We start from the raw sequence: 144,179 nt of genomic DNA on the forward strand, positions 1-144,179 counted from the left end.
GTGTAAATCTTTAGTTATATGTAGTGATTAATTTAATATCATCTGATTAAAAAATGCAGTTGTTTACTGCACATCATTTCAAGGTTAAACAAATAGTAATGCTATTCACACAGCTAGTTTTAAAGATGTGGGGTTTATGCAGATTTATGGCTCTGGAAAAGCCGCAGTAACATAAGACGGTTCTGCAGCCTCCATTGCAGTGAAAGAACAAATGCTTCAAAAATCAAAAACACAAAGACTCGACAGCCCGGCAAAGCCTTTTTTACTGACAGGCCACAATTTTCGACTCAAAAATCACACCTTTCTACGAGACGTATGAGCGCTCGTCTCTTATTGGCTGATTGGCTTTCTACAGTAATACATTACATGTGAAGATGGGCTTTTAGAATGGCAGCCACTTAGCCAGAAAGCTGAATAATAACTAGCCTTGATGGAAGAAGTGGCACGCATAACATTTGCTCAGCTAAACCTTTTTAGCTATGGTTTATGGTCTTTTTTTAACTCAGTCTAATGAATGGTATGACCAATAAGCAGTCTGATACATCTTGGCAAATGTGAGGATGTTAACAGAAAAGAAGGCGTCTTTCATGAGAATGAAAAGGTAAACATTCATCTAACATAATATTAAAGAAATATTTTTCAAATACTATTGATGCGTTTAATCAAATTAAAAAGATTTTTTAGCAAAAACAAATAGCAAAACGTTTATTACACATTTATGGAATTTTATTTATTATGGAATTATATATTTGTAGTGCTATGTAGTTTATGAGAACCATCAGTAACAAACATGAATCCACTTAGAGAAGTAGTCCCACCTTAAAAAGATGATTTAAATAAAAATGAGATCAACAATTTGCTAAATAATAATATAAGAACATTAATATTAACATTTCTGCAGTGAACTGTCCAATCAAAAACACCTTCCCCAAAGGCTCTGCCTACATACTCTTCAGTTTTCTAATTTTGTCCTTTTCAGCAAAGTACATTTAATTTGTAAACAAATGGTGTTACTTAAACATAAAATGTTTATCTTTTAGCGATATGTTGCTTTTGTACACCACGATTCAATGCCGACTCAAATGTACAAACACAAAATTTTTTGCAAACACAATGAGATCACACCAGAAATACAGCCAAGTAAATGATTCAATCTAAACCACATATATCGCTGAAAGTAGCAAAAAGAACAGTCTAAGCAGCATTCAAAGAAACACGCCTGGAGCTTTGTGCAAAAGGTTGTCAAACACTTAAATACCAAGGAAACATCACGCCAGGTATCTCTCAGACGTGATGACACTTTCTTCTAAAACATAATGTCTACCCATTCCATACAAAGTACAGTTTACTGATTCACACACAAAGCACACATGCTTATACACCAGCTGCAGAGCATATGGACCTTCACAGAGGGACATCCACAGCGGTGAGAGAGAGAGAGAGAGAGAGAGAGAGAGAGAGAGAGAGAGAGAGAGAGAGAGAGAGAGAGAGAGAGAGAGAGAGAGAGAGAGAGAGAGAGAGAGAGAGAGAGAGAGAGAGAGAGAGAGAGAGAGAGAGAGAGAGAGAGAGAGAGAGAGCTGTCTAAACGTGGCAACGTTTCAGCCTAGATTCAGCTGCAACCCTGTCGCATGGGAGAAGAAGATATATACAGAGAAAGTGAGAGGAAAAGGAGTGCAATCTGGAGATTAAGACTCTGTCTGAGTTTGCGCTCATGTGGCGTAGGTGAAAAAGGTTAGAATCTTGCTCGACTGACAATATGTTTGTCATTAGATATACTATATCAATAACAATAGCACATTTGGTTGCAATTTCTGTTGTGATTGTGAGAGAAAGGAAAACCACAGATGAGATCGCTTAAGAATCTCAATTATTTTCCTAAACATCAATGAGATTAAAGGGAGAACAAAAATTTGTTGTCTCATACGTCTCAAACATTTCTACTGAGATAAAAGCCAGAAATCTTAAAAAAGCCCCCATTAGTGATTCAGAAGATATCTTAATGTCACAAACCAAGGCCTTAACCACAGCTTGAACATTGTGGGCGAACAAAACATTATATGTATAAAAAAATTGAAGTTCCGTATTATTCGGGGGGTGGGGGGCATGTCCCCCCTTAAAGGATTAGTAAATTTTCTTAAAATAAAATAAAAATAAAAACAGATAATTTACTCACCACCATGTCATCCAAAATGTTGATGTCTTTCTTTGTTCAGTCGAGAAGAAATTGTGTTTTTTGAGGAAAACATTCCAGGATTTTTCTCATTTTAATGGACTTTAATGGACCCCAACACTTAACAGTTTTAATGCAGTTTAAAATTGCAGTTTCAACGCAGCTTCAAAGGACTCTAAATGATCCCAAACGAGGCATAAAGGTCTTATCTACCGAAACGATTGTCATTTTTGGCAAGAAATGTAAAAAATATGCCCTTTTAAACCACAACTTCTCTTCTTCCTCCGGCTGTGTGACGAGCCAGCGCGACCTCACGTAATTGCATAATGACGTGGAAAGGTCACGTGTTATATATATGAAACGCACATTTGCGGACGATTTTAAACAATAAACTTACAGAAAGACTTTAATTAGTATCATTCCACATACAACAACGTCGGAGCAGTATAGTTTCGATACGTCATCCATGACCTCCTGACATGATAACGTATTACATGGGGTCGCGCTGGCGCGTCACAGGACCGGAGGAAGACGAGAAGTTGTGGTTTAAAAGTGCATGTTTTTTATTTATTTTAGCCAAAAATGACAATTGTTTCGCTAGATAAGGCCCTTATGCCTCGTTTGAGATAGTTTAGAGTCCTTTAAAACTGCAATTTTAAACTGCATTAAAACTGTTAAGTATTGGGGTCCATTAAAGTCCATTAAAATGAGAAAAACCTGGAATGTTTTCCTCAAAAAACATAAATTCTTCTCGACTGAACAAAGAAAGACATCAACATTTTGGATGACATGGTGGTGAGTAAATTATCTGGATTTTATGTATATAAATCCACATGATCTTACATATACAGTATACGTTTATTTTAAAGCTTCATACTCTACACGTATTTTAACAATTGTTTCATTTGTTACTATTTTATTTCTCCCAAGCAATTTTAGAAAACAACATCTAAGACTTAAGTTGATACAGTACTTAAATGAAACACAACTGAGAAATCCATCAAATCTCATGAGCTTTGAAAGAGCAACATCTGAGCAATAGAAATTTCCCCTGGAAAGTGTTCAGATTAAATACTGAGAATTGGAGAAACCATTCGTGGCATCTGTGTGTGAAGCAGCGCTGCTTTCCGAATATTGCTGTTGGTGTAACACTTGGTGTAACACACTTTAAAGTCCTGTATTAGAGTGGCAAAGGGAGGATTTACACCTCAGTCGATGTGTTTAGATCATCTTTAAGCATGCTGAAAAATGAGTTAATCTGAGATTTGAAGGCGGCCTGAGATAAAAGCAGCCCCCCTAAATACAATCTAATAACTGCTATGGTAATCCTGCACGGCTTCCTGTTAAACCTCTGCGATCAGGGCACACATGCTTGGCCGGGCACCAACTCTCGTAGCTATTTAAAGCCGCTTCTCACCGTTTTTAGGGAGATAGCAACAGCCACTGACACAGATGTTGAAATGGATTTTTTTCCTCTCTAGCTCTCAGTGCACCTGTGCACATTATGTGCCAAATTCCTGTTGTGTCTAAATGGGAGGTCCAAACATTCCACCCGCTTAAGGCATGAAAGCAAATATCGCATTATTACTTATTATGAGCTGGCTCCGGGGTGGGCGTTTTGGCTGCGGCCCAGTATCTCAATGATGAGCGGGGTCATGTGAGTGCTCAAACGCGCACACACCAGGGAGCAAGCTGGATTTGTATATACGGAGCATTCACAAACACAAGGAGCCGTTAAACAAGCTGTCAGTGTGCTTCAGCATCACCACATTTACTTATCGTCAGATAACATGGAGGAGTGGAGAAGTTCATGTCGCAGCCTTTTGGTCGAACTCCAAAATAAATGTTGGGTAAACAATTAAAGGGATATTTTACCCAAATATGAAAATGTATCATTTACTCACCCTCATACCATTTCACAATATATATTTATTCAGCTGAACACAAACAATATTATATTAAAAATACATAATTTCACTAAATGGACGTCAATATGGCAAAGCTGCAAAATCCACCAACATTCATTATTAAAGTAAAACATAGAGTGGGTTAATATATGTCTTCTGAAGCTAAACAATACATTTGTGTGGGAAAATAATTCATATTTCAAGCTTATTTAGCATTTAATGTTGCATATACTGTATGTTATAGAGATCAGCATGGTAAATTCAAATATGGCTTTGAATTTATTTGACAGTCTTAATGGTTTGAATCTCATGTTTTATGACGAGTTGCATGTTTCATACAAAAAAATGTAATAAGAACCAATGGTATATTCAGACTGATCTCACGAAAAGTCATGTTATAGTCACGCAAAATTTGATAAAAAAATGTTGTGTCCTTGGCACGAAATTCAGCTTTTTCGTGCCTTGAGCACAAATCTCTTTTTCGTGACACAAATTTCTATAAATAGTTTTTCGTGTCCGTGGCATGAATTTCTTTTGTGTTTCATTTGATTTATTAATTTCTCATTGATTTTTCCTATTTTTTTTACCATTGAAAAAAAGACAGGATTTTAATATAAAGTCATACATCTAGGATGGCCATTGAGGTAGTAAGTAGCAGTAAATTGGGAGAAAATCTTCATATTTGAGTGAAATATTCCTTTAATTAATCTTTTTAGGAATATTATATAAAAGAGTTACAAATTTGTTTCCTAACCCTAAGTATTAAGCGTGATCTTAATAACCATTTTTTACAAATGCACATACAGTATTGAACAAGTACAAAACATCTACACACACAGTATCCACACACAAAAGCTTGCACATATACAAAAACACACACATGCGCAGGCACCAGATGGACCTTGGAGCAATAAAGCAGAAGAAGGAAAAAAATCTTTTGTTCTCCCTACAGTGTATCTGCAAATCTATTAACATTGTCCTTTCTCTCCTTCTCTCGCTCTTCCTCTCTCTCTCAGCACAGATGTTACAGGCACATTCCATTACACCTACACGTCATTACACTTAATGGCTCGTTCAGATGAAAGCTGAGCGTGGACCTCATCTGTGACAGGACCCTAAAGCTGCATTTCCTGGTCCTTCAAACCGTTCTCTCCTCCGCTCCCCAGACTCCCACCTAACTCCCTGATGGGCCAACGAGCACGGCCCGGGGCCAAACATCTCCAAGAGCCCGTTTGCTCTCCTCACATACAGGTTTCCTTAAGACATGGGCTTCCAACTAAAAATAGGAAGTCGCATGATGTCTCAACACAATACACATTTGCATGAAATCCTTTCAAATCTTGCACTTTTACTACATTTTTGCATTTGCGTTTTTAGGCCCCAAACGAGCCGAAGGGTCAAAAAATTTTTTTTGTTTGAAAACATGAATGTTGTGTAAATGGCATGAAAAGTCTCTATTGTAAAACTGTTTAAATAACGCTGTCTTGCAAACACATTGTCTTTGTTGTGCTATTAATATTCTTTTCAATACCTGACAGACTATTTGCATGAGTTAAGTCAAGCAGAACTGAATAGAGAACGAAAGTGTATTTATTCTTGCTTGCACTGTAGCCAACTTTACAAACGATGTACCAACTCAAAAGCACAGGTGTCTATAATCATAGTGTTACGGCTTTTAAAGGCGAGCTTAAGGTCTGAATGCATTGCTGTAGGCTATTTTTTGTGTGGAGAACAAAGAATTAAGATCCGATTGAGATGAGCAGGGACACACTCCCACCTCGGGCTGCGAGGCGTTTCCATCTATCTCAGCTCTGCTATCATCATATTAACATAGATGACAATCTGGCGAGAAGGTGCTGATCAAAGATAAATTTCACACCCTGGCTCAGCTTCCTCTAATTACGCCATCTGCGGCACGTTCCTCCATAGCGCGCCGGGTGCAGATCTGTCAAACGCGGCGTATCAACGGGAATGCACCGGAGACTAATCACCCCCGAACCTCGTGCCCATGGAGCGCAGCATCCCCACCCCATACGCTCCACGTGACGCAGAAGACCCTTAACACCCCCCACCCTGCTCAATGTTTTTTTTCTGTCAAGAGAGTTTTACACTAGATATTAATATAATTTATATTATAGCCACGTATTGAGAGAATTCGAAGGATGATAATGTGAATAAAATGAACAATTAAACAATTCTCCACTTTTTTTACAGGGCACTGTAAAATGCTTGATTCTGATTGGCCAGTCGCTACATTCCAATTAGTTTTTTGTATTATTTTAAGTTATTTTGGTCACGATAACCATAGTGAAAGTCGAATACTGCCTTCACTGAGAAATTAGTCAGTTTATAAGGAATTTAGGTTATATAGTGTTCCTGTAGCTCAATTGAGAGCGCATTGCATAAGCAGCGACTACAGGAATGCGTTTCTGTCTTTTCCTCGAAAATATGACAAATTTAAAGGAAATATTTAGTGCAGAGGTGGCAAATATATTTAAACAAAATTGACAAATTAAAATGTGGTGGTTCAAAACTAGCTGTGATTTAAAGAGAAATAAATTGCAGCATTCTTGGACATTCTGATGTTTTAGAGAGACTCGTGTCAAATTCTACTGATATTTTCATTATTCATACATTCAAGAGCACCATCTGACCCTCACATACCGAAGCTTTAGTGTTTGTCTGCAACAAAGACCTTTACATCTTTATTAATGAATGCTCATGCCAACGTGCATTCAAAGTCATTTTAAAGTGTTTATCAACATAAATGGTGAGCTTTAATTCTTTCAATGTGATTAATTATTCTTCTTTCTTTTTAATTTAGCAATGCCACTCGTAAACAAGCCTCTTCATCATGCCATCATGAAATCAGAAAAATAATTGGCTGGCTGCTTAAAAGATGTTATTACTGCGGTTACTAAGCAACTGAGAAATGAATCGATACGTCTTACAAGGACAAAATGCCCCATGGTGTAACCTTAAACACTTTTTGAATAACCAGGCGACAAAAGCAGTGTCTCATCACGTTTTGATTTGACTTTGAAGTGCTTCAGAAAAGTCAGTCCATGTTGGAGGCAGACATGTACTACAGAGTATAACTGTATTCGCTTTTGAAATGTATTTGTATTTGTGATTCTGAGATTAAAAGTTTGATTTGAGTCATTGATTTTACATTAATTTCAATCGTTGACATGACCTTAATATGTTAAAGTACTCTAGGGTGGCCATGTGTGCCATTTTCGGCAGACGTGTCCTGGCCTGGATTCCGGATGCGTCCTCCGGAAGTCGCATTGGTCGACCACATACGTCAGGGTTCTCCAAATCTTACCCTGGAGGGCCGGAGCACTGCAGAGTTTAGTTCCAACCCAGATCAAACGCACCTGAGCAAGTTAATCAAGGTCTTCAAGATCACTAGAAAATCGTGGGTTAGTTTGATTAGGGTTGAACCTAAACTCTTTAGTGCCCCGGGCCTCCAGGGTAAGATTTGGAGAACCCTGGCATACGTCATCGAGGTTTAATATTTCAGGTTCTATTTCAAAAAAGCAACCATTACATTTCAAGGGAAGATTGAAACTACAATGATTGTATGTTTTAAGAGAAATAAATCTTAATTTTATAATGCATTTAACTGAAATGTGAGAACCTCGATGACGTATGCGGTTAACCAGTTTGACTTCCAGAGGACTCACCCGAAATCCTGGCCAGGATGCATCCGCCGAAAATGGCATGTATGGCTTGGTTGAAAAACTAATGTTTATATTATGTAGGATGATTCAGCCCAGTCTCACGAAATTACGTATAGTCACGTAATTTTTTTTATTCTTTTTCGTGATACTGTCACAAATTTCTGCGTTTTTTTTGTGATCGTATCACAAATTTCTGTTAATGTGTCATTGTCACATATTGGTTACTCAACTGTTTTGTCCTATTTTCTTACCATTTTTGCTTCGGTTTAGGGTTAGATTTACATAAAAAGACATACTTACCCAAACCCAACTCTAACCATAACACCAGGTGACAATGTTTTAAAATTTAAAAAATATAAAACAAATAAATCAGAAAAAATAGTATAAACCAATACTTCAAGTGACATCCTAATGAACACCAAATCTAACCGAAGCCAAAATGATTTAAAAAATAGGAACCAATATGTAACCAATATGTGACAATGACACATAAGCAGAAATTCGTGATACGATCACGAAAAAGAACTATAGGTACATAATTTTGTTAGACTGGGTAGCAACAAGCAGCCGTTACATTTCAAGGTAAGAATAAAACTACAATGATTGTAGGCTATGTCTTAAGAGAAATACATCTTAATTTTATAATGTATTTAACTGAAATGTGAGAACTTCGATGATGTATTTGGTCGGCCAATGTGACTTCTGGAGAACGCACCCGAAATCCTGGCCAGGATGCGTCTGGCGAAAATGGCACGTATGGCCACCCTACCTTGGTATCAAACTAATTTTTATATTATGTGGGATGATTTTACGCAATCTTGAAACACTTCTCGTCCAATTAGATTCATGGACTGCTTGATTGTATAACTGTTGTATGAACTTATTTTTCATCCATTTGATGAATACCAATATATAATAACATAAATAAAGGATGAAAACATGAGACTATGACTTTTTAGACAACATCTGCTGCACATTTAAGTAGATACACTTAATAGTACCCTAGATGTCTGTGAAACCAGTCAGCGAAAAAATAAGCAGAGTGCATTCCTGGTAAGAGCCCTCTTCCAGAGCGTGGCCTGGTTAACCACAGCCCTGGCAAGGAAAGCTAGCGGGTGAAAGAAGAGGAGCTGCCACTGTGAGCCCATCTAATGCAGTACGGCAGGGTCGGTGCCAGATGTTGAGGGGGAGGGAGGATTTTTATCTGTGGCGCCGGCACAATGTGCCACTGTAGCGGAAAGACACAAATCATTAATCCCTGGCCCCTGGGAGCCACTGATGGTGTTCTGTGCCTTGTTGAAATGTGCCAGCTCCTCTCCACCTCCCCGATCCCTCCAGACCTCACCTCACTACAGCCCCTCGGCCCCACGCCTGATGAAGTTGTCTCGACTGCATCGGCCATTTCGCTGGCAATTATTGACTGCATTAGGCCGGCCAGGCAGCCAGGTTTGCTGCTACATTGACCACAGAAGTTGCTGGATCAATAAAACCCATGTGGCAACGGCTGAGCGACTGGACATAAGGCTAGAAGAAGTGAATTAACACGATTACGGTAGCTGGCAGGGTGGGGCACACGAGATAGCTGAGTGGCTTTATTGAGCTTTGGTGGCCATCATGGCTTTCTGCCGACAGAACAAACTCATCGTATGCGTATCATGCAACGACAGTATTTACAATATTTACATTTTTTTCTGCAGAAATCAGCATGGAAAATTTTAATTAAAAATTTCAGATTTTGTCTGGTCTATACAGTAGTTACAGCCCTCTTCAATTACCATATTTTTCAATCATCACATGGGAAATACGAGAAGAATATCCAAAAACGTATTACGCCAATTAACAGCTAAAGGGAAACCGTGAATACAAAATTATGAATGTCACATTGCAAAGACAAGCTGAATAAGAGACGTGGAAGCGCACCGAACAAATTTGCAGCTGTGTTTACTCTGCATATTTTATGGCAGGTGAGTGTCACTGAACAGCAGTCTCCTTTTATTGTCTGGTGGAAGTTTATCTTTTTGATTTATTAAAGTGTGAAATCACACACAACCCCTGTGTCCCAATTTGCATGCTTTTCATCCTAAATAGTATTTGAAATTATAATGAGTGTGTCTCAAATTGTAGTATTTTAAAATGTGTTTCCTGTATCCAGATGGTCGACTATTCCTGGTGAAAATTCGAAGTGCAGGTCAACGGCAGAAGTTAACAAAGGCCATTAAGAGAATTTGCGTCACTAGGCGGCCATGTTGCAACATATTTCTGACCAACAATTAGACATCAAATTTCAAGGTTGTTGTAGCTTCTGCGCATGCGGACAGGTTAGCAAGTGTGTCACATGACTTTGTGTAGATCAAGCCCCTCCCATTGAGCATCATTAGTCAAATTATATAAGCTAGGACATATTACATGAAAAACAATAAATAAAGAAAAGGTAAATTACAAGATTGTATTTTGATGTTTTGATGTGTTAATGATCACAATGTCTTCTAGTCACCAGTGGTCATCGTTCAACATTATATGTCATACCCTATTTCACAGCAAGTTGTGTTGTTATCACTACATTTTGTATTTATTTCCACTGTTTTTTGTGTCCCTGAAGCACAAATGTCCTTTTTGTGGCACACAGCACAAATTTCTAGCACGACTTTCTGTATCGTGTCATTTTATTTTTTTGTCTCATTGTTTTTCCTATTTTGAAATCATTGTCGTTGGGGTTAGGGTTAGATTCGGGGTTTGTGTTAGGATGTAATTTTTGCATTGGTTGCTAAATGTATTTCGTCCGCTTTTAAAATTATTCTCAATTGGAGTTGGGGTTTGGATGTCGTAAAGTGATTCTAACCCTAACCCACAATGGTAAAAAAAAAAATAGGACAAAAAATGAGAAAACTAAATATAAAATTACACGATACAGAAAAACTGTTTCTAGAAATTCGTGCTGTGTGCCACGAAAAAGACTTTTGTGTTCCAGGGGCACAAAAAACAGCAGAAATTTGTGTCGATTGCATGAATAAATTAATCCAACATTTTGTGACTATAACACAAATTTCTGTGAGATTGGGTTGATATATCCCGGTATTTACTTTTGCAATGCACAAAAATGTTTATTCTTTCCCATAACAAAAACAGTACTTAAGGGCGTAACATACTGTATGCAAACTGGGATAAAGCAAACCACTTCGGATTGTTTATATTTAAAAATATCCAAATCTGTTGTATATTTCTCCTAATTTTTCCTTTAAAAATGAATGTGTTACCATGGTAACCCAAATTTGAGTTCCCTTAAGCCAAACCAGGCCTTCAATATGACACCCAGGGAAGTTTGAATTGAGTGTCAAAACATTGTGTCTGTATCAAAAGCCACAAACCCAGATTACTGCCATGTTAATTAAAGTTAGGTTTAATAATGGATGCAGCCGATGTGATGGCCTTCAGCTGATAGACGCATCATTCTACTGTTAACATGGTTGTTAAATGTCAAGTAAAAAAGTAAAAAACAACTTCAAAAGAAAAAAGAACATCTAAGTAAATAAGAAGTACATATTTGGCATTATTTCCCATTTTTTACATTTTTCGCTCCCATGCCAAAAACAAAAACAATTTCCTCAGAGCTGCATGAGAGCTGAATGAGATCAAGAGGACTTGAAGGTACACATAAAACCAAAACATGAAACTAACGCAGGACGCGGGTCGCACGGTCAGAGAGATAAAAAGAAAGATAACATCAAATAGACTTTAACATTGTGTTGGATCAGAGGCGTCATGCCCATTGAAACTGAGGGGGCACGTGCCCCCTCGGATTTTTGAGCCAAATGGATTTTGCAAGCAACCTCAAAAATAAAAAAGCGTCCATTAATCTTTTAATCTGTTTAAAATGCCCAAATTATCCATTTTCTGCTGCATCCGTGTCACTTTTCAGAGTTTTGATAGTGTTTTGATCGTGTACATTACTTTATTCTGGCGGCAGTCGGCGCAGCCGCAGACGTCAGCGTCTGAGCGCGCTCACGAGCTTAGCTGTTGCTGCTCGACCTTATTAGCAGGGGCCGCGTTTGCGTATGGCAGTTGCCATACCCTAGCATTCAGACAAAACACCAGAAATCAACAGGCTATAATGATGCTCATTAAAGATAATTTAAAATATTTTCAGTAGAACATATCTAAACATTGGTACATCACTAATAAGTATCATTTACACGTGTGTTCGACTTCATGCTATGACACTGGAACCAACAAGCGGATGACATCAACGTGCCGCGACAGCGGTTTGAAATCAAACTCTTCCGAAGATTCCTCGAGTCACCCTCGCGGTACTTTGACGTCATCAGCCTGTCGTTCTTACAGCGCAGCTTGAAGTCGAACACAATCTATAGTGGGGTTCGCGCTGCAGGAGGTCTCATGATGACCGCTGCTTTTATAATCTTTATTTTCGCAAGTAAAATCCTTTTTGTTTTAACATTTAAACAGACTCATGATTCTCCCCCACACTCGCGCTTTGCATATTGCATACATTATTCCAGAAGTAAAATGATTTGCTCTGTGGATAAATAAATATGTTCTCTTCCACTGGGGATTGTAACGCAGCCGAAGTGAATTGTATTAATTTTTTGCGCGCATTTCTGAATATGGCCACTTGTGGAATAAAAACTGCACGACGACAAAAGGTAAGACTTGTTTTTGCATTTAGCTCTGTTTTACTAAGAATTTTATTTAGTGTTGGATAACTATGTGTGCTCTATCACATCATTTAAAAGTCTTTATTGTGTGTTTATAAGTGGTTTTGGTGGTTGTCGTGACAAGATTTGTGAAGGGATGTCACAGTATGTTTTGTTTTGATATTATCTTGTTTTAGTTTATCTGTTGCTGGAGTTGTGCTTAGTTAAGAATTATTTGAAAAGCATTTTAAATAATCGTGATTTCTATTGTTCTATTGTTGTTGTTTCATTTGCATTGCTTCCGTATTGTTGTCAGTAGTGTACATCCGTGCAGTCGTAGGATGCTTTTGTACAGGTTGGTGGAATATGTACACATATGTGGTTTTATAGATTAGTTATTTGAGAATGGCCTTCTTGTACGAAGAATTTTTGCCATACCATAGCCTAGGTTTTCGTGGAACGCCGCCACTGATTAGTAGAGATTTCTAGATTCATCTTCTTGGCACAACGCCAAAGTTCGCCAGAGTTCACGGGGGCGCGGAATCACACATGTTCACATATAAGGTAAAATTTTATGCAAAAATCCGTTCCTCTAATAATTTTATCTAAACACATTTTTTAAAATCATTATTGAACATTAAAATCAATCACGTGGCTATAGCTTATGGCATTTTCGTTGTTTATATACTTTATGGATGTAAATTACATTAATTTCATAGGATAATGCAGTTGTTGTGCAAAATCATGCATTAATGACAGAATTAAACAAGTCGTTAAACAAAACGTAAATAGAACACATGCCGTTTCAGATGTAAATATGATGCCAATATGTCATTAATCCGATTGAATAGTATTTGAAATGAAAGTTAGTCAACACTTTTATTTTGGAGGTTTTTGCACTATGGCAGGGGCGTTTAGAATGTTAGAAATGTAAGTGCCATGGAAAAGACTGAAAGCTCTATAATATAATTCGTTTGATGTATGTGTATGCGCAAATTTCTGTGAGCTTTGCACACTGTGCCCCCTTAAAAAAAATTGGTGCATGACGCCCCTGTGTTGGATTATACATGAAATGCATTAAAATTTTTCTGCCTCTCTTCCCTCGATCAGGTCAGGCTTTCCTCTGAATACGGTGAAGGTCAAAGGTTTCACACTGAGCCAAACCGAGAGAAGAAAGCAGGCAGAAGGAGGGCAGTGGAGGAAGAAGAGAGCATCTGTTTGTGATTATGGTGCAAATTCAAACCTGCTGATGAGTGTGAGGCTTGCCGTGCGTCTCCTGGAGATATCCCAGATGGCTCGTGCCACCCTTTTCTATCTCCAGCCTGCTGGCGGTGCCAGCTCACAGGGCACAGACTGCAGCCTTGGCACACCGTTGATGCCCGGGACAAAAGAGGAACTTTCTAGAGGTCAATGTCACTGCACTGAAGTCACGGCTGCTTCTTCAGCCGGCTGGCAAACCCGCCTCTTCTGCCACACAGGGATAATTTCGTCCTGGAATGGTAGCAAATATTCAGCAAACAGAAACAGTAACAGTAATTATTTTAATGACCCTTATGTTTTTCAAAATCTGAAAAAAGAAGCATCATAAAATGATCATAAACTTATGAAATAGTAAAATTTACATCAATGTTAGCAAATGCATTAAATAATGTTAACAAATACATCGCAATGATATATCCCAGTGACCGAAAATAATCCCCTGCTATTGAAAGTTACCAAGGGGACTATTTTCAGGCGCTGCGTAATATCATTGCACCTGTCACAGCCATGGTACGGCAGCAAAGTCCTTGATTATTACGCCAGTTTGAGAGTATAGTTCCTAGCCATATCTGCCTAGAAAATAACAACTTTTAATTCTCTGTCAGTCTTTGTATGTAACTACAAAAGAGTCAAGTTTTAAATAGGAAAAATATAGAAACTCTTCCGTTATTTTTTAGCGTGATGCTAATGGTCTAATCAGATTCAATGGATTGTGCTATGCTGTGCTAAAACTGCTAGCGCCAGACACAGAGATCGGCTGAATGGATTCCAAAATGGTAAAAATCAAATGTTAAACTCTAGGGAAGCTGGAAAATGAGCATATTTTCAAAAAAAAGTGGCATCGCCCCTTTAATGGTGTCTGCATCTTAACCGTCTCAGATGTGCTTAAAGCATGATTCATGAATTCAAAAGCTTTGCATTTATTTTCACTATCATGTAATTATAAATGGATTTGGCTTTTACTAAGTACTGTAACACAATTTCAGACTTGCGGTCACAACATTTCTGAAGTCATGTGATCCACACTTACAGTAGTAGACCTCATACTTAACAAATCAATGACTCGCTGGACTAAATGACTGGTGAACCAACTGGTGTATTTCCTACCGCTGACCAGCCATATGAGCCCAAAAAAGAAGATCTGACTTATCATCACATCTCCCGTTGCCCAAGAATCTTGGCACTACTGTCAAAGTGCACCTGTTGAACTGACACCATCTGCCCATAAAGCATCAGGAAGCACAATACTGGCCCTTTTCATCCTCCAAAGAGACAATTTTGAATGTGACTATTTGAATTTGCTTTAATGCAGTGTGAAAAGACTGTGAGAGATCAAACAGATGAAAGAAATGATCGGCTCCCGAACTACTACAGTGATCAAAGGCATGCCGTTCACATTGTGCCATAGGAAGTCTCCAATTAGCAGAGACGGTTTGAATATCTCATCTGTTTATAAGTGATGTAAGGCTAAGTTTCAGGAAGAAAACAACGTTTGACTACAAGATCAAATTAACCTCTGTGAAGGCGAACTGTCAAATGTAATTTCTCAGTCACCTCAGGTATCCTCAGGTATCCAGACCCCACTGAGGCAATTCCAGCAGGGGCCTGGCGTGAGACTTTAATTACTCTTTCTTTTTATTGCCTTTATTTTATTACGTTAATGTGATTTCTTTCAAAGAGCTTCAACAAAATTCAGATATGAAACTCTTTCTTATTTGTAATTCACCCAACATGACTGCATTATAATTCAGTTATCTTTCATCATCTCATGCTGTGACTCTATCACTAACTTTAACCTTTGCTATAGGCTTTTTCTGAATGGAGGACAATGTAATATTAATCTAGTTATGCTGGGTTGGTTTGAAGTATATTGGTGAGTAAAAATACATGGTCACTATATATATTACACAAATCTGTAGGTTCATTTTAATTTGGCAGATCCATTATGTGCTTATGTCAAATGTCACTTTTATTGGTATTATTGGCCCTGTCACTTTTCACTGTACTTTCCAAATAAAGTTAAAAGGCTGAAAAAGTAAGTCAATATCGTAACATATTCAGTAAACCTTCTTTATCGGGTAAAGGCTCTTGTGCATACACTATAAATAAAATGGTGCTAAGTATCACTAAAAGTGGTTCACAGGCTCGTAATCATAGGGAAACCATTTGTAGTGCTAAACATCATACAGAGGTGCTATATAGGTGCTCTGTAGCGCCCAAAAATGGTTCCCCTATGATTACAAGCTTTTAGTACTATTTAGCAACATTTTTCACGATGCATGCAACTCTTTTTTGTGCACTTATAGCACTTTTCCATTGCATAGTACCCCATGTTTTGGTTTGGGTCAGGTCGGGTCAGCTCACCTCAATTTGGCTTGGTTACTGTAGCTATTCCATCGAGTTTAGTAACACTTCACAGTGGGAGGGATTATAGGCGGGTCGTTATATTTGCGCTGCCTACTGCTGTGACATCATACAAGTGAGAGCACAGTTGTACATTTTCATACATTTATTTATTTCTCAGTCCGCCACAAAATTTTAATTGACCACCACAAATAGATGTTTGCCTATCGCATTTATCACTACCTCTGTGTCACATGACATTTTCTGTACAAACACCCGTGGTGTCGGTTGACGTGCTCCGCTGGGACTTATTTAAGTTGCATTTAAGCATATATGCGGATGTGCGCATCGCGAATGTGGCGCCACAAACTGCAAGTCTGGAAAAAACTTTTATGGTGTTCCTGATTATCAACTTGTGGATGTTTTCATTGCTAAAAGGGAGTTTGGGAACTTACAGCAAAGCACAGATGACAACAGGTTTACTTATGACAGCACAAGTTAGCATGAAGGTAAAGCTAAACTTGTACATTATAGCGATGACGCTGGTAGTGACGATTCTCTCAGACCAAACAGTGATCTACAGTGTTTTCGCGTCACGTTTTGGTATCAGCTCGGGTCGCTCGGAAACTATGCAATGAAAAAGCGCCATTAGAGGACTTCGCTGAAAAATCGTCATGGTGATTAACAGATTCTGCCAACAAAATGGTATTTGTTAAAAGTATAATACATGACGAGAGCATTCGGACAACCTCATTATCTCATTCTTGACAGAGTTAGGGGCTTTCGCATCCGAGTTCTTCATATGTTTATATTAAACTGCACACAAATTTACATTAAACATCTAATCATTTGTTCGGCAATACTACTTTCACGTAAACCTCAACGTGCCAGATTTTTTATTTCCATTATGTTATTACGAGACTGCATTATGGATGATGTAAAATGACTAGTGTGTTGTAATGCTGTTACAGCTTGCTGAAGCTGTAACCCAGCGGCATATGGTAAAATTACACAACATTAGCCGTTTTGGAGCCCATTCCTCCCATGTGCCCGGATGGCACAGCGCCTCGGTAAATAAAATATCATCAGAAATGACTTATTGACTCACTTATTGCAGACAATGTTATTGCTGGACTGCCAGTGAAGCGGGCCCAAGCTTACACCAGAAACAGTAGCATATGCGTGCACATAAACACTCGGGGGTGCAAACGCACATACACATTTATTCAATTTAAACACACTGCCTCATCGTGTTGCACAAACATTAAAATCGCCAGAAATTTGATTGTTATGATGCGTTTCTTTCTCTTTTTGTAGCTCACTCGATCACTCAGTCCTCAACTTCACAAGCTGTTTACAAAGGTCACCTGTCTGCGAATCTCTGCAGCCCAACCTGTTTTCCCAGCATCTCTCTTCCCACCTGGAGCTGCGTGCCCCTCTCCACACTTCAGTGCCTAATTATATCCAAGACTTGTAAATGTATTCATATTCATGGAGGCACAGATGCTAAATTAACTGTGGCAGGGACACATCTCACTGTGCCGGCTTCGCAATCTGCTTCCTCTAGTTACGGAGGGAGGGTTTGGGGGCTGGGGGGGTATTGAGGACAAGGGAGAAATAAAACAAAGAGGAAGAAGATAGGAATTGGAAGGAGGAGGGTGAGCGAAAGAAAGAGAGAAGTACTGTAGTAGGGGTTGTGGCAAGGCTGGTTATTGAAACAGAGTAGCAGCGTGTCAAGGGATAGAGCTGGGCTTGTGTGACTGGCCCGAAATGAGTGACAAATCAAAAAGTGGTGCTGAAACTTCCCCACGCTGCCTGAGCCGGTGGCACCAAAGCGAAGGCACCTCTCTCTCGCGCGCGCTAAAGTCGGGCAGATGGAGGGAGGTGCAGCAGTGCAGAGCGAACAGATGGCCGCTCCAAACTTGATATATGAAATTAATAACGTTTCTCAAATAGAATGCAGACACAGGAATACATTGCCTGAATTTTAATAACTGATGATTTTCCCCCTCATCCTATGCATTTGCAAGTCAATGAGAGAAGCCGTGAAACAAATATGCAATATGTCAGATTTCGAGGATGTTTTTTATTCAAGTGTAAAATTGAGAATGTACGCCAATGTAGACAAACGTAACCGCTTTATAAATTACGCTTTTATTGTGTAATGCATATTCCTTACATTACATTTCAGCCAGATTTCATCATTCGCTCAGTGATACTTTTAAAAAGGCACTTACAATCCGAAGTACCTCAACTATAGTAATGATTTCATTTGGGGGAAAGGTAGTTAGCTGTCCAAGCTATCCGATGATTGATACAGTATATCCGAATCAGAAGAGTATTTATCTAGAACAAAAACAATTAGTCTGACAGCATTAAACGGCATTTAAACAGATTGATTTACACTAAACGCCGCAGATAAGACGGAAAATGTACAGTAACTGAGAAAAAACCTTGCAGTGTTATAAAACAGCTCACCCACTGTACTGTCACACTGTTGACTTTTACTTAATTGCTCCCCAATGCCACGAGAAGCACACACGCGTTGACTTACATTTAACTTGACTCAATGTTTTCAGAGTCTAAATAAGCAAAAGTCATTCTGCTGAGATGCAGAAAATAAGCATTCAAGTGCCACTCAGTGAGTTGTGCCAAAGGGTTTCAACACATTGAAACCGCTGTGTCACGTTAAAGCTTCTTGACACCCGTCCAAGAATTCAGAGACTGTCTCAATTACTCAATACCTCTATCTGCTAAGCAGATAGACTCATAGCAGATGAAAGCGAGGGGAGATGCTATAATTGAGGGCAGGCCGAGCACTGCGTGTGCTTTACCAGATGTAATGCACTGGAGCAGAATTAGGTTAAAAGGCGGAGTGATCATTTTAACCGGTGGTCTCCACGCCTGCCGCAGATGCTCATGACTGCATTATAAAATTCGCATCACACACTTTTGGCTCATGTCGGTATTGGAAACACCCTGGGTACAGTATGTTTTTCAGGTTTCAAGCTAAAACGAGGATATTGTGGGTACCAGTTTGGCAACCTGGATTCCAGCCTCCATTCGGATGCATGCCGATGGTGAATAAGTCCAGAGCGGTTTCCTCTTCTCCTGCACTTTTCAAAGGACAAAAACTTTATACACAAACAAGCTTGGTTGGTGAGGAAACAGCAGCTGTGGCAACAAGCAATAAGCTGCTGATAATTTGAATTGTATTATGTCCTTCCTTGCCATTGTATCAGATCTTGTGTGAAAACTCCAGTAAACATTAGCAACTTTTTGCCTTCAATAATTCATTTGAAATGTTGCTCTGTGAAAAAAAAACTACTAAAGAGAAAATGTAACACACAGTAAGAATTTTACAATAGGAAACCTTACAATAACATGTCTTTTGTCTACACTGCATCTGAATCAAAGACGTTGATTCAAGGACACACGAATTTAAAAGTGAATAAAATCACGTTTTTAATATTAATTTCCAGTTACGTTTTATAGATGGGAAGATGAACTCATACCAACCCACTGTTTAAATCCATCTTGACAGATTTACAGCTACTGTAACCATCTGGGAAAACTACAGGAAAGAAATGAGGAGAAATAATAAACAAATGGCTCATGTTTCTAGAGTTTCATAATAAAAGCAGCAATGTTACTTGATCACATATTTTATACTCAAAATATAGGTTGTTGGTTTAACTTAATATAATTATGACAAAATTAAATACATTTATCTGAACATAAACTGGATGAATGTGCATACAGGTAAAAACTAGGTTTTATTTATTTATTTTGTTGGAATTGATTTGTGTTTGTTTTTTAATAAAAATATATTTTTATGTGTAATGAATGGTGCTGGCAGAAAGAGGAAAGGAGAAGGGGTGGGCAGGTGATAAGGAGGCTGAGAAGAGGGGACTTTACTGCAAGGCATCCCAACATGATTAAGGGTGAATTTCCCTAAAGTGGGACACAGTGAGACACCTAAGGTCTAGTGTTTGTAGGTCCTCCAAAAATAAAATATCACATGACCTTTCAAATGTTCTAGGGTGCAGCAATCATCAAATTGAAAGCACATTTCACAGTCTGAAATTTAAAATGTCTGAATTTCAAAAAGGGACCCACATTAGGGCAATTCACCCTACTCGGTGAAATAGCCTACATGTCAGAATGGTAAAATAGCTTTTTCTGAAGTAACACGTTCACACTTCATCACTAGTAGGGGAGAGCAGGGGCGAAAGTATCATTTTTGAGAAAAACTTAATTTTAATATATATATATATATATATATATATGCTGTGGTTAAAAATCTACAAGTGTGGTCTATCTATAGGTCTGAACAAATATAAAACAAATTCAGTTTAATTTCACTTTGAACATAGCGCATTGTTACTTTAGACCCTTTCAGCAGTAATAGACAGGTGAGTCAAAAGTAACAAAACAAAACAAGATAGATTTTTGTTTTACACTTGTTTTAAGTAAGTACAGTATACATGACTATGACCTTGTCAATATGTAGCTGCAAACATATTTTGTTCTTTATTTTTGCAAAAAATAATGAAATTACTTTTTCATTTTAAATTTCAGTTTCATCAAATGTTTTAAAAGCAACCCGACAATACAAATTAGATTTTTTTTCTCAACAGTACAAACACTATGAAAATTAAATTAAATTAAATTAGAATAATATAAATTTTCAACATAATGCAACAGTATTAGCAGTGGGCAGTGGCGTTTCTAGACAAATTTCACTAGGGGGGCCAAGGAGGGGCCAGTGTTTTACCAGAGGGGCACATAAAAAATGGCAAAAAATTATATTTAAAGATTATAGGGTTGGTTACAGGAATTAGTTTAATACAGGACTAGGCCTTAGTTTAATTAGGAAATATAACTAGTTTTAACAAACATGCCTTACTAAATACATTACTTGTGTGCATTTTGAAGCAAAACAAAGGGCACTGATGTATTTTAAGATATGGCATTGCAAGTTGTTTTCAGTTTGGATACATTTATTTTAGTCTAGGACTAGTCTAATCCCTTTCCGGGAAACTGCCCCGTAAACTTTATTTTACTTTACAATCATATAAATATTTATTTAATACAAGAGTGAGTGCAGGTGCAAAAGGGGAGCTTTGCTCTTTTCTAAAGACTCCCACCCAAAATCATGCAAGCCTACTCAATAAACTTTATGAAATGTAAACTTTTTTAAAGACAAACATTTGTTTTAGTTTACATTTAAACACACATTGCTAGACAGTTAGGGACCACAATCTAATCAGTATTTAAAATGATTTGAACATTTATTTTAAATTGTAAACATTTGTATATGTAACATTTAATTATATTCCTCCAATTTATGCACGTATATAATGTTAGAGCACCATTACAGCGCTTTTTACAATGTGTAAACTTTAAAAAGTTAGCGAGATGTTGGTTTTGCCGGTTGTTGATGAGTAACAGCAGTGAATGATCACAACGCGCTTAAGCAGCCACGTCACAGGAGAACAAGTGAACAGTGTCCCAATGTGAAGTGAGCTAGAGTCCCTACCAGTGCCCAAACCTGCATACACATTCACAACATCGGGAGATGAATTGAGACACTCGCCGCACCCGCAGCGGTCTACAGTGGTTGGGTGCGCCGCTCTAATTTGCCCGTGTAGAACGTTGCGTCGCATTAGTTCCGCTTTTGGCGCTCGCGTGTAAAATCAAAATGAATTTATACTTTTTTATTTGGTCAGCACGGGGTGGCCACAGGGGTGGCCAGGGACATGTCTACAGAGGCACGGGCCACCCTTGGCCTCCGTGTAGAACCGCCACTGGCAGTGGGACAAAAGGAACTCTTGACATTTAAACCCAATTTACTTTTATTTTGAAAAACTCTGAGAAGGCAAACTGCGCACCAAAAGTGCTAATGTGAAAACGCCCTTAGATAGTGTTTTTATGTCACATTGAAATTCTGCTGGGTTGTTTTTTAATCAGTGCTGGGCAAATATTGGACAGAACACAAAATGTTGGGTTATAAATGATGCACTGTAAAAAAAATGTGCAGCATTTTTGTCAAGTCAACACATATTTTATGTTACTTTAACTTACAGAATTTAGTTAAACAATTTCAACTTGAATTTATAAGTTATATCAACGTTATTAAGCCCAAACTTAAAATAGTAGGTTGAACTGACATGCAAAACCAAGTTGTTTTAACTATGAGAACCTCATAATCAAACTTTACCTTGGCTTTACTATAAATAATGAGTAGGCAGTCACTTGGCAAACTACAGTTTTTTTAAAGCAGCTTTGACAACACCCTACTGTACATTTTCCTCACGGTGAAGATGAGAGATGGTGAACCTGAGCCCTTCACACATTGTCACACTGCAGGAAATGCTTTGCTCCCATCTTCCCCAAACCATTACTTCCCACATGCCATTATCAGTCACGGGCAATGCGGCAGCAGCAAGGTATGTCTCAATCCACAGGGTATAACTTCCCCCAAAAACAGAAGGTAAAGTTGGCTCTCCGCTCCGCACACAGAGAGTGTTACTTACCGGGTATTGTGGTGGTCATACTGTGTCCCGTATGGCAGTGTATTAACGAACAGCATGCAAACACCTTCTGTCGAAACATCTGCGACAGGCACATTTTTAGGCTGCCTTCCAAATCTGAAAAAAGGAAAGGAAAATGTTCTCGATCTGCCGCTTTCTCCACTTGACGGTGTGCAGAATATCGCTCGCAGATGTGCTAGTTTTGTCTTTCTCTTTTGCTCACCCTGTGTTTCTCGGTTTTAAACTGTTATTCATCTGTTGTACACAATGCAACTTTTCATGAGTAGCACCCAAGGACAAGGAAATGATTCAGGGAGATGTTTGGCATATGTTTAATGAGACGTTTTTGGCTTTGTAATTTCAGAGGTATGAAAATTACTCAAAGTCCTTAAATCCAACAGTCTTCACTTAAATAATTCACAGCAATGCTGTTGGATGACTTTGAGTTTTGGTTTTGAACTGAATGAATGCAGCTCAAAATTGTCAGGAAACATTCTTTCAAAGTTAACTTTAGTAAGTACTAGATAGTAAGTAAAGAAATGTGAAAATAAAATGAGTTAGTATATCTTGAATTGAGACATCCATATTATCTGCAATTCCCCTGGTTTCACAGACAAGGAGGCTAGTCCTAGACTAAAACACATGTCTGAACTGTCTCAACAGATCTTAAAATACTGCAGTGCCATTGATTTGTCTCAAGATACATACCAGTAATGTATTTTTTAAGGCAGGTATATAAAAGATGCTTAATTTAGCTAAGGCCTAGTCCTGGCTTTAACTAAGCCTTGTCTGTGAAACCAGGCCATTGTGTTTGATGTTAAAGGGAAATATGCTCATTTTCCAGCTCCCCCTAACAGTTTAACATTTGATTTTTACCATTTTGGAATCCATTCAGCTGATCTCCGTGTCCGGCGCTAGCACTTTTACCATAGCTTAGCACAATCCATTGAATCTGATTAGACCATTAGCATCACGCTAAAAAATAACCAAAGAGTTTCAATATTTTTCCTATTTATAACTTGACTTCCGTAGTTACATCATGTACTAAGTTGAGATTTTCTAGGCAAATATGGTTAGGGAAGATACCAGAAAATAGTCCCCTGCCATTGAAAGTAACCAAATGGACTACTTTCGGGCAGTGCGTAATATCACTACCCCTGCTGCAGCCATGTTACATCAGCAAAGTCCTTGATTATTACGCCAGTTTTTTAGTATAGTTCCACAGCTTTTATGTTGGTCTTAGTATGATTTAAGAGTCAAGTTTTAAATAGGAAAAATATCAAAACTCTTTGGTTATTTTTTTAGCGCTATGCTAATGGTCTAATCAGATTTCGATTGCTTTCTAAACTTTTTATAAACACATACGTATTTACCACAAGTAGGATTGACAAACATACTGTGAACACCACAGTCTACAAGCCTTCTTGAAGTATCAATGCGTGTAATTGCAAAGTTGATAGATTACAAGCGAAAAAGAAAATCAAAAAGAAAATCCTGGGGGCAAATTTGTTCACTTTGTTATTTCAAACAAAAGAAACTAACTACATTTACCTCCCACCACAGGCTTTAGTCATATAGTCTACTCGGGCGTTTATGAGTCAGTGCTCTGTGAAGAACCACACAGTGACTCTCCAGGCTTGTTTACTATTACATCCCATATAATGCTTTCCTGACGGAGAGAGAGAGAGAGAGAGAGAGAGAGAGAGAGAGCTACAGAAATCCATTAGTTGAATGCAATAACTGTACCCGAGTTAAGTGACATAACTTGGAAAGAATCTGAGACTTCGTCTGAAGAAGCCCTATTGAATACATATGCAGATGTGACATCTGTGAACTTGACATTATACTTGAAGAAAAACTTTCTGGAATTATATTTTCACAGACCTATACGGTCTCATAAACCATGTACAGTAAAGCTCTCCCATGACCCTGCGTCAAATGGTCCGATTGCTTTGGGGATGAATATTTGCTCGGCTCGTTGACCTGTCACGTGAATATGTTTTTAATCCAAAGTTACATGACCTGTTTGATGCTGAGTACACAAGCCAATGGCACTCCGAAACATAGCTGGCCAAAGAGGCGCCTGTTGTAAAAATACACAACGAACCTCGGCTGGAGTCCCTGCTTTTTCTCAAGCCATTACGTCATGCATTCCTTCTGTTTCGACTCATTTTCCAGCTTTTCGTGTTTGCCCCCGAACAAGTCCTTAGAAAAGACATTCAATGTCGGCCAATTATTTTTTACTTTGAAAGCTATAAATCAAACTTGACTAATAAAATGAAGACAGCCAAGTATAATTTCATGTGTTACTCTGACCGGATTAAAATGAAACCAGATGGGCTGGTATATGGCCACAAAATATATCTGGATATGCGCAGTAAATGTGTGTTTTCCTTTTTGTGCAAATGACTGCGGAGCTTCACCGCATACTTTAAATCAAAGTCTAAGCCGGAGTGAAGAGGGACTTTCTCGTTCAATGCACAAAAGCAGGAATGTTCTGGTCCGGATAATCTCTGGGTCCCCTTATTGCTGATCCCTGGTGCTTTGGGCTAATTGTATTAGAGTTCCTTGTACATTTAAGCTTTTATTTCCTTCTTACTGTGTGAGAGACTGACAGTTACAGCATATGTATTATAATCGCCACATTACAGTACTGCAATATTTGTGTTTATCACTGAGATAATGATGCTACTTTTACAGAAAGGATGGCGTAAGATGGCAATTCTAAATGAGAAAAACAGTTTTACACTACCAAACTGGTCTTAAAAGTGATCTATAATTAATAGGAACACTGGGATGCAATAGGAAAAGACAGAGGCATGGAAGAAGAGGAAAGTATGTCAACATTTCCAGCATCAGTGTCCTACAAACATCAAGCCTGATTTTCTCATCACGTCGTGAGATGGACTCATTCGAACAAAGAGAGGGTTTTGTGGCTTTCTCACTAAATTTATGGTGGACGCCCGTAATATTTTCGTTCTCCAACGCTTCAATCTTCGGCCTCAGAAAAAGGCTAAAATAACAGCGCTATCTGGATTTATTAAAAGCTGGAAAAGACACAGTGGCTTCACATATGGTCTTCAAGACTGCCGAAGTCCTTGAAGCTTTCCAAGCATAACACGACTCCTTCATCTCGCAGACTTGGACTCCTTCATCAGCTGATGATTAGAAAAAGTTCAGGGGTGAAGGATCTGCTCTCTGTGAGAAATGATTTGGTAAAATAAGAGCGCTGTCTGATCTTTAAAGCTTAACACTCCCATTTAAAAAAAAAGTCATTTAGACTGGCAATACTTCTTTTTATTGCATTGCGGTTACTGAAGGAAACTAAATCAGAGAGTTTGAGATATGGAATATACATTTTGGACTGTCATATTGTTTTACCATCATAATTCACCATACTGTTATTTTAACTCCATAATTATACTTTTTTAACATCCCTTCACAGTAATAGCATTATACAGCGTACAATAGTCCAGATCACAGGATGTACACTGAATGAATGGCTGCAGTATATTTAAGCACCGGGATGGTAAATTACAATAACATACAGTACATTTAAGACACTATGGTCAGTTTCTAAAAAGTTCTAAAAAACTTTATTTATATAAAGACCCAAAAGCAACATCAAGCCAAATACTTAACACAAAATGAAGAGATGCAAAACCCTCTAAGTGCATCTGATATCTACATAAGCAATTTTATCACGCTTGTGTGTTTAATTCGGTCATTACACTTCAATGGCAAAGAAAAGGTTATTGGTCAGTAAATGAAGTGCCTTATTTTCACAAATGTTGTCAAATGAAGTCATTTCAGTGGTATTAATCTCATTTGACTGTCTATCACAGCAAAACCCCTTTAAGTAGAGTCAAAAATAACAATTTTTAAAAAAAGTCTTTCGTTACTCATTACCTAACAAGTCCTTTCTAAAAGAAGGGAAATTGCAAAAAAAAAAGGGTCAATATCTGAATACATTTGGTAAGCCTCCTTAAACCGGGTGAAAATCTCTTGCACCTTAAAGGCGGGGTGCATGAGTTTTGAAAAACACTTTGGAAAAGGGAGTCGTCCGACTACCAAAACACACTTGTAGGCAATCAGCAGTAAGGGGTGTGTCTACTAACCAACAACGTTGCCTGAGTTGCGTATGTATGGAGAGGGTCTATCAAATGAAGGTCCAGATTCTATTGGGGTAGGGCCGTGTTTGTTTAGGTGATTTCAAATGTCAACATTAGGTTTCAGAGTTCACACACCCTGCCTATAACATATATTTAACGATATGCAAAAGGTACATATCCCCAAGTAAACAATGACGCAAGTTATAATTTCCAAGTTTCTTTTCTTGGAATACAACAAACACACGGATTGCAACAGTTTACTTCCTCGTTGACATGTTGATGTGGATACGACGGTCATTATCGTAATCCCGCCAGCCTATAAGAAGTCAATGTTTTTCAATGACTAAACCATGATTCAAATGCAAGTTTTAAGCAGTGCAGAGTAGCGCTTGTTGATTCTACAATCACAAATGCAGACATGCTTTGGCTGAGAAAAGTTCCATGGGTGTTGATTATTTTTATGTAAACCGCACACCTAACCTATGTCTTAAAAATAGGCACCAGAGCAATGTTTGTGGTGACCGTGGTATAAGCGAAATAATTTAAAATAATTATTTGAAAATAATGCACACCCACGTCTTGCCCCATTACACTTTGGGTGTGCATTATTTTAAAATAATTAAACGGTTCGTCGTCTATTATTCCTTACGTATCCTTACCTCACCAATTTGTTATGTCCTTCTTAAGCCGCGCTGGCAAAATTGATAGATCAGCTTGGTCATCTGCATTTTCTGGATCATTTTCGGCTCGTTTTGATAAAGACAATATTAACTCCTGTCAGAGCTAATTTCTCGAACATGGTAAGGATTGTCACATTTCAGGTCAATCACAACGGTCTGGTTAGCTGGCCAATCGGAGGACACTGCGCTTTTCACAACAATTAGCTTTGTACAAAATCAACACGTTTCAGGGAGGCAGGGCATAAAGGAGCAACAATAGTGCACAGTATGTGTAAAATAATGTGTTTTTAACCATGAGCCACATCAACACATTGGCCCTCATTTATCATTCTTGCGTAGAAACGGGCGTATATGTTGGCGTAAGATTATGCTTACACTCCTCTCACCGCCTGATTTATGAAACTGTGCGTACCGTTGATATTCAGGTGTACGCAATATCTGCCCTTCATAAATGCCGCGGCCGAAAACGATCGTCATTAGAATAACAAGCCCATATAAATTCAAGTCTCCGCCTCCCCCACGCCCTCATTTTACGCCATTGACACACGAAAGACGGCAAAGAAGAGAATCCAGGGAAGTGAAAAGAAACAAAATTGTTTTATTTGGCAGTTTAAAGAGTGGAATTAAAGACACATTAATAATTGGATGACAATTTGTAATATTCTTATTATTATTTTTATTATTAATTGATATTTAGAAGAATAATTATTTATTATTATTATTATTTACTGTTGCCTACATCTAAATTCTATGTCTGCTTAATGGTTCAGTTAATTTTTTTTATATAATATTTTAAAATGATGTAGTAACTTTTGTAGTGTGTTGTTCTGTATTTACATACAGTTGTTTGTTAGCTGTATCTTAGATCCAGTTTGATACGGAGCTCCGGATATAATTCAAATTAACAATTTGTTTCCACGACATCCACATGTTTTAGCTAAGCTAATTCATAATTTGAAGTAAAAATAATTGTAAAGGTAATTACGAAATATTCTAAATATTATAATAATTAATTCCAAGGAACAAACTGTTGAATATTGGGAACTAATTCTAAATTTATGGCCATAATTTAGACTAAATAAGAAAAAGAAGTGTCCATAGCATAAAAAATTATTCGTGGCCATAATTTTGTCCGCATGTCATCATGATCGGATTTACGGCTCCATTCAACACAAGCGTTTTACCTTACCTCATCTGTATTTATTTATCATCGAATGGTACGTAACTAGCTTACCTTTTGATGCATTACCATGTTTTCGTAGCACATCCTTGTGCTTTCTTGCAATGTGCCGCTTCAGATTCCAGGAAGAATATTTGCTAACTCTTTACAGTCTCTCCGCAGTCCCTTTCAATTTTTTCTTCCTGCTCAATCTTAACTTTGATTTTTACTTTACATTTATGTATAAGGCTTGAATTCCATAACTTATTGCTAGACGTTTTTACAGATTCTCGAACTAGCAAATTATCAAAGGGCGTTCTGGGTTCAACGAGCGGTGCTGAGGGAGCGGAATTTTCGGAAAGGCGCTTTGATGGTAATATTACCGCACCGCTGAACGCTCCGCTCCCACTCATCTCCGTTCACATGCTCGCTCTGAAACATCAGGTAAAGCGCACAGGCTCTCAACTGAAGGAATACATATGCATACAAATCAAATGCTTTGGTAATGTCTCACAAATTAAACATTGAACATTGTTGCATAAAAATAAACACTGAAGTTTATAATTACTATGTTTTTTACAGTGGGTCATAATATATCATATATTTTAGTTTGTCAGTACGTTTTGTGGTGTTAGGAAGTTTTTGGGCATTTCTGCACTAACTCAAAATGTGCGTACACAACCTCCTGAGCTGGCGTAGGATTTGAGCGTGCCGTACGCCAACGTCCATATTGATAAATCTCAAAGTCACCGTGGTTTTGGGTGTACGCAAGGTGTACGCTGGAAATTTGGTGTACGCACTTTTGATAAATGAGGGCCAATGTATTCAGTGTTGGGGGTAGCGCATTACAAGTAACGTGCATTACGTAATAATATTACTTTTCTGAAGTAACGAGTAACACATTACTTTATAAATGTACACATACATTTTTTAGTTACTTTAAAAAAAAATGCGAGTTACTTTTCAGTTTATTTAATTCAATTTAAAAATAAAATAATGTACTGAATTAAACTGAACATATTAACATAGAATTATGCATATGTGCGCCTGAGCGGGAACAGTTTGAGTCAGAAACGGAGATGGCAGGCCAGAGCTTGACATTTTTGCAAACATAAAAAACACCTGCTAGGCCTGAAAGAGATCGAGCCTCAGCCAAGTAAGAAAAAGTAACTTAAAAGTAACTTAAAAGTAATGTAAGCATTACTTTTCATGAAAAGTAACGCAATTAGTTACTTTTTTTAGGGAGTAACTTAATATTGTAATGCATTTCTTTTAAAAGTAACTTTCCCCAACACTGATTGTATTACACCAAATACACAAAATTACATTGTTTTTAGCAACGTAATAGGTGCTGTTTAACGGATTCTGCCAACAAACTGGTATTTCGAAATAGCTTAAAACTGGGATTAAGCGAATTTAAAGCAAAGGTACATATAATACTGTACATGCCAAAGCCAATTGGTCAGTATCTTTCTCAGTTTTGACAGAGATGTCGTTAAGTGGCTTTTGCATCTGAGCTCTTCAAATATACACTTAAACATGTAAAATTAGAGCAATAGCCATTGAGGTGAACAGGAATGCTAAAGGACAGATTCGTCCAGGCATTGTAGACCTCCTTGATCTGAATATCATTTGTTTAATGAACTAGAGGACTGGAACTAACTGATGCATAAAGAACATACAATAAAACGAAACACATCATTATTAGAAATAGGAAGCCATGTGACTATAGTTTATGCTTATAAGTATGATGAGCTTGGCCAGAGTCATAAGAGACCAGACAGAGGGCAGACCATGAGTAAACAGGCATGAGAAGACATTTGCCAGAACCAGAAGGGTTCTGGATAACATACCAAGTTATATTTTGTGTCAAACAGCGGAGTCTATATAAATATGCCTGTGTATATGCTTTAATCGACATCATATTAAAGCTGCGATCAGTGTGCAGAACGGCGGCTTTCACAAACATCTTCATCAATATTGGTTTACACTGGCGCCCCATGGGATTTTTTCAACTTATAGTGGATGACGAAAAATAAAAGCTATTCCCTTAGAGAATTTTACGCTAACCTATCATTTAGCCTAATATCATTTACTTTATCTTTTTGTCATCTTTTAAATAGTTACCATACTATTGTGGGAGACCCCAACATTCTCAGTTTTCAAATGATTGCCTGCCTATTCCAGATGCATATGAAGAATGTGAAAAATGAAGGTATTCCCCGAGCAGCCAGGACATTGTTATCGCACAGGGCTCTGTTCGGCCCCAGCGGAGCCCCTGTCCTGACTTAATCTCTCTGTACTCTTAGGATGTCTGAATGGGCTCCAAACCTCAGAGACGACACACTCCAACAGGCTCCAATCCAGCACAGAGCGTCATAAGTTATACGAGTTGAAACTGTCAGCGAGCAGCAGGTATCACCTTGAAGACAAGTCATTTATCTTCCCATTTTTCACCGAGGGGACCTGACTGGGAGATGGGGGGAGGGTCATAATTTCATCAAAGAAACAAAACAGTTCATTGGGCCGTGAGGAAAAAAGAAAGCGAGTAAATCTGCATCTTATCACAAGGCTTGTGTAACAGAAAGCAGAGGTTGGCCAGCAACAAATTGGGACTGTGTGCTCCAGTCTTTCTGTGTCACAATGCTGTGACACAGTCCAGTCCTCATGCGAGGACAGCGATAGGGCAGGAATGCTGGATGGGGTGGCGTCCGACACACAGGCACTGGGAAAGTGTTGGTATCTCTGTCTGGGGTCAGAGCTAAGTATGGGTCTCCCACTTCATTTCACGCTTCGGACTGACCCCCATGTAATCCATCTTGAGGGAAGCCATGTGTTCGAAACAGAAAGCAAATATCGAGTGTTTTGCAGCAAAACACTTTTCTAAATTATTTATTTCTTTTTCTTGTTTATTCTTTTGACATCCTGAACTACTGAATAGATATGCCAATTATCTTTTTTTTATTAAAATATGCATTACATTTCAAAATCTTGCAGTTTATTCTTTAACAGTTACTTTCATTCCTTTTTATGCCACGTCTTTACCTCTAGACTGGGCATAACACCCGAGCTCATACCAGAAATAGGCGAGATATCACAAGGGAATGTTCTCAAGGCCATTACAAATAGTGTGGTTACGATTTGGGGATTAGGTTTTTGCTGAATTACAGTTGTTTGCTAATGGTTTGATACAGATGTGTAGCATATGATGTGATGGAAACTAGGAAAGATTATAACAGAGATGATCAAAGATATCTAAAGGTGGTTGATCCTTTTTCTACTTAACCCCTATAAACTCTGGAATTATTTATCAAAAAATATTTGAGAATCCAACACAGTCTATCAATTTAAGTCTAAAGACACTTTTCTATAACAAAGCATTCACATAATTTGTCTAGTAAGTGTACTTATCATACAATAGTTCTGGAAAAAAGCATTCACATAACTCATCTGGGTAATATACTTATGCCGCAATAGTTAGCCTGTCTGGAACCGAACAGATTTTAAACCACAATACTGTATGACACTTTCATTACATGTGAACGGCCCCCACGCTAATAGGATTTTGTTTCCTTCTCTTCCTGTCTTGTCCTCGATCCTAAAGACAATGAGACAAACAGACCCAGTTCCTGCTGACGTGAAGGTCATCACACCACTGATACTGGCCTTCTTTCAATGTGATGCCCAGCCAGGGCCGGAGTGGGGCCACTTTTCAGCCCGGGAGTTTCGTACCCAAGACCGGCCCACTTTTTCAAAAGTGTTATTCTAAATTAGCACTTTTTTCAAATTGGATAAATAAAGCAACAGTTCAGCTCTTACTATAGTTTCTATTAATATCATGGTTAAACAAATAAGGTAAAAGTTAAATAATATTTCACTTAAGATGAGAAGTTAACAAAAATATTCCTCTACACTCTAAAAAAGGCTGTGTTATTTTTTACCCATAATGGGTAAATATTGGACAGAACACATGCTGGGTTAAAAATAACCCAATGTTGGATTGTTGTTATGCAACCATGGATTATAATAACCCAACAGTTGGGTTAAAACAACCCAGCATTGGGTCAATTTTAACCCAGCAGCGTGTTCTGTCCAATATTTACACATTATGGGTCAAAAATAATCCAGCCCTTTTTGGAGTCTATTCCACAAGAAAAGGTTGATAAATTATTAGCATTGCTAATGCTATGAGGGCTATGATTAATCAGATGCAAATAGAAACATAAAACCCAGCCCGAATTAAAAAAGAAAACAATTTGACAAAAATATTGAATCCAATATTGGGTAAATATATAGCATAACAAGTGATTTATAAGCTTTTTTCGGCTGGTCATTTTTGACTGGGGACACAAAAGGCGTTATATGAACACAACCTGATTGTTACATAACTTTAATTCATATTGTTTACTCATTGCCTCCTCGTTTTTAGCGGGGAACTGGCTTGCTGCTCAGAAGCTGCTTGCATAATATTTGCAAAGTCTATGAATCGTCATGTATACACAAAAGGCTAATATTTTAACTTAAAAAAAAATGTTGGCTTGTAAATAGTTTGACATCGGTATTAGCCGAATAATTACGTTGCTAATGCTAATCATTACTAGGCTTATTTCTCTTTAAGTTACCTGTTGTTGTCCTCTTGAAAATAAATCTGTAAGTTTGGCACATTTGGCAGCATCATCCTCTAATGGATTTTTTCTTCAACCTGTTTTTTACGCCCTCCTCTCAGACGTGTATTGTTACGGTAGGGCCGGCCCAGCCTACCGGAGAAAAGTTTTCTTCGACGCGCTATGGACCGAACCAACTCTATGGGAGGGGAGGGGAAAACTCCCTCACATGGTACAACCCATGCAGAGGCTGCGCGCTGCAGTGTCAATGCGAAACGTGTGAAGTGTTTTTTAAGAGAAGATAGCCTCACTAACGAAATGTAAAAAAAAAAAAAAAAAACTCGACCGGCCCAAAAGTGAAGCGGCCCACCGGGAATTCTCCCGGTTCTCCCGATTACCCACTCCGGGCCTGTGCCCAGCCGATGTCAGACCAACAACCACCGGATGCCCCCGTTTAATCTACCTGTTGGGGAGTCAGCTGACATTGACTTAACTTAGCACCATCTTCTATACGTTACATTATTACTACGTTCGCTAGTATAGTTTAATATTTGCCGCTGTATTCTGCTTCTTATGTTCTCCTGCATCTATTAATGTAAAGCTGCTTTAAAACAATTAACAATTGTGAAAGCACTATATAAATAAAATTTAATTGAATGATGTGCATGTGAGATGAGTAAAGTGCACTGCTGCAGAAATCTCCAGCTGTCCAGTGTAGACCCTGCGCTATACATACATATTTTTCACAACTTAAACTATATAATTTTCATTTACGCATTTGGCAGATGATTTTATTCAAAGCGTCTTACAGTGCTTTACAAGGTAAAAAGTGAAAATTGTATTAAAACCTAAACACCTAAAACTTTTAAGTTTTTTCAACTGAAATTTTCTCACTTTAAGTAAAAATTAGATTAAAATATAATTTTGTAGGTGTTTGTAAGTAATTTTTTAAGGTTGACAAATTTTTCACATAAAGAGAAAATTAAAGCTGGAGAAAAACTTTTAGGTTTAGGGATTAACCTCCTTTGCTAATGCAATGCTCTACCACTATATAGGAGCACAATTTCAACTTGTCTTTATAAGTTATGTCAACTTATCTCAAGTCAAAATTTAAAATAGTAGGTTGAACTCACTTGCAAAACCAAGTTGTTTTAACTAGCATTTTTTAAAGTGTACATTAATATACTGTATTATGAACAAATATGATTTTGCAACAGTATTTATAAATCAACATTATCCTATATGCTCAAATGATAATGGTTGTTGTTAAAGGATACAATGTAAAAAAGCATAATAAATAAGTTAAAAATTTAGTTATGCAAGTCAATTCAACCTAATGTTTTAAGTGTGACTTATGATAAATTGACATAACTTGTAAAAACAAGTTGAAATTGTTTAACTAAATTTGTTAAGTTAAAGTAACATAAAAATATATGTTGATTTGATATCATTTTACAGTGATATACAAACAAATTAAACCTTATAAAGTGGTCCAAAGCATTATCAGACAAGAATATAAAAATTTTAATCACAAGATTGAGTGTTTTAAATCTTTTGACAACCCTAACGTATTTTTTTTGTTTAATCCACTCAGGTTTAAGTCATTTTAACTTACTATTATTTATCTTGACTAGAGACGAGTTGTTATAACTAATAAAATATAGTTGAAATAAGACACATCTCTTGTGAAGATAAACAATAGTAAGTTGAAATAACCTGTACATTTGAATTGATTAAACAAAAAAAATTAGACGGCAAAGAATTTTTTATGAGATTGAAGGAATGAGTATGACGCAGCTTTCATTGTGTTTCGAGAGGGTGAATAGATTTAATCTTTCTTGCTCTGTGACATTCAAGTGACTGTCTGAATGCCTCACAGTTCAAACTGAGTTTTACACTCTTGACCAGTTCAGTCACCATCGAGAGAGACAAACCTCACTTGATTATTTGAAGGATTTAATTTACACTTCACCTAGGACAAGTATCAGAGGAGAACACGATGAGTCACACTGTTAATCTTGGTGCTATTCTGGCTCTTTCTGTTGGCTCAAGGGTGAGGGATCAAGCACCCAGGGTCTGCTGACTCCACTTTTCCACCTTGATATTGTGGACTCTCTATACAAGCGATCTGGATTCAGTTAATTACTGGAACTGGTTTTATATCTGTGGAATGTTATGTCATGAAACTCTAAATTTAGGATTGAAAACTGTATTTGATAAGTGATTCTTCAAATGATCTTGTGACATACAGTATTCAAGATGTTTATTACAGTTATGAATGTCAAAACTGAATATATAAATAGATTAACTATGCAACAGAAACACAGCCCTATAATGACAATCTGAGACATTACATAATGTGAAGTACAGCCTTCAAAAAAAAGAAACCACACTTTTCTGTTTGCCGTCCTGCATACTGTAGCTACACATCACAAAGCAACAAATTGTACCCCGTCCCCACATAAACTCTGCATGTGTAATGCTGCAGTGCTCCCTCAGTGATCCTGAGGACTTCTGATAAGATTTAAACACCTGATCCAGGCCTAACTCGGTTGTCCTTTTACAAGGTAATGAATGTAAAGTATATATGCTGCCAGCGGTGGTACACATGGGGCAGTCGAATGTAGTAAACTCACAAATGACGAGGAAGTTGTAGCACTGCACTTTTAATGTGATAGTGAATGGACGAACTTCTGAGAGTCTGCATTAAGTGCATTGTTAAGTAAGAGTACAGCTGTATCCCTGAGAGCAGAAAGATACGCCAAATACTCGCTGTCTTGTGTTGTTATGAGACGCATTATTCTGCTTCAACCACATGCAGGAAAAACACGATACAACAAGAGTGCTCAACACAGGTGGCAATACTTCCTATGAAGTTTATACAATGCATACAAAGGCCTTCATACAGACTTACAGTGTTAGGAAATCCTAGAAAGACTGTTGACCACATTTTTATATAACATATAATGCAGCTTTTAACCAGGAATAGGTATAGATTATATACACTGACTTCATACAGTAGATAGTCTTTATGGATAAATATATTACTATCAGTTCCAGTTGAATGGATAGTAAATAATTCAAGCAGTGATATGTATATCATAACACATGTACCGTGCCCCTCAATGTAATCAGTGTGTGAAGGCAGCGTGAAAGGACCCTTTATCAGGTATCTGTGTGTGAACAGTGTGCTTTAGGAGAGCCAGACTGATGTCATTGCTCTTGTGTTGTCTCACTATGATTCTGTGGAGCACTTTGTCTGCAGAGCCGCAGTTGAGTCAAAGCAGTGCGTCTGCAGCACCTCCCTATCAGCTAATCACCACCAGCCAAAATAAACTCTGTACAATGTCATGAGACCATGGGACCCACCCCAGTCACCTCTCTGGGTCGACTGTCTGTCTTTCTCAAACATCACTTTCCCTGCCGCTGGTTTCTGTGAAAACTCTCAATCAAATTTACCCACAAAGTTCCTCTCAATGTTATCCATATTTATACATCGATTTTTAGTCGTATATAAATCCATGTGAAAAGTGTAACTGCATGAGCTTTTAAGAATTGTTTTTAAAGAAATAACACGCCTCTTTTTAGCATAAACGTCTGAAAGTTTATATGAAATAATATAATGCATGAAAGAAAAGAAATACACATATTGAAACACTCTCCAAATAAAGCCTTAAAATTGTTTGCACTCACAAAAAAACGGGCTGGGTTATTTTTAACCCACTGTTGGGTCAATAAGGAACAAACCCAGCGGACTGTGTTGTAATTTAACCTATGGGTTGTTTCAACATAAAATGGTTGGTTGTTTAACACATTGTTGGGTCATATATAAACAAGAGCTAGCAGTGGCAGACTTTTTTTGAGGGGCGCTCGATGCGAAGTTCCTTACAACATTACATACTTACAACAGTATGTAGCCCATCATGTGTGGGGCTCCTTATTTCAAAATATGTGTTTTGCGCGTCGAGAGATCCTGCGTGCATCACGTGTCTTGTCAAAATAAGTGCCTGCTGCAGACGCTTCTAAAGGGTTTATGATAAAAAGACGCTAGCGTTTGCCAGATACTCGCATAATCTCATGCGTAACAGAGTTTAGTGTTAAGGGAGTGTCTTGCGTGTATTTTGTGAACGTGAACGTCTCTTTTATCACAAATGGTTTTGACGCAAGTGCAGCAGGCAGAGGCGTCATGCCCATTCAAACTGAGGGGGCACCTGCCCCCTTGGTTTTTTTGAGCCAATGGATTTTACCTCAAAATCAAATAAGCGTCCATTAATCTGTTATTTGACTTTTAATCTGTTAATATGCACAATATTATACATTCTGTGCTGCATCCTTGTCACTTTTCGGAGATTTTCGCCGTTTTGATCGTGTTTTGATCATGTTACATTACTTTTATTCTGGCGGCAGCTGGCGCTGCAGTCAGAGCGCAGTCGCAGACGTCATCAGTGTCTGGGCGCGCTCACGAGCTCTCTGCTGTTGCTGGCTTGCTGCTGCATTTGGCTATCTGAGGAATTAAAACGTGTTAGAAACGCTCACAACATTTCCAAACCCCAGTACGCTAATGTGCAGTTAACCTTCTCTGTGTAGAAAATGTATGGTTTTAAATGTGACCGTCTCAACGTTATATTAGCAGAGATTCATCTTCTTGGCACAACGCCAAAGTTCGCCAAAGTTCACGCGGGCGCGGAATCTCACATGCTCACATGAGGTAAAATTTAATGCAAAAATCCGTTCCTCTAATAATTTTATCTAAAAATATTTTTTAAAATCATTATTGAACATTAAAATCAATCACGTGGCTTTAGCTTATGTCATTTTCGTTGTTTATATACTTTATGGATTTAAAATTACATTAATTTTATATGATAATGTAGTTGTTGTGCAAAATGCATTAATGACACAATTAAACAAGCCATTAAGACTTAAATAAAACATGCCGTTTCAGATGTGAATATGATGCAAATGTGTCATTATTCCGATTGAATAGTATTTGATATGAAAGTTAGTCATCACTTTTATTTTGGAGGTTTTTGCATGAAAGCAGGGGTTTTCAGATTGTTAGAAATGTAAGTGCCATGGAAAAGACTGAAAGCTCTATAATATTTCGTTTGATGTCTGTGTATGCACAAATTTCTGTGAGCTGTTGACACTGTGCCCCCTTAAAAAAAATTGGTGCATGACGCCCCTGGCAGCAGGCACTTATTTTGACAAAACCAGTGATGCACATGGTTCACATGACGCAACACACATATTTTGAAAATGCAAGCAACACACATGACACTCCGAACACATATTTTGAATTTGCGCCCCTCGGATGAGCAGTCACGAGTCGCCGCTGACAGCTAGGTTTTCCCTTTTTGACAAAAACGCTGCTTTATAAATCTGCGCTATTATTTTTTAAACACTCTGAAAGTTGTGGTTGTGAAGCACAAACATTTTCTGTTTTTTTAACATTCAGGGTTTGGTCAGCCGGTAGCAAAAGTTTGAGGCGGGACTATATAGTTGTTCAACCAAGAAATGACAATACATGTGTTCGGAAAAGTTGCACAACCAAAAAAGCATTTTTTTGCACTCCTGTTATTTTAATTTATTTTAAATTTAAATATTTTTTATTTAATTTTAAGAACACATTTGTGACCAAGTCTGTAATATGCGACTTTAGCTTGGGTTATCCAATTTTGAGATTAAGAGCGTCAAAGTAGTCATAAACATAAAAATGACAAAAATATGTCATTTGTGATTAAAAACAAAGCCTTTAATACACAAAACTTAAAGGAACATGCCGACTTTTTGGGACTTTAGCTTATTCACCGTATCTCCCCCAGAGTTAGATACCGTCCATACCCTTTTCATCTTCGTGCGTCCCGTAACTCTGTCTGACGTACCACTAGCCTAGCTTAGCACAAAGACTGGAAGTAAATGGCTCCATATAGCATAATACTCCCAATAAGTGACAAAATAACCCCAAAATAATAAGTTAGGCCTTCTGAGAATATAGTTCCCAAGTATGTATACGATAAAAAGATGGCTGTGTCTCATATCACCTTGTATTTGTACAAGATGTGACTTTAGAAATCACAACATATAAATAGAAAAATGTTGGCGTTATTTTGTCACTTATTGGGAGCAGTATGCTAGCTGGAGCCATTTACTTCCTGTCTTTGTGCTAAGCTAGGCTAGTGGGGGGTGCGTCAGACAGAGTTACAGCACGCACGGAGATGAAAAACTTATGTATGGACTTATCTAACTCTAGGGGAAACGGTGAATAAGCTAAAGTCCCAAAAAGTCAGCGTGTTACTTTAAACTTTTATTTATAACATGAAAAAAAAACTGATAGGAATGAGTGCCAGGCAAGGCATAAATATTGCAACTTTAGCCCGGTTCTTATTTCAGTGCAAATATTTCTTGTGTCATCTCCAAAATTCCTGGAACAGCTTATCTTTTTTGTAACTCAACTCCTGACAACATAACCATCCTATTTTAAATACATTTTAAAGCTGCCATGTGTCAAAAAAAAAAGGATGCTGGTGCCTGATGAATTCGGAGTCTGAATATGACACATGAAGTGAGTATTCAGCGCACAACTTGGACATCATATTTATACATTATAGTTTTAATTTAAGACTTTAGAAATATTAAAATATTTTTAAAAATTTGGTCATATCACTGGAAATGAGAGAAACTAAGCTGCCGTGTGGTATATGATACATAGACAGGTTCACTGGTAACACAGCATTAAATCAAAGCTTGCTTTTAAATTAGAAATTCTCAAAAACATGATTTCCTGAGAATGAAATTCATTAAATCATTGGCCTTACTCAGTCTGCATTAAAGATATCAAGGTGATATTTTCACCAAACTTTATAAAGAACCATTTTATGTTAAAATTTGAATGACTGAAAAATGGCTTTAGCCGGGTTTTCACAGGTGGAGTCACATACTCAAATTATGCTATCGTACCTCTGAATGAAAATAAACATGCAGCACATTTTTTCTGTATATCAATTGGTAGAGTAGAGCATTGCATTAGCAGAGCAAAAGTTGTGGGTTTATATCCCAGGGAATAAACATACTGATAACATTTACAATTGAATGCACCGCAGAAGCATCTGCCAAATGCATAAATGTAAATGGACCATCAATTGTACTTCATCAGGTTTTACACACACACGCACACACACACACACAAACAAACTACTTCAGTCATCTTGTCTGATATCTGTCACACATTAGACAACGATGGCGCCCCCAAGCAGACTGATGTGTCCGTCCCCTCCCACGCCCGATGTACCTCAGTTCTGTGCTCTTGGGCGACTGCAGGGCTCTGCTGTGCCCCATCACACTGAGGGGCATGTGGCATTCCTAATTAAGACATCGGCACAGTGCGACTTCAGTATGTCATCACCTAAACTCCACAGGCTATATGAGTCTATGCATACCATCATCAAAAACACTAGATGTGCAGTGATGGTGGTCTGACAGACCACCGAACAGATCGGGGGGTAGACACATCCGAACAAATTTTCAGTAGTTAAAGTGCTCTGCAAATAAAATAGCAAGTGGGTCCACAGCCCAATCTCTACAACATGCCGATGTACACACATATAAAGCCACAAAAATGCTATTCAACTGTGTATTAATTTAAATAAATCTTAACCTTGGTTCAAAACCTGCCTGGATGGTTGCTTTTCATAAATCAAACAAAATTAGTGCAGCATATCAGAAATGAAGGTGCATTTGTTGTGTTGGCACTATCTGCATCTGTCACCGACAAGGGGAAAGCATTATTCTTAATGCAATACGACTATAAAGGCATTTTTCACAAACACATTGGCAAAATGAAAATGGAATGTGTGTATCGGAGATCAAAAAAAAAGGGAGTACAGTATACTCCTTTTCTCAGTATCTGTTTACACAGGCATGTGTGAAGGGTGAGCATGGGGATGCTTGCATCTCTGGATGAGAAGAACCACGACGGCCTTTCACACTGGTTGCGGACAGATACTCGATTGTCCGTCATGGCCCGGGGTTCACATAGCGGGACTGCTGATATGATAGCGGCCTCTTTCAGAGGTCGAGAGGCTGGGTGGAGCTTAACCCCCTCCACCTCCCACTCAGACTGGGAGTGCATGGGGTCGAGAGATGAAACATCACACAGCGCTCACTTCACCCTCAATCACAGCGACGCTCAATCACCCTCAGTCACAGCTGGAGCAGAGAGACAACACTGCTGGAAAACACACATGCACACACACACACATACATACATTTTTTCTCTTTACTTTTAAAATCCTGCCAAAATATTTTTAAATTTACTAAACATTTAAAGTAAATGTATTATTTAATTGTATGCACATACTGTATTATGAAATTAACCTTACACTGTCTGAAAAAAGGTTTAAAACGGTATCTTTTCTGATGCTGGTGCAGGTTCTGTTTCGTACCCTTACAGGTATTCAAAACATAATATACCTGTAGGCTATTGTAATGGTCAAAGGGTACATTATTGTACCTTAAGGATCTATTGTGTAACTTTAAAGGTAGGGATTTGTTCCCCTAAAATTTAACTGGTACAAAATTGTTCCTTAAGTTAAACAAAATGTCCTTAGGGAATAATTTTGTACCCCAAATGGTTCAAAATTTTAATGTGTTGTATAGACGGTTTCAGCAGTAACAACATAAACAAGCCGCTGTCGCGGTCCGCACGTAACTTCCGGTAAACTCCGCTAATAATAAATAACAACAAAGTACTTTAAACGTAGTTTATTTGTATAACAAGCAAAAAAACAACACATAGATTACCTAGGAAAACCAAAACATTTGTTATTTTCGACGAGGCATTTGTTTAAGCGATCAGTTTAGCAACTAGTCAGACCATTAAAAAAACGAAACCGGAAGTACAGTTCGGATCCAGACGTGTATCATGTGCGTCCGATGAAACCGTCTATACCCATAAAGATACAAAAATTATCTTTTGAGGGTAACACCTCAGAAAAGGTACAGTTTTGTACAGGTGGGTGACATGGTTTGATAAAATATGGACAAACCCAACTGTAAAAAATGTCCACACTTAGCCCAACCATGGTTAAAACAGCCCAGCACATGTTCATTTAAATCTAACGGTTGGGTTTGTCCATATTTAACCCAACCATGAGTTAAAACAACCCATTTTTTTTACACAAAACATACTATTTAAAAAAAAGTGATGAAAATTATATAAAAATAAAGTACCACAGAATTCACAGAATGTGTGATTAATGTATATACACTGTTGGACTTGTAAGCGAAGAAATGAAATAAACTACTGCTGCTTAAACTAAAGTGTGAACGTGTGTTTTAAGAGAGTTTATTTTCACAAAAGTGCCCATGCATGATCTGTAATGTCATACATTCAGAAGCGCACACAGGCCGAGAGACTGGAGCGGTCTGAAGATACGGTTAGAGAGAGTGTGACTGAAATGAGACAGGCCAGCACACGGTAAGGAAACAGAGGCTGCAATGTGAAATGAAATAGATGGATTGCTCTAGTTAGCTAACTAAACATGGAAAATGATTTATGAAATAAGGTTAAAGGAAACGTGCAGGCTAAATCAGTGTAATTTTAGCATTGTGAAAATATTTAGCTTTTCCCCATCTCAAGCAAGTGCTTTACTTGCAGTATAATATCAAAGCAGTCAGAGGTTTTATGAATTGGTTTGGCCATTACTTTACTGTTGCTTAAAAATTGGAAATGTTTTAGGAAAAAAACGAAATACACATTTTGCAAAAGTGTGAAACATATCCATTTAAAATTATTTTAAAAGCTGTGTTCAGATGAAGTTGGCTATAGAAACTGAGAATAAGAGTTCTTATAAGCTAAGGGAGCTTCCAACATGAGCAGTGCATTATAAAATATGAATTGAAGAGAATATACTTGATATGGTTTTACTGTCATATAAAATATATCAGTGGCGGCCAGTGACTTCTTTTTTCAAGGGCGCACGATGCGAAGTCCTTCACAACATGTATGTAGCCCATCATATGTGTGGTTAGTTATATCAAAATATGTGTTCTGCGCGTCAAGTGAACCTATGTGCACGTGTCTTGTCAAAATAAGTGCCTGCTGCAGATGCGTCTAAAGGGTTTATGATAAAAGAGACGCTCGCGTTTGCCAGAACTTTGCATAATCTCATGCGTAATCAGAGTTTGCTGTTAAGGGAGTGTCTTTTGTGAACGTGAGCGTTTCTTTTATCATAAACGGTTTTGACAAGTGTGCAACAGGCACTTTTTTTGACAAAACACGTGATGCACATGGTTCACATGATGCAACAAACACATATTTTGAAAACGCAAGCTACACACATGAAACACCAAACACTTTTTTCGAATTTGCACCCCTCAAAAGAGAAGTCACGAGTCGCTACTGAAAGATATATAGCTAATATGCTAAAGCACCGTATTAGATTTGTTTATTTTGTTCTTAACACCATTCCAGAATTTGGTGGTACAAAACCAAAGTAATCAGAGTAAACTCTTGCTGAAACAGAGAGACCATGCAAACTCCTGACTGACTGGCTTCCTCAGTGAAGGTTTATGGGATTTGTTTGCATTTCTATAGTGAAATTCTGATCGTTTAGAAAAATAATCACACACCTTTCCTCAATAAGACACGTGCTTTAAAGCATTTATCATGATGAAGTTTATACATTTAAAAACATTATGCTGTGGCAGTATTCAATTCAAAGGGGACATATAATGAAAATCTGACTTTTTCCATGTTTAAGTGCTATAATTGGGTCCCCAGTGCTTCTACCAGCTAAGAAAACATGAAAAAGAACAACCAAATAACATAGTTTTGGTAAACCATTCTTTGCAAGCATGTGAAAAAATAGTTCATTGAAATTTGTTTCCCCTTGTGATGTCAGAAGGGAATCCTATTATAATAATACCACCCCTTAATCTGCAACTTTCCAACCACTGCACTGCCATTTAGTGCAAGAGTGAGAAAAAAATTGACAGCACAATTGAGTTTCAATTTCAACAAACAATCATTATGGCGATCAGTGTTTGCATTTCATCAGCTCATTCGTATTTAAAAGGACACACCCCAAAATGGCACATTTTTGTTTGCACCTACAAAGTGGTAATTTTAACATGATATAATAAATTATTTGTGGGCTATCTTGGGCTCAAACTTCACATACGCACTCTGGGGACTTCATAAAGGGATCCCTTTATAGGGACTCACCGATCAGAGTTTATATTTTAGGCAAAAATGCAAACAGAAATCAATTAATAAAAATTTATTTTTGTATGTATTGAAAAATAGACATTCTGAGAGTGATAGAAGAGTATCTGAGTACAATACCGAGCCAAGTCACATGGGCTCAAAGTTACATGACACCAGCATGATAAAGAGCTACACCAACACACCTTAAAAATGTGCAATAATGAACAAACTAACTTAAAACATTGATGCACAAAAACAAAATCACAATGGCACGGAAATTTTAAAAAATGCATTGAAAAGTAAACTTTATAGTTTATAATCAAATAAGTATTCTTTATGTTATCTGAATTTTATATTAAACTTATTAACTAATTTGTACATCATTACATTTGCTACAAATGGATGCAAGAACTGTAAGCTACCCTTGGTGAAGGTCACTGCACACAAACACACACTATTGGATGTCATATGGCTTAAATCTTGTGTGATTGGGGTTGTTGTGGGGTCAAATAGTCCCGTAACAACCCCGGCACACAGGGCGGGCATGCTGGAGACCTTAATATTTTTCTTGAAACTCTATAATAAAAACAACATGAGTGACAACACATCAGACTTGTTCAAATTCATCATCAACTCACTCAGTCTATTCATGGCCTTAACACTGGATACAGTTCACTTAAATACATGGGAACCAACGCAAGCGTGAAGTCTGTCAAAACATGTGTGAAATGACTTTAAGTAATAATATTTCAGTCCCTTGAGACACAAGCAAAAACTAAGAACATACTGAGAAAGAATTAAGGACGGCTGTCATAAAACAAAGCTTTCAGCACATCCAGATTTATGAACAACAATAAAAAATTTTTTATGAATTTTACATTTTACAATATTGTTTACAGTAGTTTGGTGGAAACATATTTTGCTTTAATAGATTTTGAGATTCGGCCTAAACTCTGACATATTTTTATTTTCTAGTTTGTAAAAACTAAATTTATGAATTGAATTTATACGAGAAAAATGTCACAAAAAAATTTTGGTAAGCTGCAGTTAATGTGTTAACTCAGGTGTTGACTGATCAGAATAAATAAGCATGCTTCTCCCAAATCGTAATAATAAACTACTAACCCACCTACATCTTTCAGTAGCATAAACAGTAGTTGTAACTAATGGTACAGTATAGTTGGACAAAATGGGTTTTTGCAAGATGCGCCTAAATCTCGCAAGATGTTGGGTTTAGGGTTAGCTTTGGGGGTAGGATAAGAATAAAAACAGAACTCAACCAGCAAGATTTCACAAGATTTTGGTCATTGCTGTATCCCTTCTAGCCACAAGCAACAAAATGTTACTTAACAAAATTTGTTTCTAGGTCACAATATATTATGAAAATACAACCTAGCAACTAAGTGAACTCAGAAAAAAATATGCACTTAACTATGAATATTTTAAAGTTTGCTCTCAAAAATAACATTGATTAACTCATAAAAAACTATTTAGCGATTAATAGATACTTGGAACTTTCGGCATGGCATTTATGTCATCTTTTTGTAAGGATATAAATATTTAGTTAAATGTGCCTGTTAGTCACTTCGTTTTCAATTCATTTGAAATTTATGTGTATTATTATATGAATGTCATTTCATATTTTCAGTTTGTGTGGTTGAATAGATGAGTACCCTGACAGCACACACGTACATCGACCCTAACCTCTCCATCCCATCCTTTCCTATAATATCTTAAAAGCAAGCTACTGGCCAGGCACAGGCAGTCACATCTCTTTCACTTTTACTTTCATCGGCCAGAGATGATTTTCGATGAAATGTTGACGTCTTGGCAACATATTCCCAATTATTTCTAAAGGCTGTGAAATTACAAGCAGCTTTGGCAAACTACAAGTTTAAATTTTACATGTATGCATTTGGGAGACACTTCCATCCATTCAAAGTATACATCATAACATTGCACGGCAGTAGTTGTAACGGGCCGGCATTCGTCAAACTTTTATGACCCCCTCCCCCACCCGGTGACAGTTGCTGTCTGACAGGTCGTTTTTATGACCCTTTGACAGGGGGGCGGGACCATCAATCAAAATCTGTACAAGTTGTCAACTTTAGACAGAAAGTATTTAATGGTTTTATTGCCGGTCATTTAGAGTGATTGTTTTTCCTGAGTGTGTTTTATGTCAAGCGTATGGTGTCATGTTTAATGACGGCTCGTGTTTCGACATTTACTGTTTATTGACATTTGATGTCAGACCTCAACCATCCTCCCACCTTTGCTCGCCCCGTGCGCTTCTCAATACTGACTTTCACACCGCGGGTGTGTTGTTGAATCTAAAGTTTTGCAACAGCATAAGTTTATTTAAAGGCAATCACTAATCATATATATATATATATATTAGATGTACCAGGCTACGCTTAAAGCCGATGTTTTCTATCGAGCTATAGTTTCTGATCAGACACAAAGTCTGAACTAAATAAAATTTTAAACGGTTCACGAAGTCCGGGAATCTTTTCATGACCTGGTCTACAGTTTCACGCGTATTAAAGATCCGGCGGTGTCTGACAAAGCGTCGGGTGATTGTTCATATCTGTCATTTAAAATAAAGTTAATAAATGTAATTCTGTCCACTATGGCAAAATAGGAATTTATTTTAGATTTAGGGGAATCTTTAACCATGTCTCTGATTAAAACTTTTGATTGTAACATCACAAGTTATTTAATTAAATATTCTGTATACGGGTATAGTTTAAGCAATGACCTGAGCCATTACCTTCGGAGCCGTCAATACTACATTCTTTAGACGATAGTCTAAACTAAATAAATTTTTAAACGGTTCAGGAATTCCGTGAATCTTTTCATAACCTGCACTATAGTTTCACGTGTATTAAAGATCCGGCGGTGCCTGACAAAGCGCCGGGTGAGTGTTCATATCTGCCATTTTAAAATAATGTTAATAAATGTAATTCTGTCCACTATGGCAAAATAGGATTTTATTTTAGATTTAGGGGAGTCTTTAACCAAGTCTCTGACTAAGACATGTGTATACGTGCACAGATGGTGACAGAGAAACTTACATATGACGTTAATAAACTTTTAAATGTTTTTAAGACGTATTCACCCCATTTTGGGGTTTTATTTTTAATTAAAGGCTTCTTAAAACATGTGTGAATATGTGTATATTATACAAAGAGTCTTATATTGTCTGCTCTGACAAAAATAAAGTATTTTTTAGGTTTAGGGGAATTGACTGCGTGTGTCTTATAAATACAACTTGATAATACGTTTGTTTTGTAAAGAGACTTCTTTAAAGTCACGCAAGAATAAAATATTTTAGTTGTAACTGGTTAAACTTAAAGCCGATATTTTCTATCGAACTAGTCTATTTTCTGTTCAGACACAAAGTTTTCTGATGCTGATATTATGTCAGTGTGTGTTTGTGTGGGGGTCGTGTGATGTAATCTTTGAAAGTTTATGACCGAACCTTTTATTGGGGAGCGACAAGAGATCTCCCGGAATCAGTTTGGATGGAGCAGAGCTGTTATACTCAAGTCTATTGGTATGTATGTGTTTCGCTGTGTTCGTTCCAGTATTTTGTATGATTTATTTAAAAACTAAAAATTCGATCTCTGGTATTGCAGCGAAATTGTCTAAACTGGTATTAACTATTCCTGGTAAATCGCGGAGAAGAGTGGCCTGAACAAAAAAGTCAGACCGAGACTAGAACCTCCCGCAGCGTAACACGGAAATCTTGGAACAAAAGAGACGCCGACTGGCTCGTGTTGTCCGGTGTGTTTTTATTTAATCCTGTTACAATAGATTTAAACAAACTGGTTTGGTTTAATATTTTCTAATAACATGTGTTATCTGTTTTAAAGGTTTGGATATCAGAGGCAAAGCGAACGTTGTGTGTACTATTGCAAAATATATAGCGGATCTCCACGGTACGTTTATCTTGCATAAGAAAATTGTTTTATTTAGATATTTGTCCTAATAACTTTGTTTTTATCTGTTTACAGGTTAGGATACAGACCACAACGCTTTGGACGTATCTTTAAAAAAGATTAAAATCAGAGACTTTTTGGATTTGTCTGGGGACATTTTAAACATTTTGTGGCAAATTGGATTTAAAACATTTCGGATACTGGATACCTAGTTTGATTTGTCCACAGAGCTTGTTTAAGACGTTTTCACCGCATTTTAGGGTTTATTTTTAATCAAAGGCTTCTTAAAACATGTGTGAAAATGTGTATATTATACAATGAGTCTTATATTGTCTGCTCTGACATAAATAAATTTTTATATTAGATTTTAGATCATTTGACTGTGTGTGTTTTATGTCAAGCGTATGCTGTTATGTTTAATGACGGCTCGTGTGACAGCTTGTGTTTAGGCATTTGATGTCAGATATCACCCTTCCTCCCTCCTTTCGCACAAGACCTGCATTCTTTCACAGGGGTGCGTGTTGTAAAGCGATTAAAGATTTCTAAAACTCAATGTTGGTAAAACAATCCCCCATTACGGTGTCAAAAAAGTAAAATGTTTATTTTAGATTTAGACAAATCATGAACAATGCTACGATTAAAACATTTGTTTGTAACATCACAAGTTATTTAATGAAATATTCCGTATACGTGTATAGTTTAAGCAATGATCTGAGCCATAACCTTCGGAGCCGGCAATACTATAATCTTTAGACGAAAGTCTAAACTAAATAAAATTTTAAACGATTCATGAGTTCCGTGAATCTTTTCATGACCTGCTCTATAGATTCACACGTATTAAAGATCCGACGGTGCCTGACAAAGCGCCGGGTGAGTGTTCATATATGCCGTTTTAAAATAACCTTAATAAATGTAATTCTGTCCACTATGACAAAATAGGATTTTATTTTAGATTTAGGGGAGTCTTTAACCAAGTCTCTGACTAAGACATGTGTATACGTGCACAGATGGTGACAGAGAAACTTACATATGACGTTAATAAACTTTTAAATGTTTTTAAGACGTATTCACCCCATTTTGGGGTTTTATTTTTAATTAAAGGCTTCTTAAAACATGTGTTAATATGTGTATATTATACAAAGAGTCTTATAGTGTCTGCTCTGACAAAAATAAATTATTATTTTAGATTTTAGGACAAATGACTGCGTCTATCTTATAAATACAACTTGATATATACGTTTGTTTTGTCAATAGACTTCTTTAAAGTCACGCAAGAATAAAATATTTTAGTTGTAACTGGTTAAACTTAAATGTACTATTATCTATTTAACTATAAGCTATATTTTCTGAGCAGATATTTTTCTGTTTCTGATGCTGGTCTTATAACAGTGTGTGGGAGATGATGGCTGTTCACAGCAGGTGGCGGGTTGTAAACTAGGGTCTTTTTAAAACTGTAGTGGTAAAAAATGTAATAGCACATTGACAAAAATAAAACATTTGGTTGTAACAAATTATTTAATGAAATATTCAGTATGTGTATAGCGATGAACGGTGTCAAAATCACCGGGGTCCCAACAATACTATAGTCTTTAGACTAAAGGGTATTTATTTTAATATAAATAAAATCTTAATCTTTTCGTGCACAATATTCTGATCACGCCATTAGATTGTGTACCAGCGTTTACAATAGAGAACATACGCGGATGAGTGTTCATATACACCGTTAAGAAACTTTTTTTAAACGATTAAAGACATTTTCAAATCATCTTATGGGGTTTGTTTTAAATTAATGACATCTTAAAACCAACAGGGAATATGTGTTTATTACACAATAAAATGTAATTCGGGCCGCTCTGACAAAATAAGGGTTTAATTTTAGATTTAGTGAATTCTTTAATCAAGGCTCTGATTAAAACACATGAATGCGCGAACCACAGTTGCCAGAGAACGTACGCTGAGGCGCTCTTATGGCGTTAAGAACCTTTTTATTGTTTAAGACATTTTGACCCCATTTCCTGGTTTTGTGTCCGCTGTGGATCCCAACCTCTATGTGTTTATTATACAACAAATGCAATTCTGTCAGCATTTCTAATTTAGAACGCCTTTGGTTTAAACATGAGGGTTTTAAAATGAAACGTCCATGTGACTTTTATGACAAAAGCTATTCGATCTTAATTTTTTGTTTTAACATCCATAAGTTTTATACACAGTCCATAATTAAACAACTAGGTGTGTATGAGTAAGATTATATCTAATGTCACACGAGCAGCACCAAATCACGCATGTGTCTGTGTGTGTGTGTGTGCAACCAGGCTGTTTATGTGTGGGCGTGTTTATGAGCCTGTGTCTTTGCAAGGTGTGTGTGCGTGTGTGTGTGTGTGTGTGTGTGTGTGTGTGTGTGTGTGTACCTGGTAATTATCACGTTGTGGGGACCAATTGTCCCCACAAAGATAGGAATACCAGTGTTTTTGTGACCTTGTGGGGACATTTTGATGTCCCCATGAGGAAACAAGCTTATAAATCTAACAAGATGATGTTTATTGAAAATCTAAGGTACAAGAAAGGTTTTCGTGATGGTTGGGGTTAGGGAATGGGGCAGGTAAGGGAAATAGAACATACAGTTTGTATGGTATAAAATGCATTACGTCTATGGAATGTCCCCACAAAACATGGAAACCAGAGTGTGTGTGTGTGTGTGTGTGTGTGTGTGTGTGTGTTTGCATGGGGGTCTATGATGTCTCTGTTTGTTACTAAAGTTTTGATATTAAGTCTGTGTCCTCATTGACAATAAGTAAGGGTTTTTAGATGTAGGCTTTATTACACAGATACTGATTAAATCATGTTATGCATTATTTGCGATTTAAAGAAACTTAAAAGGTTTAAGACATTTTATCTCACATTGTGGTGTTGTTTTTTAATTAATGTAACCTTAAAACCCTCTGTTATCCATTTAGGGAACAATAAAATGTTAGCAAATATTATTTATCAAAGTTGACGATGTTATAAGCCAGGATGTCACTAACGTGACAACAAACATTTATTTAAAGACAAAACATTTTAACAAAATTGCCATGGCTTACAGAGACACACTAGACTTAATAATAAAAATAAAAATATACTATTCGAACATCCTAACCTGGTATTAGGTTAGATTAGGTTTTAAGGTCAATCAGCGTCTTTAGCTTTACAACTTACAGCACAAAACCCCCAATGACAGGATTTTTATGAAGTGGAGCAGACCCTTGGTATGCCTGTGGGGTTAGGTACAACTAAGGTCAACATCTATCAGTGCATAATAAGCAAACATGAAATTATATTTTAACTATGGTTTGTTAATGATGTTGCTAGGTTCGCGTATTTTTTCTGAAACAAACTTTTCTTTTCAAACTTAGTTAGGATACACACGTTTGTCGCATCAAACACCTGATCAAAGTTTTTCTTCGCTAGCGACAACTAATGTCTGAGATTTTGTAAATTCATCAGATGTTTCTTACTTGTGTATTTTCTTAAACAAACTTTTTCTTTTCAATCTTAGACAGTCTTCATACGTTTGTCTTTCGATAAGTTGTTCATAGTTTTTCTTCGCTAGTGTCAACTCATGTATGAGATTTGTAAATTTCATCATATGTTCTTACATGTGTATTTTCTGAAACAAATTTATGCTTTTCAAACTCAGGTAGTCATCATACTTTTGTCTCTACATACATTTGTTCAAAGTTTCTTGTAGCTAGTGTCAACTGATGTCTGAGATTTTGTAAATTCAACAGATGGTCTTACGTGTGTATTTCTTAAACAAACATGTTGCTGTTCAAACTTAGGCAGTGTTCATACGTTTGTCTTTTCATAAGTTGTTCATAGTTTTTATTTGTTAGCGTCAACTAATGACAGAGATTTTGTAAACTCATCAGATTCAAACAAAACTCATTCATTTCTGTAGTTTATGTAACACCTTGTCAAACTCTTAAAGGTAGTACTATCTGTTTAAAACAACAATGCAAAGTATTTTAGATTTACTTGATAAATCTTTTACATCAAAACAAACTAGGATAGCAATATGTTTGAATCTGTAACAGGTGATACCACCAATAGCGTGATGTACATAACAAAGTCTGTAAAATAATAAAGATTGATTAGGTTTTTATTTAGTAAACCTTTTAACACAAAGTGTAGAGTCTTTTGTATGTAACAACAAAGATGCGATGAAACAACGCAAAACAAGAGAGGATGCGTTTGTTAAAACACATATAAATTAAGATGCATACATCTACAAATGGGGCAATGTTTGAAATAGTTTGGCCGTATAGCCTCTAAATTCGGGACCAATAGATTAAAGACATTGCCCCATTTGTAGATGTATGCATCTTAATTTATATGTGTTTTAACAAACGCATCCTCTCTTGTTTTGCGTTGTTTCATCGCATCTTTGTTGTTACATACAAAAGACTCTACACTTTGTGTTAAAAGGTTTACTAAATAAAAACCTAATCAATCTTTATTATTTTACAGACTTTGTTATGTACATCACGCTATTGGCGGTATCACCTGTTACAGATTCAAACATATTGCTATCCTAGTTTGTTTTGATGTAAAAGATTTATCAAGTAAATCTAAAATACTTTGCATTGTTGTTTTAAACAGATAGTACTACCTTTAAGAGTTTGACAAGGTGTTACATAAACTACAGAAATGAATGAGTTTTGTTTGAATCTGATGAGTTTACAAAATCTCTGTCATTAGTTGACGCTAACAAATAAAAACTATGAACAACTTATGAAAAGACAAACGTATGAACACTGCCTAAGTTTGAACAGCAACATGTTTGTTTAAGAAATACACACGTAAGACCATCTGTTGAATTTACAAAATCTCAGACATCAGTTGACACTAGCTACAAGAAACTTTGAACAAATGTATGTAGAGACAAAAGTATGATGACTACCTGAGTTTGAAAAGCATAAATTTGTTTCAGAAAATACACATGTAAGAACATATGATGAAATTTACAAATCTCATACATGAGTTGACACTAGCGAAGAAAAACTATGAACAACTTATCGAAAGACAAACGTATGAAGACTGTCTAAGATTGAAAAGAAAAAGTTTGTTTAAGAAAATACACAAGTAAGAAACATCTGATGAATTTACAAAATCTCAGACATTAGTTGTCGCTAGCGAAGAAAAACTTTGATCAGGTGTTTGAGGCGACAAACGTGTGTATCCTAACTAAGTTTGAAAAGAAAAGTTTGTTTCAGAAAAAATACGCGAACCTAGCAACATCATTAACAAACCATAGTTAAAATATAATTTCATGTTTGCTTATTATGCACTGATAGATGTTGACCTTAGTTGTACCTAACCCCACAGGCATACCAAGGGTCTGCTCCACTTCATAAAAATCCTGTCATTGGGGGTTTTGTGCTGTAAGTTGTAAAGCTAAAGACGCTGATTGACCTTAAAACCTAATCTAACCTAATACCAGGTTAGGATGTTCGAATAGTATATTTTTATTTTTATTATTAAGTCTAGTGTGTCTCTGTAAGCCATGGCAATTTTGTTAAAATGTTTTGTCTTTAAATAAATGTTTGTTGTCACGTTAGTGACATCCTGGCTTATAACATCGTCAACTTTGATAAATAATATTTGCTAACATTTTATTGTTCCCTAAATGGATAACAGAGGGTTTTAAGGTTACATTAATTAAAAAACAACACCACAATGTGAGATAAAATGTCTTAAACCTTTTAAGTTTCTTTAAATCGCAAATAATGCATAACATGATTTAATCAGTATCTGTGTAATAAAGCCTACATCTAAAAACCCTTACTTATTGTCAATGAGGACACAGACTTAATATCAAAACTTTAGTAACAAACAGAGACATCATAGACCCCCATGCAACACACACACACACACACACACACACACACACACACACACACACACACACACACACACACACACACACACGCACACACACCTTGCAAAGACACAGGCTCATAAACACGCCCACACATAAACAGCCTGGTTGCACACACACACACACAGACACATGCGTGATTTGGTGCTGCTCGTGTGACATTAGATATAATCTTACTCATACACACCTAGTTGTTTAATTATGGACTGTGTATAAAACTTATGGATGTTAAAACAAAAAATTAAGATCGAATAGCTTTTGTCATAAAAGTCACATGGACGTTTCATTTTAAAACCCTCATGTTTAAACCAAAGGCGTTCTAAATTAGAAATGCTGACAGAATTGCATTTGTTGTATAATAAACACATAGAGGTTGGGATCCACAGCGGACACAAAACCAGGAAATGGGGTCAAAATGTCTTAAACAATAAAAAGGTTCTTAACGCCATAAGAGCGCCTCAGCGTACGTTCTCTGGCAACTGTGGTTCGCGCATTCATGTGTTTTAATCAGAGCCTTGATTAAAGAATTCACTAAATCTAAAATTAAACCCTTATTTTGTCAGAGCGGCCCGAATTACATTTTATTGTGTAATAAACACATATTCCCTGTTGGTTTTAAGATGTCATTAATTTAAAACAAACCCCATAAGATGATTTGAAAATGTCTTTAATCGTTTAAAAAAAGTTTCTTAACGGTGTATATGAACACTCATCCGCGTATGTTCTCTATTGTAAACGCTGGTACACAATCTAATGGCGTGATCAGAATATTGTGCACGAAAAGATTAAGATTTTATTTATATTAAAATAAATACCCTTTAGTCTAAAGACTATAGTATTGTTGGGACCCCGGTGATTTTGACACCGTTCATCGCTATACACATACTGAATATTTCATTAAATAATTTGTTACAACCAAATGTTTTATTTTTGTCAATGTGCTATTACATTTTTTACCACTACAGTTTTAAAAAGACCCTAGTTTACAACCCGCCACCTGCTGTGAACAGCCATCATCTCCCACACACTGTTATAAGACCAGCATCAGAAACAGAAAAATATCTGCTCAGAAAATATAGCTTATAGTTAAATAGATAATAGTACATTTAAGTTTAACCAGTTACAACTAAAATATTTTATTCTTGCGTGACTTTAAAGAAGTCTATTGACAAAACAAACGTATATATCAAGTTGTATTTATAAGATAGACGCAGTCATTTGTCCTAAAATCTAAAATAATAATTTATTTTTGTCAGAGCAGACACTATAAGACTCTTTGTATAATATACACATATTAACACATGTTTTAAGAAGCCTTTAATTAAAAATAAAACCCCAAAATGGGGTGAATACGTCTTAAAAACATTTAAAAGTTTATTAACGTCATATGTAAGTTTCTCTGTCACCATCTGTGCACGTATACACATGTCTTAGTCAGAGACTTGGTTAAAGACTCCCCTAAATCTAAAATAAAATCCTATTTTGTCATAGTGGACAGAATTACATTTATTAAGGTTATTTTAAAACGGCATATATGAACACTCACCCGGCGCTTTGTCAGGCACCGTCGGATCTTTAATACGTGTGAATCTATAGAGCAGGTCATGAAAAGATTCACGGAACTCATGAATCGTTTAAAATTTTATTTAGTTTAGACTTTCGTCTAAAGATTATAGTATTGCCGGCTCCGAAGGTTATGGCTCAGATCATTGCTTAAACTATACACGTATACGGAATATTTCATTAAATAACTTGTGATGTTACAAACAAATGTTTTAATCGTAGCATTGTTCATGATTTGTCTAAATCTAAAATAAACATTTTACTTTTTTGACACCGTAATGGGGGATTGTTTTACCAACATTGAGTTTTAGAAATCTTTAATCGCTTTACAACACGCACCCCTGTGAAAGAATGCAGGTCTTGTGCGAAAGGAGGGAGGAAGGGTGATATCTGACATCAAATGCCTAAACACAAGCTGTCACACGAGCCGTCATTAAACATAACAGCATACGCTTGACATAAAACACACACAGTCAAATGATCTAAAATCTAATATAAAAATTTATTTATGTCAGAGCAGACAATATAAGACTCATTGTATAATATACACATTTTCACACATGTTTTAAGAAGCCTTTGATTAAAAATAAACCCTAAAATGCGGTGAAAACGTCTTAAACAAGCTCTGTGGACAAATCAAACTAGGTATCCAGTATCCGAAATGTTTTAAATCCAATTTGCCACAAAATGTTTAAAATGTCCCCAGACAAATCCAAAAAGTCTCTGATTTTAATCTTTTTTAAAGATACGTCCAAAGCGTTGTGGTCTGTATCCTAACCTGTAAACAGATAAAAACAAAGTTATTAGGACAAATATCTAAATAAAACAATTTTCTTATGCAAGATAAACGTACCGTGGAGATCCGCTATATATTTTGCAATAGTACACACAACGTTCGCTTTGCCTCTGATATCCAAACCTTTAAAACAGATAACACATGTTATTAGAAAATATTAAACCAAACCAGTTTGTTTAAATCTATTGTAACAGGATTAAATAAAAACACACCGGACAACACGAGCCAGTCGGCGTCTCTTTTGTTCCAAGATTTCCGTGTTACGCTGCGGGAGGTTCTAGTCTCGGTCTGACTTTTTTGTTCAGGCCACTCTTCTCCGCGATTTACCAGGAATAGTTAATACCAGTTTAGACAATTTCGCTGCAATACCAGAGATCGAATTTTTAGTTTTTAAATAAATCATACAAAATACTGGAACGAACACAGCGAAACACATACATACCAATAGACTTGAGTATAACAGCTCTGCTCCATCCAAACTGATTCCGGGAGATCTCTTGTCGCTCCCCAATAAAAGGTTCGGTCATAAACTTTCAAAGATTACATCACACGACCCCCACACAAACACACACTGACATAATATCAGCATCAGAAAACTTTGTGTCTGAACAGAAAATAGACTAGTTCGATAGAAAATATCGGCTTTAAGTTTAACCAGTTACAACTAAAATATTTTATTCTTGCGTGACTTTAAAGAAGTCTCTTTACAAAACAAACGTATTATCAAGTTGTATTTATAAGACACACGCAGTCAATTCCCCTAAACCTAAAAAATACTTTATTTTTGTCAGAGCAGACAATATAAGACTCTTTGTATAATATACACATATTCACACATGTTTTAAGAAGCCTTTAATTAAAAATAAAACCCCAAAATGGGGTGAATACGTCTTAAAAACATTTAAAAGTTTATTAACGTCATATGTAAGTTTCTCTGTCACCATCTGTGCACGTATACACATGTCTTAGTCAGAGACTTGGTTAAAGACTCCCCTAAATCTAAAATAAAATCCTATTTTGCCATAGTGGACAGAATTACATTTATTAACATTATTTTAAAATGGCAGATATGAACACTCACCCGGCGCTTTGTCAGGCACCGCCGGATCTTTAATACACGTGAAACTATAGTGCAGGTTATGAAAAGATTCACGGAATTCCTGAACCGTTTAAAAATTTATTTAGTTTAGACTATCGTCTAAAGAATGTAGTATTGACGGCTCCGAAGGTAATGGCTCAGGTCATTGCTTAAACTATACCCGTATACAGAATATTTAATTAAATAACTTGTGATGTTACAATCAAAAGTTTTAATCAGAGACATGGTTAAAGATTCCCCTAAATCTAAAATAAATTCCTATTTTGCCATAGTGGACAGAATTACATTTATTAACTTTATTTTAAATGACAGATATGAACAATCACCCGACGCTTTGTCAGACACCGCCGGATCTTTAATACGCGTGAAACTGTAGACCAGGTCATGAAAAGATTCCCGGACTTCGTGAACCGTTTAAAATTTTATTTAGTTCAGACTTTGTGTCTGATCAGAAACTATAGCTCGATAGAAAACATCGGCTTTAAGCGTAGCCTGGTACATCTAATATATATATATATATATGATTAGTGATTGCCTTTAAATAAACTTATGCTGTTGCAAAACTTTAGATTCAACAACACACCCGCGGTGTGAAAGTCAGTATTGAGAAGCGCACGGGGCGAGCAAAGGTGGGAGGATGGTTGAGGTCTGACATCAAATGTCAATAAACAGTAAATGTCGAAACACGAGCCGTCATTAAACATGACACCATACGCTTGACATAAAACACACTCAGGAAAAACAATCACTCTAAATGACCGGCAATAAAACCATTAAATACTTTCTGTCTAAAGTTGACAACTTGTACAGATTTTGATTGATGGTCCCGCCCCCCTGTCAAAGGGTCATAAAAACGACCTGTCAGACAGCAACTGTCACCGGGTGGGGGAGGGGGTCATAAAAGTTTGACGAATGCCGGCCCGTTACAACTACTCACGGCTAATGCAGTGCACTACCAAGTGAGCCACAGGAACTACTTTCAAAGTAACTTCCCCATCACTGACAGTTTTACTCAAACAACTTGACTAAAACTGTAGTGTAAACTAATGAGATCTTTAAAAGCAGTAAAAACATCCTTCTCGTGGCTCAGGGAGACGCTCAGCACGGCCTCCTCCGAACAGACTGAACAGATGACAGTTATTCCTCACAGCATTCTTGCTCATACCACAAAATCGAGCCAGATGTCTCCAGGCTGAGAAGCAGGTGGGCCAGGGCTGCTGCGCCACCCCGTGCTGGCACTGCTTCAAACCTGCTGGGTATAACCTTTAATTTGCATGCTTTTTCCTGGCATGTGGGCAAGGGGTGCCATCTGCCCGGGCCACGAGAGGACCCCGCCGCGTGTGTGTGTCAGTGTGTTTATGCAGGGGGCTGGAAGCATGAGCGTTGGTGCGGCCCGGGCCGTAGCACAAAGCCATACTGGTGGCCTGTCACTTCTGGCCAGCAGAACCCTCCTCCTGGGCCCATATGGTCGGTCCATGCAAAAAAACATAACGCACACACAGGGACACACAAGTATATGTGGAAATGATACACATGCCTGTGCTCTGAAAATAGACATACATTGAAGCTCAGATTAACACAATCACATACAGTCTTGACCTCGCAACAAGGGAAAGCCCTGCCTGTGCAGCTACAGACGGACAGAGAGAGAGAAAGAGAGACCTGACGTTGTTTAAAATGTCATGCTAAAAGTATTTATAATAGATTTTACTTTAAAATAGATGTATAGTTTCTGCTTTTTTAGAGCTTTAACAACTCTTATCTTGTAACATGGAGTTGGTAGTCTTTGATTTGATTCTGTCATCGTTGTCTTATCGTATAGATGATCTAAAGTGGCTTATAGTAAAATAAGGGCTGTTGTCATTGTCAGTCCATTAGCATGTTATGATATGTGATGAAATGCAGATTTAATGAGTGTAAACAGTACTGTTTTGGAGGCATGTTGTTTTGTACTGAAACATGCTGCCGAGTGAGTGGTGTTTGGGCAGAGTGCCACCGCTCCAGGTGGATCGCAGCTAATAGGTAAGATGATTTCATAACAAACCCTCCTTAATTCCTGCCTCCAAATATACATTTCACTCATTCAAATTGAGTTGTGATCTTGAAATCTTTTATTTCAAAATATGTGTTTGGCGCATCATGTAAACTTATGTGCATCATGTGTGATGTCAAAATACGAGCCTGCTGCAGACGCGTCTATAGGGTTTATAACAAAAGAGATGCTCGCGTTTGCCAGATACTCACATAATCTCACGTGTAATCAGAGTTTTTGTGTCTTGCGAGTATTTTGTGAATGTGAGCGTCTCTTTTATCATAAATCCAGGCCTCGTATTTTGACAAAAGGCATGATGCACAGGATTCAAATGACGCAACAACACATATTTTTGAAATGACGAGCAACACACATGACACTTCGAACACATATTTTGAATTTGCTCCCCCCTCAGAAAAAGTCACCGGCCGCCACTGCTAAAATGGTTGGGTGGTTTTAATTGGACACCCAACCTGGTTTTAGCTGCACACACATAGTTGATGGATAACATAGGCGAGGGTTTATTTGAAGAGTTTGGTTATAAAATGCAATAAATCAATTTTTTACTAATTTGGGTAAAAATGTGTATTCTATCCAAGAAAGTGACAAGATTAAAAACACTATTTTCTGTTACAAACTTTCACATAGCATCTTTAGGTTAGAATAACATTAAACATTCAAATATCCATAATTTGATTTTCAATAATTTATTATAAAAACGGATTAGTTTTTTTCTGCAAAATGCAATAAATCCATGCCAGTTTTTTTTTAAATGCTATAAATATATTGAATCAATATATAAATGTGCATTCATCTTTGCCATGTTATGTAAGGGATAATGTAGAGGCAGCCGGTAGTTATCGGGAAATAAGCCCCGACAGTGTGATCAGGACCCGACGCGAAGCGGAGGGTCTTGTATCACACTGAAGGGGCTTATTTCCCGATAACTACCGGCTGCCTCTACATTATCCCGCTTATTACACGGCTACTTGCCACATAAGAAAAAAAACTGGACATGAATATGAATTTGAAACATTTTATAGGCATATTTGTTTTAAATTAACATTTTTATCCTTCCGCGAAACTTTGCACAGATGCATAAAATGATCGTTATACCTTATTAAGATCCTCTGCTTCATACTTGTCTGTCTCCATTTTTTCTCTTTTAGCCAGTCTTTGAGAAGTTTTAATGCCCATTCTGTATTTTTTTGTGTGTTGGCTTCGTAGCTGTCATGCTCTATTTTGTCAAGTTCAGTCTCAGTAAGCTCTCTGTGTCTTGTCGTTGTTCGTTCTTCTATCCACTGTTTAAATGTTTTGTTTTTTCCGTACATGTTAAAATTTATGTCAAAATCCATTCTTAATTGTGGTTGTCCAGTGTTTGTCACAAGATGGCGCCAAACAGTAATCTTTATTGGCGCGGAGCGATTTTAATCGTACAAGTAGTACCGGCTATGCGTTATTACTTTGGAGCGGTTATTATTTGAAAAGAACGAACCTGCAAATGTCTCAACTGACCAATCAGAATCAAGCATTCCAGAGAGCCGTGTAATAAATTCATTTAGTTGACTAGTGGTATACACTGATTAAAAAATAAACATTAATGGCATTATTCAAAACACTAACTTATTACATATTAATAACACTGTCATTGCTGAGATTATACCTGAGACATCTTGCTGAACTTTTTTTGACAGCGATCAGCTGTAAAATGTTTTGGTCCTGCTCGATTTTCATTGACTTCGAGTAACGGAAAGTTTTTCATAAGATCCCCTGAGATCAATGTTTTAGCATGACAGAAGCTTGATGCTGTCATTTGAGAATAGGCAACAGCCGGCATTTTTCCTTCACCCCAAGTGCCTCTCACATAAATTATTAGATTTGATGGCTTACATTTCTTTCCTGCCACAGAAAACCACCACAGGTTTATCAATGCTATCAAAGTATTATTTTGTTTTTGTTTGTTTGTTGATCACGAAGTACAAAGTAGATAAGAAAAAATAGGATTATGTGTATTCAACGCGCCACCATTGTTGTTTACATTGCGTGGAATGGTGCGATGTGATTTGTTGAGCAGATTAATTACATTCTGAAGAGAAGGAGGACCGGCGTTTATCGCAGTTTGAGGAAAAAACGGAGAAAAGATGACAGAATAACACATCGAATTTCGGATTTTGCGTAAATTAAAAATTTACTTTTTAATACTGACCTGATACAATACTGATCTTGATGATAACAATTTTATCGCGTTTTGGAACCAAACTCTTCATACAGTATATGTCAACATTTGCAGTATACAGGCTTTGTAATGACATGTAAATAATGCTACTTTTGTTTTTGGGTAAACTATTCCTTTAACATCTGATATAAAATATGCAAACTGCCCATTTATAAAAAGGTGCATCATATTCAACAATAAACCAGCAGGTAAAATAATCAATCGCCCAATACACCAAGGAACTCATTGTATGAGATCCCACACAATAATAACTCTGATTCTGCAATGAAACAAGAAAATTGCGCTACTTTTGCAGACAGCAGTATCAAGTTAAAATCCTCCTCGGAGACCACGAGAGTGAAAAGGAGAGAGAGAGAAAAGAAGAGCGCAGACAGGGACCTGCTGTGCGATGCATCACAGCGTCTCATCATTGGGCTAATTATGATGAGTATTCTCCCTGCAGGCGCAGGGCTGTGGAAATGTACAGGCTTTGTTCTCCCACATCCTGATGGAGCTGATGGGGCATGGCACGGCGTAGATGAGCAACCCCCCGAATGTGTGCCGCCACCAGACTCCCCTCATGCAGGGAGAGACGTTATCATGCGTGCACGCACACGTACACACGCATTAACACTCAGCAGAATATTGCACACGATAAAATGCATCCAACAGACAACAGAAATGTGTCAAACTAAAAACAACAAAGCAAGAGACGAAGATACAAATAATAATAACTAATCAATTTGAACAGCAGAGCTATACATTCAATACAAACAAACATGCTGAGACTCAAATGTGTAGAGGCACGCAATGAATCATGGGTGAGAAAATTACAATAAAGATTATCCTCCAACAGTCCTTCGTTGCTTTTTGTTAGATTATTTATTACAAATCACAGGCGAACCATTGCACAACAGGGGTAGGGTGCTTAAGTGAACAAGAACGCTCGGGAAGAGGACAGCATATGACCTTTTACAATGCACTTTCTTTTTACATTTACATTTATGCATTTGGCAGACGCTTTTATCTAAAGTGATTTACTGTGCATTGCAAGTTATACATTTCTTTAATTTATGCATTTTATTTTATGACCTTTGCATTGCTCGTGCAGTGCTCTACTAGTTGAGCTGCCATACATGAAAAGTCAAATAATCCTTTTTATAGTAGTGTCTAAAATCTTCATCTTTTGGAGCTTAACCCGAAATAATAGTCTGAGGATGGTGACACCACCCAGGTAAGCAGTGACGCTCACACATACACACACACACACACACACGCACACACACACATGTAAATGATTTAACTGAAACCTGTAGTGTTTGTTAAGAGACCTGGTGAGAAAGAAACAGGTGCGATGTTCACCAAATGTTTTGTCCTCATGTTTGGGGCCAAATAAAATTTAGACTACTTTGTCCCCCGTGAACCCCGAATTTCCATATGATTTACCATATTATGCTGCTCCAAAAGTGAAGTGACCGGACTAAGCTCTCCTTTAGTTAACAATCTGAATATTGTGTAGGACAAATATCAAGTGATATCAATGACCAATTGTTGGCCTATCAAAGGCCCATATGCTTCAAATCAACTCCAGGTGTAAAAATGGCCCAGGCTTAAGAGCTTACTTTACTTCACCCCATCCCAACAATGCACAGTCCGGGAAGCCTTTGTCTGGGAAGTGTATTGAGTCAATGGCTTCTTCATAATGAATGAACTAAAGGCACATTCAAGTGCAACACTGTGAAGTTAAGTTTCTCTTTCAGAACTCAATGGGAACAGAGTCTTAGCTGGCTCCTGATGGACTACGGTTGCCATTTGGGATGGCGCCTTCGCAATAGGAGAGAGAGAGGATTACTGTGCTCGTGAATGGGACAGACAGCGGCTCTTTGAGTGGCCAGAGTGTGTATTTTTTGTGGGTTTAGGGGTCCCAAGTGCTCCGTAAGCCTTTGTGACAGCTGCCCTCGCGCAGATCACGAGGATGCCGGACCGCCGTTCCAGCTCCTCCTTGTCACTTGGTTCCTTCTGCCAGGTCCAATCATTCTGGCTGCACTGTTTGTTTACAAAGCCCAGTGAATGAACGGCTATTTTCTCTCATCCTCCCCTGCTGATGAGACCATCAAGGCGCTGGAAGTGGCCCGCGGAGGCATAATTTCATTTGGCAAAAACGGCGTACACTCACCTCCCACAAATACAAACACACAACAGCACAGATATCCAACTTATCCGTACTACGCATCTTTCGTCATGCATGCTTGTTTTTAAAGCTTCTACAAATCTTCATTTGCTATTTATCGTATTAGAAATTGTGACTGTGGCTTGGAATAAGGTTTAGTTTAACTAAATCTTAGCACAAGAACCATCATTTTTTTATGATTTTCTCTGTAGTAATAGGCCTGTAGCTGGGTGGAACACACAATATAGTCATAAATATATATTTCAGATATATTATAAGTGTGGCAAAATTAAATACAATTGCTTACAGGATGCAAAAGTGCTTAACCCGCTTAGTGGCGCTGTCCCGTGAGCTGGACACCTAAGTTTACTTCAATATTTTCCATGTAAATGTTATGTCTATCACAACATATACTAACATATATACACAACATATTCCAACTATATATTGTTGGAAAGCTTTAAGAATGTAGTTTTCATATTTCAAAACCTTTTTGCAGTAATAATAATGCAGTGACAGTAATTTATTAATTTGTGACAAGAGTATGCAGCAAACCGTTGACACCTAGTGGCCATTGTTGGTAAAACCATTAAAAGTGTGACAAAAACCTAATTTTTTTTTTTTTATTGAAAATTGGATCAGAACTACTTGGGACTTATGGCTTAATGTTTGCATTATTACTTCTGTAAAATATTTACATTCTTATAATTTTATTTATAAAATTAATATGTTATGGAATTATTTTTTTTATTAAAATAAATGTAAACTACTATAACAATTTATTTATTTAATATTTTCACCTGCAGACACTTCTGTGAAAACCCCCAAAGTGTCTTCTTAAAACAAGACCAAGATTAGTTTGAAGGTGTATATCACATTTTCACCCCCCCCTCCAATGGGTATTTGTACCACTAAGGGGTTAAATATGCAATGTTTTATATTATTTATTTAGTTTTTCTTCATTTACTTAATCCAGTCATAAAATAACATTTGTTGGCGTAACCATATTTAAATCAGGTTATTTAATCACTTAAAGGGTTGTTAATGAAGTTAGATTTTAAAGGACACATAATATGCCCATTTTTACAATATGTAATGTAAGTCTCAGGTATGAATGTGTCTGCAATGTTTCAGCTAAAAGACCCCACAGATCATTTATTATAGCATTTTCAAAATGCAACTATTCGGGTGGGAGCCAAAAAGCGCTGTTTTCGTGTGTGTACCTTTAAATGCAAATGAGCTACTGCTTTCACTTCCTTACCAAAAGACAATGAGCGCTTTCAGTTAAAATTATAAGTATTATTTATTTGTATTTTTGTCTTGTTTTCAGTAAAAATATATAAAAAATCTTAAATTAAGATACTTTTCTTGATGAGCAAAATGACCAAAGAAAATAAGTCTAGTTTTTAGACCAAAAATATATAATTTAAGTGATTTTGTTCATAAAACAAGCAAAAAAATTCTTGAATTTTGTGTTTAAGAAAATTTTTCACGATTTTTTGCTTACCCCATTGGCAGATTTTTTGCTTGTTTTATGTACAAAATCACTGATTTATTATATTTTTGGTCTAAAAACTAGACTTATTTTCTTGGGTCGTTTTGCTTATCTAGAAAACGCATCTTAATTTAAGAATTTTTTGATATTTTTACCGAAAACGATACACAAAAATACTAAGAATTTTTTTCTTGAAAATAATTTTTTGCAGTGTGTGATTACCGTCTGAGATAATGGTATTTTTTAAGCTGCATTAGCATTACAATGTGCTAACAAACACATTTAGAAGAAAAAACACATCAGTGTGACATCATACTGAGACTGCTTTGGTTTATTGGGAATTTGAAAAAACAAGAGAGTGGATTTTTTTCATTGTAGGGTTGTTGTGTTCACACACTAATTACACACATTTATGTCCAACCTTGTAAAAGTGGATTTTACATAACATGTATGAACTAAATGAATACATATCTGTAGCTAAATAGTACATAATGGGACATATTAAAAGGGTACTACCCCTTGTTGGAAAAAAACAATACATGTTTACCCATATGATGTACATTTTCAATACAAATGCTTTTTATACTAAAGTTATATTGCATCTCATGAGGGCTTTACTTTTTTTTCTTTTAAAAAGACTCTTTGTTTTTATTTAAGGACATTTGAGCTGAAGTAACACGAGTTGGCAGAATTGTTCCCGTACAGGCTGATATAGCCCCCCCCTCCCAAAAGAGACATCCCAAGGCTTCTTAAGTGTCTTTGTGTCTGTGAACCACTTATAAATGACCATAATCCAGTTTTATTGAGAGAGGCAATTCTGCCTCTCAAAGTAACAACATTAACTGAGATGAATAGAACATCAATGGAGCAAAGCAAATTTGTGGCCCCCATTCAATCGGAATTGCTCTGCAGTTTCAATTGGGTAAACATAGATTTCATTTTCCTGCTTCTTTCTCCTCTCCATTTCTGTTTTAACAAAGAGGCCCGGCGATGTTTAAATGGAAATAAATGCAACATGACAGAAACAAATTGGGGGAACGCTGCATATGAAGCAGGTGTATTGGTGATAAAAATGCAGTGGTGGGGAATAAATGTGAATGGAAGGAGCTCCGCTGGGACTTTCATCATATCTGTGCTGCACATCTTTCATATGATGCCGTGCTGATGATGAGACTCGGCCGTCTGTGTTTGTGACAGATAGATCTATCTAACCGTTCACAGGCGAACGCTCATCTTCAGAAATCAACAGCTGACTGTGTGTGTCTCAAAGTGAGGTCATGTTTTTGTGCAACAAACCCAGAATGTGTTGTATAGCTAAAACAAACATTTACAGAATCAATTGTGAAAGTTTACAGTGTTGCGGTTTATTTACTGAAGGTGGTGCATTGGTGCCTTTAAATGCAAGTCGTTTAAAAATATAAACACATTTAAAACTGTAAATACAAGTATAATAGCATTACAGTAACACTTTATGATAACTTAATATTACCATGCATTATATATCATTATGTTTATTGATTAATAAAAATATATATTTTTTTAATCAACTTGTATTTACAAGTCATTTCAACTTACTATTATTTATCTTGACTAGAGATGAGTTGTTATAACTACAGGTGAGTTGTTATAACTTATAAAACTAAGTTGACTTTTCTCAACTATATTTGATAAGTTGTGACAACTCATCTCTGTTGACATGACTTGTAAATCTAAGTTGATTTAACAATTTTTTTTTAAGGCAGCAAAGTGTTGTTTACATAAATTGAATTTGCTTTAGTTATGTCAACTTTATTTTGTAAGTTACAGCAACTCATCACTAGTCAATACAGTTAAATACAGACTTGTAAATCCAAGTTGATTGGAAACACTTTACAATAAGGTTTATTACTTAACAGTAGTTAACTACATTAGTTAACTTGAACTAATAATGAACTGCACTTATCCAGCATTTATTAATCTTTGTTCATGTTAATTTCAACAATTACTAATACTATATTAAAATCTTGCTAACGATAGTTAATGCACTGTGAACAAACAATTAAAAGCTTTATTTCTATTAACTAACATTAACAAAGATGGATAAATACTGTAACAAATGAATTGCTCATGGTTTATTCATGTTAGGTAATACATTTACTAATGTTAACTAATGAACCTTATTGTAAAGTGTTACCAGTTGATTAAACTTAAAAACTTAAGAGCAAAAACTTTTTTTCTACCTTCTAATATCTTCATATTTTTCTCTTTAAATAAATTCCTTGTTGTACTTCTATTTTTAAGTTAAATCAATTTAATTTTTTTTTAATAACTTCAACTTTCTTGACTAGTGAGGAGTTGTTATAAATTATAAAAAATAAAGTTAAATGAGCTTTAATTACTCTTCAATAGTCATGAAAGTTAAAATATTTTTTTAATTCAAGTGGATTAAACTTAAAAATGTAAGTGCAACAAGAAATCTTTACAGTGATACAGTAAGTACAGTATAGGAAACTGCACAACTGTGTGTGCGTGTGTGTTGGAGCCAGCGTTCTCACAAGGTTTTCTGCCCTTTTTGGGTAGATTTTGGGTAGAGAGGGAGATATTCAACCCCATGACCTGGCGGTGGGTGACTCAGAGAGCAAATATGCATAGATGCGAGTCTGTACCAGTGCATATACAGGCCTGTGATCTGTCTCTCCCACATGCAGCTTAATTGTCTCCGGGGAGCAGAGGTAGGATACTTTCGGTCGGGTACCTCCGCACTCCCAGAAGACCGTGGAGGTGCGAATCCCACCCGTAGCGCTCTAACCGCAAGCTTCTGTTCTAATGGCTTACAGGTGGCGAGGCAAGAGATCTGAACCGGTGTTTCTCACACTTCTGATTCTTTAATAATGTCGAAATTATTCAGTGGATTAATTTAAAACTCATTTTTGGCCCACAAGCAACATATGACAAGTTATACGAATATTACAGGTCGATTCAAGTTAGATTTAATTCCCGCTGTTTATTTCTGCAAAACTGAAAACTAGATCTTGGATACAATCTGGGTTCAGGTTGTACCATGTTACCCACATCAATAATATTTCATCCCTCAACAGCCATAAACAAATCGGCACAGATCATAATCATTCTGATAATAAACACAACAGAGCTGATTATCACTTGCCATCACTTCTGCTCATTTAAATATAAATGTGCTGCTCTGAATGGGCCCATGAGGAGCCACGTATGCCAATGCTGGGACAACATTGAGTCTGTGTTATTGGTCCGGTCTGATGGTGAGAGTGTGATTAGGTGGCCACAGGTGTGCCGTTCTCATTCCCATCATTAAGTAGGGGCTTGGCACTGATAGGTGCTCGCTGTGGCCACACAATGGCTGCCGCAGCTGTCAAAGCACATTACGTTTGCAGCTTCCTCACGTCTCCTCTTCAGCCTGCACCATAAAATACACTGTAATTACTCAACTGGACAACCAGCTCTGCTTTTCTCAGGAGGAGCCTGACAAGATGCACACCTGGGGGACACTGTTGGGAAAATGGAAGACACATCAACAGTTGGCATGATTTGGATCCACTGGTTTAAATAATGGAAGAGGGAAAGAGAGCAGATATTTTAGGGTGGGCCGGTGCTAGTTGTCACTTGTAAATATAATTGTTTGCATACGCATTCAAAAACATATAGTTTACATTTAGATTCCATTTGGACAAGCCAAGACAAATACACTGGCATACATTCAGGGGATTTTCTTTAACAATATGCTGTGCTATTGGCGCATGTTGTCAAAAAGGTCATGGCGTGTGTTCGATGAACTGTAGCTTTCCCCCTGGGCAATAACAGTGGAAATGTTCAAAAGGTACTTTAAGGTACGTGGCTATACAGAAATTGAATTTCAAAAATAAACCCACCGTGAGAAATATTCACTGAAGCGAAATATGCGACACCTCAGTCGACCCCATATCCGTTTCCTTCACAAAAGCCCCTCAAAACAATGCAAAACAAAACTCAAAAGTGTCTCTCAGGTGGAGCTGTGCACGGTACGGCAGGTTTGTGCGTGTGCTGCGTACCTGAATCGCTGTGTGTTCTGCCAGCAGTATTTGAGAGTCAAATGCAAATAAAAAGCCCCGGCTTTTACAGATGACAGCATGAGACACCTGTGTAAACTGCAGCATCACCCATGCCAACAAAGGTTGGTTTGGGTCAGACAGCTTGCAGGCATGAAAATATAATCATCAGATGTTGGATGCTCTTTACATCTCTTGTTATTTATATTTCCTGTGCCTGTGTTAGCTTAAGCTTTAAAACATCTTATCATTGAGACTGATTGCCACCTGCTGTTTTATGCCTCAAACAAACATACTGGACTCATAAATGAGCTTTGCATTGTGTGAAAAAAATCCTTCATTCAAATATACAGCCAAGTCACACGAAATTACGTACCTATAGTCACGTAATTTTTTTATTATTTTTCGTGATACTGTAACCAATTTCCACGTATTTTCGTGACCGTATAACGAATTTCTGTTTAGGTGTCACTGTCACGTATTGGTTACTCAACTGTTTTACCTCATTTCTTACCATTTTCGCTTCGGTTTAGGGTTAGATTTACATAAAATGACATCCTTACCCAGGGGTGTCATGCACCAATTTTTTATTAAGGGGGCACAGCTCACAGATATTTGTGCATACACATCAAACAAAATATTATAGAGCTTTCAGTCTTTTCCATGGCACTTACATTTCTAACAATCTAAACACCCTTGCTTTCATGCAAAAACCTCCAAAATAAAAGTGTTGACTAACTTTCAAATCAAATACTATTTAATCGGAATAATGACATATTGGTATCATATTTACATCTGAAACGGCATGTTTTATTTATTTAAGTTTTAATAAATGACTTGTTTAATTGTGTTAATTAAAAAAACTGCATTATCCTATAAAATTAATGTAATTTTAAATCCATAAAGTATATTAACAATGAAAACGTCAGCCACGTGATTGAATTTAATGTTCAATAATTATTTAAAAAAAAAAATGTAGATAAAATTATTAGAGGAATGCATTATTGCATAAAATTTTACCTCATATGTGAGCATGTGTGATTTTGCGCCCCCGTGAACTATGGCAAACTTTGGCATTGTACCAAGATCAATCTAGAAATCTACTAATATAATGTTGAGACTGTCACATTTTAAACCATACATTTTCTACACCGAAGAGGTTAACTGCACATTACTGTCCTGGGGTTTGGAAATGTTGTGAGCGTTTCTTACACGTTTTAATTCCTCAGATAGCAAAACGCAGCAGCAACAGCAAAGTGCCCGTGAGCGTGCTCAGACGCAAATGACATCTGCACTGTCTGCCGCCAGAATAAAATAATGTAACACGATCAAAAAACACTATTAAAAACGGCGAAAATCTCAGAAAAGTGACAAGGATGCAGCACAAAATTGATAATATTGTACATATTAAACAGATTAAAAGTCAAATAACAGATAATTGGACGCTTCTTTGATTTTGAGGTTGCATGCAAAATCCATTTGGCTCAAAAAAACCAAGGGGGCACGTGCCCCCTCCGTTTAAATGAGCATGACACCTCTGTCCTTACCCAAACCCAACCCTAACACCAGGCGACAATGGTTTAAAATTTAGAAAATATAAAACAAATCTGAAAAAAATAGTATAAACCAATACTTAAAGTGACATCCTAATGCAAACACCAAATTTAACCCTAAACCGAAGCTAAAATTGTTTGAAAATAGGAAAAAGCAGTTGAATAACCAATATGTGACAATGACACAAACAGAAATTAGTGATACGATCACGAGAAAGAATAAAAAAATTACTTGAAGGGTACATACTTTGTGAGACTGGGTAGCAATATAAGACTATAACACAACCAGGATTCGAATCAAGCACTTTTAGAAAAAAGGTACAAAAGTTGTCATTGGGACGGTAACTTTAAAAAGGTCCTAATATGTACCAGTAAGGTACCAGTGTGTACCTTTATTCACCCTAACCCTAACTTTTGTACCTTTATTTTTAAGAGTGTGGCAGGGTAACACTACGGGGTCCTACAATATCTATTACATTCGCTTGCAAACAAATATCTGGGAAAGTTCATGATCTGCTCAAATTTAGTGTATCTACCTTACTTATAAAATAGATTTAACCCTATAACTGTCACTGTCCCACAGGTGGGACGTTTGGCATTACATATTTAAAACAATAATTACATAGTCTTAACCTACATCAATCTTGACAAACTATATACCGTTGGAAAGCTCTAAGAATGTAGTTTTAATATATCAAAACCATTTTGAAAAAAAAGTATGTAATAAGAGTCATTTTCTAAAATATCGCAGACCAACAGTTGGGCCCAAAATGTTATTACATATTTATTTGTAAATATCCCATTAACCTGAAATAACCTCGACAAACTATATATTGTTGGAAAGCTCAGGGAATGTAGTTTTCATATTTCAAGGCCATTTGATGATAGAATTTGTATAGGGACAGTTATTTTGTTAAATGTCACTCACCCCATAGGAATACATATAAATGATTATAAATTTATAACACTAATACCCTATAAACTTGAAATAATCTTGACAAACTATATATTGTTGGAAAGCTCTAGGAATGTAGTTTTCATATTTCAAGGCCATTTGATGATGGAAATTTAGTAGGGACAGTCATTTTGTTATTTGTCACTGACCCAGTAGGAGTCCATATGAATTCGTATATATTCATAATTCTAATATTCTTCAAAATGAATATATGAATCTTCAAAAATCTTGACAAACTATATATCGTTGGAAAGCTCTAAGAATGTAGTTTTCATATTTCAAAACCTTTTTGCATTAAACACAATGCAGAGATAGTAATTTATCAACTTTTGACAAGATATTGCAACTAACCGTTGACACCTAGTGGCCTTGGTTGGTAAAACCACTAAAAGTGTGACAGAAACTTCATTTTTTGTTATTTTCACCTAAAATTTGGTTCAGAACTAGTTGAGACTTGTGTCTTTATTGGTGTGGTGTTTTGAGAGTAAAACATTTTAATTTTTATATACATTTGATTAGAGAGTATATACTTTATTGCATTATTTTTATTATTTAAAATAAATTTAAACGAGTATAACTTTTTTGTCATTTAATATTTACAACTTCAAACACCTCAGTGTAAAACTATAAATTGTCTTCTTAAAAAAGAGACCAAGATTTTGCTTCTAAACCAAAGAATGCCAGAGTTATAGTAATTTTAACGTGCAGATCACCTTTTCACCCCCCCACTCAAAAGGGGCAGTGACAGTTATAGGGTTAAGGACATTTGCCTTTTTGTGCAGAATATGGGTTACATGAACAAGCCTTTTATTATTAAGCAATAAATGACAGGCATGCTTGTGTCGAAATGCTTCAGGGTGTTTAATACACTCGTCCATTATTTTATATTTTTAATTTTATTTTTTAGAATACGAGAATAAAAGTGGAGGAACCAGGTGTCTGTAACTTTTGAATAATATGAAATACAGATTAATAATAAATATTTTCAAATGACATCTATGCTCCGACTTTACTCTGCTTTATTCCTAAAATTACGTTTTGTTCACCAGAATAACTGGAAACAAAAGATTAATATTTAAACTGGTTGGTTGGTGAAAAAGTTAATTTAAAACCCTGAACGCTGTGTCGTGGGACACAAAATAGAAACTGAATAAAGTCTGGATGTTCGGGATCTCTGCTCAGACCTGTGTCAACTTCACATGAGTTTTCATGAATGGTCTCTCTCATATCAGCTCTCCCACAATCTGTCCCTCTATAAAATCACAATGCACTAAACATCTAGAATGACCATTGAAAAGAAAAGCTAAGAAATCAGAGGATGAAAGGCATCCCTTCATAATCCGAGCTTGCCTTTGAGAGAATATCTCTCCCGTTGACCCCCACTGACCCGCAAGCCACGCCGGGGTCCCTCGACGGCCTGGTTGTAGGGTTGGATGCTGTATCTGTGTGGTAGAGTGACGGTTGGTGTCCCCTGCCCTTGGGGGACAGCCGCCAACCTCAGAGATCAGGACGCGGTAGATGTGTTTAGCGCCTTTAATTGCATGCTCTGATCCAGGCCCTTGTTACGGGGCAGTGCCCCTGCTTTCATGCTGAGGCCGGTTCTCATGGCCCCTGCTCGTTTCCAATCTCTCCCCAGGGTCTCCACACAGACCTCACTGTTCACTGCAGACAGGAGACCCTCAGCCAGGTGAAATAAAGACGGCCGGCTTTAGGCGATAAGAGAAAAGCGGGGCGATGTTGAATTGAGCTTGTTGTGCTGGTTTATGCAGCGCTATATGTGTGTACATTCATGCGGGTTTCAAAGGGAGCGAATGACCGGAAGATTGATAGCTCCGTCTTCTCACAGCATCTGTCTCCATCTGAAGCCAATGATATTACAGACCCTTAAATCATTTCTGCTTTGTTATTTGAGCCCATGACAATTCATTCTGAAAGATCTTTCATAGTATGAACAAGCTTTATTCAAAAAGTAAAGTACTGCTAAAAATTGTGAGAAAATAAGAAAGCGAGGTTTATGGATATTATTTGTAAACTGGAGATAGTTGTCACATTTCGCTCCAGTCAGTGTTTTTCTGATTTAAAGTCTTATATAAAGTCTTTATTATAAAAATATTTGCATCTTTTCTCCATAAAATAAAAGTGAATGGTGACTGAGAGGGTGTGATGATAATGATAAAGAAATTATGGGATACATTCCCATCATCATGGTTTTGGGAGAACTGTCCCTTTAAGCGTTTTTAGAGATGACATAAACTATTTTGTAAAGCTAATTCTTACTTTGAAATAGCTGTGCCTTCTGAAAGACATTCAATACATTCCCTAAAGTTTTTATCTCCTTACAGTCTTTGCACCTGTGGCTCTTGGATACTTTCTGTGTGATTTAATTCTGTGATACTCGCTGGCTTATCCAAGTCTGGATGCTGTGTGTGTGTGCGTGTTTGTGTGCTTCCTGGTCTGGACAGGAACTGGCAGCGCTCCACGCTCTGACGGCCAGCTGGACCAGGTGCACAGAGCCCAGGTGTGTTTCTATGAATAACACAATGATTTAGTACACACACATATACACACGCACACACACATGCACAGAGGAAGAGAGCATGCAAATAGACAAAGCGTCGTGTCATAGCTCACCTGTGGAACACCTGCAATGTGGCGTCCAAAACACAAATACATATTTCAAAAAACGTATTTGAAACTGCTTAATATTTATTTGTCTCTGTTTACCTAACATTTCCCTGTTATGGATGAATGCAGAACGTCCATGCCCCCTTAAACAAACCCGCCATTTGCATGAATCAAATTTCACTGTGTCCTTTATCTTACACATTTTATCTCGGTTTCTCTGGTCTAATATTAAAAGCACATCTGGGATTAGGGATTCAATCAGACGATGTTATAGCCAGATAAATCCTTTAAGTCTGGCATTGCCACACATCTCACAAAGCACAGAGGTGTATTAATCCACAGCACCGCAGATCCTGCTAATGCATGCACATCCGTTTCATTGCACGTTGTGGCTTCACCACCTTATTGCCCTGTAGTATCTATCCAGGCTGCTGTGTTTCATATGAAAATACTGCAGTTGATTCCCTCTAAACATTCGTAGAATGCAAATCCAAAACAAAATTTTGATGTCTTGTGAGATACTGCTGTCATTTAAATATAAACAGCTCTAAAACAAGACTTCTCCAACCTGTCATACACTCTAAAAAAACTATGTCAAATAAAAATATATTTTTAAGTTACTTTACCTTAACAAATTAAGTTAAATAATTTCAAATTGTTTTTATAAGTTATGTCAACTTACCACAAGTTGCTTCAAGTCAGAACTTAAAATAGAAGGTTGAGTTGACTTAAGAGTTGTTTTAACTGCATGCTACACTTTTTAACACTGAGAAGACCCACAATCCTGCACATTTTGTATGCAATTGTTGATATTCAAGGGACGTTTAACCTGCTGAGGCTGTTTGATCAGTCACTGAAAAAATGCATTTAAATTTATGGATTTATGTCATTTCAACTGTGATTTTTTTATGAATGTTGATAAAATAGATTTTTTAAATAATTTAAACTAATCCAACTTTATTTTTTAAATTACAGCAACTTATCACACTAGTCAAGATTTTAAAAAATCTAAGTAGAAATGACTTGTTAATCCAAATTGATTCTAATTAAAAATTTAAGTGCAAATTTTTTTATACAGTTTTATTCTGAAAAAAATACACTGTTACATTTTTTTGCTGCTTTAAAATGTTTTCTCATGTTCTCAAGTAGTAGCAACTCATATCTTGTCACGATAATAGTAAGCGGAAATGACTGATAAATCTGAGTTGTTTAAACTTAATCATTTAAGGCAGCAAATAATTTTATACAGTTCAGGTGAACAAAGTACAGAATATTCACAAAAATATATTGCACCTTATCCATTTTACTTAAATGAAACAAGTCAATACAACAGAAATTAGTTGTTATTAGGTTATTATTAGGTTATTAGCATGCTAAAACATATGATTATGCTAATTAGTATGATATATAAACTGATAGTTGGTTTAACAATTCTTTTTTTTTTAAATTAACATATTTTGTCCTTGTTGAACAAACCAGAACTAATTGCGTTGAAAAGTTTTCCTTTACTGAACCAAGTTTATTGAACAAGATATTTTTAAGAACAAAAATTTTAATTTATTAAGTTGGTGCAACAAAAGATTATTTGTTTAAATTAATTTATTCTATTCTTGTTGTACAAGCCTAAACTAATTTTGTGGAAAAGTTTTCCTTAATTTAATTGAGCTGGATGAACAAATATTTTTGTTGAGTGTAGCTGTTTTAACAAGGGTAGTCAAAACTGTCAGGGAGTTGAAATCCAACATAATACTGGCAGACTCAAAGTGTTCTTAGACAAGATCAAATGTAATTTCACGAATAACTGATCCAGCCATCCATGCATAAATCAAAATAGCAATCAAAAGTTAAAGTTAAAATCAGGTAAAAATACATTAAAAGTAACAACTGCACATTTATAGTATACGATACATCATATGCAGGAGCCACAGAACGTATGCAGATGTTCTTGAAACATGCACTGTTTGATTTCATTTGCTCTGTGAGTGAAGGATACAGAAGGTTTTACAGCCGCGTTCATCAGACTACAGCGCAATCTCCAAACGTGATAGTATAATCATCACTAATTGTGTATATGATGCGCTGACTCTTTGAAATGCAAATACGCTGCAGGCAGCTCGTACGCATTACGTCGAATAATTCTTCTGGGAGAAGAGCGCACGTGTGGGAGAAGAAAATGGAAATAACTAGAAGAAAGGAGGGGAAAACAGAAGGGATAAGAATGTTGCGGCGAATAAACAGACGAAATGGAGAAGGTTGGTGTTCACTGTGTGGGATTAGAAGCCACATTCGATGTGGATCAGGAGCTCTGGTGCTGCTCGCTCGTACGCCCTTAATGACTGTTTGGTACACTGTTACTCACACATATGAGCTGTGTTATAAGGCCTGCCAGGCTCACCTGTCACATAGGAATATGAAGCGAGGAGAGGGAAGAGAAGAGTAAATGAGGCTCTCCTGCGAGTGACCCTCCGATGGATCTCGCCTGTCTGTCAGTGCTGCAGGTGTCTGCAGAGGGAGAGAGAGAGAGAGAGAGAGAGAGAGAGAGAGAGAGAGAGAGAGAGAGAGAGAGCGCTCCAGTGGAGCATGCAGTTACACCAGATAGTGTCCTGAATACAGATCACAAACACACACACAAATACTCAAAACACATGAAATTCTGTGAGCAGGGAGGAAACATAAGCAGAGGACTCCAAATGCCTAAAGCCCAACATAGAATACAGGCTTTGGGTGGCATTGGTTTGGAAGGCCTATTTATTTCAGTAAGAAACAGACTAAGTTTGCAAAAAATATGCTTTCCGCCATAACACACTAATTGTACAGACTATGTTTATGGCTCTTTTTTAGCACCTGTATTTTATGTACCATACAGTACATTAAGTCTGAATCATATTGCAAGCTTTTTGGAAATAATGACTTGGTCTGTTCTTAGAGAAAATAAATGCACCTTACAAACCAGAGAGATACAAAACCTTTATTTCATTAAGACCAAGTCATTATTGAATCAAAAATATTGCTTTCTGCCATAGCGCACAGGTTATACATGATTCGTTTATGGTACTTTTTAAAATGGTGTGGTTATTTAAAAATATCAGATGTCCTTCATAATATTTGAGATTTAATGTCCTATTTCTACATTTGTAAGTCATTTTTGTGATTTACTACATAAAATCATTCTACATAATGTAAAAAACATTCTGTGATAATATAACATTGACATAACATATAACATAAATAATGACAGAATGGGTTTTTTTTGGGGGGGGGGGTGAACTATCCCTTTAATATTGAATAAACAAGAACACTCTTGAAATCACTGTAAAAAAATATTTGTTGATTTCACATTTATTACCTGGTTGCCTTAAGATTTTGATCAGGGCTGCGTAACAACTAATCGCAACTAACTGTTTTCTTAACTTAAGTTAGTTTTTGTTTACATCATATTGTGTAAATAAATAAATAAATAAATATATATATATATATATATATATATATATATATATATATATATATATATATATATATATATACCCAGATGCATTAATATATTTGAAAAATATTTACATATGTATATACATTTTTTATATTATATATATATTTTATAAACATATGTTTATATTTAATATCAACATATATTTTTATATTACTCTAACTTAAAAAAAATATTAATTAATTTCAACTTGATTTTACACTCACCTAAAGGATTATTAGGAACACCACACTTATATTGTGTTTGACAACCTTTCACCTTCAGAACTGCCTTATTTCTTCATGGCATTGATTTAACAAGGTGCTGAAAGCATTCTTTAGAAATGTTGACCCATATTGTTTGACAACCTTTCACCTTCAGAACTGCCTTATTTCTTCATGGCATTGATTTAACAAGGTGCTGAAAGCATTCTTTAGAAATGTTGACCCATATTGATAGGATAGCATCTTGCAGTTGATGGAGATTTGTGGGATGCACATCCAGGGCACGAAGCTCCCATTCCACCACATCCCAAAGATGCTCTATTGGGTTGAGATCTGGTGACTGTGGGGGCCATTTTAGTACAGTGAACTCATTGTCATGTTCAAGAAACCAATTTGAAATGATTCGAGCTTTGTGACATGGTGCATTATCCTGCTGGAAGTAGCCATCAGAGGATGGGTACATGGTGGTCATAAAGGGATGGACATGGTCAGAAACAATGCTCAGGTAGGCCGTGGCATTTAAACGATGCCCTACTGGCACTAAGGGGCAAAAAAAAACATCAGAGAAGAGAAGAAACTGTTGAATAAAATCATGTGTTTTGTTTTCTTTGAGCACAAAAGTGTTCTCTTCATTTAATAATATTATTATTGAACGAATGATGGAACATGGACATTTTTGGCAATGTCTTTCTTTCTTTTTGGGGAAAAGAATTGTAAAACAAACTGAAGTCAATGGGACAGACAAAAGCCTCCCGGTTTTCATCCAAAAAAATCTAAAAATGTGTTCTGAAGACTTAGTGGCTCAGAGCACTTAGTGGTTGAGAACAACACAGGGGTAAGTCATTTATCATAAAATAATCATTTTAGGGTAAACTCTCTCTTTAACATGGAAATCCACTAAGAAAAGCACTGAAAAGAAATTAAACTAACAAAAAATGATGTTCGCAAGCAATTCAGAACATAACACAAAACATTTGCCTATAAAGTTAAACAGATCAGTCTGCAGCGTAACCCAAAGGTTTTAAAAATAAGAAACATCCATAGTCCACAGTCAAGCAGTGCAGACACTCACATAAATCATCAGTAAGTGCAGCATAACACAAACTTAAACAGTTCATTTCATAAACTCCACTTCTGAAACTTGCTTGAGAAAATGGAAGGATAAAAGAAATGCAGTTAAATCAAAATATGCCAGAGCACTGCTGGCCCATGATTATGATTCATCACAAAACTAACAGAGGTTTGTGTCTGAGGGATACATGTGTATGTGTGTGGGAAGGTGGAGTCGGGTCTGAGTAATTACTCTAGTTGACATTCTTCACATGACTAATGAGACAATCTCAGGCCACCACAACCAGTCCATTTGTCACCCGAAGCAACGGCGCCACCGAGCACAAACTCCTGGCAGAGCTGCTAAGGTCACGCTAAACGCCTCCTCGGTAGCACCTGATTAATTCCCATGTAAATGCGTGGAAATAAATTCAATTGATCATTTACAATTAGCCAGGATCTCTGGGACGAAGAGGCAGCCAAGGTTGTAGGACCTTTAGTAGAGCACATTAATTACAGCACGCCATGTAAAGAGCTCTTACGATCTTATAACGGGCAAGGCGTCAGGAATCAATAGGAAGATTGCAGAAAACGTACCATATATCAATGAACCATTCCACCACAAGTCCTTTCACAGGAATAACGACAACAAAGGCAACATTAAGGGGCTAAGGTCAGAAAGTTCGACTTTAAAGGCACTACTCATTAAATGATTTAATAAACTTCGATAATGTGGAAGGCACTAAAAAATTGCTAAACTGTTCTGTTCTGACTGCTCTTCCGAAGGACACAAATTTAAAATAAGTGTTCGGAGTGTCATGTGTGTTGCTTGCGTTTTCAAAATATGTGTTTGTTGCGTCATGTGAACCATGTGCATCACGTGTTTTGTCAAAATAAGTGCCTGCTGCACACGCGTCAAAAATGGTTTATGATAAAAGAGACGCTCACGTTCACAAAATACACGCAAGACACTCCCTTAACACTAAACTCTGATTACGCATTAGATTATGGGAGTATATGGCAAAGGCGAGCGTCTCTTTTATCATAAACCCTTTAGACGCATCTGCAGCAGGCACTTATTTTGACGAGACACGTGATGCACATAGGATCACTCGATGACCAGAACACATATTTTGAAATTACGAACCACACACATGACGGGCTACATACATGTTGTGACGAACTTCGCATCGAGTGCCCTCGAAAAAAGAGGTCACCGTCCACCACTGGTGCTTATAACTTCAAAGTCATTGATTGACTTTCGTTTTCGTCTATGGAGACTCTAAATGCATGGTAAGTTATTTTGGATTCAAACGACACCTTTGGTTTTCACATATTTTATACCCGATCATACAGTATAATAAATAATCACTGATTTAATAATGTGTGGAAGAAAGATAGGAACTGCATATTTTCAGTGAATACCTTAAACTCTGTTATATAGAAAAGAGCATCGTAGCTTGTATGAGGCCTTCCGGATCATGGCAGGTGGTGCGCCAGCAATATACTCATCAAACCGATACTGCTTCAATATGCACGATGCATCTTTGATATCCAGTGCTCAGATGAGTCTGAGATGACTGAAGCACCTTCATTAATGCATGCAGCAGTCGCGGTAGCTATAGAGATAATTACCACCGAGGTGCCATTTTCCCCAACTCCATTCGCTGTCTACTGTTTGCCCACTACTGGCCACCTGTTGCTGCTAATGAGTGTAGTGGGCTGTGAATGTGAACAGCTCCCAGCTGTAGCACGGGGTTCATGAACTAACAGCGTCAAACTGGATATAATTGACATTGGTGGCACTGGGCACGGTTAGGCCGGGCTCCTACGGTTTAACTGCCATTGACTTAATGACCGAGGCGTAGGGCTGCTCACATCGCTAACAAAAGAGCGTGCAGACTCTTGGGAGGTCTTCTGCAGCCAGGGCAACAGCTGAGCCTCACCTACTAACTTACAAAAACATTGCCCGTACACGACCACACATGTAGACGACGAACGGGCACGGGAGGTTAACAAGGCACAATCGCTCGTTGGCTGAGGTACGAGGGGTCTTGCTTAACAAGTTTAGCCAAGATGGAAGCTTGTCATTTTTTCCTATAGTAACAAAAAGTCTCAAATGCATCTAGACTGGTGAGAAAGCCGCATAAGCAGCCAATCAAATTGTGAGAGGGTAAAAAGGAGGGCGTGGCAATAGGAAGCAGTAGCTTTTGGTGTGTAAGTGTGCATTAGTACATTTCAACGATATGCAAAAGGAACAAACCCCGAAGTAACAATGACGCGAGTTATCATCTCCAACGTAAATCTCTTTTCTTGGACTACAACAAACACACGGATTGTAGGCAGCTGTTTACTTCCTGGGATTGGTGATGTAGACAAGACCAACATTATCATAATTCCTCCCCCTTCGGATCTACAGCCTGTACGTTAACACCAGTTAGCATTGCATTGTGACCGAATCTTTCAAACATGGTAAGGAGTGTCAAATTTCCAGCTGACGTCAGAGTATTCAGATTAATCACAACGTACAGATTAGCTGGCCAATCAGGGACACAGAGCTTTTCAAATCCGTGCATTTCAGGAAGAGAGTGAAGTCTGGAGCTACAAAAATGTACGGTATGTGGAAAATAATGTGTTTTTAACCATAAACCACGCAAACACATTGTATTATACAAAATACACAAAATAGGTGCTTTTTAAAATGCATAGGATCGTATGGGAACTCATTTTGGGATTGGGAAAGAGAAGGATCTTTTTTACATTAGTATGCATTTAGTTGTGTACCAAGTGACATCAAAACAAGAAGTTAATCACTTTTTAATGCGATGAGCTTTAGTCTTGCATTGTACACTTGATCGTATCAGAATTTGCTTGACAGTTACCGGAAGCTAGTTATTATAGTTTATTATTTATAGTTTATTATAGTAGCACCATTCACTACCATTATAAAGCTAGGAAGAGCAAGGACATTTTCTTAAACTCCAAAAAAAGACAATCATATACATCTCTCGGATGGCTTAAGTAAATCATGAGGTAAGTTTAGTTTTTGAGTGAACATCCCATGTTGAACACCATATGCACTAGATCTGATGTACAAGTTCAACACTGTTCTACTTTTTTTTTATTAACACAATAAGCATCAGTATTAACATGTTTTATCAATGTTTATTATTTTATCTCAAGTATGAAAGCAACAAAAGAAGAGAAACAAGCATAACAGTCAAATGAGGAACATGAAACTCTATTTTGGTTTAATTCAGTCCCGCTGTGAAAAAACTTGGAAAGCGTGCGAGTTTAAATCAAAGACAGACCACAAAAATGTTGTTCAATAGCCTATCAATCCTGAATTAATGATAACAGTGAGATGTCCCAGGAAAATAAGGACTGAGCGGCAAAACAGTTGTCCTGAGTTAGAGACATGTACCTCATGCAGGGAAAGATAAAAACAACTCTCACAATCTGGAATGAAATAAGTCGTCGCTATGTGTTTGTACGCGATCCAATGCACTACAAAGGGAATGTAAATTAACTTGAATATCATCAGATTTAGTTTCCACCCAGCTCTTAATGTTTTCCATAAACATACATACACGTAAAAACAGAGGTGCAGCAGTGTGTAAAAAAATAAACAGCTGTCAGACCAAAGGCTGGGCTATGCTTTCTTCCTGAAATACTTCAAAAGATATAATCACTAGCTAAAAGTAACATCATCTCACATGAATTGATAATACTTTATGTCCTCTTACTGTATTGTATGTCCTGATGTTGCAGGGACATAGACAAATAGAGAGCACATGAAGGCTTTCAATATGCAAAGTTTATGATGCTAGATATGCTAATGAGTTGTGCAGTAACAAAAAAAGATTTGCATACACAAACCAGATCTGAAATACTTTTCCTCTAATCTCTAGCATCTCCAGAGATGTTTACAGCCAACATTTGTGCTATAGGAGGTTACATACCTTACCGTCTGTCTGACTGTCTGAGAGGGAAAACACTGAAATATTTACAGATGATTCCAGGGGAGATTTACAGGGAAAATTAGGCATAGTGTTATAAATATTGAATAGGTAAATCCAAACAGTTTGATTCAAACACTTCCATCTCATCGATTAGATGGATTTATGTTAAAGGATGAAGAAAAAAGTTCTTCAAAGCTACGGGGCATGTGGAGCTTTATAATAATCTAAGAAGTTTTAGGGATAAACACACACAAAAAACGTGTGTTTTTGAACTTCAAGCTTTTATGGAATTGAAGACTCATTTTTTTCATCTTCTGCAGGTATAATAGACAAAGAGGAATAGGCAATAAGATGATATGTGTAATACTATCAATCTGCTGGCATGCTGTGAGCCATGAGTCCTCCCAGAATCCTCTGAGGCGAAGATAACAGTTCAATCCATGTCGAGATTCAGCTCAGTACTTAGGTTGAGGTAGAAGAATGCATAGATACCCAACAGGAAGACCAGAACAGCCACTATGACCAAGATGATGTCCTGCAATCAAACACAAAAGATTGGCTTACAAATTCTGAAAAATAAATTCTCAATCTTTTGTTGACAAATGATAATAACATTTTTAAAAAAGATGATGCCTTCAAACATAAGTAGGATTAGATTTTAACGCACATTCAAGTGGCACAACACAAATATCATACCATGACTGACCATGTTATAGGAATAGTTAAAGTATGTCTAAAATCTGATATTAAATGTGTTCTCAGGTTAATAAATTTGATATTAACCACTACAAAAAACGGCAAGTATAGAAAATAAGCTTTTAAAATCTTCTGACCGCTGTCGGCGCTGAAACCACACCCACTTGTCGAAAATACTGCCATCTCTTTTAACTTTAAAATACTGCTGCAACCTGAATGGATGCTCGCGATTTTTTTAGGGGCGGGCCATGCTCGGCAGGTCATCGAGCCGCCGTTTTAGCCCCGCCCAGAAAATCCTGAACACAGAAATGGTGAAAAACTATTTAATGGTGTAACTCCACAATTCACCATTACGGTTTATGAGATTACACTCCATTAATTTACGTTCCGTTAAACACATGAATCCGCCTTCAAAGTTTGTATTTAAAATAGGGAGGTAGTATAATAGATAATCCAAACAGCCCCGTCGAAAACGTGACGTCCTTTAGAGATGTAACCAATCGCCTGCTTGTTCCTCCATCAGCCAATGACTTCACGGAAAATATTGATAGACAAAAAATGTAGCCAATTATATAAGAATTCAACGATCTCCGTGTGACTTTTTTGTGTGAAATTAAACTACTCCGGGCACTCGCGGTACTTTTAACATCATCCAACTGCGACGCCGCATAAAGTCGAGCAAGCTGATGTATGACGCGGCTTCTTATTTTTTTCTTTTGTTTTGTGCGCCTAAGCTTCGTTTACAACAAAAGAGTTGGGGGAGATGCACACTGTAAGTTTGAAAAAAAAAACACTTAGCAAACTTGTGTGAGGAACATGTCAGCCGCGTCACTACATTAACGTGATTTCACGAAGTTCACAACAGAACCGAAATAGAAGACCATGCTGAATAAAGTCGTAATTCTTGCTATTTTTGGACCAATATGTATTTCCGATGCTTCAACGCATTCTAACTGACCCAATGATGTCACATGGACTACTTTGATGATGTTTTTATTACCTTTCTGGACATGGAAACTGTACATAGATTTTTCAATGGAGGGACAGAAAGCTCTTGGACTATAACGTAAAAACATCTTAAACTGTGTTCCGAAGATGAATGGAGGTCTTCCGAGTTTAAAACGACATAAGGGTAAGTCATTAATTAAATTATTCTAAATTCATCTCTGTTTGGATCCTAAGGAATGAATGGGGATGGGCTAAATGCTAACACATTCACAACGCGCTGTACAAAGATTAAGTGCACACGTTGAATAAATATAGGTATGTATTCATTCGTCTAAGTTGAGGTAAGAACATAGAAAAATATTGAAGAACGGTGGTGTTGTCCTTTAAAATATGAATTGTTTTCTCTAACACATTTCATTTCGCTTCAGAAGACATTTATTAACTCACTGGAGTCATTTTGATTACTTTGATGATGATGTTTGTGCTTTATGGACCATAAAAATATTGAGCACCATTCAGTGGATTACAAAGCTACAAAGAGCCAGGATATTATTTTACATATAAAATAAATAAAAATAAGTTTTATACAGTGTTGTGCAAAAGCCTTAGGCCACCAGCTTTGTTGTATTAGCAAAGTTTTAATGTCCATCCATATTTATTTTTCACTCTTTTAATTAAGATACAAACAGAAAATAGTGTGACATCTCTTGGCACGAAACACATCTTGGGATTATATTTAGAAATTAGAAATTACCCTAAATACTTGACACTTCTTATACTTTTATACTATTTTAAATACTACATACACATTTCATGTATTTTCTGGTTGTGTTCTAATAAAGAGACTGAGAAATAATTGATCACTATACAATTGCAAAAACAACAAATCTAATGGTGGCCTAAGACTTTTGCACAGTACTGTTCATCTGGGATGACATGAGGGTGTGTAAATGACAAGACAATTGTCCTTTTCCGGTGAAATATTAAATTCTTACATTTAATAATGTACCAAGTTGAGAATAACTCTCCTTCTAACTTCAAACAGCAACGATTACATTCCAACACAGACATGTAATGCACACCATCATGAATATTCGGCATTAAGTATACTTTGGGATCTTTATATTCACTCTCGCTGTGACACAAATAGGGTTTGGCAGAAACAGCAGACTCGGAGAAAAGCTCATCTCTCAGAAATGTCTTTGTTCTAATTAAGAGTTGTTGGGAGCTTAATGGCCAAGCTAAACTGATGATGGCTGAAGGAGGGGTATTCAAGCATGAACTAGATTTAAAACAGTCATTTATTACCCTTTGTGCTAAATTACAATCCTCATCAACCTCTGTTTCATTAAGAGCACTCGCGTATTTAACAAAGCAATTGTGCCTTATCTTGATAACTACTTATCAAACTTTCTAATCAAAACTTACATAGTTTAGAGACTTTTTTCATCAGTGTAACATTCACGAGTCATCCTTTTTCTAATCACCAATTATAATTAGGAAAAATTGCCAAAAATGATGTTTACGCTAAACCGATATGTAATGGACACCGTCAGTCCGCTGTTATCAAGGGGGGGCTTAATTTGCAATAACGAATGACAAGATGTACTTTACATGCTTATTACATGGAAATTTGCTGTACAACTATAAAGGCCAAAGTATGGTCAATGTTTATACGTAACGGCAAATTTTTAAAACCCTACATACATTGTACGTGTAGGTCGTGTATGCGCCTATAGGAGAATGTAGTATGTATGTCGCAATGCGCATGTGTGGTACGTTCGAGTACACGTAAAAAAACTTTATTTAAAAATTTAAATTTGTATTATTAGTTGAGATTAAAAGTAGTATTAGTCAGACTGAAATATCAGATATCTGAATGACATGTTTGACCAATCAGAATCGAGTATTCCAGACAGCACTGTAATCATTATTCACATTTGCCCAGGAACTTAAATAAACTGGAATAATTCCGGCAGGATCTGTGATAAATCAGAGCTTACATCTTTTAAACAAAACCTAATTCCTTAATACGCTAAACAAACGTGATGAATAGAAATCATTTTGCTCAAGGTCTCAGTTGATGCTGTTGCTGTTTGATCACTAAGCCACAGCATCATGTATTTTCATTTGGTCTTAAAGCATGTTCTTCAAAGAAAGAGAGAGAGAGAAGCGCATAAAGACTGAAACGACAGAAAGAACCAGGCAGAAATACAGTGAAAGAAAGAAAATAACACCACCCATGTTCATACACACACACACCTAACAGAGAGCATCACGCAAATCCACCCAGAGCAGGCAGAGATAAGACACCCGGCAAACAGGAGACTAATAATAATTCTACCAGATAAATTGTAAAGGGCTATTAAAGGCCGCCGCAGTGTCCATGACTATCTGTGTACAAGCTACGGCAACAGTCATCAGCGTGCATGTCCTCATTAGCATCACTGCCCGCTGAATTTATCTTGTTCCAGCCAGACGCGAACAGCTTAAGCCCTTCTTAATTGGAAAACTTTTACATTTCATGCACTTTGGATTCACATAGAGCATTACCACAGGCTCGCTTTCTTCATTCAACCGCTTTGTGCCAAAGCCTAAGTGTTATCACATCCGAGGGATGTTTGCCATATTTCGTAGGTACAAGCTGAATGTCCTGTAGGATGCACTTTAGAAATTCTGATAATAAATGTAAATATACTATCATTCGAATTTTGTTAAAACAAAATTGGGAGAGGAACAACATTGTAATCAAATTACAGAAAGTGCATAATGTGCATCATATCATAAAGTAGATAAAAAATGATTAATGTAGTCAGTCAAAATCACTTGGAATAGCAAGAAAAGCTGATATTCAATCACTGCATGCTGACAACGTCAAATCATACAGTATAAAGTCGCTTACAGTACATTAAGTTATTCTACAGGAGACGCTGAAGTCGCTGCGTCACATTGTTGATTATTTGCATAAATATTTTGGCATTACTGGATTCGCCCATTTCATGTTGTCATGGGTTTCCATCCAAACGTGCATAGATCAAAACCACCGCCTTCTAAGAACAGGGGTCTTGTCATAGAAAGTAACTAGGTAACGCTGCTATCTCCACCTGTACTTCGAATTCATGGACGATGCCGGACTTTTGTGCTGCGTATGGATGTTAGGCCTACTAGCACTATGCATTATATATTTAAAAAAAAAGATTTTCTTAATATCAAAACATTAAATTTTCTTTGGACTAAATGCTAAATACATGTCTGACCGTTGGAGCGAAAAAAATAACAATTTATGGTGATTTTATTTCCGTTACACCTTTGCCAACATTGACCCTGATGCCTTAACTCTTTCCCCGCCATTGACGAGTTATCTCGTCAATCTGCAATACCGCTATTATCCACTTCCGTAACTTATAAAACCCGGAAGTATTGCCCTAGTGCAAACAGCTGTATGTCCGTGTATGTTTTAAATATCGCTCTGCATTTGATGTCTATCAAAAGTCCTTAACAAAAATGGAATTATCTCAGCTTTTTGCTCGAAATTTGGTGTTTTTGATGAAACCTACACATATTTGAGAGGTGATAAAACAGAACACATGAGGTGCGTTCCATTCGACAGGGTCCCTGCGGAGTGTTCACTGCTCCCTACTCCCTGAGCACGGTATATCAGTTGAAGTGGACTTCACGGACAATAACCGCTCATTTGGAACGGCCTGCAAACGTCATCAAAGAAAGTCAACGACGGGGTCGCGCAGATTGATATAACATAAATATATATAGGACTACATTCATATTTTAATTTTTATTTACTATTACATTTCAAATATGTACACTATACAATAAAAAAAACATTGAGTACTACGTAATGAAAAACGTATGTTTATTATACACTTTAATTGACTATTGCTGCTATTACTTGACTATTAACAGAATTGAAGCCCTGCTGTAACTGTCATGCAAATATGAAAGTAAACTTTAAACTTTGGTTAACTATGTGTATATATGTGTTTTTAAACGCTTGTCATATAATTGCATAGCGGTCTGACCGTTCCGACGGGTGATCACGTGATGCGCGCAATGACAGTTGGGTGATTATCGCTCTCCATTTCCTGTGAAGTGATGTATCGATGTTCCCTGATTCCCTATGCCGTGCGCAGTGCCCTTCGAACTGAACATGTTCGCTCCCTTCGGATTGGAATCTCACTTAAGATGGCGGAATACCCTGTGAAGTCCACTTCGCAGTCCACTTACGGTCGAATGGAACGCACCTACGAAGATAGGATGAAACTGATTTTTTGTTTGAAAGCAGAGGGTCTGTTCTTTTATTTCATATATTGTATGTTTATATATATAAAAAGGAGCATTTTCTGGAAGGCATTAAACTTTTGTGAAAATCATGAAAAATACTGGCGGCGAAAGAGTTAAAGAGGAGGGGCTCCCCTGTTTCAAGATGGCGGCTCTATTTGAAGCATTCAATACAATGAACTGCCGTAGCCAAGACCACATCTGGTGTATATAGACAGTTTTATCGGACGCACATGTGGTGACGCGATTACGCTTCTGTTCAAAATTTTTCTTACGGTTTCTGTTTGTTTAATGGTTTGACTAGTAGCAAAATTGAACTCTTTAACAAATACTTAGTCGAAAATACTTTTTCGACTTTTTGATGCAGGCACTAGCAGCAAAGGCATTACGACGACATCGAGCCCCATATATGGTAAAGACTAAGTCAGCTGGTACAGCTAGATGATCAGTCACGTAGGTTTAATGTTCGCTATGCCAGAATTTATATTTAGCAAATGCGTTTCCATCTTCCATTATTCCCATTTAGGGGTGTCACGATTCTCCAAATACTCGATTCGATTACATTTTTTTATTCTAATGTCACAATTCGATTCTCGGTTTTTACTTTTTTTTTTACAAAAAAAAAAAATGCTATGGCATTATTATTTATTATTATTGTTATTATAGTTTCACATTAACATCCACATTGCGTGCTTTTCCTCGCATGGGGGTTTGTGGGCTTCACTTTACGTGAGATAGCTTGTAGAGAGAGGATTCCTTCTTGCACGCATATGGACTTAATGCGCGCGTCTTGGACTCCTCCTGGCATTTGAAATAAATCATCTGAGAGGTTTTTTCCCCGCATGGCAAGCCGTCCGGACATGACTTGGGGGCGTGGCATAATCGACGATCCCATTTTTAAATTCGATGTTTGAGGTTGTGACTTTCGATTTTCGAATTTCGATCGATTTGGATTTTAGTGACACCCTTATTCACATTTACTCTTTTTCGCACCAATCAAAAGCCACCTCAAACTTTATTTTTGCAAATTAAAGGATTTTTATTCAAAATTTGGTGTTTCCATCACTCGTGTTTTATTCCAAAATGCGCATAAAACCAGGGTGATGGAAACCCAGCCAGTGTGACTGATCCTTAACAAACAAACAAACCCTAAAATAAGACGAGCATTTGTCAAAATATCTTCCCAGCACAAAAACAAACGTGTCTTCGCTTTCTTATATGAGAAAAAGACATGAAGGAAGTCCTGAGGCTGTGTGCGAATGGATTTGTCAGACGACCGTGTATGAGAGAAAAAAGGGGACCTTGTTGTCTCGAGGAAGCTAATAATTCAACGGCCTACGCTTTGGTCTCCCTCATTTCGATAGAAAATGCTGGAATATTCCCAATAGCTTCGTACGGCTCTCAGCAGCAGCTGCGGCATGCCAGGAAACAGTTTCCATTCATCTGGCAACAGGCCATTGTCTCTTACACATACACACACATTTCATATGTTCCTCTATGAATTCTCACGGTCTTCTGGTTTCAGGAGATTCACTGGTATTTTCTCATCCAACCAGTATTCGTAACTTTGGCCCTCGATCAGTGCCGGTCAGGTACTGTGCGCTGCGGCTACATCACTGTCCAACAGAAACAGCTATAGAGGGATTTTCCCTTCGTGTTAAGTGGCCGTGTAGTTATCTCGGTGAGATCCAGGTGTGCCGTAGCACCTCACCCTCTGCCGGCGGGCTGCGGTGTCTTTGTAGAAGAGGAATGGAGAGTGTGTGAGGCATTAAAACGAGAGTTTCACTCATATACAGTCTGTCAACTCTTGTAAAACAAACTTGTAAAAGGGACTCATAAACACAGTTCACGTACAGCGAATTACACAGTTCTGCGGCCACGTGCATGCACATATAACGTATATTTAGTTTGGAAAAAATATTGGTTAAAAATGCACTGTGAAAGTACCATGGTACAGTGATGGTGCAATATGGTAATAAGATATTACTCTGATATATACTACTATACTGAATTATTATATTTATGCATTATGATGATTACGTATTGGACGAACAATATCTTTTGCAATTAGTATTGCTAATATAGCTCATGAAAAATGTATGCACATGCTTGTTTGATGCTATGTGCTATAAATACAACAGTACGAATGCAAACCTACAGAAAATGTTTTGCTGTTGGTATTGCTATGTACAATATTACATTGGCACATGTATTTTAAAATAATACCATGTATTTCATATATGTTATTAGCCTATTTTTTCATAAGCTTTCATGTAAATCTGTTTTGCAACAATGCAAAATTTTGAAAAGCACTACAGAAATACATTTGAATTGAATTGCTGGAAGAAACTATTTAATTTAGTTTACATCGACTCTGAATCGATAGTTAATTTAACGTTGGATTCACAATAACATCAAAGTTAGATGCAACTGAACACCAATCACTGTTGCAGATTTGAACTATATGTGAATTATTGATTTGTTTCTTATATCTTAAATTATACTTTCAATTGGGACCCATAGCCTGGAGTTATTGCATTAGACTAACACGACCAGAAACATGGTAATACCGTGGTACTTATTTGAAACTGTAGATAAAACTCAGTGGCAAATATTTGTAATTATGCAATGGAATGCACCGAAGAGTGAAACGGTTAAAGCTGGCACGGTCGCTTCTCAGTATTCAGCTCTCGGGGTACTGAGTTGGCACCGATTTTTCCAGGCCAGCCGCGCTACGCAGCTGGGGCCGCCAGCATCTCTGCTCCGTGCCAGGTGATGCCATCCGCTCAGATGGGCATCAGGGAGCCAAGCGGTGCCCGCAGCAGGTGGCCAGCCGGCCGCAGCCTCCCCGAGCCGGCAGGCACCATCCAAGCAAACCAACTGGCCTCCACGTGGAAGACAGCAGGCTGCCAACCCGCCAAGATCTGCAGCACGGGCCCTGAATCCCAGCTTCAACCTGCTCTCTGGAGCCTGTACACACAGCTGGGATCATAGTGCCGCACAAAGCAATGTAAAACGAGACGGCCGTCGGTGTGTTTAACTGGGTTGAGCGAATTATGGTCATGGAAGGGAAGCATACCAAAGAAACCAACCGAAAGAAAGCCAAAGAGGCATACCACAGAGCAAAACTCCTCAGTTTGTTCCTCAGCAAAAAACCTTGATCTGAAATGAGCTGAATTGCTGACAGAAAGAGGTGACAATACTTACAGCAAAAACATATATTTTAACACATGAGCTCATAGGCTTTATACATACCTGTGGAAAGAAAACCAGCCCTGAATGTCCCGAAAGGAACATTTAAAGAATCAAAAGACTTGAAATCGGAGTAAATCCATTTTTATATTTAAGCCTTGGTATTTGGATAAAAGACCATAATAAGACTTATAATGAGGGCTTGGCTTTCTAACAATAACAATTTACCTGTTAAAACATTTCACTCCTTCATACCAACCTAAACCCAATACAAACAGTGTTGAAGTTTTAAGAAAGTCGTTTTCAGCTCGGTGCAGCTGTGCCAGTGTTTCTGCACCATCTATTTCACTGTGAAAATATTGCAGTATGTGAATTATTCATTTGTTTTGGATGGTAGTTGTCAGATCCATGACCTCATGTCTCAGCACTGCGGCTAGATGCACTGAGCTCAGCGCCCAATATGGAGTTTTGGATTCAGAAAAAAAGTGATAAAACATCACATTGTAAGTTCTTAAGCCAAAAGCACAACAAACGCTCACTATCACCATCTAAATCTTCAGCCATTTTACTGTTATTTTGTTAATAGATTCAATAGAGATTTAAAGCAGTGAAAAGCAATTAACTGACTGGTAAATAAACAAGACGTGGGATTGTATGTCCAATAAAATTTACACTATAAGAATTTCCAGTGGAAAATTCAAACCTCAGATTTTAATATTTACAATTCTAATACATCCACTAACTAGTTTGCTTACCAAACAACACTAATACATGGAAATTACCCAAAAACGGAGATTAAATAGGAGTTGCTTTTCAGCTCCTCGAATTCTTGATTATTATTCTAGAGTGACAGCTATGAAAAAAGCAAAACAGAGAGAAAGCAGAAGAGATGGAGAGGGAGAGTCGCTCCTCTGAGAGTAAACCAGCACTTCTCTGCCTCATCAATATGTAGACTGCTCGAGTTGCTCTCAGGTTGGAGAGGTGTGATGAATAATGTGTGTGTGTGGTTTGGCAGATGGGGAGAGAGGGATCAGTTGGGATTGGGGGAAATAATGAGAATGAAAGACAGCCATCTCACCCTGATTCCCGGAGCACTTCTCTTCGCCTCCGCCTTCAGCCGAGTGGCTCGCAGGGCTGGCTTGGTTTTCTTGTAATCCTGTTTTCCTGCGAGAGAAAGATGCACAAGGGTCATCTCAGCCATGTGACACTTTGAGTTACATTTGCATTTTGATTTAGGCTGAAAGCTTTTTTATTTCATACTTGGCTAATGCTTTAACATAACAATTGAAATGCATTCGCAGTTGTCTCTGTCAATCTTCTATTAGGGATCATTAAAGTAATGGATTTTGTTGGAACATTCTTAGTTGGCCTTAATGCATTTGTCTGTTTTAACCTTTGTTAACAGCACTTAATGTGAGGCTGTTAACCTTATGTAGTACCTTGTATGAGAGAAATTAGAAATTAATTTATGCATTGTTGTGTCAGTCTGAGCTTATTTTACATATACAAAGACAAATACTCAGTCATAAAGCCTCAAATGTTCCCAATCCTCACACTAAAGCCTGATTTATATTTCTGTGTCGGACCTATAGCATACCTTCTATGCCATTGTTCATTTATTTTCTGCATCGTTGTACATGTAAATATGCAGACCGCTGTCGACGAGCATGTTACTGGTGAAACTCACAGTATCAAGGCAAAAGTGCACGTGCATCCACAGGGTGATACACCCAGAGTTGTTAAATATCGCTCTTCAACAAAAAAAGATGGACGATGCCCGTTCGCTCTTTCATTGGTGAAAAGTGAAGCCGCCAGTGTCCCAATATGGCGCGGACATCTTGGGTCTCGAGTCTGCGCAGTAGCGATTTCGGGACCAGTCCTGAGCAGTAGTGAGCAAGAAGTAAAGCCGTGAAATCAAGGCCATGCCCTCACTCTCGCAGAATGCGCATAATTAATCACAAGCACACGCTGCACTGTGTCTATTGTTCTACTGCAGAACAACCCATTATGTGAAATTATATTAATTATAGAAATTTAGGTATTAAATTTAAAGCTCCAATATTCTCAGACCTCCGAAGGACCCAATAAAAAGTCTGGTGACTACTTCACTTGGCTTAGATAGCCGTCAATCACGGCTCACACCACCGTTTTTATAGCATTAAATAACTAACTAAAAACAAACTTATTTTAGGGTGCTTTCACACCTGCCTCATTTACTTTGGTTGAATCGTACCAGAGTTCGATTGCTCACTTGGTACGGTTCGTTTTGCAGGTGAGAATGCAGCAATCGAACTCTGGTGCGAATCAAAAGCAGACCAAGACCTCTTTGAAGACCTCAAGATCGAGGCGGTGCGTTTGTGGTGAGAACGCGATCTGACCTCAAACTGACCTAACTGCAAAAGTACTGCTCATTTTGGACTAAACCAGCTGCTGTAGTCAGCTGCGCAGTGCATTATGGGATGAGGAAGTGTCTGTTGACCGTTTCTATTAGCAATACTAGCACAATGACAAGTTGCGGACATACCTGCATTGCGAGGAGGTGCGGGCGGAGCCTCAGAAATTTGGTGTCTTCGCCATTTGTAGTGCATTAAAACTTCTTTTTAAGCTGCATCCGCAATTCATTCTGGAAATGAACAGTTTGTCTAGAGTACTGTATATAAACTATGTATAACAACCACAGAGACATAATTACTGCCCGCAGCTGTCTGTCCATGGTGTCTGCTGTAAATTCCTTATTTTTGTTACCTCCCGTGGTTCCGTTGGAATTTCGCGCACGTTGATTTTGACCAATCGAGAAGCAGCAAAGAAAATACGTTCATGTGGACTGGGTGATGTGGATCTTATCACATGACTGAATTTTGGTTCGTTTTAACTTGTGCGGACCAGAGCAATCAGTGTGGTGTGAAAAGGAACCAAAACTGCTAAAAAAGCTACAATGCATAATTTTTTGCTTTTGGTCCGGACCAAATGAATCGTACTACAGATGTGAAAACACCCTTAAAAACAACACTTGTATTTACAAAAGCGAGATGAAAACTACAGTAAATGACAGAAACCAGCTGTGGAAAAAAGATATTTGAAGTGTAATAAAAATTGTTTAGTTGGTCTCAAGTACCATTAAATAACATGGGGGAGGCGTGGTTTATGACCTATACAATGGGGGGCAATCGAGACGTTTTGGCTTCAATTTTCAGGGCTTGTGCGGCACGCTTGGTTTTTACAATCGCAAGTGGAAAAGCATACGAGAAAAGGCTATATATCATATTTTTTAAACCTGAGGAAGGCGTAGGGTGCGGTACATGGTACACAACTATGCGTACACTCGACACAGAAGTTTAAACTGTGTTTAATATAAGATACATTCCGATAATGACATACTACCTAGCATACTACTCTCGGTTACACTGCAGTATGAACATTATGCCCAGCATGCTAACATGAGGATGCAGAAACATTGCACATAAATTATCCCACAATGCAATGCGCTCAACATGACATTACATTTCAAATTGAAATTAACTTGGTCAAGCTTTTTAGACTTTCTAACAAGACACCTTCTGTACTCATTATTTGATCAAACTGATGAGAGTTAAAGTTGCATTGTGTAACTTTTTGACAGAAATGCAATTTAATAAACATAACTATATTATCAGTGGTGTATAAAGCCCTTATGCTGCATTTACACCAATCGCGGTAGAGGCGTGAAGCGCGAGAGATTTCAATGTTAAATCAATGTGAAGACGCGTTGACGCGTGTCTGAGGGCCCGCGGCGCGGATGAGGCGTTTGGTGCGGAAGATGCGTTTTCGCCTCATTCGCGCGTCTAGTTTGCGCGAAAGGTGCAAATTGAGCGTTGTGCGCGAATGGTGCTTTTTGTGGATTTTGCGGTTCACACGAAATTTGCGGCTGAGGCCCGAGTTAAAAAATTCGAACTTTGGCGGAATTTTGCGCCGCGTTAACCAATCTGGAGCCTGCTTGCTGCTGTGGCGGCAGCCCCGCCCGGAGTAACTCATTCAGCATGAAGGCTTGATATTGTCTGTAAGCAGTCTCCCAGAGCTATACGACCCAAGTTCTTATTTATATAGAGGAGACAGGAATAAAAAGGACCTCGCTTGGAAGAGTCTCAGTGAGAACATTGGGCATCCTGGTAAGTTGTAATACAAATTTCACTTTTGAGTCACGTGACGTTAGTCAACCCGCGCCGTTTATTTTCCCCCTATAGTAAGGTTACCAAATACAAACCGGTAACTCTCTAGACAAATGCCCAATCAACATCAGTCAACTTGCAAACAGACAACCGCATAGCACTTGCCCCTCCCACAAGAATGCTTGCTTTTTCCGCGCGTCTACTTCGCTCCACACGCGCGAATGCATTCAAACTGTTCAAGCGGCAAACTAGGCGCGGTAGACGCGATTTTGACACCTGAAACGCGGTTGGTGTAAACACAGCATTACATAATAAACTGTATTGCTTTTATTACCTTAGAATGAGACTTTTTATCTAAATACACAACAAGTCGTAGCACGTTTTGTTCCTTTGTTGTCTCATGTTTGTCCTATAGCGGCTACCATACGCGATTTGAAATTGAGGGATGAACTGTTGGTTGTAATTTGCAGTCTCACCACTACACACACCACCTTTAAGACAATTTAACACAATAAAGTTGACTAGATAAAATACACTTTCTTTCTGATATGCTATAATAGGACGCTTTTATTACTTATCATAATCCTACATCCATTATAATGTCATGGGGCGGTTTTAGATTAATCCCGGACTAGGCCTTAGTTATATAAGGACATTTAAGTAGTTTTCACAAACATTCCTTACAAAAACATTTCTGGTGTAAATCTTGGGACAAAACAACGGCACTGATGTATGTTAAAATGTGCCAGTGCAAGATGTTTTTAAATGAAGGCAGCTCAAACACGCATTTAAAACTATTAATAAATATCATACAGCCTATACTGTAGCAAAGCATGCAGTACGTAATACATTAGTGTTTCAATCCAAACACAGCCATTAGCCACTGTTAACACAAATACAAAATTGTGACCGCACCAGTGCACCTGAGCAGCAGTTATCAGCGCGCTAGTCTCACTGCACCAAACCCAACAGGCAAAGCAGCCAGCCACCTGGATTTGTGCAAGATGTGTGTGAGGAGTGCCGTGTATCTAATTAAAACCAAACAGACAAAGGAAAGAAACATTAAAAGTGGGGCGGCAACAGCTTGGTGGGCAATGGCGGGGGTTGTGCTCGGTGGCCACAACAGACCGACTCGGGTCAGATTCAAGAGAGTTGTTGACACACAGGGGGTGTTTCAAGTGCATCTCTTGCCTCATTAAGACTTATTTACATGGAGGGGGGAAGATAGAGTGCCCTTATCCATCTTTACCAGCAGGGCAGGAGACTCGCAAATGCTTGAGCTAGACACTGACCCTGTGGGACGCACAAGTCTCTCTTGCCTTATGGTGCACCTTCTGTGGGCGCGAAATGGGCCTGCAAGAGGCCATTATCAGAATGCCCTGCTAGTCTGTACTGAAGTTTTTTGAACGATTTAATTTATTTTGAAACATTGCTTTATTAATTTTAATTTGATTTTTATTGCATTTTTTGTGTATCGGCTGTTTGGCTAAATTGATGGCTCGACTGACAGAAAATGCAAAGACATAACCATGTAAAGCTATCATGTAAAAAAATGTGTTGCCTTTAAATTATTTTTTATTAAGATATAAAATAGTAAGTTAAAATTATTTGTTATTTTTAATCTTTTAACATGAATTAAACATTTATTCTTTAAAAAGTTTCAGCAACTCACCACTGGTCAACATTTTATAAATAAGTTTATATCGGAAATAATCTTAATAAAAATGTCATTTATTAGCTATGTTGGCCATCCTTGGACTTACTTGGAGGTTTAAAATTGAAACACTCACAATTAGATTATTTGTTTTATCCTAGTTTGCTCTCATATTAAACTATAACAGATGTTTCCATAACATAAGATTTTACTCATATTCATTGCTTTTCCAGTGTAAGAAACCACAATTGTATGTTCCATGACCGTAGGAATCGGTTAAAACCACTTCCTCAGCATTAACACATTAAGTCCCTCTATCTTTCTCTCTCCCTCCCTCTCTATGACTTTTCCTTGTCGCCTGCACCTGCAGAGACTGTACATGGTGTGGAAAGCAAAAGCCATTTTGTTCCAAACCAACCGGGACAGATTAGGTGTGCGTCTTATTTTTTGTGAAACTTCCTGTTGTGGTGTAAATACACACAACAGGCTCAGCCATCTGTTTCAAATGAATAGTTAATTGTAATCATATCAGAGTTTGAAATAAATTGTTTATATAGCAAGACTTTGTGGTCCTGCCAGTACGCCGCATCACGCGCCATCGAGTTCGATGAGGCGTTTCTCTCTGCGTGAGCGCTCGGCAATGACGACTCGTGGGCCTTCTTGGCTTCTCTGTCTCACTGCGACTGGGTTCAAATTGGCAAGCAATACAGATCGGGGCTTTGAACGCACCTTCGATCATTAATCACCATTCAACTGCATCGCTGCAGTGTGCAACCCCCAACTTTTTTGCCAAACGTGGAGAGGAGACTCTAATACAATGTGTCACTGTCTCCTGTGGACTTGAGCGGTATGACCTCTCCACGCATACTGTGCTGTCAGATGTTGACAGGAAAGTGACAGGATTCAACCCATGGGGTCAGGGGTGCCTTTCAAAGCGGGTACAGCTGATTTCACTTCAAAAGCCGTGACTCCTCATGCGCAAACAGATTCTCCTGCCATCAACTTCAGCCAAGCTCTTTCTAACACCATCTAGCTAATTCACACACTCAATTGTTTCATTACAAGAGAAAACAAGCTTTTAAAAAGGGTGATAATAGAGATTTCTGCGATTATTTGTATCATAATGATTGTGGGAAGGTTCTGATAAACCCAATGCCCAAATTGAAAATATATAAATATGGCGAGGCGATGGCCTATTCACAAGTCAAAATTATGTTCGCTGGAATCGAACCCATGACTTATTGCGCTGCCATTGAGCTATACAGGAGCACTATAAATAGAGATTCTCCGATCGATTTGCCGCATATCGGTATCTGCATTAAATGACTCGATCGGTACTCGATAAATTTGGCGATCTCATGAACCGATCTTTCAATTTCCTGAATGCGGCTGCAATTAAAAAACCTTTTCACGCAGTGCGAGCATTTTTATAAATTTGGATTTCTCTCATTGCCTTTACAGAGATCTGTATATTTACTATGAAGACGCGCTTCGGTCCTAAGAGTGCGAAGCGTCTTCACATCCCCATCAAACAGCGTATACAACACATATCTATCGCGGACAATTGCATCCTCATGCTGAAAGTTAATTATTTCTCATGCCTTTTAAAGTGTTGACAGCTTAAACTTTCATTTTACTTGCAGTTGCTCTTGTCCTTGTACACCTAACGCGCACACACAGCTGTCTGTCATCAGTGCATGTGTAAAGAGCGATCTCCCTCATGTCTTAAAGCTACACTAACCTAATTCATCTCTGAATAAAATCACTGTCTGTTCTTCACTGAAGAACTGTTGTACTTTATACGAATGCGTGTATTTTTAATTTATACATTTAAGATTGTGAAGTGTTTCATTTTCATTCATTTTAACAGACATAAGCCTTTTTAACTCTTTCACCGCCATTGACGAGATATCTTGTCAATTAAGAGAAAACGCTTTCCCGCCAATGACGAGATTTTCCATCTTTCCGCAATACCGCTATTATCCACCAGGTGGATTCCGCAACTTTTTAAACCCGGAAGTATTGCCCTATGGCAAGCGGCTGCATGTCCGTGTCTGTATTAAAGATCGCTCTGAATGGGATCTCTATGAAAAGTCAGTCACAAAAATGGAGTTATCTCTGCTTTTTGCTCAAAATCTGGTGTTTTTGCAGAAACCTACCCATATTCAAAAGCTGATTACAAAAGAACCACTGAAGGTAAGATGAAACTTTTTTTTTTTTTTTTTTTTTTGAAAGCAGAGGGTCTGTTCTTTCATTTGGTATATTGTATGTTTATTTATTTAAAGAAGAACATTTTCTGGAAGGCATTAAACTTTGGTGAAAATCATGAAAAACGCTGGCGCTGGCTGGCAACTTTTTTTAAAAACGCTGGCGGTGAAAGAGTTAAAGGCATATTAAATTTGTCTTTGCAGTATAAATTTTTGTTGTGCTAATTTATTAAATTCTCTCTTGAAGACTTGGTATCGGCCGATCACGAAGACGGTTGGCTCCAAAATTCTGATCGGAGCATCCTTAATTATAAATATGCAAAAGATTTCAAACAATACAAATAGGAACATGGAATCGAAATGATACATCCATTATATTTCTATTTAGAGGCCATGTCAAATTGTTACGTGTGCAGGTGCCAAACAATTAATTCAGGTATCTTCATAAGTGAATGACAAAAATTTGGCATCCAAATGAACAAGAATAGACATGGCATGAAAAATTAGCAAAAAATATTCTGGCAGGAAGCCTTATTCATGTTAAATCACTGCAGAAAAGATCTAATAAACCCAATGCCAAAAACAAATCAACTATGAAAACTATAAAAAATCTGAATTTTAGCTTGAAAACATGCACCAAAAAACACAAAGTAAATTAATTTCTTTACATGTATGCATTAGGATGTTTCAGGTGACAACTTTTTTCTGGGAGTATATTTTTTGTTTGTACACGGGAGAGTGGATGCAACTTTTGCACGCAGTCGGTGGTAAGTAATGCACAGCAGCTAAAACCGGTACGATGTCTGATCGCAATGCAAAGATTAGAGAGGGTGACCAGTGGGTCCCAGTATGCTCCGAAGGCCCATATAACTACACTGCTTTTAAAGGGATGCGTAATATCAACAGGCAGCAGTGCCGTGTCATATCACACCAGAGGCCTTGAACCAGCGCAAAGATATTAAAACCATACACAAATCCACTGAGTGCACATACACACAAAACGAGCGCGGCAAACAGAGAGAGTTAATGGGCAGGGATGCATCTGAGTGTTTGCTCATGCGAATAATTGCTGGACAATAGCAGAGGGGATGATGTGAATGATCTTGACTCAAGGGGGGATGACCACACAGACCTGAGGAACCCTTCTGGTTGACAGCTCTCTGCAGTCCATTATAGAGCTTAATAACAGTATTTAAACTCACTGTGTCTACAACGGTCCTACAAGTCATCTGACATCACAAAAGCTTTCCTCCTTAAAAAAAGAAGAAGAAGAAGAAGAAGAAAAAACGCAAGACCTGTCAAGAAAAAAATTACCTTCCCATTACGATCTCAAATTACGATGTGTATTCTCCCTTTGTGCATTTTCGTGGTGCATTTTTTTTCCGTTAAACAGCGATTCTTTGAATCAGACTGATATAGATTTCTTTTCAACGCAAACTGGGGGAAAATTTTATGTGAATCAATTGTCCAGAACCTGCTGTTATGTCTTTGAATTGATGAGACACAAAAGAAAACTTAATGGAATATGTCTGAGATTCACAGGCTCCTGCGGGAGTTCGGCTTGTTATGTTGCCGGCACAATCATGCAGCACAGGCACAATAAAGCAGGGTGACGGAGCACCGCAAGCTTAATAGTCCTACTAAGGAGTGTGATATGAACTCGTATAAAATCAAGCAAGGAAAGTGTGAGGCAGGTACTTTCGGCGCAGAGACGATATGAGCATTGTACCAAACCAATCGAATGAGGGATGAATTTATGCCAGCGAAAAGAAAGAAGTAATTTTAGTGCCATCACAAAACTAAGTTACTACACCTCTGGCAAGTGGGTGAAAAGAATCCAATAAACATAATGAAACTGATGAACTTCCAGCCACAAAATGTAGGATATAAGCCCTTGGAGGTAAAGGGGCTCTTGTGCTACCAAAAGTCCAACTCAAAACACAGAAAAACAACAAAAACACCACAGTACTTTGGCAAATTTGCATAATCCGTGAAATCATGGCATCCAATGGGAAAATGCATGTCTAGTTGTAATTTAATTTTAACATATTAAACGTTAAATTGTTGCTAAAAGAATCTATTAAGATTCAAAATTTATTAGCACTTTATTACCCAATTATCATAACATGATATATTTACTTTATGCACAGCATGTTAAACTCAACGGGGCGGTTTCCCGGACAGGATTTATTCCAGTCCCAGACTAAACTGCATGTTTAAGCTGCTTTAATTTAAAAACATCTTGCACTGATATATCTAAACATATATCAGTGCCAATGTTTTGTGTCAGGATGCACATCAGTATTGTTTTTTGTAAGATGTGTTTGTAAAAACTACACAAATGTCCTAATAAAACTAAAGCCTAGTCCTAGATTAATCTAAACCCTGTCTGGGAAACCGTCCAATTAAGATCTTGGTTTCTGTGTGCTAAACTGTATTAGCAATTGGATAAATGTCACCTACAAATGCTGGTGTGTACAGCACAGTTTTTTCTCATTGCTCCAAGCAACCAGGCTGGCTTACTGTGCGTTCACACCAGATGCGGAAGAGGCGGTGAAAACGCAGTTTTGTTTAGACAAATGAAAAAGATTGGTTAGTGACTCTGGACTATAAAGCGCCAACATTTTGTAAACTTAGTTGGAAAAGCGTTAATAAACTCAGTTTCCCTTTCAGTCGGTCACTACGACGTCACGTCGTGACCGACGAATTGGGAACTCGCTTAGAGAGACCAATCTGCTTCGTACTCTACTAAAACGCCAATGAACTTGGCATTGAGATATTTGCATAATGCTGGCGCCGCCCCGCCAGGTGCGTATATAAGCCACAGGTGCAAATATGGAAATTAGCTTTTTTCGCTTCGAAAGCCGGCATTATCTGCTACTGAGAAGCTACTCTCTGCTCTTCTGGGAACGGTTGCTGAAGTTGATTGACAAGCAGTACTGACACAGCGGACGCTCGCAGTATTCCACTGCTCTGCATATTTTTTGTTTTGAGTTTAGTGTGTGCGTTGCCTCTCCCTGTGCGCATCATCAGCTGAGCACCTAAAGAGTGATTTCCCTAAAGAGTGATACGTGAGAGCTCTGTGTCTTTTTAAAGACAGCCACTCTCTCGTATATTCGGAGATCAGCGTCCTTTTCAGGATAGCTTTTCCTCCGTGCGATCTTGGATGCGAGAAGTACAGGGATTCCAGTGACGGTCACGAGCGCTGTCTTCGTGCTATGGCATCGAGCACTCCGAGGCTGCGTTCGTGGAGAGCTCTTGCTCTCTCTGTGAGAGCATAACCCTCTTGGATTGCGGAGACGACTGTCGTTTCTACGGGAACGGCGTCCGCGCCTTTGCAGTGCTGAACGCCGCCATGGTGCGGCTGTCAAGCGCTCGCAGGACGCTCTTCGCTCACTATGCTGAGTAGGACGGAGGATGCGTCCTTCACCTACCGGCCTTCTCATCCTCAGCCGGTTGAGGCTCCGGTGGAGACTGCAGAGTAGTGTTCTGCGATTTCTGCCGAATCCACTGGACCTCCTTCTGGTCCCGTCACTTCTACAGCATCAGAGGGGTGCCCATTTTTTCCCTCCGAGGCGGAGTCTTCCCGGAGATGGCGGCCGTGCCCGCTCGAGCGGCGGAAACGGTAGAGTTGGAGGGGTTAATCCCTCTCCGCCCGAACCGTCCCGCCCACATGATTGGTACTTCGGAGCTGTCCGGGCCTCTACGGTCCTCACCTCCTGTGCCTGCCTTTCCCGACGGCACGAAGAGCTGACGTGATTTGCGGCCGTCTCGGCCGTTCAGCTTCACCCCTCATCTCCCTCACTAACGGAGCCGCTAAGGGGGGATCCCTTCAGTTGAGCGGGGGGGTTGCGATGCAGCTGCGTTCCTGGAGGGACCACCCAACCCGTCCCTCCCGTGTTTGTATAGACAGTCGTCCGGTTACGGGCGCTGCCCATCAGGCATGCGGAGACGCGGCTTCAGCCCTGCACGCATTAACGTACTGCAGGTTCACCAAACAAGGCTTTAGAGATATACGAGGGAAGCCGCGACCTTCAGTCGTGCGATGTCCACCACAGTGTTCAAGATCGCCACCCTTGGCTATGTCTGGCTTATATGACGGAACAACTTCATGAATGCTCCTGTCTCACAGACCGGCCTCTTCGGCGAGCCCGGGGAGTCGTACAGCTCCTCTGCGCAGACTGAGGCGATCTCCTAGGTCGTGCCCCGGCGGATGAGAGCTGCCCTGGTCCACCAACGCCGGCTCCTCAGTCTGCCTCTCGCCGTCCGCGTCCTGCGGCGGCCACCTCCGTTCCCCTCCTCGGACCCCATCTCGGCAGCGCAGGGGAACCGGTCGTCAGCAGCTCGCCCCGCCCGCTTAGCCGCTTCCCGTGAAAATCGGGAGTTTAAGTGGCCAGAGACGGGCGACCCGGAGTAGCAGAGGATCACTCTTCAGGAGACAGTGATTCGCTCCTTCCCCCGGTAGAGGGTCGGGTGGAAAATCCTTGGTTTGCATATGTTCCACCGGCTGTCCAGCCGGTACCCACTTACCACACATAAGAGTGCATTCCTCTTTCCTCTCCAGGTCTCCGGAGGATCGAGAGAGCCGTGGGCGTACACCTGCTCACTATACCTCTCCTCTATCGCCAGCGGGTGTCCTGAGGAGTCCGAGCTCTCCACTGAGCAGACCGGACCACCAGCACCCTCATCGGAGTCTGCGCTCTCCGCAGAGGAGACCAGACGACCGTCACCCTCAGCGGGCTCAGGTCAGTGTCTCACACACACACATACTGTAGATGTTTATGCTGTCACAGCAGACGCACCGGCAGTATCACCTGTCTCGCTTCGCTGCCCCACCGCGGGTACTTCGGTAGTATCGTTAATTCTCCTCGTACGGTCCCGGGATGCTTCGCTTCAGTTCCCAGCCCGTCTCGTTGGGTTTTACGCACTATCCGCCTCGGTTACGTAATACAATTACCGGCACTCCCCCAAATTCTCGGGCATTCGTTTCACTATAGTGAAAGCGTCCGATGCACATGTACTGCGTGCAAAAGTCGATGTCCTGTTGGCGAAGGACGTTTCGAGCCGGTCCCTCTTACCGAGAATGATGATAGGGTTTTTCCAGCCTTTATCTCATAGTACCCAAAATACGCGGTGGGTTACGACCGATTTATTTACGCACCGGCTCTACAAATGTGATCCTTTAGGATGATACGCCGAGGCTCGTATTTCAATATTCAGATCGGTTTGCAGCATAGACCTGTAGACGTGTACTTTATGTGTCCATCTCCCCTCGCCTTAGACCGTTTTTCGCTCTGCGTTCATGGAGTGGACATACTAATACTAAGTACACCATTCGAGCTGTCTCTCTCTCCCCGTGTCTCCATGAAAGTGCTAGTCATGGCATTAAAATCTCAGAGAGAGAGAGCGTTGTTCGTATTCTGCTTATATTTACGTCAACTATAATGGCTCGTTCTCGGCAGACGTGCGCGAACACAGAGATTTAATGCTTCAGCATCTCGCTCGTTTAAGTCATCAGGTCAGCTGGGAAAAGAGCAACTTTGCCCCGTGCAGAGGATCCTTTTCTCAGTATGGAAATAGACTCGATCGATTTATTGGCGTGTTTTACAAGAGCTCGCAACCAGTCAGTTCTGACTTGCCTCGGTTTAATTCGAGGGAAGTACGCGGTCCCTCTGAAACAATTTCAGAAGCTCTTGGACATATGGCAGCATGCTGCGGCTGTGACACTGCTCGAGCTGCTTCATATGAGACCGCTTCAGCATTGGTTTTACGATCGAGTCTCGAGGAGAGCGTGGCGCAACGGCATACACTGTGTAACCATTACACCTGCGTGTCATTTCAATTTTACCCCGTGGCAGACCCAGCATTTCTGATAGCAAGATATGCCCCTGAGTCGGGTCTCCTGGCATTCTGTAGCACATACAATGCCCCCAGCACGGGATGAGCAGCCACGTATGACGGGCTTGCAGTCTCAGGGGTGTGCATAGCACCCCAACTGCCGCGAGCGGTGCGCTGTATATCTGGGACTTGTACGCTCCGCTATGGAGATGCGAGGGAAGGATCTATTAGCCGACACCGACAACATTGCGACTGTTGCGTTATTTACCGTTAAGGCGGTTTTTGCGCTCTCGTCACCTGTCGCATCTCGCTCGTCATCTCCTCCTTTGGAGTCAGAAGCATCTGAGGTCCCTTCGTGCCATTTACATCCCGGGTTCGCTCAATACAGCGGCAGACGCGCTTTCCCGAGCTGCGCGCCCCGGTGAATGGCGACTCCACCCCCAGACGGTCCAGCTAATTTGGAAGAAGTTCGGTCGTGCGCAGATATATCTGTTTGCGTCGCCGGACGATACCCACTGTCGCCGGTTTTTATTCACTAACCGAGGGCAGCCTCGGCGTGGATGCGTTGGCACACAGCTGGCCGCGGGGGACGCGAAAATACGCATTCACTCCAGTGAGCTTAATCGCACAGACACTGTGCAAAGTCAGGCAGGACGAGGAGAGCCTTTCGTTAGTCGCCCCATACTGGACGACCAGGAATTGGTTTCAGAGTTAATGCTCCTCGCGACAGCCCCTCCCTGGCGAATTCCCCTAGGAAGGACTTTCTTTCTCAAGGAAGGGGCACATTATGGCACCCGCGCCCCGACCTGTGGGATCTCCATGTATGGTCGTTGAGTGCGCGCAAGGTTTAGGTGATTTATCGCAAGCGGTATCTAACACCAACGACGCGGTACGAGCACCGTCCACAAGACGGGCTTACGCGCTTAAATGAGACCCTTTTCGTCACCTGGTGCTCTTCGCAACGCGAGGACCCCAGAGAATGCTTAACATTGTGCTTTTATATATCTTCAACATAGGTTAGATGGTAGGCTGTCACCCTCCACCATTAAAGTTGATATCGCCGCTATTTCTGCTCATCACTCGCTTATTAACGGCAGATCAGTTGGCAGCATGATTTGGTTATTAGATTTTAAGAGGCGCTCGCAGGCTAAACCCCTCGCGCCCTCCCTCTATTCCTCCTGAGACCTGTCCATGGTGCTGAAGCCCTACTACAGGTTCCGCGTTCGAGCCTTTGCAGTCTGCGAGTCTGAAGTTTTGTCAATGAAACTCTGACCCTGCTAGCATTGGTCTCCGTGAAGAGAGTAAGGAATTTACATGCATTCTCTGTTGACGATTCGTGCCTTCAGTTTGGTCCTGCTGTCTCACTGAGACTCAGACCAGGCTACGTGCCCAAAGTTCCCACCACTCCCTTCAGAGATAAGGTGGTGAGCTTGCAAGCGCTGCCCCCCGGAGGAGGGCAGACCCAACCATGGCTTTATTATGCCCCGTAGCGTTACGCATCTACGTGGATCGCACACAAAGCCTTAGGACCTCAGATCAGCTCTTTGTTTGTTATGGTGGTCAGCAGAGAGGGAAAGCTGTCACTAAGCAGAGGATGTCTCATTGGATAGTTGATACTATCGCCCTTGCTTATAATCTGCAGGGCATTCCTTGTCCATTTAATTTGAGAGCTCACTCTACTAGAAGTGTTGCCTCATTTTGGGCATTCGCTCGTGGTTCCTCGCTAACAGACATCTGCAGAGCTGCTGGTTGGGCGACACCTAATACGTTCATTAGATTTTACAGTGTTCGTGTCGAGCCTGTCTCCTCTCGTGTTCTTTCCTCGTTAGGGGAAGCACAGAGAACAGGCTCGCAGGTCGGCTTGCAGCCTCCGACTGCTGCTCCAAGCTGAGCTCAGTATGGAAGGCCTTCGAGGCAAAAACGCGTAATAAATTGTTTTGCCTTCCTCCGCTGCCTTGGCAGCCTGATGTTGCGGAGCATCCGCTGCCAGCCTCTCACTAGCTGCATCCTCGCGAACCTGTGTTTGGCTCGGGCATCCACATTGCGTCCCACCGGGTTCCTTTGTGAGTATTTTCCGTGGGGTTAATCCTACTAGCCCACGTTTCCCTCAGCAGAGCACTGCTTTGCTTACACAGCCACGGCTGTCATTTTTACCTCAACTACGGTTGACTTTCGCCCACCAATAGCCCTTAACGGGGCGGTGGCTTCCGCAGCGTCCCTATACCGCTCAGATAGGGCGCTTCCCAGTCGCTAGCACTACTGTGGGGTTAAAGGAACATCTAGTGCCCGGCCTTCTGCCTTAAAACCTAATTCTCCTTATCCTTAAGTGGAACCGGAGGGCTTTACGCAGACACTGGAAGAGGTCAGCCCTCAGTGGCGTTTTGGTAGGGATTCCCAATTCGTCGGTCACGACGTGACGTCGTAGTGACCGACTGAAAGGGAACGTCTCGGTTACGTATGTAACCCTCGTTCCCTGAAGGAAGGGAAAGAGACGTCACGTCCCGTCGCCACAGGGCTGCTCCCTGCTGTTTATCGGCCGGTCACACTTTCCGGCTTTCTCAGCGAAATGAAGCTAATTTCCATATTTGCACCTGTGGCTTATATACGCACCTGGTGGGGCGGCGCCAGCATTATGCAAATATCTCAATGCCAAGTTCATTGGCGTTTTAGTAGAGTACGAAGCAGATTGGTCTCTCTAAGCGAGTTCCCAATTCGTCGGTCACGACGTGACGTCTCCGTTCCCTTCCTTCAGGGAACGAGGGTTACATACGTAACCGAGACGATCTCTTGAGCAGCACAAACGTAGGCTACCATTGTTGCTTTGGTTATACTCACGCATGCCTATAGTCTAAATTAGCACACGCGCATGATGTCACCGTTATCACAGATGTGCAGTTACGTGGTTTACACATGGACAACAAAGGCATCGTTATCAAAACCTTGTACTTTGAAACCTTATCTTTGAAAGTTTGCGTTTTTAGGACCCCAAAATGCTGTTGTCGTGTAAACGAAAAGCCAAACCATGTGGAAACTGTCCCGTTTGCGGTTGTAATCTTTGTCGTGTAAACGTGCATTTGCTTCCCCTTTTGCGCCCATGGGCGTTCTGGTCTGAAAACGAGGTGTGTTCAGGCGCATTGTTGGCGTGTTGCTATTTTGAGGCAACTTAAATAGACTACGCCATTGACCAACAAAAACCTGCTCTAAAGTCTAAAGTCAATGGCGCAATATGTTTTTTGTTATTTAAAGAGCGCATTATATGCGCCTATAAACGGGACGACAACGCGGGTTTGCTGATCACATACATGAATGCGCAGCAGCACAAAAACACTTTTAAATATGAAAGATTAAAGGATTGAATGTAAAAGTTTATTATTGAGTCTCTTGGACATAAATGAGGACCGATTATGAGACGTTAGAAAGCGCAAAGAGCTGCTTCACCTGCAGCCTGGTAAGTAAATAAATGCTTTGCTTTAAACAAATGCATCTGTTTTTATATGTTTATAAATGCTATCTTACGGATTTATTGTACATGATGACTCTGTACCTGTGAATATGGTGAGATAAGAAACATTTTAAGTAATGCTTTGTAAAAAATCTAATGGCGCTGTTCTAGTGCTGAAACGCTTCGGCTCTCTACACGTTTGTAAATTCTTTATCTCTTGTTTGTATTTTTAGAGTACAAACCATTTCTTGCATATTTGCAAATTATTTTATGAGATTACAGGGATTATGGTATCAATACCAATTTATAGCAATTCAAATACTGCTTTTTGTACTTCTATGACTAAAACAAAAAGGCTTTTAAAGGTTTTAATTCAAAAAATTAAAATTTCAATAAAAATGAAAACAACACATTTTTTTTACATTATTCTTAATCTGGTGGTCTTCTTCCTCCGCTTAGTTTTTCAGTTTACAAGGTCCGTCATTTAAATAGGGATTACGCACAGCGCCAGTGCAACTGGCTTTTAAAGGGGATGAGAGCTGAGACTCTCATTGGTTTACTGCACGTTATGCCCAAAACACACCCATTACTCATTAGGAAAATATGTACAACCCTTTTCGACCGTGCGCTCGGCGCACAAACCATTTTTCCCGTCATTAAATTAGCAAAAGATGCATCGGACACGCCCATTTACACCGTGTGTCGTGCGCTTAAGACGATGCACTTAGATCGTTAAAATAGGGCCCTGTGAGTTTGAGGCAGTTAAAAACTAATGATTCAGGTATTGCATTCACAAAAAAGGTGTTGCGTTTACTTCAAGGTTCATCTCTTGAAGTTTACTTCCTGTTATAGTTCATTAATAATACAAGAGAAAGCATGATTATGGTCAACAGGGTGCTGTCAAATACTTATGAGGCAGAATCTTATCCAGACAAACAAGACTTTCACTTGTATTCAGGGTTGTAAAATTAAATAAAGTTTTCATCCAGACCTTTTTTATTCCCAGCTGATCATGAAAAGTCTTTTCAAGTGTAACATTCACAAGTAATATGATCAGAATGGTTCAAATGAAGGAGAAAAAGCAACATTTCAAACTCTTCTTTAAATAAAACATTGAATGAATATTTGATTAAGGTTGCTTACATCCATATTTATAAATAAAGTATATGGGAAAGGGCAGAGATTCTCACCGATCTGTTTACGGTACTGATCCACAGGCAGCTTGACAGCACTTGCATCCTTTTTTCCCATCCTTCTACACCTGAGAGAAAAAACACACACCACATATGAGGTGAAATGAGGTAAAAACAGTGAGAGATCAAGAATATAAGAATGTGAAATGCTATACTTCAGTTGTTCTGTGAAATGTACTGTATGGCCCAAATACTAAAAAACAGACACTTTCTTTATTTGGTTATGAAGTGAATATTAACAGAGGTGCCCTCACAGTAAGACATTGCTCTACTTTTTATTATCAACAATGTCACTTTGACTCATGAGTTTCTGTGGTTTTCCAAAGGTTGTCCAAAAGTAAACAAAACCTGTCCTTAAGTTTACAGTTTACCATTATTAATTCAGCAGACATTGTTAATAGTTTTTAATGATTACCATAAAATGTAGGCCTAACAATATGCACAAAATCATTATGGCATACGCACACTTAAGGAAAATTTGAAGCTTTGCACTTTGAATATTTTTGCACAATCAATTATTGATTTTTTGGAATCTCATCTTGAGACTTCAATAAACCTTAAACGTCTATGAAGAGCTCAGATGCAAAACCCTCCTCCAAGTATGTCTGAAATGGTTTCTTGTAAATGAGCATTTTGACAGACTTTTTATGGGTTCAGCCAACAATAAATTATACAGAGAGCATTCGCTTAAAAAGGTGGCGTTTAGCGGTTTTTGCATCTGAGCTCCTCATATATCCATTTTTAAGTTTATCTGTGCCTGTAAACCACCATGCCTGTGCATCTGCTATAGCAGTGATTCCCAACCGGGGGTACGCGTACCCCAGGGGGTACGTGAAGAGTTTCTAGGGGGTACGCGAAAAGATTTACATTTTACTTTGATCTCATTTACTTTTAATAAAAATGTCTTTCGTTTGTCCAGTCATTTACCTAAGATTGATTTTTGTGAGGAAAGCATTGTAAAAAGGACAACTTTGTAATTTTAATCTTATCATTAATATAATTAGGCGTCAAGAGTAAATGCGCTGCATGATCCAAAACGCAATAGCGATGTCCAACTCAAGAAAGATCTGACTATTTTCAATGAACCTGAATAGTTTCTAAAGACACAAAGTTTATTAACTATAAATAATGTTCAAATAATGCTATAATATTCATTCCCGCTGCCATTACATTTTCAAATTATGCAAAAAAAACTTTTGCATTGTTTTTGGCTAACATATATTGTCCCGTATGATGTCTTTTGTATTTATAGAGAATGTCTTAACACATTTTGTTTCTCTTAATATTTGAACTGAATAATTTAACTTATTTGCAAACTTTAATTATCAGTAACTTAAATTGAGATTGTAGTAAATTTAGGGCATTTACTAAAAAGGACGTTAGAGCTCAATTCCAAATAAGCACCGGAGTGGACAATTTGCGTGTGATTTACTACAAAGGCGCAAATAAAATACACAGGCACAATAATGACATATGCACATTTCTATAATGACCATTGCAATCTATAAGAGCAGCACAATTTAGTACAGGGTCGCAAATAAGAGACCTCGGCAGGACATCGCAATGAAAATGCGGATTGCGGAGTGTGAAATTCCAGCTAAGTGAAAGTAAGAACAGGAGGACGAAAGATGAACGGTAAAAGAAGTTTGAAATACCTGATTTGACTTCTCCTCGTGACTTCTCCTCCTCTTTTCTCCAGCAAATTAAACATAGCATGGCTTGGCAAACTATATATATATTTTTTAAAGTATGTTCCTCTGGCAAAATTTAATACTCTCCTCGCATTAATGTTGCTTCTAAAAGGAAAACTTCCACAAATGCAAATGCAATAAGGTCGCAAAAGTAACACCTTTTCAGAGCGAAATATCTACTGCGTGTCTTTAGTAAGTTCAGTCGTTATTTAACGCCAAAATGATGGTTTGCGCAAGCTGTAAAAGGCCCTTAAAGGGGTCATATGATTAAATTTTTTTAATTTGTAAAATAAGTCTTTGGCGTTCCTAGAGTCCATATGTGAAGTTTTATCTCAAAACACCCAACAGATAATTAATTATAGCATGTCAAAATTGCCATTTTGTAGGGCTGAGTAAAATGTGCCGTTTTTGGGTGTGTCTTTTAAAATGCAAATGAGCTGATAAAATGCAAACACTGATCACAATGATAGTGGTTTGTTGAAATAAACATGCTACATCAGTCAGTGCTTTTTACTTTAATGTTTAAAATTAATAAATATTACTAATTATTTGGCTTTAAAACACAACTTAGGTTTAGTTTCGATGAAGGGGTACTTGAGCCTTACTGATAGGGCTGTGGGGGTACTTGGGGCAAAAAAGGTTGGGAACCACTGTGCTATAGGGATCGACGATATGTTTTTTTTTTTCAGTGCCGATGCCGATTTTTGTCAATTTACATCATAAAAATGACACAATGATGATGCAAAATGTTACAAGTCTCAATTTAAAAAAAGTTACATTTATAGAACTTAAAAAAACTATATTTAACAAATAATAAAAACAGGTGAGGGTGCTATGGAACATCTTTTGATGTTGTCATGGAAAGGGTTGGTTGTTTTTAGTCACATGACCTGCAATCGCTTGCGGCTTCCGGCACTCTGTCTGTAAATAATGGCTGAAAAAAATCAGCGAACACGGCAGCCACATATCGGCCGATACACATAAACTATATCGGCCTATCACTAATCTGCTATTAGAGATTTTGTGTTGAATAATTCACTATATTATTCAGAATTCGGATTTCTCATCCGATCCTCATAATATGCACTATGGGGTGGTTTCCCAGACAATGCTTATCCTAGTCCCAGACTAAAATTCATGTTTGAGCTACTTTAATTATAAAAATCTCAACCTTGAACTGACACATCTTAAAATATATCAGTGCCATTGTTTTGTCTCAAGATGCACACCAGTATAGTTTTTTGAAAGGTTTGTTTGTAAAAACTTCTTAAATGTCCTAAAATAACTAAGGCCTAGTCCTGGATTAATCTAAACCCTGTCTGGGAAACAGCCCCAATCAGAACCTAATTTAAGCTTCACATATGATGTCACAAAAAAAAACACATTTGTCAAATGTTCTGATCATTCAATGCACTGTCCATTTACATTAAAGAAGCAAATACACTCAATTTCACTTTACACCGCTCTGACTTTCCTGATAGATATCTTAGATTGATTTCCATAGCAACCAGATGAAAAGATCTTATCTCATGATGTATTACATCATGGTTAGTTTAAAGGTAAAAATCTTGTAGCTGGTAATGCTTTAGTGCACTAAACCATACCTACAACAGCATAGGATTCGTTTTACTGTGAGGTGATCACCGAGCCTTTAAATCAATGATTGATGCTCTTCACAATATTATTTTGCAATCAATACAACTTCCTCTAATAACAGCTATGCAAAGGATGCATGAGCCAAAGGGCACATCTATGTTTCTGATGACGTTTAAACCTCTCTGACCTGTTTTCTCTCTCTCCGAGAAAAAAAGCAGGAGACCCCGGACCCGATTCGCTTTGGCTCATAAGCTGCAGATCTCCTGAGGAAAGGTGTGCAGGCTCAAGAGCCCAGACTGATTAGCATAGAACACAAAGATCTGGAGGAAGTGCAGAGGTGCATGAAAACAGAGAATTACGAGGCTGTTTTCATTCTCTCTCGAGGCATGACTGTGCAAGGCAAAACTCCCCTAAGGCTGTCTATGCTAAATAAGTTCAAGGGTCGCCTCAGCATCCCACTTCTGATGTCTTTAATCTTTACTTAGGTTGATGTAATTACATGGGCTCCAACAACAAAGCAAAAGAAAAGGAATTAATTACTTTTTCAAAGATACTGGAGGAAGAGGACCATTACTGTGTTTACACAACAGTTTAAGGCAAGCCCAGGGCATGACCTACGATGACCAAATACTTCCTTTGTAATAAGTGTGACCACTAAGGAAGTTGACACGGGCTGCTGAGTGGCAAACCTGTCTATATTCTAAAAAACTATGGTCAGGTTTCTGCCTATATACCCCTAGGCTTTGTAATCTGTGATGATTTAATCAGGGACCAGGAAGTGACAGGGTAACAGAGTTTGACATTCGGACAACTCCAATTGGACAATGGGAGCTCCTGTAGGGAGAGCATTTAATTGATGCAAAGGTTATAGGTTTGATTCCCAGAGAATACACTCTGTATACCTTAAAATTCACTGTGTCACTTTGGATGAAAGCTCCTGGAAAATGTGCAAATGTAAAACTATGATCACAAAACATTACTATTTAAAATTCACCCACCTTACGTACAAAGAAGAAATTAATAATAATTCAGTCGCAGCGAGAGAAAAAAAAAGGTTTGTTTATTACTGAATATTTAATAGAATAAAAAAAAACATAAAACCTGCATATTCTAATACTCGTGAACTCTTCGAAGATAACAGTTTTTAAATTACAGACAACACTACATGTTGAGTGAACTGAGGTCGATCCACAAATAGAGGGAAATAGCCAGGGGCTATGTGTACCAATGCTTTGAAGACTCAAATTGAGACCAGAATCCTTTTTCAGAAGCTAAACTACAAAGGTTTCAGTTTGAAAGAGATTTAAGATTAAAATAAGCACCTCGGGCATTTCTTTTGGAAAATGAATTAAATAAAGACAGACAGCACTGTGCTTTTTAGTACCCAAGTGTTCAATGCAAAAAGTTGCAATGCAACCAGACTCTTAAATATAACTCCTCTCATTCTTTCTAATAATGAAAAGAATAATCCAGGAATCTATATATGGGATTTAATATTGCAAATAATGTAAAAAAAAATTATAATAACTTTATTGACCCCTCTATATATGACTTCACTGCCACATACTTAATGCTTAAGTTATCCACGTTTCAAATGTATCAGAAAGATTATGGAAAACCCTAGAAATTAGCAATAAATTTAACCAAAGCATGCTAATTATTCTTCTTCCTATGTATCTGAATGCCACGTAACTGCACCAAATCCAAACTGGTTTCAAATTTAACTCATCCTGCCAACGCATCATCCAGTTCCTGGACTCTGCCCTGACAGTTTCCGAAGTAACCAATAACAGCACAGTGAGCGTACCAATCGACCAATCGCTGACTAGCAGGAGGCGGGCGCTAAATCAAAACCACGAATGTTTGCTTTGTTTAGAAAACGTTTATGCGCGACAGATTGTTACAACTTCTGTTTATCGGTTTTCTTGGTGTCTACAAGATGTGTTAATAGTACGCAATGTTTCGATTGCTACAAACGAAAGCGTTTTACATAGACTTACCACTTGAAAGAGGGGAAGAATCCTCTCCTCAGTTCCTGGTTTAGGTCTGTGGATTTAAAATGGATGTGTGAGGCAGCCAATCAGTAGTTACCTTCTAAGCATGTACGTCATCGAGAGGGCGGGTCCACAAACCAATCAAAAAGCAGTCAAATGCTTTACTCTAAATAACAAAAAATAACAGAAAACAATAAATGAAACATCACATGAGTGTCAATTGCACATTAGCAGTTTAAACGTTTTAATTTAAATACAATGAGAGACATAATGAGGACAAATCACTAAACTTTTAAGACATTTATTGGACAAATAATTTGCCATCACAGTGAAGTAACGTAATGACCAATGTTATGAAATGACTTCCCAGACAAGTGGGCAGCTATCAGTGCAGCACTGGGGAATCTAGGTTTTATTTAAATATACAGAAAATGTATATTAAAACAGGTCACAGGTAATAAACCATACATTGTCACAATTTTCTATTATTTATTTTTGTGTTAATTAATTTTTGTATGTCTTTAAAAACTCACAAAATAAAAATTTAAGGAGGATTGGGAAAATTACACAAAATGTGCAAAGTTTATAAAGACATACAAAAAATTAATTAACAAAAAAAATGGTATGGTTTATTACATTGATACAAAAAGTTGCAATGTATTGTTGTATGGTAATAAACCATACATTGATACATTTTTGTTCTATTATTCATTTTTTTGTTAATTAATATTTTTGTATGTCTTAAACTTTAAACATTTTGTGTAATTATTTGCCAAACCTTAGATACATTTTTCTTAAAGCTGAGCTTTTTCATACCCTAAACACACTAAGGGGACAAGTTGCATATGTGGCTTTGTGTGATATCTAGTCTGATATTAATCTTATATTAACATATATCTAAAAAAACACGCTGCATCAAAGATTACACACTTAACATCAAAGGTTAAAAAACACAATACTGACACATTTCTACGTTTCTGGGTCCACAATTCACAGTACTTAATATAGCATTTTTATTTTAATATTAATTACGTTAACATGCTGTCTGCTTGTAATGCATTAAATCCCTTGCGTGCATTTCAGGGAGAAGGCTAATTCACCTTAACAATCCCAGGTGTTTATATGCGGCGAGATCTTTACACAAAGCTTTGAAATTCACTATGTGAAATTTTGCAAATAAAGAAAAGGAGAGTGTGAAACTAAGAAAGGGAGACAGCAAGAGACCAACTTGTTTTCTCCTCTCTTCTCTCCCCTTTTTTGTTTTATTTAAGGCTAATTTCCATTTCTTTTGTTTGTGTTGAATTTTGTCTGCATAATTGCATCCAGTCTTATTGCTGCCTGGGGCAGTGTGGATTATGGAGCGGGTTGCCACTGCTTGTAACTTATTGAAGTTTAAAATGATTTTCTGCTCTCCTATGGGCAGCTGATTTGAGAGCAGCACAGCGGTAACTAATAGATCTAATCTGTTTATAATGAGCCTGTATAACACATTATTTACTCAGTGGAGAACATTGATACGGAGCAATTTAACACTACTTTCATAAAGTGACACAAGTGACATTTGCAGATGAAACTGTATGACCTTTGTGTCTTTTGGAGTCATTCCTGTGATGGGTTGCATACTTAAAATACTTGTGTCTTAAAAACTAGTCTGAGTATCTAGGTTTAGATACTTTTTAATGTGACCTTTAAATGTAAAACATTACTACCAATTATGACCAACTACCAACTGGTATGCATCACTGTCCATGTCTGACATATTGTGAAATCAAATAAAGTACCTTTGCAATTTTGTGCTGCAACTACACTCTTAAAAGGTTCAGCTTGCAACCCCTTCAATTGTATACAGCACAGCCCTGAGTATCTCATTGCTTTTATAAAATGGTTAACACATAATCAAAATGTTAAGGGCACAATGTTAATTAAAATGCAATTCATTTGTGAGATGAAATAGTGCCTGAAACAAAAGCAGTAACATAATATTACAATGTAATGAAAGTAACAACCGGCTATAAGTGCTTTACACTGTTACAAATAGTAGCTTAATAATAAGAACTCATTGTTGTGCTTTTTTGCAAAAATAAACCATGGCTGATCATTCAGCATCAAGGATCTGAACTATATGCTTTCTAAAATACATGACATGTAGCTTTCAACATGTCTCTGGGCGAAAGTCTTTTTCAAATATTTAAATAAACCTTGCCATCTTCGTTGAGGGAGAGACTGTGCAACGGTGCGCCTACCATGTGTTTTGCATAATTAATTTTCTCATTTGCATGCACCAAATCTTTTGTGATTAATTCAGAGAGGTTACGCTTTATCACAATACATTCTTTAGATTACGAAAAAGAAGATTTGCTTGTCTCTTTGGAAGTTTGTGCCGTATAAACAGTCCAGTTAACCCAGCGAGTTGATGGCATTTCAAGTGACAAATGAAATCAACACATGATTCTGCATTATTCCAGCAGCAGCACCACCCTTGTTTTATATGCAGCACACATCTCTGATCCCCAAAAATATCCAGACAACAAGACATATAGCAGAACATTAGATTTGATGAGCAAAGATTTATTGAAATAAAATTGTATACTTTCATTGAATGCAAAATCACATTCAGAGGCACGATCGTGCCTTTGGCAATGTATCTAAAGTGATTTTAGGCCGTATAAGGAAAACACTGGACAATTGGTTGAACAAGTACAAGGAAACATGCACATTTCACACATTTTATCTACCCTGGGTGCAGAGCAGCATTTGAATTTGCATGCATTACCAATCCTAATTTTAATTTAAAGTGATTTTCCCCCCACTATCCATTAGTCATGGTAAATCGATATAAACCCACTGGGAGAATGCTTTGCTAATGACAGACACACAGTTTCGCTAGAGCACTCATCAGGGCTATATTTCTCTTCAACTCTCTCTTTCTCTTGGCAATGGTCCTTGATTGCAACATTTAAAAGAGTGCAAGCAAAGGAGACGTCCCCAGTGTGTTTTGGGCTAAATGACTGTTTGCTACTACGTTACTTTAAATGCATATTTGCAGAGACGTACCGTGGATGGTAAAGTTCATTCAAACTAGCAGGTATTGATTATCGGTAGTGTTAATACTAAATGTATTATAATATAGTATAAATCAGTGGTTCTCAAACTGGGGTTCGGGGGCCCCCAGGGGGGCCGCAAGATGGTGCCAGGGGGGCCCCAGTTTTATGACATTTTATAAAATACATTAATTTATCATGAATTCTGTGTAATTAAACCTAAAAAAAAATAAGGCTACTAACCAACAGCACTACTTTGTATAACTTAATATGTTTTGTTTAATTAAAATGTTAAATTTTAGAACAGTTTTTGTCATAAATTTTCTTTGGGGGGGCCGCGAAGGAATGCATCACACACAAGGGGGGCCGCACGCGGAAAAAGATTGAGAACCACTGGTATAAATCATTCAGCAGCCATTTAAAAGAAGGAGCCAAAGTGGATTCAAATTCTCTTTCTTCCTCCCTTTTGTCTTTTGAGTAAAATGTAAATAAATTTGAGCAAAAATAAATAAATAAATTAACAATACAAAAAATGTATGTTACTGATTTATTGTTTATTATAAAAAGCAAAAACCGTGATCATTTATTCATTTTTTATTATTGTGAGATATTTTGGCTACACTGTTAGATGTCGCTGTAGATTTAGCAGTACATTACTGTAAAAATCCACAGTACTATACTGTATGTGTACATTACAGTACAGTACTGCAGTTCATAATGCATTCTGGGTAAATTTGTTTGAGCGGGAAAATTTTACAGTATATTTTGGTCTTGATGTAACCTTGCTGTAGCCATTGCTGTAATGTGCCAGGTGTACTTGCAATAATCAGAGAAAGTGCGCCAGAGTCAAATCACACAGACAGCACAACTCCTGGCTGCAGCTGAAGCAGGACGATTGATTTCTGGCAGTTCGGTAAGTTTGAAATATTTCTGTTTCATGAAAACTTAATTTTTAGTTTAAGAATGTTGTCAATAGTTTGTCACAATATTGTTTTAAACGTGCAATGAGAGAGAAAAACGGTCGCCAACAAAGTTTCAATTTCCCTCAGAAAGTAAGCTAACGTTACACACAGATGTCTACAGCTGCTTTAACTCGCTTTACACCTTTATTAATGAATATAGGGTTGTTTTAACTAAATTATGAGGGTTTTGGTGAGTTTATATTGTGTTGAAAGTGTGGTGACAATGAAACTATTTTTAACGAAATGGACAAAGACAACCCGCCAGCGCGGTCTTGCGGTCCCAGCATAATGGTCGTTTATCTCGGCGTTTCATCCGTTCAGTTAGCGTCAGAGAAAAGTATTAAGTTCGACTGTTTGGCAAGGCTGACTCGTGGTTGTAAACAGACAGTAGTACTGAACTACTCCACAGAAGTGAAAACAAGAAACCTCATATTTAACTGGATACATGCATCGAACTCATCGCAGCTTTAACTTCGACCAAATATAATTCAGACCTGGGCTCATCTTAATATCAGATGAACGTAAGGGATTGCCGCGCTTATTGTTGTTGTTATTATATTACGGTATATCAGCAAAAGCAGAGAATATCTTCTCTTAAGCGTTTTACACGCCCAGTAAGTTGTCCAATACATTTTTATGGCATATTGTTTCCACCACTTCAGATGCATTACATGCAGTATATAAGTTTCCAAAACACATCAAATCAATGCACGAAAAGAGAATGGGCTCCGCATTTACGTACCTTTGCCTTCTCGTCTCTGTCATCTGATCCTTCATCTCTGGATGTAAAATAGTCCATTATAACATCGTGTAGGAAACTGGCATCACCAGGATTGCTCAGATTTAGGCGATCATGTTTATCTTTAAAGTGAGCAGCTAGCTACTTAGTTAAAAAACTTTGCGTGAAATAGTGTTACACCGCAGCCGGTCCGGGTAAAACATTAAAGGGACAGTCTTTTTACCTTGTCACTATAAATCGCTATTTTCTGCACTAAACGAGACATTTTCAGAGATTTTCTGTAGACAAGATGTTATAGAATAATAATAAAAAAAAGGCTTGTTTAGATATTTATATATAATATATAATATAACAACTAATATATATATATTTGTTTTACAACTGACTAAACACTTACAGAAAGGTTTTATTTGTTAGCATAGCATGATAATTAATACATTTTTAAATCAATCACTTTGTCTCTGCACAATGAACATTATCAAATATTATTAATGTTGTAAAATATATTGTTCATTGTTAGTTCATATTAGCTAAGGAATTACCAAATGTTAAGGAATAAACTATTGTAGTAAAGTGTTACTAAATTTTCTTTTACCATTTCCTTCACAATGTCTACTTATTTCTATGGCTAACAGATTTTGTAACATTTGTATTTTTTACAGTCTTACCATTGCTTGTAAGCTGGATTGGGTAAGATGGATCATCTTTAAAGGCACCAGGCAAGTACATGATGTACAGTTACAAGTCATGTATTTTTTTGACTGCAATATTAAATGCTTTCACTTCACATGTAAAAGTACACAGGAATGTGGCTAATCACTTTTTATTTGTAGTTTACATGAGTGTCCTTGCACTTTATCAGGAGTTAAGGCAGATGTGGAGGCACAACGGGTGACACCAGACACACCCAAGCACATTATGTTCGGTAAGTTTGCACTTTACCACTACAGCTTCTTTAAATACCCATGTATACACTCATTCACAATTCCCACACACAACACTGTAACACGACAATACACAACATGTACAGAATTGTCTTAGTAATAATTGTATTTATTGAGCAGAGGTGTCCCTGGACTTTATTGACAAAATATTTTGTTTTCAGAATAAAAAGTTGTGTCCAAATCAGTAACAATTGTACTTTCTGTTCAGGACATTCAATCATGACAGGATCCAGGTGGATGCTGTCCATTGAGGAAAGAGTTTGTTCCGAGGTAAGTGAATCTTCTGTATTTTAATGTAATTAGGTGTGGAACAGTAGAATAAGAGCAAAAGGTTTCAGAATAGGAGTAAATTCAAGGCTGAGTTTAATTTTTTAAAAATCTTTTTCTATCTTATATTTGTTGACTTAATGTTTATGATATTTCTAACAGGTTTCTGGATAGAATTAAGTCCAAAGATGGGAAAAAGTGCACATCCAGACAAGGAGCAAGCAAAAAGACAAGGAACTTGGTGCAGAGAAAAGCTGTGGCGATTAACCCCCATGTGAACAGCTTCATGCAGTCCCTGATTGAGTTCGAATGGACGACTTCAAAGTAAAGGCTACTGTGGTCTGTCTGCCACAGTTTAATTTTTAATTTATTTTTAGTGTTCAATGAAATTCAAGTAGAATATTTAAAACTATGGGCCAGTGTTCTTTTTACCACAGTGAAATGTTACCTTTTAGTCGATGATGGACTTTAAACTGAAAACTTCAAACTATGGACCAGTGTCCTATTTGCCTGAGTTAAATATGTTACAGCAGGGGCAGAGTCGTATAATAATAGAGTTACGACACTCACATAGACGTCCTTTGTAAGAATGGAATGCGGAAGTAACAGCGTTTCATGTAGTGACCGGTAGTGACGCATAGTTCCAAACGCAGCACTGAAGCCCATTCATTTCAATGGCACCTGCTGGTAAATCGATGAAATTACCGTTTCTCTTTACATTTTCGGACATTTCATTAATATAGTCAACAGTGATATTTTATGAACTCTTCTGTAGGTAATGATTATCGTTAATAATAACTAGTACAATTTTTATATTTTAATGAGTTGTGTATAATGTGTGAATAATATAGATTTAATGGTTTAATATTTTATTACTGGTGGCCATCTACTTTATTCTTATCTTTTTTTATATATTACGAGTAACACTAGGGGGCAACAGCGACAAGCTATATGCCTTATAAGAAAGTCACACTGCTTCACAATGCTGCTATGTGTTTCATTGTGTTTGGTAAGTAATACGAGTGATGTATCCTCGAAAATCATGTATAATTATATCAACATTTAATGTGTACTATAAATACAATTAAATATGAATTTAGTGTGTTTCTGTTATGCTTCACTGTTACAAATAACCGCGTTGGCGATCTTTTTTGTGATTTTAATATAGTAAAAGTGTAGGAATTATGTTTTTAGCAGATTGATAGCCATTTATATAGCCATATTTTGGTACAAAAATAAAAGATAAACTGTGTTGCTGTAGTTGGTATAGATAACCACAGTTATATTTGGGTCACAATTAACTGTTTATCTTTATTAACTGATTTACTGTATTTCCATCACTCCCTAGTAAAAAAAAACGTTATAAACACAGTAAGTATAGTGATCAATTCCCATTACAAGCTAATATTTACCTAAAATAGCTGAAAACCTATGCAAACAGATTGACAGCCCTGCTTGGTTTGGAACTGTAGAACGTTACATGAATCACGTGACCGCGCGGCGGCGAGATCAAAGCGTTTCGTAACTCTGTTATTATACGACTCTGAGCAGGGGTCTCCAAACTTGTTTATACTTATTGATTTTATTTTATTTAACTTGTTTATATGTTTATTATTTTTTAAAATCTTGTTTTAAATATGTTTTGTTTCAATTAAATGTTTTTTTAAATAAAATTTTGATACATACATTGCTTGGATTGCCTTTTAATTCATTATGTTTTAATTTAGCATTTTTACCATATTAATAACTATAGATTTAAACCTAAATATCTAGCTATTATATATAAATTTATTGTATTAACTGTAATAAGTAATAAATAGTATTTATGGGTCAATATAGACATTACAGTAAATTACTGTAAAAATAGACTACTGTAATAAAATATTGTAAAATTACAGTACAGTACTGCTTTGTAACTATACAGTACTAGTTTGTGTACTGTAAAATGGTATTACAGTACAGTACTGTAAAACCAAAATACAGTAACTTACTGGCAACCGTGCTGCCAGTACCGTACTGTAAAAATACAGGGAAATCGTTAACAGTGTATGACAGTTGTGGTGAAAGTCTAATATCATGATAGCCCTAATACAAACACAGTTAAGCAGTAATAAAAAAAATCAATCATAATAATAGGAATTATTAATAAAATAATCATATCTTTCTGTATTTATTTTGGAGGTATAAACAAGTAAAATCAAGACAAAAGAATCACAAAACTCGTGAAAAGTCTTTCCAAAGCACACTGTTAACGATTTCCCTGTATTTTTACAGTACGGTACTGGCAGCACGGTTGCCAGTAAGTTACTGTATTTTGGTTTTACAGTACTGTACTGTAATACCCTTTTACAGTACACAAACTAGTACTGTATAGTTACAAAGCAGTACTGTACTGTAATTTTACAATATTTTATTACAGTAGTCTATTTTTACAGTAATTTACTGTAATGTCTATATTGACCCATAAATACTATTTATTACTTATTACAGTTAATACAATAATATTATATAAAATAGCTAGAGATTTAGGTTTAAATCTATAGTTATTAATATGGTAAAAATGCTAAATTAAAACATAATGAATTAAAAGGCAATCAAAGCAATGTATGTATCAAAATTTTATTTAAAAAAACATTTAATTGAAACAAACATATTTAAAACAAGATTTTAAACAATAATAAACATATAATCAAGTAACATAAAATAAAATCAACAAGTATAAACAAGTTTGGAGACCCCTGCTGTAACATATTTAACTCTGGCAAATAGAACACTGGTCCATAGTTTGAAGTTTTCAGTTTAAAGTCCATCATCGACTAAAAGGTAACATTTCACTGTGGTAAAAAGAACACTGGCCCATAGTTTTAAATATTCTACTTAAGTTTCATTTAACACTAAAAATAAATGCATTAAACTGTGGCAGACAGACCACAGTGGCCTTTACTTTGAAGTCGTCCATTCGAACTCAATCAGGGACTGCATGAAGCTGTTCACATGGGGGTTAATGGCCACAGCTTTTCTCTGCACCAAGTTCCTTGTCTTTTTGCTTGCTCCTTGTCTGGATGTGCACTTTTTCCCATCTTTGGAATTAATTCTATCCAGAAACCTGTTAGAAATATCATAAACATTAAGTCAACAAATATAAGATAGAAAAAGATTCTTAAAAAATTAAACTCAGCCTTGAATTTACTCCTATTCTGAAACCTTTTGCTCTTATTCTACTGTTCCACACCTAATTTCACTAAAATACAGAAGATTCACTTACCGCTGAACAAACTCTTTCATCAATGGACAGCATCCACCTGGATCCTGTCATGATTGAATGTCCTGAACAGAAAGTACAATTGTTACTGATTTGGACACAACTTTTTATTCTGAAAACAAAATCTTTTGTCAATAAAGTCCAGGGACACCTCTGCTAAATAAATACAATTATTAAATTAAATTTCTTATAACCAAAGTCTGAATATTTCTGTTTGTATATTTCTACATGGCAAACTAAGACAATTGTGTACATGTTGTGTATGGTCGTGTTACAGTGTTGTGTGTGAATGAGTGAATGAGTGTATACATGGGTATTTAAAGAAACTGTAGTGGTAAAGTGCAAACTTACCGAACATAATGTGCTTGGTGTGTGTCTGGTATCACCCGTTGTGCCTCCACATCTGCCTTAACTCCTGAAAAGTGCAATGACACTCATGTAAACTACAAATAAAAAGTCAGCCACATTCCTGTGTAATTTTGCATGTGACGTGAAAGCATTTAATATTGCAGTCGAAAAAATACATGACTTGTAACTGTACATCATGTACTTGCCTGGTGCCTTTAAAGATGATCCATCTTACCCAATCCAGCTTACAAGCAATGGTAAGACTGTAAAAAAGACAAATGTTACAAAATCTGTTAGCCATAGAAATAAGTAGACATTGTGAAGGAAATGGTATAAGAAAATTTAGTAACACTTTACTATAAGAGTTTATTCCTTAACATTTGGTAATGCCTTAGCTAATATGAACTAACAATGAACAATATATTTTACAACATTAATAATATTTGATAATGTTCATTGTGCAGAGACAAAGTGATTGATTTAAAAATGTATTAAGTGTTTAAATCTAATATCATGCTATGCTAACAAATAAAACATTACTGTAAGTGTTAAGTCAGTTGTAAAACAAATATATAAATATTATATATATATATATATAAATATTATATATATATATATATATATATATATATATATATATATATATATATATATATATATATATATATATATATATATATATATATATATATATATATATATATTATCTAAATATCTAAATAAGTCTTTTTTTAATTATAACATCTTGTCTACATAAAATCTCTGAAAATGTCTCGTTTAGTGCAGAAAATAGCGATTTATAGTGATAAGGTAAAAAGACTGTCCCTTTAATGTTTTACCCGGACCGGCTGCGGTGTAACACGCTATTTCACGCAAAGTTTTTTAACAAGTTAGTAGCTAGCTGCTCACTTTAAAGATAAACATGATCGCCTAAATCTGAGCAATCCTGGTGATGCCAGTTTCCTACACGATGTTATAATGGAGTATTTTACATCCAGAGATGAAGGATCAGATGACAGAGACGAGAAGACAAAGGTACGTAAATGCGGAGCCCATTCTCTTTTCGTGCATTGATTTGATGTGTTTTCGAAACTTATATACAGCGTGTAATGCATCTGAAGTGGTGGAAACAATATGCCATAAAAATGTATTGGACAACTTACTGGACGTGTAAAACGCTTTAGAGAAGATATTCTCTGCTTTTGCTGATATAACAGTTACCGTAATATAATAAGAACAACAATACGCGCGGCAATCCCTTTCGTTCATCTGATATTAAGATGAGCCCAGGTCTGAATGATATTTGGTCGAAGTTAAAGCTGCGATGAGTTCGATGCATGTATCCAGTTAAATATGAGGTTTCTTGTTTTCACTTCTGTGGAGGAGTTCGGTATGCTGTGTACGGCGTGTCAAGTCCTGTCTGTTTACAACCACAGCCTTACCAAACAGTCGAACTTAATACTTTTCTCTGACGCTAACTGAACGGATGAAACGCCGAGATAAACGACCGTTATGCTGGGACCGCAAGACCGCGCTGGCGGGTTGTCTTTGTCCATTTCGTTAAAAATAGTTTCATTGTCACCACACTTTCAACACAATATAAACTCACCAAAACCCTCATAATTTAGTTAAAACAGCCCTATATTCATTAATAAAGGTGTAAAGCGAGTAAAAGCAGCGGTAGACATCTGTGTGTAACGTTAGCTTACTTTCTGAGGGAGATTGAAACTTTGTTGGCGACCGTTTTTCTCTCTCATTGCACGTTTAAAACAATATTGTGACAAACTATTGACAACATTCTTAAACTAAAAATTAAGTTTTCATGAAACAGAAATATTTAAAACTTACCGAACTGCCAGAAATCAATCGTCCTCCTTCAGCTGCAGCCAGGAGTTGTGCTCTCTCTCCCTCTGTGTGATTTGACTCTGGCGCACTTTCTCTGATTATTGCAAGTACACCTGGCACATTACAGCAATGGCTACAGCAAGGTTACATCAAGACCAAAATATACTGTAAAATTTTCCCGCTCAAACAAATTTACCCAGAATGCATTATGAACTGCAGTACTGTACTGTAATGTATACATACAGTATAGTACTGTGGATTTTTACAGTAATGTACTGCTAAATCTACAGCGACATCTAACAGTGCAGTCTCTATGACAAACCTAATCTAAACCCGAAAAATCATATGACATTTAAAGAGCTACTGTAAAATACAGTTATTATAAAAATCACTACCGTTGCATCACCACCCTCCCAACACACACACACTCATTCGTATAATATATTTTATCTTTTTCCATGCCTGAAGTCTACGGTGGATTTCTTAGCTTTATCGCTGTAACACAGACGCTTCGTCTTGGCAACAGTGTGCAAGCACTGATAGCCACTAAATGAATTTGGGCTCATGAGATGCACAGACTCATAAATGGCTCATGCACTGATAACTGCATATCTTACCTTGAAGTTTGTGCTGTTCTCTGCACTGCGGAGCAGTACTTTTGGTTTCCGGTTAAACTCTATCCAAAACATTTAGTAGTTAAGCTTTGTAACAGAAATAATATCACGGTATTTCTGTGTTCACACTTGAAACGTGGAAGAGCTTACAACGATACTAATACAGTGCCTGTTCTGAACAAGACCCAAGGGGTAGACTTTATCTGCTTCATCTAGAGATTTGGGAATTAGTCAATGACCTAACCTTGACATAATCTCCAGTCGCTGAGAAAGCTCAAGTCGCCTTCATGCCTGAAACCCGAAACGGTGTCAAATATTTTTTTAAGCATAAGTTCAGAGAACATTTTATGACCTGGGAAAACCGAGTTATTGAATTAACCGCATTTAAGGAACATGTGTTTCTGTGTCCAATACGCTTCAGCAAACACTTAATCACAAGTATCTACTGTGAAACTGACCTTGCATCAGCCTCACACCAGGTGCTTTATATCCCCATATTTCTTCCCGCTCGGACTTCCTGACGTCTATAGACAGTCACCATTAATAAAATATGACACTTTAACCTTGATTGGGTGACAGTTAGCTCGGTAAATCTGTATTTATGGTCAGAATAGGCGCTTCTTTGGCAGTGATGGGCGGCTGTCCATGCAGCTGTGGAGTTCAGCTCCTTTGGGAGACAGAGTTGTGTTTATACAGGTGCAGCTGCAGGCCCCCTCATCAACACATTGTACAGATCGGTCTTACTGTTTATACTGGCAGCTCTGAAAGCAAAGGCCTTTTCAGGCTGTGATTTAGCATCGCACGTAGCTTTGCATGCGCCTCAGTCCACCTTGAAGTATACGGCACATTCGGCGTGGCCCAGATTCGTAAGGGCATAGCCGACATCTGCATTAGTGATGTTGAAACATTACCCTAATCACCTGAGACCCTCGACTCTCTACGGGTGGAAGATTCCAGACGCGTTGTGAAGCCCCTTGACTCGCTAATTTCTGTTGTGACTTGACCTCTACGGTAATTACCTTGAACTTTATAAACAGTGGTAGCACAAATTAACACCCATAAATGGTTAGCAATCATGGGCAGATGCTGTGGTTTGTAGTCGCCCCTTAACTGTGCTCGCCGCACCTCTGCACTGGGACGTGTGCTCAGGTTTCAGACGTCGTAAATCTGTAAATCGCAGGAAAATTCAACACCGACGTGACTGCGCTGTGGTTAGGGTAGAGGTCCCGTATTATCAAAATGAATTTGTTCTTTGTTTTGCTCTCCCGACAGGCCACATAGGCGAAAGGCATTACTCTTGATCCGCTCACACGTTTGTTTATATTGATTTGCTGTGTGTGCGTTCACGGCTCTCCATGCCAACTGTACGGTTGCCAAGCGAGCCCCGGGCCCCATCAACAGCTGTTACATATGCCGCTGATCGATATAAACAAACACGGTCGCCCCCGTGTGAGATGCGATTGACAGGTATGATTCATCTCGTTCAGCCGATGGGCGGGGGAATAATAAGTACAGATAGATCATTGCCCGTCCCAGGGAATGAGCGTCGAGTTAGCGGGGGACACGGGTAAGATCATTCGCCTCCCACGGCAACGCGAGCGACTCCCCACACACCCCAACGCAGCGAGAGAAGATTAAAGCTGCGTGGTTCCGCCAGTTTTTAATTCCAGAAGTTGCACACTGTCTGTCTTGGGATAGATAAATTGCTGTGCTGGGCTCATCAGTACACTGAGGTTACTGTAAAAAGTATTCAACACAGTCAGTGGGGTGGAGTGTAAGGACCGCTGTACTTAGCGAATGCTTAAAACGCAGTACATTCTGTAAAGCCGAGGACCGGAAAGTCGCTAAGCTCAAAGCGCACGGGCTCCGGCACAATGGGGAGACCCATTTCAGCCATGATGAGAAGTAATGGCTTGAAACAATATTCCCCCAGGGGCTCAAATTGAAATCCGAAACTGTGATATTGTTTCATTTCAGAGCAATTTGAAACGTCGAAACGACTTTGGCGAATTCGATCCACTGAGCACCCAATGACGGTTGAGAGCCATTTGGAGAGGCTCCATAGTTCACATCATCTACACATGCAGATTCCCATAGACGACACCGTTGGTGGGTAACAGCTCTGTTTGTGGCTGTTTTGGATAGCACACATCATATACAACAGTCTTTGACTGTTTCATGTGGAGAGTGGAAATAGTTTTCCTATCTCTCTAGCCATCACAGCTGCATTTGTGCTTAACTGCATTACTGCAGTTGATGAAGATGGCAGTGCTACAAGTTTTGAAAAGTTGCAGTCAGATTTTTTCATTTAAGGCGACAGCATTTCACTAAATACACCCACAACAAAACACTGTATGTAAAATGTGATTAACTGGGATGGAAAAATGAAATAGAAAAGTGAATAGTGATATTTTTAAACCCAAAATGAACTATTTTTTTTATTAATCTTATGTTTTTACAGTTTTTCTCAGTCGCTTTGGAGCATTTCTTAGATCAGAAATTAAACTTTGTTCAACCTTCACATCAGTTGTGCACAACATACGGGGTATAAGCAAATTCTCATTGTTTTAGACAAATTGCAAATGCTTTGATACGTTTCAAAACGTAGTTGATTATGTACAATTGTCTGTTGTTTGCTACATTTTCAAGAGCTTGTGTCATTTTCATCAAAATACATTATACTAGTTTCTGTTGAATAGTCTTACACCTCAAAACATTTAGAAATTAGTCATGACATGCAGAATAGTTGATCTTTTGTCATAATCTGCTTTTTAGTTATTTTTGTACACTTTTGTAAATGTGAACTGAATTGATAAATTGCTAAAGGGGAATGAATGTGTAAAGTGTTTTAGCACTATATAAGACATTTTTAGTGATTATTTGCTACGTTGCAAGCATAAATATTAGGGATGCACCGATACAACTTTTTACGAGTACGAGTACTTGCATTTCAGTACTTGCCGATACCGATACCGAGTACTTAATAAAAAAACATGATTTAAATTTACAGGTAACAGCTTTAGTCATATAATTTAACAAAAAAACAATGGACTAGTTTTCCAGTTTGTTGTAAACTCTGCCTCTTTGGACAAAACAAGAGGCATTAACCCCTTACACGCTGCTCAAACATAGACATTTCTCAGACTGTGGTATCGATTCCAGGTATCGGGGGACTTTTAACGAGTACGAGTACTTTAGAAAATGTGGTATCGAGGCTGATACCCGATACCAGTATCGGTGTCGGTTAGGGATGCATATCAATTAATCGCGATTAATCTATAGCAGAATAAAAGTTTTTGTTTACATCATATATGTGTGTGAACTTTGTATAATAATTATGTATATATAAATATGCACACATGCATGTATAATTTTAAGAAAAAAATATATTTATATATTAAGTATTTATATTTATATATAATATAAATTATACATAAATATACAAATGTATATACACATGTAAACATTGCTTAAATATATACATGCATGTGTGTGCATTTAACTATACAAAGTTATTATACACAGTACACACACATATATGATGTAAACAAAAACTTTTATTCTGCTATAGATTAATCGCGATTAATTGATATGCATCCCTAGTGTCGGTGCATCCCAAATAAATATCTGTTGTGATGTATGAGACTCTGCCTGACAGCGTGGGACATCAGGATGTCCATCAGGAGAAATCTTTAATTTGAAATTTTATTTTTATTATTAGACAGTGAGCATTTCTACTGTAAAACTTGATTTATTCAATACACAATGTGTGTAACTTTTTACAGAAAAAAGCATAGGTGTAAATGTGATTTCTGCCCAGTCTCTTGCAATGCAATTTTTACATACACAACCCAGGTGAAAAAGAAGTACACTTATAGTGTAATTAAAGTGCTTTATTTTCGCACACTAATTTTGTATTTAACAGACTAAAAATTCATCTTTAGTACTTTTTAAGATGTTCTTAAGATTATCTAAGTGTACTTCACTGTGCTATTTTGAGACACCATGAATATGAACTAAAATGCACTTTTAACATACTATCTCTGTATTAAAAAATGTATTTCATTAACACTTGAACTCAACTTTCATACAAAGATGGGTTCCTACAAGTGGTACCTAAATACATTTTTAAATACATTTTAGCACACTTTAGTTCATATTTATGGTGTCCCAAAATAGCACAATGAAGTACATTTAGATGATCTTAAGAAGTACTAAAGATTAATTTTTTGTATATTAAGTACAAAATTAGTGTGCGAAAATAAAGCACTTCAAGAACACTATGGAAGTGTACTACTTTTTCAGCTGGATAATGAGTGTTTCATACTGTTGTATGGGGAAAAAGTGCAGTCATGTTCATTTACAATCATCATTATCAAAAATGTAGCCATAAAGTTTACATCAGAAAATCCTGACACATATAATTGTGTACTCTTGTCATATTGACAACATGGCTAAACATTTTCCCTGTCTTGTTCATGAACAATGACACAAGAACTTGCCATTTTGATGGGACTGACATGTTCACTGACATAAAAATTGCTTTTGAGGAATTTGAACAAGTTACACGCTTTTGCAGGAAATCCATGATGTTGTGCAGTTTGTACAAATTGTCTCGAGAAATGCACTTATTATTTTGCACATTTTAAAAATGATTTGAGAACATTGCTTTTCGAAAAGAGTCAGCAGCCCAATCAAACCGTATCTCACATCAATATAAGTGCTAGTAGGCAGTTTTTCGTCTACATCAAGTACATGTAAAGTCCCCTTCAGCAAAGACCACCATTATAATTAATTGAGTGTGCCATTTAATCAGGGGGGCATTTAAATATGTTTGATTAGAGGACTGAAATCAGACACATTGTGTGGAGTTCTCATTATTCTCTTGAGACTGACGGCAGGAGACCAAAGCCACGCGGGGAGTTCAGATTCTCATTCACATCGACCATTTCTTGGAGACGTCCAAAAACTAGCAGATAGATAGATAGATAGATAGATAGATAGATAGATAGATAGATAGATAGATAGATAGATAGATAGATAGATAGATAGATAGATAGATAGATAGATAGTGATTATTGTTTACATAATATTTGCTTCTGGGTTATTGATGAGCTTGGGCAAGTTGCAAACACAATGGATATATCAAAGATAAATTAACATGAAAATATGCATTGCAAATGCCAAAGTACCGACTTCATCATGGTCCAGCATTCACTTTTTTATTTTCTATTAGCCGCCGTTCCACGAGAGGAGGCAAGAACAGAAAAACAGAAATCCATGATTTATTTGTTTACTTTACTCTCCAGTCATTGTCTAATGAAAGCACTCCAATTACAGTTTAATGTGACTTAATGCACACATTCTGTCTTCAAATCAGCCTCTGTAATGGCTGTAATATACATATTAGACAGTTTAATTAGATGGCACTTTAATTGTCTTCATGCAGTCCTCCATTAGTAGGATCTTGGTTTAATGCCGTGTTAGGGTGGGAGCCATACTTTCCTCGCCTCAGATGGAGAGATTACTGTAAAGCCATTTAAATGCTATATAAACCCAGTCTGTGGGGGAACGCATAATGGCAAATGCACGAACAATGAGCCATCAGCTATATTTGCCTGCCGTTGCTGTGGTTAACATTCAAGACGGTCCATTGTACTGCTCTTCCACTGTTTCAAAATTAAGTAAAATTATTGTTACTTAAGATGCGTGTGTTTGCGCTACAGATGATTTCTTGGTGAAATAAAGTGCTCGGTGCTGCATCTCAATACCGCAGTTTATCCAAAGGATTGGTTTATTTTCCCTAGAGAAGAAAGATGAGGGAAATTCTCCAGGTCATTTATTTCGATGATAGAAACAGAATTCGTCGACAACTTGTAAGGCAGACGAGGCATTAAACAGGCTTACAATGGTTTTGGTTAAGGCTTCCAAATCCCGGCTCTCTAAGGCAAAGCACAGTTTTTCAAGTTTAACTTGAGCCACACCTTGAAAATCACTTCTTCATATACACGCATAGGCTATAGCATCCCATAGGGCTCCATACTAGCCAGGCCAACACCTCCTTAACGCAAAGCTGTCAGTGCCAACAGCTGGACTTCACATCAGCCTGCAAATGACTTACGCACGCCTACCGTGCATGTTTTAACAATCGTGCACACACCCACACTCGCCCGCACATCAATGGATATTCAAAAAGCAGGTTTTTAGGTACATGTGCAGAAAGTGAGAATGGTTCAGAGGTTGCCAAAGTGGCCTCCTGTCACCCTATGATACCATTTATTATTCCAGTGTCAGAGACTTAACCAATCCAGCTCCAGACACTAATTATGCTGACATTTTCAAAACACACTTTTTCCTCTCATATGTGACCCAGACGGAGAGGTGCGGAGACGCTGTTGCTGGCATCACTCGTTCCAGCGGTGAGTAAAGTCAGAGATAAATGGACTTCCCATGTGCACTTTAGTCAATGGTGAGCTCCAAGAGCAACCCACGGGGATGTATTGAAATGGTCTTTCTCTAGACAGTTTTACAGCAGATTACTGTAAAAAAACAACAACTGGAGAATCTGCATGGCCATACACTGATGAACAAATCAGTTCTCGTTCTGCGCTTGGCCTAAATACACAGAAGAGATGTACTTAGACTGGAAATGTCTGGATAACTTTATTTGCTTTTGTCATCAGGTCTTTATAGCCCATGAAACTTGCTGTTAAAAGACATTTTTCCCCATAAGATTGATACTGTTAGTCTGTTATTGCAATCAGATGAAATAAAACGCAAAGAATACAGATGCAGCTAAATCTGAAACCTCTTTTTCTATCATTTTTTCTTCAAGCAATCTCTTAAACTTAAGCTTTATACTTTATTGCATGCTATGACCAGTGCTAAAGGTAAGCTGTTCAATAATTCATTATTATTATTATTATTATTATTATTGAATTATTTATTACAATTATTTAATTTAATTATTGAAAAATATATTTTATTGATTTACTCTGGATTTGGCTTTAGAAGGAACTCTTGATTTTGTTATTTCTCACTATAATATTGTCCACGATGTTATGTCGTGTTTGCTATCGAAAGAAGAGACAGTTTGATTCTACTTGTCGTCAAAACCTTGCTGAGATGAAACATAAAAGAGAGAGAGAAAAAGACAGAGAAAGAGAGAGAGAAGCAAATTGGCCCTGCACTGGAAGGATTGGTTCAATCAACCTCCAACCGTATAATTAGTAATTAGATTGGGATTAAAGTCAACTCAGAGTGGAGGAGCGTGGCCAATTCAAATCAGCATATGAAATGTGATTAAATTAATGGGAAAAAATTGAAATATTAATGTTCAGATTTGCAGCCGGGTCCCAGGTCTCGGCCATCAGTCATGAGCCGTTTGAACTGTGCTTAATTACCGACTCGGAGGGAATTGGGGGTGGAAATGAAAAATCCTGACTCTCGCTTCTTCAATCGGAGTGGAAAGCAATTCATAGATGTCCATCTCCATGGCAGAACTTTAGTGGTCCAACAACTGCGCTTTAGTCTGATGCTCAACTGAACTATGAGCTCAAAACCTCCTGACTTTTACTCAGCACACACTCCCACTATGTCACTTCCCAAACATAGAAAAAAGAAGAGAGGACACAGTTTCGGTGGGTCAGATAGACTGACACATATCGAATATTTGAATTTGACCTCTCACTGAGCCATTTCAAAGTGTTGGCAAGGTCATAATGCACCGATCTCACAATGGCTAAAGGCAATTGAGCAGAGAGTGAGTATGTGTGGGGGAAGAAGTACCAGGCTCTTTGATTCCATCAGTAGGGGACCGGGCAAATGTACAATTAGTCCCTTTGACCGTTTCACTTTCATATTAAGTTCCTGTCAAACATCAGCACAGGCTCGAGTTGAAAGTTTCATCGGGAAATATGCCGTCGGTGTGCCAAGATACTGTAAAAGGATTAATTCTTAACTTTATGAGTATCATTAACATATACAGGGCTGAATGGAATTAATACCAGGGTTTCTTATGTGAAACTTTTCAAAGTTCAAACTGACAACCATAAATTTCTAAATTGCCAAAAGGTATTGCTTGTAAGACATTAAAATAACATTTTCAGTTTCATTAAGACATCGAAATAAAACCATGAATTTTCTCTGAGCTGCCAGAACAATACGATAAGAGTGGTAAGTGCCACAGGTTATAACGGATTCAGCTTTTTATTTTTAAAATTTATGCAAACCTTGCAAAATTAAAATGTTGTTTTACCTGATGATTTATTAACAGAATATTTATGCTCACATTAAGTTACATTACACTGTCACGCCGGGAACATGAATCAGGATGCATATGCAGGGTTCACATGAAATAAATAACATTTAATATAAATAAGGAGTAACATACAACGGCGGATAAAACAGGAACATCCAACTCAGGAACAGACAGGGAAGTAATGACAATGATCCGTCAGTGAGTATGACAGAGACAAGGGTATGAATACACTCATGCTGCGTCCGAAACCGCCTACTACATACTATATAGTATGCGAAAAGCAGTAGGCGAGGCGAGTAGTATGTCCGAATACATAGTATTCGAAAAACAGTATGCGAAAAGTACCCGGATGACCTACTACTTCCGGTTAGATTTTGCAGTGTGCATACGATGGACGCTTCACTATCCCATGATGCCCCGGACGAGATGTTATCCAACGAAGAAGAAGAGGCACGAGGCTGTTTTCGCGCTGAAATGACATGACGTGATGACGACGTATGTCACGTGATGTAGCAACATGGCGGATGTAGTACGTCCGAATCTCATTCATACTACCCGGATTCATACTATACAGTACCTACTGTTTTAACGGCAAGTAAGTAGGTACTTCATCTAATTCAGTACCTACTATACAGTATGCGGTTTCGGACGCAGCCTCAGACTAGATAACAAACATGTGTGATGAATCAGGTAATTAATCAATGAACGTCCAGGTGATGACGATCGGAACAAGAACAAAACATGACACGGATCAACCGTGACATAACCCCCACCTTAAAGAGTGGCTCCCAGACACTCCAACATAAGTCTAAACAAAAGTCTGGTAGGGTTGCTCTGAGGGAGGGAAGGAGGGCATGGAGAACAAGGTGGAGCCGGCAGAACAGGAGGCCAGGGCGAATCCGGCAAAACCAGAACGGCCATCTTGGCCCAGGCAAAATGTTCCCAACCAGCCCTTTTGGGAACAGACTCCAACGATTCGACCATCACGGGAACCGACGAGGATACGACCATCCTGGGAACCGACTCAGACCATCCCAAGGGAACAGACTCGTGCACGGCGGCCACCACCCCGGGGAATGAATCTAGCATGGCAGCAGATGTCCCGAGAAATGAATCGAGCATGGCAGTGGTTCTCCCAAGAGCCGACCCAGAAGATTGGACCATCACGGGATCCGTCTTAGCCGATTCATCTGTCACGGGAACCGATCCAAAGAATTCGACCCTCACAGGAAGAGGCTCAAGTGCCGGGCAACCACCCCGGGGAATGAATCGGGCGTGGCGACGCCAACTTGAGCCAAGCCTGGAGTTCAGAGAGTTCCTTTTTGTGTATACGTTACTGTGCCTTAAGGACCTATTGTGTACCTTTAAAGGCACAATTAATTGTTTTGTACCCCTAACAGTTAACTGGTACACAGTAGATTCCACTGTATAATATTATACTCAAAAAGGTACAACATTTCAGTGAGTTAGGGTTGTGAGAGACCAGGGTTGAGTTTTGAACTTTTTTTCTGACAGTATATTTATGCATTTGGTAGAAACTTTTGGGTAATTCTCGCAAAATTAGACTTATGAGGTGTCATGAAACATTTTGATAAAAAAGTAAATGCAAAGTAAGAGTATCAATTTAAGAAGCATACAGTTACAAACATATCTTCATGTACTATTTTGCACATGACTTCAAATCATACAAACCAATTTTGTTGTTTTTTTTTCCCATTCAGTGGGAAAATGTTCATTACCGCAACGTGTCCATGACTGGATTTGGGTTCTTTGACATGGAAATATTTATAATTAAAAAATCTAACAAATGAAAAGCTTCAGTGCATGTTATACTATAAACATTTATATAGTAAAGAAACATGTGGTATTTGGTGATCATTGGTAATGTAGAGACAATAAAAATTAATATAAATGTGTTTAAAACCAATTTTCAAGCCCTCAAGGAACTAACATTTTCAAAAAAAAAAAAAAAAGTAATCATAGTAATAATGTCATAGTACCTAGACAACTTTTTAGTTCTCATTACCGAAACATGAGTTTGTAAATGCATATATTTAATGTAATATCATGTTGCGATAATGATAATTTTTGAAAATTAAAATCTTAAAAATGTAAATAATAATAAAAAATGAATAATTTTTTAAATCCTCTAAAAATAATGGTTATAGTAAGTTCAGACCTTAATCTTATATGTGCAAAAAATTGGCTTCAAGGGCTTTTAAAAATTCTGATGCTGGACACCTTCTAAATTTGGATTTTGTGAGAATCACCCTTTTATCCAAAGTGACTTTGAGTCCACTGAAGCTATATAACTTGTATCACTACTGTATGTGTGTTCCCTGGGAGTCGAACCAACAGCCTTTGCATTGCATTAGAAATGCTTTCATAACTGAGCTACAGGAAGACATTTCTTATGAAAATCATAGTGCTGTTTGTTTAAGTATAGAATGTGCTTAAATTTTAAAAAGAGCTGTTACTGTTTTGATGGTGAGAAACACAGCTTTGTAAATGTGTGAAAGAGAGTACACATTCTGAGTGTTGTCTGGTTGGTTTCATTTGGACACGTGCCTGGTTTGGATTGAGTTCTTACGTTAAATCTGAAACCTGTGTTCACTCTCACTTACTGAACATGAGGCCAACAGTTCAATGCTGCTCAGTTTAGTTGTATACTTTTACATTTTCTGAAGAAAACGTTATTAATACATAATACTGCTGAATTTGTTAGCAGGTGATCTACATTTGTATGCATTTAGCAGAAGCTTTTATCTGTATGTGTGTTCCCTCCATACCCACCACGTTTTACCAGTTAAGTTACAGGAACACACATTTGGGATAATAAAGTTACTTACTTGCCTAATGTGATGGAAGTCCTTCTGTCTGGGTCCTTCCTCCAATGAAAGTACAAAATGATTTTTTCACAATTTATTTTGTCCATTAGGTGAAAGGTCTAATATCACATGAGAGTAGTTGTAGTAACCCGGCACTCGTCAAACTTTTATGACCCCCTCCCCCACCCGGTGACAGTTGCTGTCTGACAGGTCGTTTTTATGACCCTTTGACAGGGGGGCGGGACCATCAATCAAAATCTGTACAAGTTGTCAACTTTAGACAGAAAGTATTTAATGGTTTTATGACGGGTCATTTAGTGGTTTGTTTATTCCTGAGTGTGTTTTATGTCAAGCGTATGCTGTCATTAAACATGACGGCTCGTGTGTGACATTTGCTGTCTATCACCCCTCCCTTTTCGACCCGTGCGCTTCTCAATACGGCCTGCATTTCTTTCACAGGGGTGCGTGTTGTAAAGCGATTAAAGATTTCTAAAACTCAATGTTGGTAAAACAATCCCCCATTACGGTGTCAAAAAAGTAAATGTTTATTTTAGATTTTAGACAAATCATGAACAATGCGACGATTAAAACATTTGTTTGTAACATCACAAGTTATTTAATGAAATATACCGTATACGTGTATAGTTTAAGCAATGATCTGAGCCATAACCTTCGGAGCCGGCAATACTATAATCTTTAGACGAAAGTCTAAACTAAATAAATTTTTAAACGGTTCAGGAATTCCGTGAATCTTTTCATAACCTGCACTATAGTTTCACGCGTATTAAAGATCCGGCGGTGCCTGACAAAGCGCCGGGTGAGCGTTCATATCTGCCATTTTAAAATAATGTTAATAAATGTAATTCTGTCCACTATGGCAAAATAGGATTTTATTTTAGATTTAGGGGAATCTTTAACCAAGTCTCTGATTAAGACATGTGTATACGTGCACAGATGGTGACAGAGAAACTTATATATGACGTTAATAAACTTTTAAATGTTTTTAAGACGTATTCACCCCCATTTTGGGGTTTTATTTTTAATTAAAGGCTTCTTAAAACATGTGTGAATATGTGTATATTATACAAAGAGTCTTATATTGTCTGCTCTGACAAAAATAAATTATTATTTTAGGTTTAGGGGAATTGACTGCGTGTGTCTTATAAATACAACTTGATAATACGTTTGTTTTGTAAAGAGACTTCTTTAAAGGCACGCAAGAATAAAATATTTTAGTTGTAACTGGTTAAACTTAAAGCCGATATTTTCTATCGAACTAGTCTATTTTCTGTTCAGACACAAAGTTTTCTGATGCTGATATTATGTCAGTGTGTGTTTGTGTGGGGGTCGTGTGATGTAATCTTTGAAAGTTTATGACCGAACCTTTATTGGGGAGCGACAAGAGATCTCCCGGAATCAGTTTGGATGGAGCAGAGCTGTTATACTCAAGTCTATTGGTATGTATGTGTTTCGCAGTGCTCGTTCCAGTATTTTGTCTTTTGTCTGATTTATTTAAAAACTAAAAATTCGATCTCTGGTATTGCAGCGAAATTGTCTAAACTGGTGTTTAACTATTCCTGGTAAATCGCGGAGAAGAGTGGCCTGAACAAAAAAGTCAGACCGAGACTAGAACATCCCGCAGCGTAACACGGAAATCTTGGAGCAAAGAGACGCCGAGTGGCTCGTGTTGTGCGGGGTGTATTTATTTAATCCTGTTACAATAGATTTAAACAAATTGGTTTGTTTTAATATTTTCTAATAACATGTGTTATCTGTTTTAAAGGTTTGGATATCTGCTGCAAAGCGAACGTTGTGTGTACTATTGCAAAATAGCGGATCTCCCCGGTATGTTTATGTTGCATAAGAAAAAGTTGTTTTATTTAGATATTTGTCCTAATAACTTGTTTTTATCTGTTTACAGGTTAGGATACAGACCACAACGCTTTGGACGTATCTTTAAAAAAGAGAAAAATCAGAGACTTTTTGGATTTGTCTGGGGACATTTTAAACATTTTGTGTCAAATTGGATTTAAAACATTTCGGATACTGGATACCTAGTTTGATTTGTCCACAGAGCCTTGGTTAAAGATTCCCCTAAATCTAAAATAAACTCCTATTTTGCCATAGTGGACAGAATTACATTTTATTAAGGTTAATTTAAAACGGCATATATGAACACACACCCGGCGCTTTGTCAGGCACCGCCGGATCTTTAATACGCGTGAAACTATAGAGCAGGTTATGAAAAGATTCACGGAGTTCCTGAAACCGTTTAAAAATTTTATTTAGTTTAGACTATCGTCTAAATATTGTAGTATTGACGACGCCGAAGGATATGGCTCAGGTCATTGCTTAAACTATACACGTATACGGAATATTTAATTAAATAACTTGTGATGTTACAAACAAAAGTTTTAATTATAACATTGTTCATGATTTGTCTAAATCTAAAATAAACATTTACTTTTTTGACCCCCGTAATGGGGAATTATTTTACCCACGGTGGGTTTTAGAAATCTTTACTCGCTTTACAACACGCACCCCTGTGAATGAATGCATGGCTTGTGAGACAGTAGGGAGGAAGGGTGAGAGCTGACATCGAATGCCAAAACACGAGCTGTCACACACGAGCCATCATTAAACATAACAGCATACGCTTGACATAAAACACACGCAGTCATTTGACCTAAGATCTAAAATAATAATTTATTTTTGTCAGAGCAGACAATATAAGACTCATTGTATAATATACACATTTTCATACATGTTTTAAGAAGCCTTTAATTAAAAATAAACCCTAAAATGAGGTGAAAACGTCTTAAACAAGCTCTGTGGACAAATCAAACTAGGTATCCAGTATCCGAAATGTTTTAAATCCAATTTGACACAAAATGTTTAAAATGTCCCCAGACAAATCCAAAAAGTCTCTGATTTTTCTCTTTTTTAAAGATACGTCCAAAGCGTTGTGGTCTGTATCCTAACCTGTAAACAGATAAAAACAAGTTATTAGGACAAATATCTAAATAAAACAACTTTTTCTTATGCAACATAAACATACCGGGGAGATCCGCTATTTTGCAATAGTACACACAACGTTCGCTTTGCAGCAGATATCCAAACCTTTAAAACAGATAACACATGTTATTAGAAAATATTAAAACAAACCAATTTGTTTAAATCTATTGTAACAGGATTAAATAAATACACCCCGCACAACACGAGCCACTCGGCGTCTCTTTGCTCCAAGATTTCCGTGTTACGCTGCGGGATGTTCTAGTCTCGGTCTGACTTTTTTGTTCAGGCCACTCTTCTCCGCGATTTACCAGGAATAGTTAAACATCAGTTTAGACAATTTCGCTGCAATACCAGAGATCGAATTTTTAGTTTTTAAATAAATCAGACAAAAGACAAAATACTGGAACGAGCACTGCGAAACACATACATACCAATAGACTTGAGTATAACAGCTCTGCTCCATCCAAACTGATTCCGGGAGATCTCTTGTCGCTCCCCAATAAAGGTTCGGTCATAAACTTTCAAAGATTACATCACACGACCCCCACACAAACACACACTGACATAATATCAGCATCAGAAAACTTTGTGTCTGAACAGAAAATAGACTAGTTCGATAGAAAATATCGGCTTTAAGTTTAACCAGTTACAACTAAAATATTTTATTCTTGCGTGCCTTTAAAGAAGTCTCTTTACAAAACAAACGTATTATCAAGTTGTATTTATAAGACACACGCAGTCAATTCCCCTAAACCTAAAATAATAATTTATTTTTGTCAGAGCAGACAATATAAGACTCTTTGTATAATATACACATATTCACACATGTTTTAAGAAGCCTTTAATTAAAAATAAAACCCCAAAATGGGGGTGAATACGTCTTAAAAACATTTAAAAGTTTATTAACGTCATATATAAGTTTCTCTGTCACCATCTGTGCACGTATACACATGTCTTAATCAGAGACTTGGTTAAAGATTCCCCTAAATCTAAAATAAAATCCTATTTTGCCATAGTGGACAGAATTACATTTATTAACATTATTTTAAAATGGCAGATATGAACGCTCACCCGGCGCTTTGTCAGGCACCGCCGGATCTTTAATACGCGTGAAACTATAGTGCAGGTTATGAAAAGATTCACGGAATTCCTGAACCGTTTAAAAATTTATTTAGTTTAGACTTTCGTCTAAAGATTATAGTATTGCCGGCTCCGAAGGTTATGGCTCAGATCATTGCTTAAACTATACACGTATACGGTATATTTCATTAAATAACTTGTGATGTTACAAACAAATGTTTTAATAGTCGCATTGTTCATGATTTGTCTAAAATCTAAAATAAACATTTACTTTTTTGACACCGTAATGGGGGATTGTTTTACCAACATTGAGTTTTAGAAATCTTTAATCGCTTTACAACACGCACCCCTGTGAAAGAAATGCAGGCCGTATTGAGAAGCGCACGGGTCGAAAAGGGAGGGGTGATAGACAGCAAATGTCACACACGAGCCGTCATGTTTAATGACAGCATACGCTTGACATAAAACACACTCAGGAATAAACAAACCACTAAATGACCCGTCATAAAACCATTAAATACTTTCTGTCTAAAGTTGACAACTTGTACAGATTTTGATTGATGGTCCCGCCCCCCTGTCAAAGGGTCATAAAAACGACCTGTCAGACAGCAACTGTCACCGGGTGGGGGAGGGGGTCATAAAAGTTTGACGAGTGCCGGGTTACTAC

General features: G+C 37.8%; 1 protein-coding gene and 5 long non-coding RNA genes across 7 annotated transcripts; 2 read left to right on the forward strand and 4 right to left on the reverse strand.

Annotated features, from left to right (window-relative positions):
• Window positions 1-46,286: 46,286 nt before the first annotated feature.
• Window positions 46,287-48,593, forward strand: LOC135782432 (uncharacterized). Its single transcript, XR_010545412.2, has 3 exons — window positions 46,287-48,101; window positions 48,191-48,256; window positions 48,332-48,593. It is a non-coding gene; the product is annotated as an uncharacterized lncRNA (long non-coding RNA).
• Window positions 48,594-56,258: 7,665 nt separating this feature from the next.
• LOC135772782 (uncharacterized) lies at window positions 56,259-58,561 on the reverse strand. 2 transcript variants are annotated; one of them, XR_010543274.2, is made up of 4 exons: window positions 56,975-58,561; window positions 56,745-56,892; window positions 56,590-56,655; window positions 56,259-56,514 (listed from the first exon to the last, which is right to left on the reverse strand). It is a non-coding gene; the product is annotated as an uncharacterized lncRNA (long non-coding RNA). The 2 variants fall into 2 exon arrangements; XR_010543273.2 differs by having other exon boundaries at window positions 56,745-58,561.
• Window positions 58,562-82,544: 23,983 nt separating this feature from the next.
• triqk (triple QxxK/R motif containing) lies at window positions 82,545-116,377 on the reverse strand. The gene is made up of 4 exons (XM_065292723.2): window positions 116,314-116,377; window positions 111,024-111,094; window positions 93,626-93,711; window positions 82,545-83,950 (listed from the first exon to the last, which is right to left on the reverse strand). The coding sequence occupies exons 2-4, from the start codon at window positions 111,082-111,084 to the stop codon at window positions 83,849-83,851; spliced, it is 249 nt and encodes an 82-aa protein (XP_065148795.1). The 5' UTR covers window positions 111,085-111,094; window positions 116,314-116,377; the 3' UTR covers window positions 82,545-83,848.
• A 5,505-nt stretch (window positions 116,378-121,882) lies between these two features.
• Window positions 121,883-122,789, forward strand: LOC135782452 (uncharacterized). Its single transcript, XR_010545418.2, has 3 exons — window positions 121,883-121,974; window positions 122,202-122,263; window positions 122,423-122,789. It is a non-coding gene; the product is annotated as an uncharacterized lncRNA (long non-coding RNA).
• A 2,074-nt stretch (window positions 122,790-124,863) lies between these two features.
• Window positions 124,864-128,017, reverse strand: LOC135782425 (uncharacterized). Its single transcript, XR_010545411.2, has 5 exons — window positions 127,719-128,017; window positions 126,077-126,133; window positions 125,874-125,937; window positions 125,526-125,587; window positions 124,864-125,366 (listed from the first exon to the last, which is right to left on the reverse strand). It is a non-coding gene; the product is annotated as an uncharacterized lncRNA (long non-coding RNA).
• Window positions 128,018-142,104: 14,087 nt separating this feature from the next.
• On the reverse strand, window positions 142,105-142,568 carry LOC135772792 (uncharacterized). Its single transcript, XR_010543275.2, has 2 exons — window positions 142,476-142,568; window positions 142,105-142,399 (listed from the first exon to the last, which is right to left on the reverse strand). It is a non-coding gene; the product is annotated as an uncharacterized lncRNA (long non-coding RNA).
• Window positions 142,569-144,179: the final 1,611 nt, after the last annotated feature.

The sequence above is a fragment of the Paramisgurnus dabryanus genome, chromosome 19 (assembly GCF_030506205.2).
Source record: "Paramisgurnus dabryanus chromosome 19, PD_genome_1.1, whole genome shotgun sequence".
Classification (NCBI taxonomy): domain Eukaryota; kingdom Metazoa; phylum Chordata; class Actinopteri; order Cypriniformes; family Cobitidae; genus Paramisgurnus; species Paramisgurnus dabryanus.

Bases quoted from the DNA above. Each gene is read 5' to 3' on its own strand.
- triqk (XM_065292723.2), bottom strand. From the start codon at position 111,084: ATGGGAAAAAAGGATGCAAGTGCTGTCAAGCTGCCTGTGGATCAGTAC. The intron at 93,712-111,023 runs GTGAGAATCTCT...TTTCTCTCGCAG, and splicing joins TCAGTACCGTAAACAGATCG to GAAAACAGGATTACAAGAAA. The intron at 83,951-93,625 runs GTGAGATGGCTG...GTTTGATTGCAG, and splicing joins GAAGTGCTCCGGGAATCAGG to GACATCATCTTGGTCATAGT.